A 121,896-nucleotide genomic window follows, 5' to 3' on the forward strand; every position below is an offset into this window, starting at 1 on the left:
CGAATCTCCTTCACCAAGATGGGAGTGAAGGCAGAAGAGCAATGCCAGTCTGCTCCTCTAAAGAGGTTTTTTGCTCCCATTCACAGGCATGGCTCAGCAACCCTCATCACAACCCTCCCTCCCTTCTGCACTAAAAGATTAAAATAGGCAGAGGAACTCGGTCACCCATGTGAGCAGTGGCACAGGCAGTTTTAGATCTGACCTCAGGAGGGGTGCTGGGGGAGGACAATGTTGCCTCCTGACTCCGGCCTCGCACTGGAAAATACACGTCACGAGAGGAACAGGACACGTAAGTCTGTTTCGTGGAATCTAGGCAGAGCATGGGTTTAGAAAAGGTATCCAACTCACACAGGGAAGGGTGATAAACTCTGTGGGGTTCCCACTGGTTAATTTTCATACACCATCATTTCCCCCAGACCATCCACTGCATCCCTCCTCCCCCTCCCCCTTCCCCCCACATTATACGGTTAAGAATGGGGTGTTATGTCGAGGGAACCAGCTGTGTCACATAACAGAACACTTTTCAGCTGACTGCTTCAGGTCCTCTAGCGTGGCCTGGGCTTTATCCTTCAGGGAATCAAGGTCCAGGTTCGGGATGCTGGTCAGCTGTCCGATAACAGAGTCCTTTTCCTCTTCCTCCTCGTTATCTTGCTCGATCATCTTGGCCAGCTCCTTTGGGAGCTCCACGTCCCCTCCTGCCAGCTGGATCTGACTATCATCTGTTTCATTCTACAGGGTCACATCAATCAAAGAGAAGAGCATGAGTGAGTAGTTCAGAATCAGGCTCTGGGACAGAGATAAGGAAGGAGAGAACAAGTAGGAAGTGGAAGAGAATAGAAGCCCCAGTTCAGCATTGTACTTAATCACTTGCTCAGCATTAAGCATGTGTTTCAGTGCCACTGAAATCAACGAGACTGAAACATGTGCCTCGATGTTTTGCTGAGTAATGCTGGATTTCAGCACATGCTTAACGTTACTCAGGCGCTTAAGTCACCTGCTGAATCAGGATCAGATTGGGAGGATTAATACACTGACGAACCACAGGATGCCTTTGAGAGTCGGCACAACAGCTGGACAGGATCAGTAGCTACTGCAGAAAAGATTCACAGAAGAAAATTGTCTATGTATTCGAGAAAAAATATTGATGCTAATGAGAGCTGGGTGAATGAGACAGAGAGACTCGTGAATTAACACGGGTTCCTTCACTTTGGATATGTTTCCCCCTCTTGTGTGTTTACAGAAACAAACCCCTGAGCAATCCACTTACCTGGCACCAATGTTGGTAGAAAATGATTTTTGGCCTGCGTATAAGAAGTGCACGTGTGCTTATCCAATAGGGACACTGAAACAATAGCAAAGGACTGATCTGACCTTTCAAAAATCAACACGGGCAATTTAGAATATTCGCAATCAAGTCAGAGAATTTTTAAAAAGCGCTTTTTTGTTGAATTCACTTAAAGAAACTGTGATGTGCTTGAGTTATTCCATGAACAAAGAAGAAGGCTGAATTATAGTAGATTAAATTGTTCCCAGTGAATCATTCATTCAGCTCTAAGCAGACATACCACAATAGGAATTAGCCTAAGAAAGAGCAGGTGAAATGGAGGGGGAGACAATGCCGGTTGAAGGAAGATATTGTTACACTACTCTCAATGAAATCAATGGGAGTTAGGCGCCTAAATACCTTTGAGGATCTAGGCTCAAGTGACTGACTTCATATGCATCCGAAGAAGTGGGCTGTAGTCCACGAAAGCTTATGCTCTAATAAATTTGTTAGTCTCTAAGGTGCCACAAGTACTCCTGTTCTTCTTTTTGTGACTTCAGTGGAGTTTCTCATGATTTGCTATTTATATTGAGGTAGCAGCCAAATCCCTGGTGAAACTGAGTGGCTGCACAATGGGGCTTTGCAGACAGAAAGTGATTTCGAGCAGGAGAAGGTGAGTTGACAGTACAGCAGAATGGCTCACATGACAGACTGCCAGAAAAAAACAGATGTACACGTAAGGCTATTACTAATTGCCACTCAAAGGGACTGCAGTCTTCTGGCCAGCCGGACAGGTGGCTGCATAGTGTAGTGGTATTGCTAGCTGCTAGGCATTAGCAGGTGAGCGTCAGCACAGGATTCCCGGCGCAGAGCTGTAAGGAAGGCATGAGAGTGTTGCACTGTGGTTTTTAAGAGGCTGCAGAGCTGGTATTGTATCTAATCCACCAGCCAGATTTAAAAAGGGGTCTGATTAATGAGTTAGAGGAACCTGATAGCTAGAAAAATGTCATTGCTGTCACACTAGGCGCATATCTCGTGGTCATCACCAGGGCAGATGGAGTTGCTGGTAGTGGTGCTGTTTTTCTATATCACGTAATGTTTAAATGTCATCAGGGAGCCAATCTGAAGAAAATCATAAAAATCACCAAAAGGGCCATAACTTGAAGATACATTGTCTAATTTTGACCAAAATTGGCAGAAAGCTTCTAAATACAATTGATAGCACAACTATATACTCAAACTAGTACTGGTTTGGAAAATTTGGGAAATATGTATCCCCAAGTGATATATATTTGATGCATTTTCCTGTCCTTTTAGGCCTTTGGGTAAAGCAAAAGTCTGTAGTCACACAACAGTATGAGCTCGTTTCTACCCTGTAATACATCAAAATGTTTGTCATTATTTGTAGAATGGACTGATATTGAGACTTTTTTCTGTCTGCTATTTTATATTTTATGATTATGATTCCTGCATTGGCAACTGATGTTAATGCAGCGTATACCATGATGATGAAATATTTTGAGAAGATGTTCCACTCTCTGAGCCAAGACTGGGCCTATGTTGTGTATGATGAAGCAATCTACTGCAAAGCACAGATTATTAAATGGAGGAATCAAAAGGAATTTGACCATGACCACCTTGATGTGGGAGGCAGCACCGTGCAATGAATTTCATGGGTGATCTAGGCAGTGTGATGTAGGAAAGTGGGTTTGAAGACATCCTTGTGGAAGCCAGCAACTATGGTGCTTCTGCCATCAGCCATACTCTAAGAGGAAGAGGATATAACTGTGGTGTTGGAATCCACAAACTTATAAATGAGGCAATGAATTGCTTGAAATGGGTGGCACTTAGTGATTCCATGAACAATGGTGAGAAGATGAGGAGAGATGCATCTTGGAGAAAATTCAAACACTCATTGAAGCATTTGAGGCTGTGGAGAAGGCACACAGAGAAGACAGAGTGGAAGCACAGAATGCTGTGGCAGACTTCATAAACAGAACCCAGTCAGCTCATGGACACTTATGTTACCCAAGGAACAATCTGTTCAGATACCATTCTGTTCTGGGAGAACTATGTAACAGATTTATCCCAACTACTGATGGAATACAAAGGAGCAAAGAGAGATGATAACAAGACTAGGGAACTTGAGACATTTGTAGTGTGGCCACGTGAATTATGCTAGGTGGGGATGTGTAACTGTAGCAGAAGCCAGACTTCTGGAGGAGCAGAAGCCAGCTATATATCATGCCCTAGCTGATAGCCAAGGAGCAGTATACTGGACTGCCAGACCCTTCAATAGCATATGGCATGACATGGCTGTCGAGCAATCCCTCAGCAAGGACTGTGAGAAGCATCAGCATCTTTGACAAAAGATAAGGCTCTGACCAAGTATTACCTGACTGCACATTTTGAGGCAGCTGTAACAGCTATGACAAAACAAATGTGTGGAATGCAGCCTTCAGCAACAGAGCTCCACCAAGAAGCTACCACACAGCGCATGGCTGCAGATGAAACTGCTGTCCCAGATATTAGAAAAGTTGTGACTGAATGACAAATCCTTTAAGCCCAGATGACAGACAGCCACGTGTGAACATTGCAACGTCTACTGGGGCCCCACCTGAAATTGCAGAAAGTTTGTGCATGAGAAGAGAGAATGGCCTACAAGAAAGGAAGCAGTTTGTAACCAGTAGGCCGCAAAGAGGTGAGGTAGATCTCTTTGATCCCATAGAAAGGTCTAATCTCAAATCATCTGGTAATCTCAACAAGACAATCGAACAAAAGAAGCAGCAGATAGCACAAGAGACAGCTATTGATCATCAGATATTTTGCAAGCTGACAGTTATTGCCTAGCGCAGAGAGGTTGGTAGCCAGGGTGATATGAAGTGTGAGCTGGCACCTGTTCCACTTTCCCTCTTCAACTTGGATGGAACTCTAAGAAAGACCCCAAAGAGCAGCACATTGTCTTGGCTGGAGAAAAATCTATCAATGGTTGAGCTACCAGCCTCCTGTGAGCCAACATTAACTATTACTGACATCATGAGGATTCTGCCAATGGTGTGCACCAATCCTGCCAAGTCAAAGACTTTTGGGGACCTATCTGATGAGCTACTGACTGGGGATGGTGGTGTCCTAGCCGTGGGGTCAAGAGTGATTCATATGTTTTCTGTGACGCAATACATATTTAATACAAGGGGGAAGTTGAGATGGCAGACCCCTGTTTGCATCCTTTCTCCTCAAGCACAGAAGAGAATGGAACCAGGGTCTTCGACAGCCCAGCTGAGTGCCCTAACAGCTGGGCTAGAGAGGGCTTCTTATGCCAGGCTCCTCTTTTGGCCCTATTTTAATATTTAATTAAAGTGGACCAACTTCAATAGGAAAGACTGAAGGAGCTCATGGCTTGTTTCTCCTCAGGCAGCTGGAGGAGTTGAACAAGGGTCTTCAGCATCCCACCTGAGTACCCTAACCACTACAGAGGGCTACTCTTGCTTGTTTTTGCCCAATTGATATTTAATTAAAGCCCAGTGGAGCTCGCTGTTCAAATTGCTTTTCCTTATCAGGAAGCTGGAGGAATTGAACTAGGGTCTCCAACCGGCTAGGAGAGCACCCTAAGCACAGAGGGCTACTTGTGGCTGCTTTGGCTCACTTAATATTTAATTAAAGTGAATCAGCTGCAACAGGAAAACCTGTGGGAGCCCAACTTCTGAACATGTCATTGCCCAGCTGTTAGGACAGTCACTTGCAAGGTAGGAGAGCCCTGTTCAAATCCCATCTCATCAAGCAAGACCCAGAGTCTCCCACAGCCTGGGTGAGTACCCAGACCACTGGCCCACTGCATGATTTTCACACTTTTTGTGGCCCAATGAATAGTTAATTATGGAATTAAAGTGGAACAGCTTTGACAAGAGATGAGCCCACATCAGAAGATCCCTTTGTTCAGTGATTAGGGCTCTCACTTGAGCGAGGGCAGCTCTCTAGTCAAATCCCTTCTGCACACCAAGCAGAGAATTAAATTGACCCAGGGTCTCCTGTATTCAGGGCACGTACCCCAACCATTGAGTTACAGTCTAAGGGTGACTATCTCCACTCCCCCACCCCACAGGGCTGGCTTTAGGGTCCTGATTCGAATACCCGGCAGCGATCCGAGTCTTCGGCAGCACTTTGGTGGCGGGGGGTCTTTCACTCTGCTCCGGGTCTTCCGCGGCACTGAAGGACCCCCCACCGCTGAAAAGCCGCTGAAGACCCGGAGCGGACCGCCACCGGGTGCGTAAAAAAAATGTAAAAATTAAAAAGGCGCTTAAGGCGCGGGGCCCTCTTAGGCGCAAGGCCCGATTCTGGGGAATCGGCCTAAAGCTGGCCCTGCATCCCCACACCTTGTATGGTGTTAGGTGGCCTATGAGCATGGCTACCAGAGTGAGCCCCACAGGGAAGCTATGCAAGGCCTTGCTTATTGCCCCTGGTTTGAGAATTGTGCTGGGGCTTAGGCATGAGCAAGGCATCTGGTGCCTAGAAGGAGGTAGCAGTGCCTGAAACTGGGACTTAACCTCCTATGTCCCTTTTTGGAGCTGGCTTTGTGTGCCTTGGTGTGGTCTGTGTTCTGGGGACACGCATGCTCAGTTCCTGCCCCAGCTCAGCATTGCATGCCTGCTGCATCAGTGCTGTCTGTTCCGCCGTCTAAAATGCTGCTGGAGTTCTCTGGAGAGTTTGCCTTATTATAAAGCCGGGGAAAGGGCAGCCCCCCAAACTGTACCCCTGATGCTATTTTGGGTCTTCATCTGGCATATCAGGTCTCAAACCAATCTGGCTCTGCATTTGTATTTTACAGCATTTTAAAATTAAACACAGGTCATTTGCCAGGAAGGGAGCTGTATCCCACCACACATAGTACCTAAAGCCTTCTCCTAGCATATACATTTCCAAGCCAGTCGGACTCTGCCTATGACCTATAGAGCATTTGGCATTTCAGGTCTGGCTCACAATAGCAGCACTTTGTAGAACCAAAGGGACAGTCTAATGGTGCTCGGATTCTTGGCCGTTGGATCTGTGTGTTGGTCAGCTCAGGGGCAGGCTAGTAAGATATGTTCTGTATGAACACTGCTCATTTCCCCCTTAGCCTCCTGCAAAAGAAAAATGATTTCTTCCCATCCCAAGAACAAGTGTGAAATACCAGCTGTGGTGTGTCAGTAACCTAACTGCAGTCTGTCATTTATAAGCCTGCTCCCATTATCCACAGGATGAGCAGTTTTGAGGGCAAAGAGCAGAAACACTCAGCCATGGTCACACATCAAAGATGATCTGACAGTCCAGGAGATAGCGCCGTCTCTGCCTGTTGATGGCTTATTAAATTAGGACCATTACTTTGAATTCATGGCATGGACAGACCTGACCTCACCAAAGAGGTAACAGAGACCCAAGCAGTAGCTGAATCAAGTAGCCCTTGCTCAGGATATTAGGAAGATTTGAAGGTAGGTAACTGCAGTCCAGCCCATTGCTGCTTTTTCAGAGGCAGCAGCCTTTGTCTCAATAGTATCTTTGTTACAGTGTGATAAGAAGGAAGCATCTCTGCATAATGGGTGCTACCCGTTGTTTGCTAGGGACAAAACAAATGAGAAACTACCAGCAACAATGGCCTCCTTCAGGCAGCGCCTGAAACATGCTAATTATCAGTCACACATATGGAATCATGTATCAGCTCAGTATCTTTGTGTCCCCTGTCAATAATAGATGGGTGATGGATAGCAGGGGACAGCTTGTTCCCAAAATGATGGTGTTGGCACCTGCTTCAGAAGCCACCCTCACCTTTGTGCAGTGTGGCTGTGAGACCACAAGGAAGCTGTGGTGTGCTCTGGTGCATGCAGCTGTGGCAAGGACGAGTGCAGCAACAGCGTATTGCACACATCAGACACAGATTCGAAGGGGGAGTAGAAACATTTCAACTACCTGCAAATCACAGGGACTATTTTTGTGAGTAAATATTGCTCGAAGGGGTGCTGCATTAGCCATTCAGTGGCTCATAGTTATATGGAGGGTTATGTAAGCATACATGGTTATACTTTGTTATGCACACGATAGATCAGACAAGACTTTCTAAGCCCTTCTACTAAGAGTCATTACTGTTATATAAGCGGTTTACAGATATTGTCATTGTAGTCAGTGGTAGTAAGACGATAATAATTACTTGAATACTGCGTGCAGTTCTGGTCACCCCATCTTAAAAAAATATATATTGGAATTGGAAAAGGTACAGAAAAGGGCAGCAAAAATATTAGGGGTATGGAACAGTTTCCGTATGAGGAAAGATTAATAAGATTGGGACTTTTCAGTTTGGAAAAGAGACAACTAAGGGGTGATATGATTGATATAAAATCATGTCTGGTGTGGAGAAAGTAAATAAGGAAGTGTTATTTACTCCTTCTCATAACTCAAGAGCCAGGGGTCACCAAATGAAATTAATAGGAAGCAGGTTTAAAACAAACAAAAGGAAGTATTTCTTCACACAACGCACAGTCAACCTGTGGAACTTTTTGCTAGAGAATGTTGTGAAGACCAATACTATAATGGGGGTCGAAAAAGAATTAGATAAGTTCATGGAGGATAGATCCATCAATGGCTATTAGCCGGGATGGGCAGGGATGGTGTCCCTAACCTCTGTTTGCCAGAAGCTAGAAATGGGTGACAGGAGATGGATCACTTGATGATTACCTGTTCTGTTCATTCCTTCTGAAGCACCTGGCATTGGCCACTGTTGGAAGACAGGATACTGGACTAGATGGACCTTTGGTCTGACCCAGTTTGGCCGTTCTTATGTTCTTACAGTTGTACCATGGGTGCTTTAGACTCACGTCTCCAGCTGAGCAGATAACTATGTTTTATAATTAAGGTTAAGGGTCTTATTATCTGCATAGCTTCAGAAAAATGTCAGAAAAACGTTTCTTAAATTAGTCCATTCTACAAATAATGACAAATATTTCGATGTATAACATGGTACAAACAAGCTCATACTGTCGTGCGACTACAGATTTTTGCTTTAACCAAAGGGGGGAAAGATAGGAAAATGATCAAATATATCACCTGTACTATTTTGAGTAAGTGGTTGCATTACCAATTATATTTCAAAACTTTCTGCCAATTTTGGTTAAAATTAGACAATGTTTCTCTGAGTTATGGCCCTTTTTGTGAGTTTCTGTTTTTTCCCAGATTGGATGCCTGATAACATTTAAATATAAAGTGATATAGAAAAAAACCGCACCACTTCTAGCATCTCCATCCACCCTGGTGATGAGCACCAGACATGTGCCTAGTCTGTGATAGCAAAGACATTTTTCTAGCTGATGGGTTAGTGCCCCAAATGGGTCTGGGTCTGGGCTGGTAGACTAGGGAAGCAGCAGGGCAATCAGTTGCAGTAGAAAGGCCTGTGGATAGAGGAAGGCTGAGTGAGAGAGGATGTGACTAGAAGTGCACAGTCTTGCCTCAGTGGAAGTATTACCTTCCTGGGAAATTGACTAGAGCAGAGTGGTTCTTAGGAATGCAAACCCTGACTTAGCTGTAAATAGGACACAATCAGCCAGGCCAAGGGCTGATCGATCCCCTCTCTGAGCTCATGCTTCCCCAAGAGCGTGGGGGCAGTGTGGGGCAGGAATCCTACCTCCTATACCCCCATCCTGGTGCCTAGCTGGTAGCCTGCCTGGAGACAAGCTGCTGGAAAGAATGTCCTTGAGGAGCCATGGGCTGGGATCCAGAGAGTTCCCCTGAATACAGGGCTGCTGACAAAGCGACAGAGGTGAGCGTGCCTCACTCTTTACCTTGGGGAGCCGGTACTTGTCTCTAAAGTGGGTCCGGAGCGTGGCTCTCTCTGCTTTACGCTGGGTGAACTGGGCATCCCTTTCCATCCTGGAAACGACATTAGAAAACAAAGGCTGTCAGCCTGCTCCCGCTCTGCTCGCTAGGCCGGGTCGAGTGAGGAGGTGTCCAATGCAGGTCACTAATGCCCATTCCCTGAGCTCCCGCATGCACTGAATGGAAGTCCTGATCTGACATGGACAGGTCTTAATTCGCCAGATGGGGCTCGAAGGCTGCTTTCCAACTGGCATCCAGGAAAGGCTTTCCCCACCTGAGCCTCTCTCTCCTACAGCCACACACAAGGGAATACAGCAGCATCAGGGGAATGAGTTTACTGCCAGTTTCTATTGCAAACGCCTGCCTGGGCATTATACATAATATAATCAGCACATAACACATGGTGAAAAAAACCCTCCAGTGTTTACAGTCAAGAACAAATACATCGATGAACCCCCCCTCCCTTTGCAGTTATTTTGGGCCGTCTCTCAGGATCCTCCCAACTTTAGTTTATTTAATGGTCAGCCAATTGGAGGCTAGAAGCCAGCTGGAAATTAACACAACCTTCTCTTCAGCCTGCTTGATTATTTGTTTCTTCAAGTCAATTACTTTTTCACCTGAATTTCATTGCCACAGAAATCAGTCCATGCATGAGCCCAGTTTGAGATGCAAATGGGGTGCAGCAAACGGGCCTGGACAAGTTCAGTGACCAGATTAAAGCCCTTTTAGGCAGGTGGCGGTAAGGGAGGCTCTTTCTCCAGGCTTGTCTTTGTCAGGGTTGAAGGCTCTGCGTGTGCCGAGGAAGCCTGAATGCAATGTGGCCCAGATTGCGGTGACGCCCTGGTGCATGCTAGTTCACACCCAGTGCTTCGCGCCTTCAACACGGACAGACATTCGCCACCCTCCGCCCCAATAAAGCAGGAACCGGAGACACCAAACCAAACTTTGGGGGAGAGCCAATAAAAAATAACTGTAGTGAAATGTGGCCCAGGAGGAGAAGACAAACCCATCTCGCCGATGCGAAAGCGGATTAAGAGATTATGGGTGCCATTAAAACGGCATCACTAAAATTCCCCGCCTTCCACAACCATTTGAACGTATTTAGTGCAATGCCGTCTTCCGCCTGGCGTCTCCTTTGAAAAGGCAAAGACAAGGCGGCCATCTGGTAGTCCTGGGTGTCAACCAACCAACCAACGCCCCCCACCCCAGCCCTTTCCCAAACTGCAGCTCAGCTCCTGCGCTGGCTCCGCTGCGAGTTTAAGAGCAGGAATACCCGGGGGTTGGCGGGGCGCTGAAGTTAGTTGCAGCCCAGCCGCACGCTCTGCCCCGGGCTGTGCTGGGCTTTGGGCTAGAACAATTGGCCTAACTCAGCGGCAGCCCGCCGGTTTGCTGGGCTACAGGAGTCGCTCAGTTAGGTGAATGTCTGGTCGGGTTAGGCAATGAAAGTCTGGGCTGCTCTAGGGGCGGAGTCGCTGGGGAATTTCCCCCGTACACCGCACTCTTCACCACACCCCCCGACTCCCATGCTCCCGTTCCCTTCGATGGGGCTTCCTGTCTGGCAGCTACCCCGTGGGGCAGTCCCGATTTGCTGGCCAGGAGCCCCTTGATGCATTGAGCAAAAGCCCGAATGCCTCTGACATTTTTTGGAGGGGGGGAGTGGTCATGAATCTCGTGAACAAGTTTAACGGGCTTTTTTTTCACCTGATCCCGAACGGAAAGCCCGTCAGGGGAGCAGAGGAGGTGGGTGAAGGGCTCCCACGGTCCGAGGCACCTGCCCTACGGGGGAGATGAGGTGGCCAGAAGGGTTAGCATGAGCATCACACATCGCAAGCCCCCCAGACGCGCTCCGGGAGCCCAGCGCACTTACTTTTCCTCCACTAGCTGCTTCTGGTATTCTTCATACTCCTCCCGCGTCATGCCCTGGGCTTCGGCCGGCGATTTCTCGCCATCCCCCTTCTCCTCGCCGCCCAGCCCCCCGGTGAGGTTCTTCAGCTGGCCGCCCACCATGGACTTCACCATGAACGCCATAGCGGGGCGGGCCGGGGGGGAGCTGGGGCTCGGCTGAACAAGAAGCGGCGGTGTGGCTGGAGCGCTCTGCCCCCGCTAGGCTCCCGGCGCCGGGGATCAGGCCAGCCCCGCTCCGCCTCCCATGGATGAGCGGCTCCGCTCTGCCTGGAGGTTTACGGGTCGGCACCCGAGCTGATGGACAGCTCCGAGCGCCTCTGCCTTGCTTAGCCGCGCGGCCAGCGCCTCTCTGGGATGCACTCGACGGGGCTCAGGGACACGGTTCAGCACCACGACGCGTGGACAGCTCCAGCCGAGCGGGGTTGCGTGTGTGCCGGAGAGGGGCGAGGGCTCCCCCGCTTCTATAGGCGAACGTGCCCCCAGCGGTGCTGAGCTATTCTGAGCTCGACTTGCAGCCTCCCCGAGCTTTACTCTGCCCCCTCGCTCCCCCTCCCACCCCACCCACCACGCCCCTTTGGAAAGGAGGATTAACTTGTTTACTGGTGTGACGCCAGCAGACCACATGGCTCCAGCCCCAGTCTCCTGCCTACAACCCTCACCCTCGCTCCGTGCAGCTAAAACATGGGGCGGATGACAGCGAATTAACATTGGAGAGGCTTTTTTCACACCCTGGCTGCAGCGTGTGCGTGACTGAGAATGAGAGCGAATAGATGGAGATGTATGAACGTTCTGCAGCATCCCTATGGGAGAACAGTGGCCAAAAGAAATCATCAGCTAAAATTAAAATCCAGCCTGGTAATCACTGTAAGAGCGATAAAATTTCCCCCCCCCCTTCCCGCCTTTAAAGGGTGAGTATTGGCGCTGAGGGCAGTAGCTTCAGAATAGTGCTAACAGTGGCACTCATGAAAATTTCCAATGTTTTAATGCCCGGGTTCTCAAACTTCATTGCACCGTGTTCCCCTTCTCACAACAAGAACTACATGACTGGGCAGGGGGTGACCGAAGCCTGATGCCACCTGAGCCCCGCCACCCTAAACCGGGGGCGGGGGGGGGACTGGGCAGTGGGGCTCCGACTTCGGCTTTGGCCCCAAGGACCAACAAGTCTAACGCCAGCCCTGGCGACCCCGTTAAAACAGGTCACAACTAGCGACCCACTTTGGGGTCCTGATCCACAGTTTGAGAACCGCTGTTTTAATCTTCTAGATTAAAACCCAATAAATTAAAAAGCTCTACTGAGCCTGAGCAGGGGTTTTGCTGTGGTGGAGATTACTGATGCTTGGGAGACTTGTGTGTCATCAGCGATTGCTCCCAGTGCTTTAGCTGGGAGCAGAGTCCCAGCTCAGCCTTCCTTGGGGAAGCTTGCTAGAAAGTGAGAGGAAGACATTTACAGAGGGAAATGCTATGTGACATGTGCAAGATAATGCCAGAGTTCAACCCTCCTCTTCGATTTGCTGTTTGGAAAGAAGGGGGGGGGGACCTTGCAAAAATCGAGCCATCTCAACAAGCCAGCCAAATCTTGCAGTCGCTGCTGCTTCGATGGAGACAAGGCAACTTTCACAATGAATCAGTGACTTCCAAGCTAATGTGGTTTCCAGACAGCAGCTTCAGCACCATAATGAATGTAATCACCCAAACCACACGTTATCCCATGGACCCCAACACATAAACGCGGTACAACGGCTCCTTTACTTTAGCTACAATCCCAATGTCAAATGGTGAAAAAATGTAATTGACATAGACAGTGGAGCCTTGCCCCAAATCTATCAAATTCAGAATAACATATGCTCCAGTCAGTTCATTGAAGGACACAGCCCAAGTTATTTGCAGGAATAAAGAAAGTCCCTCTCTGTTTTTCCACCCTGACAGTGGGTTTTTCCTGATCTGGACTTTCCCCTTTAAAAAAAATTATTCCTTGATGTCCCCATCTGCCTTCTCTCTGCAGTAACTACAAGGAAAGCCCTTTCAAATGCATTCAGAGAATAGAGAGAGAGCTCAGAGCTACAGTTAAAGAAACCATCCTCAAAACATCATTTCAAGGGTACAGGGAGGAAAAAACTCAGCTGCAGTCAATGGGAGTCTTTCCACTGATTCCAGTGAGTTTTGGATCAGGCCTATATAAGAGAGCGATGCTTTAACTAAATGTAAAAAAGCCCTGGAAATCGCATAAGGCTTCATTAAAGTGCTCGCTTAAATCAGGAGGACGCATAAGGGGGAAGATCTTTGGTTTCACTCTATAATTCTTTCCTCCCCTTTCTAGTTCATGAATAATAATCTTATTCTGACCCCTCTGTTGAATCTTTTACATACTGCAGTATCACAGACTTGGGGGGCTTTGCAACTAACGATGATCCAAAAAAAAAATGCACCTAACTGCCAGCTGGCATCATCGCGTTTAACATACATTCTTCGCTCTCTCTTTCTCTCCCAAAACTATGTAAGAATTGTTTTATTTTCAATAATGAAATCCCCGTTTGTGGCAAATCATTTAGATTCCTGAATTTAAAGACAATCTCTGGAGATTAAAATGACTGAACAGCTGTGACTCCACAGACCATGATGAAGGGGGAGGGGACATGCCTATGCCCCCAGTATGGCTACAAGCAAAACTTTCTCTGGTTAAAATCAAGATTTTTTTTTTTTGCTTGAATAATAATCTGGGATTTGAAGGTCATTCATTAACTATCAGGCAATGGTACATTTAAGGACAGAAGGGTTTGGCGCTCCAATCAGTCATCAGTGTTATTATGTTATTAGGACTGCCTATTTTGTGACTAGTAATTTTGTGTGCCTCAGTTTGCCATGGTTGAGATGTCTTAAAGGAGGCTGCTTTTAGATGAAGACTGCTCAACACTATCTGAAAATCAGGTCCCTTTAAGGCACCTCAAGTTGGGCACCCCAAATCATTAGTTACTTTGGAAAAAATGAGGCCCCTTTTCTTACAGCCATTTTCACTGGCTTGGGGGGGGGGGGGGGATTTTTCTCTTGCAGTAGTGCCTAGAGGGCTCAGTCAGAATCAGGGCTTCATATAGCCAGACACGGCCCCTGATCTGAAAGTCTTACAATCTAATCTACATTACCACATTTACAGAAACAGCACTTAACTTTATTTTTAATTTCCCCAGTGATCCGGCATTCCTCCTGGTTATGAAATGGCTTTAGAATGATGAAGACCCTTGGAGCTTTCTGGCTGACTGCTGGTGATGTCATACCCATCGCTGTAATGCCCAGGTCCGACTGTTTTCCTTATGTGCAAATTACATAGCACACAAGCCAGTGTTACAGGCCTAAGAGTCACTCAGCTCTCAGTTCGCTATGCCTATGTGGAGTGTATTATCATGGTCCAGAAACATGCCTGTACTTGTTGGGCCCTCTTGATTACTTAATGATGCACTAGCAACCAATGAGAACAACAGAGTAAGCAACAGTTTAGAGTTTTGGGGTTGGTGCCTCAGGTCCAGCAGAGTTGTGCTTGATCAGAGGGGGTGGGGGTGGGGAGAGGCAAAGCTGATGATACTTCACCTGTATCGTCCCATCCCCCAATCCTGGGCCTCTTTGAATCCTGGCTCAACTTCGAAGCAGCCTCCAGACTTAACGGGTTTGAGGAGCTGGCCCTTGGTTTTTATCAATCCCCGACAGAAGGACTTTTGCTTAGTCAGGATATCTAGGAAAAGGTTTATAAACCCTGCTGAACTTTTCATTCTGCTGTAGCAAAACCAAGCAGCAGCCTGGGTCTACCTTCAGGTGGGTTTAATCACACATATGGCCCCATTGCCATTTCTTGTTTTGCACCAGCTGTGAAGTCTGGACCCAGATATGACTTTTCCCCCAAGTTCAGGGGTATTTGAAACTAGGACTTTCCTTCTGGCCGTGCTCTATCATTGTTAATTCAAGTCAGACTCCATCACTGAGTCAGGGTCTTCACACCTGCTCTATACCAGGGGTTCTCAACCTTTTTCTTTCTGAGGCCCCCCCAAACATCCTATAAAAACTCCACAGCCCGCCTGTGCCACAACAACGCTTTTTCTGCATATCTAGTGGATTAAAAGCCAGGGCTGGCATTACGGGTAGCAAGCAGGGCAATTGCCTGGGGCCCCATGTCACGGGGGACACAAAACTAAGTCGTTTGAGCTTTGGCTACAGCCCAGGGCGGTGGGGCTCAGGCTTCAGCTTCAGCCCCGAACACTGGCCCTAGTCTCTGGTTTATTTTGGTGGACCCCCTGAAACCTGCTCATGGCCCGCAGTGGGCCCCGGACCCCTGGTTGAGAACCACTGCTCTAGACCACAGCACACTAACTAGAAATCTAGGACACATAGAGTGCCCAGCTCTGCTTTGAAGCATCAGATGAATCCTTCAATTCCAGCTGAGAGGGCGCATTGTCTAGCAGTTAGAGCAAGAGACTTGAAATCAGGACTGATGTTTTTTCCAGATGGATCAGAAGCGTCAACTAAAGTGTAGCCTCCTTGTCTGAGAAACTAAGGGAAAGTGGCTTCCGATGAGCTGTGCTGCTTGGCTGAGCCCAGTCAGGGATGCAGGAGAAACACTAGGTGACTGGCTATCCTGAGGGAGCAAACAAGTTCACAGGAAACCTCCATGGTCAATTTGCAGACACAAACAACATTGGAGTGAACCGCAGCTGGCTAGGGATGTGGGTCAGACACAGATTAATTCCAAATACTTCTGTGGGTCAAGCCAAACAGCCCACACCACTCGGACAATACAACTTAGTCACAGGGCTGTGATGAGGCTTCATTAGAAAATAATATTTGGGGGCTGATCCTGCCCCCCCCCCCCCTGGCTCCACCATACTCGTCTGGATACATATAAGTACTTTAACAGCACAGGGGAGAATTTTCCTTGTGTAGAGATGCTGTATGCTGCTAGCTATCTTTGCTACTTACCTGACCCCCATCACTACAGTATCTGAGCTCCTCCCAATCTTTAATGTAATTGATGCTCATGACACCACCACAAAGCAAGGTGGCACTGCTATTCCCATTTTACAGATGGGGAACTGAGACAGAGCGGGGCTAAGGCCCTGATCCTCAAAGATATTTAGGTACCTAATGCCCATTGAACTCTATGTGAGATAGGCACCTAAATAAGTTTGTTGGGCTCGCCCGGGGTCACACAGGATGTTTGTGGTGGAGCGGGAAGTGAGCCCACTAGCCCAGGTAACAGTTCTAGCCACCAGGCTATAATCTGGTCCATTCTCCCAGCCTTCTGCTCTACCACCATATGTGATCTAGCTGGAGTGGGACTAGAGGTGGGAAAAGAGCAGGATCTATAGGAGTTCTGGGCTGCTCCAGGCTTCAGCCCAGCCCAGAGGCATCCCAGATAAGGCTGCTGCTAATTAAAGCAGCCCCTGGGGCATCTGTATTTTACACTGAGGTTGTATGGGAGGCTCAGAATCCAGAAGTCACAAAGACAACTTAAAGTCACCTTCCCCACTCCTCTGAGGTGTGGCACAGAATCAGCCCTGTGGAGCTTCCGGCAGGGGGGCTGGAACAACTTTTATAGTGGGGGTGCTGCTGATGGAAACCATGTACTTGGTGCTTGTTATTACTACATCAAACCAGGGGGAGTGACAGCCCCCCCAGCACCCCTAGTTCCAGCACCACTGGCCTCAGGTGCAATGGGATACATCAGTGAAAGCATCATATTACTACTTATCAAGGGGTGCATTTGCCACATCATGTTTTAATTGTGGTTACGTAACTTATGTGGTTGAGAAACATGAAATGGGGAGCTACAACATCACCCCCCCCAGATTGTCACTGACTGCCAAGCTCGGTGATAACTGATCCACACTGCTTAGATTAGGAGGTAAAAAAGCAGGAGGGCCCAGATCCTTAAAGGTATTTAGGTGCCTAACTCCCATTGAAATAAATGGGCATTAAGGCACCTAAATACCTTTGACGATTTGGGCTGAGGTGGACTTGAGACCCATAAGAAGAAATAAGTGCAACTGGTGGGCAATGAAGCTTTTGATGAAAATGCTAAAGGAAACAGCGAGAGGTTAAAAAGCAGAATTAAGACTAATACAGGCTGCAAGAATGAGCTTTAGGTTCTTTGCAGCCTTCTGCAACGATCTCCCTATCCTAGGACAATGTGCCTGGACTGATGTAGGTGTTACATAGCTCAATAACCAGCACCCCGGCATTTACTTTTATGGGGCTTGGGGGCATCCTGCCCCACGGAAAGATCTTCCACATGCCGCACATTGGTTGCCTGCCCTTCCACCCTGTTTGCCAGGTAGGCCTAGAAGCAGTCAGGATCGAGGTGAGAGGTGGAAGAGAGAGAGGAATATGAGGCTTTCACCTCTCATCTTTCTGACAGGCTGAATGTTCTCCACTTCAGTCTGCTCTGCGCTAAGGGTGTCTCCAGGCTGGGAGTGCCAGCACACTCCTCCCTGAACTAGAATACTGTCATGGCAACAAGCTTCATCTGAGGACAAGAAGAAGGTCCTCCTTTCCCCATATCAGTCAGTAAGGGCTATATGCGTGTGACTCAATGCTCCTCCATCCCCCAGGGGTGAAGACATCTTTTTCCATAAGCCTTACATCTAGGCTCTCAGTTTCTGAAGGAAGGCCTGCTGGATACTGGGGCTAGAACTCACATCCCCCATGGAGTGAGGCCTGGGCTGCTCCATGGCGGGCAATTTAACATTCTCTTTTCTCTGGGTAGCCAAGCTGTTCCTTAGCCACTAAATATATTCCAGTAAGTATGAATCATCCTTCCGCGAGGACTCTAACCTGTAGTAATTAGATGTAAATCCTTGCATGACCCATTATATTAGCTTATGCTATATCACATATCTTCATGGATTATAAGGAGAGGGGGAGGAAACCTCACCCAGTGGAAGCCAACCTAACACAAGTTGGCAGAAGTTAAGAGCATCCTTTCCTCATTTTGACATCTGATTTGAATAGGAGACAGGGCTAGGAGCAGAGCCGTTTGCTTCCATGCATTTGCTGCTAAAAGCACTGGCATTCAGGAACTGTTTCAACACAGAGAATCATAGAAATGTTGGGTTGGAAGGGACTTCAAAGGGTCATGTAGTCCAACCCCCTGCACTGAGGCAGGACTGAGTAAACCCAGAGCATCCCTGACAGGTGCGTGTCCACCCTGTTTTTAAAACCTCCCATCAGGGGGTTCCACAAGCTCCGCATCAATACATGTGTCTAAGGAGAGCTAGCTCCACCAGACCACGAGGAGCAGTCAGGATCCCCTGCAATAGAGCATGCCCCAGTGAGAGTTCACGTTCACTTGACACCGAGGAGAGATTTGGAGAGGACTAGACCTCTCATTTCTCTTCTAACATGGAAGGGTTGTTCCTCCATGTTATATGGTATCTTTGTGGGGATTACTTAAACCTGTCATGATGAGGTCTCTCTCTACACGGATCTTTGTCATTCATTCATTCCTGATTCTGAGGTGTTCGGGCACTACTGTGATAAGAGACATAAGTCAATAGATCTTCATTTCCAAAGCTCATGCACCTTAGCTTCTCTGTCTCCAGTCTTCCAGCAGAAGGAAGGGTAATGTTGGGAGTTGAGATGCTGGATCTGATTAATGAGAAGCTGTCATTAGAATATATATTTTGAACCTGAAGCCCAAGACACGGCACACCCTGCAGAAGTCAGTCTCTGTAAGGTCCCTGGGAATGTCATCAACTCCTTTCAGCAGGTTAATGGTCTCCTCAGTGGGACAAATTCTCCTTTCAATTACACCAGTGCAACTCCATTGAAATCAATTAAGTTGCACTGGAGGAAGGAGAAGGTTGTCCAACATACATATAGCAGTAGGTCCAGTGAGGAAGTACATGGACTTGACTTTTGATGTGATCTTCAAAAACATTTGCTCTGTGCCCATAGGAGGAAAAAAGAAGAGTCCTTAGATGATGCCCACCTTGTTTCCTTTGGGCATTTTACTCTTAAATCTGTGGGGAGATTTTTAGACATTCCAAGACTCTGGGTTGCAGAGTTCAGTCCTTGAAAGGTGTGTGTTGGAGTTATCAATGCGGGCGAAGAGGGGGAGGAATGAGAATTCAACTCTGAAAAAAAAAAAAGCAGAAGATCTCTCTGCCTGGAGAAGTCACTTTTCTTATGATCAGGACAGTCACTGTGATATAAGAACCTAGATCTTCAGCTGTGGCTAAGGGTATGTCTACATTGCAATGTAAGCCCAGAGTTTAAAGTCAGGTGCAAGCCTAACCCCCATTCTGTCTACTCTCAAATCAGGCTAACCCTGGACTCATGGGGTCCCAGGACCCTACAGAGGGACCCAGGGTTCAAGCCCTATTGCTTTGCAGTGTAGACGCAGCCTCACTGGACTCATACTCTGAGAGTCCCACAACCCCATGAGCTGACTTTCTTTGTCCTCTGGATGGTCAAGTTTATTGAACTGGCAAGTTTCCCCACACTGCACTACAAAGAAAAGGCTAATGGAACCACATGTTGGGAGGGTGCCAGGAAGTCTGGGATGTGGGTGGCTGGCCTCAGGCCCACGTAATGCAGTGTAGACACTGGAGCACCAGAGTTCAACACTTCCTAATGTGGAGTTACAAATGAATGTAGATGCTCAAGCCGCATGTTAACAAACTCAGGGTCTGCTAACTCGAGTTCCACTACTGGCCTTACACTGCAATGTAGACATACCCAAAGGGGTTACTCAGCAATACGCAGGGCTGTAAAGCCACCTTTGTTCTCCCTTGCTCCTGGGCAGCTGTGCATCGGGCTAGCCCCTGGCATAATTTAGAGCAGCCTAAGAGCTACCCAACAGCCCAAGCAGTCATCCTGACAACCAGGCATCACCAGTGTTCATGAAAGCATTAGCCACGCTCCCTTCGTCCAGCCATGCCCCCTACACTGATGACAGGAACTGGTGTGCTGGTGCCACCCTGCACTGGGGTGAGCTTCCTCCAGGCAGCCATGCCAGCTTCGATGCAATGCAAAGCAGCCTGAACATAGGGTAGAATCTGGGCAAGAGTTAAAAATTTGTGCCCTACACAGGCATAAGATCAAGTGGCAGCTTGCAGTGAGAACAGTCTCCTCCCTCACCCAGACAACATATGGGCAGAAGCTACAGAGGAGCTCAGTGGTGGAAAAGGACAAGCTGGTTTTGTATTGAAAGCAAAATAGGAATAATCAGACTGAGCCTTTGTATGGCAATCCCTGTGTGCTGCAGGGACGCTAACGAATGGGTCCAAGGAAAGGAGCATGTTGCATGTAGGCACAATATAAATATTGATTGGAGAGCTTAAAATAAAAGGAAAGGAGGAGGGGGAGCTGGGGAAAGTCAGCAAGGGCTGAGTCACTTTCCACTGATGTTTTCCCTCTCTGATGGAGTGAGTAAAAGTTCCACTGTGCCCAGTTCCTTTCAGTGACAGCAAACACCTGGCCCCTGGGGCCAGTACATTAGTGAGCAGTGAGGACTGAGGACAGGAGTGATCTTCCCACCCAGGTGGGTGCTCGGGTTTCCCAGATCTCACTCACTGACACTGCTAAGTAGGCTGCAGAGCAGAGCAGCCTGACCTGGAGAACTCACAGACTTGCAGACAGGTTGGTCTGCTTGGTAATACCATGCCTGTGCCGTCCCACCCATGCTGGCCCCGTGTGCCGTGCAATCCATACAAGCCCACATTTGCCCCCTTGGAGCATGGACAGACTGGGTGGAGGGTTGGAGGGTGAGGGGAGCAGGGTGGAACACAAAGCAAGTTTGACATCTTCAATGCACTGGGACTTCTCAAAGTTCAATGTAGCCCAGGCTGTGGAAGACCCCCCAGAAGGATGATCACACCAACATTTATTCTAGGTCACCACAGAGGACCCCAGCAAGGCTCCTCTGAACAAAGCTACCGAGGCACAGCTAAGAAAGGAGCAAGGATTCTGCGGAAGCTCCATGCCTTCTCTGGTGATGCCATGTCACGTAGACACCAGAAAGAAACAGGACACGCCACCTTCTTGGGGCTCCCCCATCACCACCACGGCCTGAAACACACATACCCTTGGACACGGGAAGGCCCAGAGCTGCGCCCTGCTACAAAAGGAGATGCTAAGATAATGCTAACTGTCGCTAGAGGCATCATCGCTGACCCGTGCTGACAAAGTTTACCCCTTTCAATGTGAAGAAATTCATTTAATTACAACAGCTGTCTAAGCAAGGACAAGCATGCACAGTAATCCGCACTGCAAACAGCCAAGTTGCCTTTTCGGCTTTCATGCGGCTGCCTGACCTGCACCCTTTGCAAACAGCACCCCCAGGGGCTCTTTGCAGGGCACTGGGCATGCTGTCAAAGGCTGAGCGCCAAGCGGGCAGGAATGAACTCACTGACATGACACACGCGAGGCATACGCATGCACAGCAAGTGACACAAACATGCACGGACAGACACATACAGCAGTGGATCGAGCCATGTAAACAGGCACATGGGGGAACATGTGCTCCCTAAATACCCAGTGGCGGCTAGCAGCCCCTGACCTCAGAGGAACATGAACGCACACACACACACACACACACACACACACACACGACAGAGGTTTCCCCATAGGGGAGCTTTCCATAGTTGTCTAGTTTCTTTGAGTCTTAGGAGAGAGAGGTGAATGTGACCTACTGGGGATACGGATGTCTCTTTACATCACGGTAAAAATATCCACACATGCTGTGGGGACATGTGGAGGTATGGGAGTGCACAGACGCACGCTCGATCTGAGAGGGTTTCGCAGCATGGGCACAGAGGACGTGACAGAATGAGTTTGACTCTTCGATTGGACCTAATTAGAGCCAGCAGTATCTGCTGAACAGTGAATAAAAATAATTAGGCAGGCAGATTGCGAGGGAGCCCTGTGAAATTTACAAAATTCCTTTCTCTGGCAACCGTGACATACTTAACCCCAATCCACATCCATTGGAAATGCCTGTGATGATTGGTATAGCACCTTAAGTAAATGCAGCGCTTTATAATAGAGGAGCAAATGGACTCCGTGCCCTCAATGGGTTCACACATCTAAAAAAGGAAGGAGCAGGGGGGAAAACAAGCAGGACAGAAGAAACAGAAAGCTGCGCACAGTCATTACAGCTGGAATTTCTCACGGAACAGATGGGGTTTCAGTCATTTTTTCAAAGAGGGAAAGGGAGGGAGTTCGGCATACATCACTCAGCAGGCTGTTCCAAGCATATGGAGCAGCACGGAAAAAAGCAAAAATTCAGGAGTGAATAAAGAAGACAAAGGGGGCAGGCAGGAGATCAGCGGGGTTAGGGAGCTAAGGAGTAGGAGGAGATAAGGGCAGAGATGGTGTCAGCAGTGGGGTCCAGGAGAGCTTGGAAGGGGAAGAGAAGAGGAGAATTTTACTGTGGAAGCCAGTACCAAGATACAAGAAGAGAGCAGCAGAGAAGAAAGAGCTGGCATTTTGGGTGGAATGGGGAAGGATAGGAGATGGGCAGGCTGGAGAGAAGGAGGATGGAATAGTTGAGACAGGAAATAAGTAGAGTAAGAACTAGAGTCTTAGCAATGGGGGTGGGGAAGAGACAGAGAAAGAGATGAGGTAAGGGCAAGACATCCAAGAAAAGATGGCGGAGACACAAGTGGAGATGCAGGTCCAGGCAGATGGTGGGAGACCGAGGGGGTGTTTATCACATGCATTTAATTCATTCCTGATTTTATGCTATCATCCGTGCCTGTCTCAAGGTGCAGTATTGGTGCAGGATCCGAGGTGCTGGCACATGCAAGTAATTTTAGAGGATCTAATATAAAAATAACTAAGATCATTGGTGTCTAGCGATTTCAGTACAGATTTGAAATGATTTCTGTTTCGAATCACCAGGACTTTTTGGTCAAGCCTTTCATCTACACTGTCCCTTGCTACCTGGGACTGAAGGCAAAAGTCACAGGGAGGGGAAGCTAATCCACCACATGGTGGCCCATCTCCTGAGAAGGATAGCCTAACACTAGAGATCCTCCACCTCCCCTGGCTTCCCAGCCAGATGGTCCTCACCTAGGGACTCCTTAATGGGCTAGGCCCATGCTATAAAAGGTATCATCCTCTCTCTCCATGCTGTGCTGTGGTAGCTATATTACGGTTGACGGAGCCCAAGGCCGAGCTTGTGGCAGGTCTTTCTAAACCAGGGACCTGTCTGCCAGACAGAAGGATCAGCACCTCATCTTTGCGGCCTCCCCTTACACCTCTCTGGCAGTGTGAAGATACTTTCAAGTGAGTGTCACTGTAATTTCCTCCCATGTTAAGGCTCCTAGACGCTGTTAGAGGGGTGTAAAGGGGCCATGGTGCAAATAAGAATCAGGCTCATTATTGTTCAAAGAGCCGATGCAAAACTCATGAATGATAGAGCCGAAGAGAAGCCCAGAAGCCCATTGGTACAGAGGACAGCTTATACTGAGAAGAAGGGAAGGGCGGAGATGTCTGGTCCTACTTCAAACAGACTCATCATGATTCTCAGGCCCTAGGTTCAATGGTGATGGGCACTTTAGAAATGCTGAAAAGGACAGGATGAGGGAGATTCAAAACATAGCCAGCACATTGGTCCCTCATCTCCTGCATGGACTACTACACTGCCCTCCCTTCCAGCCCCCTGGAAGCCACGTTGCTCCCCTCCAGCCTCACCATGCATGTAGCTGCTAAAGTACATTTCCTTTCCCACGGATCCTCTGTTAGCCCTTAAAGTAACACACTGAAACGTAGGAACGCGCTGAGTGAGTGCACGTGAAACACACAGTCAGCCCGTTCAACTTCACACCTATCTCTGAGTGATAACTGATGCTGCGTCATCACAAGCTGTGGTGTAATCATCTCCAGATCCTGGATCACTGGCTCTGTGAGGAGGATAAGAGCGCATGCCCTTGGCTGTGCATTGAAAAGCAGCCAGACAGCTGTATGAAGTGGAATCTTGCTATTTTTAAGACTCATCCTTTAAACAGGGGCTTTCCCCAGTGATGGAGTAGCAGGCCCAGAAATTATTGGGTGAGTTTCTCTGGTTTGTGTTATGCAGGAGGTCAGACTAGAGGGTCACAATGGTCTCGACTGGCCTTAACATCACTGAACCTATGAAAACATTTCTTATGGAAAACCCACCGCTGCGATGAATCCCACTTGAGAACACAGCTTCAAAAAGGGAGGAGAGTTTGGTTCTGTCTTCAGACATACATGACCATGACCCTTAAGTTTTTATATGGCAGCTAGACCCTGCAGTGATGGGATCCTTTTAAATGCAGGTAGATAGATGAGCTGGGATAAAGGCTGTCTTCATATTAAAGGACTGTGTCAAAACCATAGGCTAAGCCTTGGAGCTGCGCACAGCAGGGAAATGAAAACATTCCAAATCAAACGACAGCATCTCAGAGTTACAAACTCTCTGCCTGGTGCCAAGGTGCATAGCTGGGGATTCATTTACCAACACCACCTTGAAAGCCTTTCTTCTGCTGAGAGCGGCAAGCCAGGAGCCAACAGCAGTTGCAATACACTCACTGGACCCTACTTGGTCTCTATAAATCAGGACAACTGGACAAACTGGAGAGAGTCACGAGGAGAGCAGCAAAAGGATAAAAGGTTTAGAAAACCCAACCTGTGAGGAAAGGTTAAAAAATCCAGGCATGTTTAGCCTTGAGAAAAGAAGACTGAGGGGGGAACCTGAGAACAGTCCTCAAATAGATTATGGGCTGTTATAAAGAGGCCGGGGATCAATTGTTCTGCATGGCCACTAAAAGTAGGACAAGAAGTAAAGGACTTAATGTGCAGCAAGGGAGATTTAGGTGAGATATTAGGAAAAACTTCCTAACTTTAAGGGTAGTCAAGCTCTGGAACAGGCTTCCAAGGGAGGTTGTGGAATCCCCGTCATTGGAGGTTTAAGACCGGTTTGGACAAACACCCGTCAGGGATGGTCTTGGCCACTTGGCCCGGCCTCAGTGCAGGGGCTGGACTTGATGAACTCTCAATGTCCCTTCCAGACCGACATTTCTATTCTTCTATGTGGGATCATCGGGAAGAAAGCGAGAGAGCAATAAGAACCACTCAATCCAGGGGAAAACTTCCCCAGGTGAATCTTCCAGAATTAACCCAGGAAATAATTAAGAACATGTTTGAACCAATGGAGCAAAGATACGCCTCTAGCATCCAAAAGCAGCTTCTTTTGTATCCATCAATAGCTCCAGACAGACACTAAGCAGCTGGGGATCCCAGGAAAAACACACAGAGAGAAAAGGAGGAGATGAATTATTCGCCATTGGAATAGTAGAAATTAGCGGTATTAAGTCATCTTGACTCCCTAAGCGGGACCGAGGCCTGACTGCACTAGGTGCTGTGTATACACAGAGGCAGGCTCCAAAGAGCCGACAGTCTAAATAGGGCAGATGAAGGGAAACGGGAAGTGACTCACCCAAGGTTACCTAGCAGGACACTGGCAGAGCTGGGCCTATAATGCAGGTCTCTTGGTTCCTGTGCCACTGACTCACACTTTCTCTCTGTGCAAAAGGCGTTATTTACTTTACTTTGCCAAAAGTATAACGAAGGCTTATTTTAGCATAAAATAGCCACGGGCTCCAAGACCCTGAGTTTGGATCTAGATTTTAATCACCTCAACATTTGGGGGTGTTGGCATCTGGGGCTTTGATTTGATCCTGTCTCACTGATTTTCCTCTGGGTTAGACATTGCTGGAGATGTTTAAAATGCTCACCTTGCTAGCCAGGATGTGGCTTTGATGGGGCTGGGAGCAGCGTAGACACCTTCTGTGGCCAGGGCGAAGAGATCTCCTAATTGTGGTATGTAACCTATCATTTAAATCAGCTTCTGTACCAGATGACTGGCGGGCAGCTAATGTGATGCCAATTTTTAAAAAAGGCTCCAGAGGTGATCCCAGCAATTACAGGTTGATAAGCCTAATTTCAGTGTCAGGCAAATAGGTTGAAAGTCCAAGTACCTGTGACCTTGGGTGAGCATACCCGTTTCCCTTCTATCTGCCCTATTTAGACTGTCGGCTCTTTGGAGCCTGCCTCTGTGTATACACAGCACCTAGCGCAGTCAGGCCTCGGTCCCGCTTAGGGAGTCAAGATGACTTAATACCGCTAATTTCTACTATTCCAATGGCGAATAATTCATCTCCTCCTTTTCTCTCTGTGTGTTTTTCCTGGGATCCCCAGCTGCTTAGTGTCTGTCTGGAGCTATTGATGGATACAAAAGAAGCTGCTTTTGGATGCTAGAGGCGTATCTTTGCTCCATTGGTTCAAACATGTTCTTAACTATTTCCTGGGTTAATTCTAGAAGTTTCATCTGGGGAAGTTTTCCCCTGGATTGAGTGGTTCTTATTGCTCTCTCGCTTTCTTCCCGATGATCCCACAAAGAAAAATAGAAATGTCAGTCTGGAAGGGACATTGAGAGTTCATCAAGATCAGCCCCTGCACTGAGGCAGGGCCAAGTGGCCAAGACCATCCCTGATGGGTGTTTGTCCAACCCGTTCTTAAACCTCCAATGACAGGGATTTCATATAGGGAAAGATAAACACTCCTCTAGCCTACCTTCACCATGGGATCTTAAGCAAAGTAAGCAGTCATGAGATAAGAGGGAAGGTCCTCTCATGGCTCAGTAACTGGTTAAAAGATAGGAAACAAAGGGTAGGAGTAAATGTCCGTTTTCAGAATGGAGAAAGGTAAATAGTGGTGTCCCCCAGGGATCTATACTAGGACCAGTGCTGTTCAACGTATTCATAAATGACCTCGAAAAAGGGGTACACAGTGAGGTGGAAAAGTTTGCAGATGATAAAAAAATTACTCAAGATAGGTAAGTCCAAAGCAGACTGTGAAGCGCTACAAAGGGATCTCACAAAACTGGGTGACTGCACAACAGAATGGCAGATGAAATTCAATGTTGATAAATTCAAAATAATGCACATTGGTAAATGTAATCCCAACTATACATCCAAAATGATGGGGTCTAAATTAGCTGTTACCACTCAAGAAAGAGATCTTGGAGTCATTGTGGATCGTTCTCTGAAAATATCTGCTCAATGTGCAGTGGCAGTTACAAAAGCTAACAGAATGTTAGGAACCAGTAGGAAAGGGATAGATAAGAAGACACAAAATAACATATTGCCTCTATATAAATCCATGGTACACCCACATCTTGAATACTGCCTGCAGTTCTGGTCACCATATCTCAAAAAAGATATATTGGAATTGGAAAAGGTACAGAGAAGGACAACACAAATGATTAAGGGGATGGAACAGCTTCTATACAAGGAGAGATTAAAAAGACTGGGACTTTTCAGGTTGGAAGCAGTGGGCTGCTGTCAGTGACTGGGATGTGGGTGGTTGTGCCTAGTGATTAGAGCCAAAGATGGTAGCCCAGGCCTAGAGCTGGAGCCAGAAGTCAGAAATCAGAGCTGAGAGTCAGGACTGGGTTACCTGGAGAGAGGCAAGGCAGGGGCAGAGCTGGAAACAAGCAGGCACGATCACAGCTATGGGCAGATGCTTTGAGCAGACAGTGAAGTGCTGCTGCTGCTGGGCTTAACAGCTGGTGGAAGCCTCAGCAGACCAATCAGGCAGCCTACAACAAGCCAGCTGCACTGGTTAGGTTGCAGACCCTGCTCCCTAACAGCTACTGGGCATAGCTCCAAACATGGCAATGCATGATGAGGGGGGTTTGCCTCAGTGTCTCCCGAATAGCTTAGATCTAGCTCCAGCATGGAGTTGTGGGTCAGGGTAGAAATCTGGCTTTTAGTCAAGGTTCCTTGGCACACCTGAGATGTAGATGTGGCTTGGCCTTCACAATCACTCTCAGGTTTATACTCCACTGGGGCCGTTCGTGCCCTTTGCAATCTGCAATGGCACATCTAGGTGCTTACATGTGGAGTGGATATCTGATAGTGGAGAGCTGATCAACCTTGTCGATAAAGACAAAACAAGATCCTTGCTGGAAGTTGAAGTTAGATAACTATAGCCTTGAAATTAGACAGTATTTCCTAGCTGCAAGGGAACAGCTTACCCAGGAAGTGGTGGACTCGCTATGGCCTGGAGACTTTAGAATCAGAGTGGATAACTTTCCAAAATTTGTACCTTGCTGCAGGTTCTGGAAGAAATTCTACAGCCTGTGCATGCGGAGGATCAGGCTGGATGGTTATGGTGGTCCCTTCTTGCCTTGGAGTCTGTGGGTGCCCGGTTCATTCCCTTCCTTCATGGGACAAACAGGATTGCCTCACTGTCCTCAACATGCTCATAACACTTGCAACTCTGCATTAAAACAATGATTCTAATCAAATTTCATGCTTCAGGGCTTCTATCAGTCACTTGCAGGAGCCAGGAAGGATTTTTCCCTCTGATGCACAAATGGCTAGATATTTGCTGAGGTTTTCTTTCCCACTTTCTTCTGAAGCATCAAGTTCAATCATAGCTGGAGATGCGACACCAGATGGAGGTGAGTACTGGCACTACAGGTGCTGGGGGTGCTGCTGCACCCCCTGGCTTGAAGTGGTTTCCCTCATATACAGAATTTATAGTTTGGCTCAATGGCTCTCAGCCCCCCCAGACAAATTGTTCCAGCGCCCGATGGACCAGTGTTGTGAGGTGGTACAGATAATCCTCTTTCCAGATGCCTGGCTGGTCAGTCTTGCTCACATGCTCAGGGTCAAACTAATCACCAGATTTGGGGTCAGGAGGGAATTTCCCCTCAGGTCAGATTGACAGGGACCTTCATTTTGGGGGGGAAGGGGGTGGTTTGTCTTCTTCTGCAGTGCAGGGCATGGTTCTCCTGCTGGGATCATCTGGGCATATCTCATCTCATCTCATCTCATCAATCCCAGGCCATTGCAGAGGGCTTAGGCATTGGTGGCACCTTGGTCTCTCCTGTTCTTTGCTTGTGGCACAACAGTTTAGTCTCCCAGGGATTGAAATGCTGTGACGTTCGGGTTAGTGATAAATCGTATAGTCAATTGTTTGACAACACTCCGGTTCTTTATGAAATGTATTCAAGAGGCCTACGACTACACTACATACAAATAACCTGCGTCAATCAGCTTTAGTACTATGGTACAGGAAAAGGTTCTGTAAAACACCAGTCTCCGAGGAGCCGTCCAGTGTAGCAATGTTACATTCACCTTACACAGATGGTGTGCTCCCCACATTACATGTTTCAGCTGGTATCATTTATATAGTTTTACAAGTTACACATCTATCTAATGGTCACTAAATCCAGCCCATCAGTTTGCCCCAGTTCTCTAACTTGTTCTTCTGTTCTTTCCTCATCTTTGGGTTGGATACCAGCATTCAAGGTACTGGTTCATGGAGGTGCTTCCCTCGCTTATGCTAACTAAGACATATAACGAAAGTATGTCGAGTTTGACAAATGTCCTATCTGCTTATGCCAAATGCTTACTTCAGCAAATGCAAGGAGTTATGGGATACTTAGCCTAAGTGAACAGGAAGATGGTATAAGCCAGTATAGATTATGTCAGTATTACAGTATTGGTGCTTAATGCCCACTAACAGATGGTGTGGATAATGCATATTATTACTATGATATATAGTTATATGCTAGCCGCCATATATTAGGCAACAGGTTTAATATGAGAGTATATCCGGGGAAATTAGAGCCTGTGATATACAGGAGGTCAGACTAGGTGATCTAATGATTCCTTCTGGCCTCAAACTCCATGAAACTATGCAACCTGCCATATAGTTTGGGCTGGTGACCCTCGCTAGATTATAAAGTTGCAGCCTCTTTATTTAACCATACTATGGTGCCTGTGTCTTACTGTTTCCATGGCCACATCAACACTTACTTTAAATATTTTCGTTTTCTATTAAGAAAGGTTCACTCCCCTGGTACAGTTGCTTGTTAACCCCCAAGATCACTGGATCATGAGTTAATCAAAAGCCCAAGAACTTACTGGGCGACTACTTGACTGGCTTTTTAACTGACTCAATGACTGTCACAGCTGATGGCCAAATGGTGGAACCCTTCCCTGGAAACTCACAAACTAATTCACTCAGGGAGAACAGGGGCATGGTCAGAGACCATGTGAAAAACTAGGTCAGGCCTACACTAAAAAGTTAAGTCTTCACTAAGGGGTGTGAAAAATCCATCCCGCTGGATGACGTAGTTAAGCCGGCTTAACTCCTGGTATAGACAGTGCTAGATCTATGGTAAAATTCTTCCATCAACCTAGCTACTGCCTCTCAGGGAGGTGGATTATGTACAAGGCTGGGAGAACCCCTCCTGTGGCTGCAGTGAGTGGCTACACTGACGCAGGACAGCTGTGCCACTGCACCATTGCTAGTGAAGACACAGCCTAAGCAAATAAAGTCCAATACATTTCATATGAGCAGCACCAAATTCAGCCCATACCCGTTAGCGGCAGGCAGATGACCTTAGCTCATAGTGAATAAACAAAATAAAGGAAAACTAAATGGATCCAAATGAGCCGGAGATTTGCCAGCGTACCTCTGCCAGTACTTGCTTAAGGAAGCGTGCTGGTGCGTGTGGATGGAAAGGTGAGTGGGTAAACAGTGTTATGGGCTGCGTTAAACTTCATTGAAATTGGGAGTTGCAACAGCCCCTCTTCATTATTGATAAATATAAGAAAAAAATAAGCTCTTTTATTGAACCACATAGTCGAACTAACAGCAGCCTCCACCCAATTTTGTGTGTGTGTGTGTGTGTGTGTGTGTGTGTGTGTGAGAGAGAGAGAGAGAGAGAGAGAAAAGCAGGAGAAACAGCAGAGCAGGTGAGAGGAAAGCAGCAGAAAGCCAAGGACACAGGCAGAACAAGCACTGGGGACGTGCCCCTGAGAAAAAACTAGAGAAAGAGCTTTTGGGCTGAGTGCTAGATAGAAAGAGGCTTGGAATGGGTGAGCAAAGAGACGGTCTCCTGCTGTGTTCAGGGAACCAGAACATTGTATATTCTTTGTATGGAAACAGGATTGCATCAAAGATCCCTGATGCCATCATCAATTTCTCCTCCTAACTGAAACAGTCCGCAGGAGCCCAAATTTTAGCTAATCACCTGGGTCAAAAAAGGGGGTAACCACAGCATGCTGGGGACATGCAAGAAACTGTGTGCGCTCAGACATGCTGGAGACAGAATGCTGTTGGATGGGGTCTCCAGTGGGCCGTCTGATACACATTCCTGCATGCAAGCACGTTTGTATGCACATGGAATTCACACAGGCAGAAAGACCTGTGAGCATCTGGTCTACACGTAATGCTTAGGATGAGATAGCTATGGCGCTCAGTAGCACATTGCTCAGGGAAGTGGTGCTTCAACAAAGATGGGGAAAAAACCCTTCTAACACTGTAGTCTGCATCTACACTGCATAGCTACAGTACTGGGGTTATGCCATTGTAGCACCCATTGTGTAGACGTGGCTTGGAACTGCATGTGAGTGTGTACACAGACCAGAGAGCTAAGTACATGTGCACATTAAGTATGTGGGAAAATTATATGTAGGTGTCATTTTTTGTATTAGGCAGCTCCTGTCAGGGTCTCACTGTGCTAGGTGCTGTACAAACATGCTACAAAGCTCTAGCCCCTGCCATGTGGAGTGTGTACCTGAACAATACTGGGCATTACATTTGTGTTTGCAAATGTGTGTAACTGCCTCCGTGCCATGGTGTCATCTGGAACTAAGGGAATCCAGCACGAGCAGCCATTCAAGCAAACAAAAGTGGCTATGCTTTGACAGTTCTCACAACTCTATTTATTTGCTTTCTGTGACCATTTATACGAATGAACTTTTGTTGACAAGAACCTTCACAGAAGGAGAAAAGAGTCACAGTTCCTTGGTGAATATGCAGCTACATGAGGATTCAAGCCAGAAGGCATCACCCAGCCATCTGTGGATGTGGGAATCACCCACTCAGGGAGCAGAAACGAGACCGTGTGACCAATTGGCACCTTGCAAAGAGCAAATGCTCAAGCTGCAGTGGTGGGCAACAGTCTGAGAGCAAATTTAGGTTTGTACGAACCACTGTTGACTATTTGGGCACAATGAACAAATTAGTTAAGATCAAAGTCTACGCCTGCATAACCGACCAAAAAACTAAATTAATTTAATAAATTAGCCATTGAAAATAGTGAATTTGGGCCCACATGCGCATTGAACTTCAGGTGCACACCCATCAATGCAAGTAGGTCGGTTGAGGAGTCCGGATCTAGAGGTGTGTCCACATGCAGCGGAGTCTGGGAATACTTGGGGAGGATAATGCTGAGATGAAATAATATTTCCTATAGCTCCAGGGAGGCCTCTTGTGTCTCCCTGCTAGTGAGCATTGCCCACAGTGACAGCCCCTGCTCCGAACCAACCTGGGACCTTTCCACCGCTGCAGGAGTGAAAGCTGGAGCCTGCCAGTGGAACTAGGGTGGAGGTTTCAGTTACCCCGGGGTGGGGGGAGAGACCATCAGCATGGACCTGGCCTCCCAGCCTCAGAGCGGGTGTGAGGGTTTTATGACCCATTCCCAGTCAAGGAGGGGACCGGAGAGCTTGCTGCAATGCCTGGCCTCACAGGGGGCAGAAATAACCCATTACCCTGTTGTCGCTCATGATGATTCATGCCACAAACTACAGTAAGATGGAAAGTGACACAATTAGGCCTGGCCCAGATGAAAGCTCAGAGGGGAGGAGGAATCTCATGACACACAGAACCAGTAAGAAGGTAACAGGCAGGTTTAGACACTGTCAGCATCTCAGTGTTATACAACATGCCCACTAGCTCCCCGCCTCCATCTCCACGCACCCCACAGGCGCAGGGTATTAAGGATGTACCCTCAGCCTCACTGGTAAATGGCCTCTTGGCTTTACCCCAGACAGGTGAAGCAACCGGGGGAGACCTCTACTGGAAAGGTGGCTGGGGGAGGATCTGCACTAAACAGGTGGCATGTCCTCCATGGCCTGTGCTTGTAGCTTAGCCTACTGCCTGGTGCCTCAGCTGCTCTGTTCCTGCCCTCACCTCCAGCTCAGAGTCTGAGAGCGTGCCTGTGAGCATCACGGTAATGCCTAGATGCTTCAGCCGAGACTGAGACACCGTCATGCTCCAAGCTGTACAAACACCTAGCGAGCAGCAGCCTGACGCTCGGTGATTGCCACTGCTTGATGGGTGCTGCCCATTGGAGCGTAGCAGAGGGTGGAGCTAGAGCTGGGAGGAACAGCCAAGTAACCAGTGAGGAGGAGCGGCTGGAGAGAGATGGCAGCAAGGTGTCGGGAATCAGGGCAAGGTAGCAGGTCTTCTTATGTGACTGGCGTATTGGTGATATACCCAGTATATTGACTACAGCTTGCACAGTTTGGAGTGGGCTCTGGAGTTCCAGCAAGCAGGAGAGGGTTTGGATCCAGAGTCCCTGGTGTTCTCTTTCCACCTTCTAGAGCTGTTTATGGTGGCTTGGGCAGTGCTGCATCACGACAGGTCACTTACAATGCCATGCTCCTAGGTGGGTTGTTGGCAGGAGAGATTGAACGTAGGACCTCTGCAGCTAACTGCATGAGCTCTGCTACTCGTTAGCTGAGGCAGTAGCAGGCTCCTCAATGGCTTTCTGTGGCTCTGCCACCACTAGGGGGAGACAGAGTGCTACACCGAGTGCAACACACACAACACATTGCCTGCAGAATAATCCAACAAAGACATGTTTAAATAAGTCAGGCTCAAGCAGTAGATGCCCAAAGAGTTGCAGGCCCCTTCCCCTAAACGCTCCCTTCTGCTCCAGTATCCATTGGGAATCGGATGGATTTGCAGTCCCTTGGCCAAATCCTGCTTTTGCTTAGGGCTGTAGAAGTGAATCGACATCTATGAGCCAATTCTGCTGTCACCCCAGTGTAATGTTAGTGTCGATGGGGGAAGCACAGGGTGTGAGCCAGGGCAGAACTTGTCTCATGGACTTGCACGATGTCACTGAGAGCAACAACGTGGCTCCCAGGGCTCTACCAGTTTTAATTGACCCTTGTAATCTTGTGGCACCGACGTGTTGTAGCTTCATTTTATATCGGCTTACAGGGCGGGAGCGGCGGGGCACCACCATTTTGGGCACCACCAAAAATTATACAAACCTGCCGCCTATGGAAGAAGGCACTTCACAGGCTTAGCATTGCAGCTTCTATTCTGTGGCCTGTACGTGTCTGGTAGTGGAGGTGCAGGTCCAACATGCCTAGAGCCGGGCAAATAACTGATTTTGCAGTTTGTTGGCAATTTTGGGGGGGGAAAAATGTTGGTTTGGAACAAACATTTTTGGGGAAAAAAAAAAAAAAGCTTCAGGTCGACGTTTGATTTCGAGTTTGATCATTTGGAAACTATTTGAATGTTTAAAATAAAATTAAAAGGAAACTTTGACCCAAAAAATCACTTTGAACCAACCTCCCCCCACAAACTGAAACATTTTATTTCCTTCAGATTGTTGTTGTTTTTAACTGACAAATGAGGCAGAACTGATGTGAATTTGCAAGTGGGCTGTAGCCCACGAAAGCTTATGCTCAAATAAATTTGTTAGTCTCTAAGGTGCCACAAGTACTCCTGTTCTTTTTGCAAAACAATTCAGTGTCACCAAAAGTCGTTTTGATCAAAATTTTTGACCAGCTGTGATTGTGACCCCACTCGTGGCTTGACAGTTTGTGCAGCAGAGACCTCTGGCTGTTGAGCAGAACACCTTAATGAGTCAGTGCCATTAGGAGAGTGTGGCACTCTGTGCTCCAAGCAGCACCCTGGCCCCCCCCATATTCACCCATCATATAATTCTGATGTGTTTTGTACGAAGTGTGCCTTGTGCGGTATCATTCTAAAGGTCTTGATCTGTTACACATTAATATGCTGTTGGATTGTATGTGCTATCATTGTATGGGAAGTTATGAAGTTTTGCTATGTGTGTGTTACTGAAATATATTGTAAGGTTGGGAACACCCACAACCAGCCTTTCAGGTGCAACAATGGAGCAGCCAGAGGATGTTGTGAAGGCCAAGACCATAACAGGGTTCAAAAAAGAACTAGATAAGTTCATGGAGGATAGGTCCATCAATGGCTAGTAGCCAGGATGGGCAGGGACAGTGGCCCTAGCCTCTGTTTGCCAGAAGCTGGGAATGGGCAACAGGGGATGGATCACTTGATGATTACCTGTTCTGTTCATTCCCTCTGTGGCACCTGGCATTGGCCACTATCGGAAGACAGGGCACTGAGCTGGATGGACCTTTGGTCTGACCCAGTATGGCCGTTCTTATGTTCTTATGCTGCTGATGGTCCATTAAAGGGAGTCCACACTCACACCCACGATCCCAGGAACCATATACAATGGAGACTTCTCAGAGACAGCACATACAAAATGAGGACTGCTTGACCCACCTCATAGCAAAGGCTTTTTCCAGCAAGCTGGAAGAAGCTATAAAAGAGGGGAAGTGACATCATCACTTGGCCTCACCAAGCCAGAGGGCTCAGTGTACCCCAGTTCCAGGTTGCACCCTGGGGAACCCGTCACAGAGAGAAAAAGGAGTGGCATGGACTTAGGCCCTGGCTTCACTAGAATAGGTTTGCTAGTAGAGCCATTCTGATAGAGCTAAATTGGCAACTCCCCAAGTGAGGATGCAGTGCATACCAGCAGAAGAGTTCTAGCTAAACCGGTATAGCTTTTAGCAGCTCCCAGAATGAAATGAGATGCAGTTATACTAGGGCTGTTGCCAGTCCACCTGTATCAGATAGGAGGTGTGACCAACAGCTATGCCAGCAAAAACTTAAATGTAGATGTGATCCTAGACTTGTAAGCCCTTTGGCACAGGGTTTGTGTGCAGCAACTGGCACAATGGGGTCCTGACCCTTGACTGGGACCCTGGGGTACATCTATACTGCAATAAAAACCCCATGGTGCCACGTCTCAGAGTCCAGGTCAATTGACTTGGGTTCATGGGGCTTGGGCTGTGGGGCTAAATATAGCAGTGCAGACATTCAGGCTTGAGCTGGAGACTGGGTTCTGAGACCCACCCCACAGGATTTCAGACCCCGGGCTCCAGCCTGAACCCAAATGTCTACACCACAATTTTTAACCCTGAAACTGGAGCCTGAATCAGCTGACTTGGACCAGCTGCATCTGTGCCATGGGTCTTTAATTGCAGTGTAGACATGCCCTCCGTTCAGCAGGCGTTGGACCAAGCCCATGGCTATTGTTAAATTGCTTCCTTTCCCTTCTCCTTGAGTTGAAGGAGAGCAGTGGGAGACCGGGGCCCAGAGGTAGGTCAAAGCAGACCAAGGCCATGGACACGGCTAGGCACAATGGTAATTTGGAATCAGGTGCTAGAAGGCCTGATCTGTATTTGGGGGAGGCATGCGACTCCATATGCACCTACTGTTCAAGACGGGGCAGCGGGGGAGGGAGACTGGAGCTAGCAAATGTAGAGGATTTATATTTGTCCTTAAATCTGTGACTTGTTCTCTCCCAGCTGACATATCTTCCTGTTACCTGTGCTAAATGAGATGATTAACGAGGATAAAGGCAGATGTAAAAATATTTTGAGAGAGAGACAGACTCACACAGAAAGGAGAAAGGGAAAATATCATCTTATTTTTATCCACAGGGGTGAAGCTGCCATTGAATATTTTGCATTTTAAATGTTTAAAGCATCACTCCTGAGGCTTTGACTCTAAATTACTTTAATCTTCATAAGCCCTAAAAGTAAGCAGCTTATGGACCTGCGGGCTGCTGGAGCGATGAATGAATCTGGGGGATGGAGAGGAGCTATGTGGGGCTGGAAGTAATGACATGAGCAAATCAGACCCCAAACCTCCTGGCCTAGACTCCTTTAGGACTCAGGAAGGCTGGGAGGGAAAGGGGGTGGGGCCCACATACTCAGTTGTTGTAACCTGGGCAGTGCCTTAGCAGATTTATTTCTGGAGGCTAGAAAAGATTCTGGTTTCTCCTAGGAAGGGGCTGATTTCAGAGGCTGATAGGACTCAGGGGAGCTGGGGTTGGAGGGAAATGTCCCACTGGCCTCCTGGGAGAGTGGGTATAGTCAGGACCGGTTCCAGGGTTTTTGCCGCCCCAAGCGGCAGAAAAAAAAAAAAAAAAAAAAAAAAAAAGCCACAATCGCGATTGGCGGCAGCTCCACCGCGCCGCTTTCTTCTTCGGTGGCAGGTCCTTTTCTCTGCCCCCAAAGAGCCCAACATGCCGCCCCTTCCGCTTGGCCACCCCAAGAACCTGCTTGCTGGGCTGGTGCCTGGAGCCGGCCCTGGGTATAATGGTAGGAAAGCTCTTTGATAGCCAAGGAACACTCCCAGGAGCAGTGCTGGCAGGCTTAGATCTGGACAGCCATCCAGGGCCCCCCCAGGGTCCCGCCCCCACACACCTGACCTGCCCATCACACCAGCGGGCGCTGGGAGGGGATGGGACCCTGTCTGTATTCTTTTCTGAGGAGCCCTGGGTTAGCCAGGTGATCAGGAGCCTCGTGGGCGTCTGCCCCGTTGCCCCATACTGTGGGCGGAAGGCATTGTGGCCACACAGCAAGTCTGGCCAGTTGGGGGTGGATTTCCCTACCCCACCCCACAATGCCCCTGACTGAGCCTCTGAGTGGTGGCCACCCTGCTTGTGTCTCTCTGAGCTAAGCCAACACATTCTGCCGCCCACCCTGATCCACGTGAGGGACCGGGCGCTGCAGCTGCCCATCTTGCTGACCGCCTTTTTCCAGGGTGCCAGCTGCTGTCTCTCCTTATCAGCGAGAGCCGAGCCCTTAGGTGAACTGCTCCCCAGCTCACTCTGCAGCCGGGAGCCCAGAAGCTTCCTCCTGCAGCACACGGGCAAATCAAAGCACCAAGCCCCGCAACGAGCTCCTGGGGGACGGTGGAGGATGCTTGGGCCTGCTCCCTCCGGGGAGAGCAACTGGGACAGACCCCAGGTTTGGCTGGAAACGGTTTCATTAGCACCTCGTAATTCCCGCTGGGATGTGCTGCTGCACAGCAGCAGAGAAAACGTCGTCTCTACAGGCAGTGCTCAGGCGCCGTCCCAGGTTGATACACTAGAAGGAGCAGTGGCATGACTTCGGTCCCATTGCTTAACTGCAGGGAAAGAGCCCTGACCCATCAGGACTGGAGACCTGGCTGCTAAGGGTCAAACCGTGCCACCATCGTGGGGTCGCTGCCTGCAGACCCAAAGCTAGGCGAGGCAGGATTATGGGAGCCACTGCACCTGCTACACAATGCAAAGTCAAGGTCCTGCTGTGTCCCAGCCCAGCCAGGCCTAGAAGCAAGAGCAGGATCGGGGATGGCCAGGATGCCCAGGGGGTAAGAGCCCAGAGGGGGTTTCTGCAGCCGTTACAGCCTTGCAGCAACTCTGTTGTCTCCGTGCGGGTTGGAATCTCCTCCACCTTTCTCCCTAAAACTCCCCTGCGCAGAACCCAACCCAAGTCTCCTAACACTGCTCTGCACTTGCACAAGCTAAACATACTTAAAATCCGGCCTGATTTCCCTCGCCCTGACAGTTCCGAAGCTGAACTCTGCTCCGAGTCGCTGGCGAAGCAGGAAGGATAGAAGTAAGAGCTTTAGGCCACAGAATATTTGTTTAACACTGAATAATTCTCCCTGGCGGAATGGAACTATTTTAAACCTGCCGAGCTCCGTGTGAGAACAGGCTCCAGAATGCATGGTGCCCCCAAGCCGCTTCCCTTAAGGAGACAGGCAGAGCTGCTAAAACCTCTGTGTCAACCCCTCTTCCATGTCAACCGTTCTGAGCCAAGAACCCTCAGCCGAGATAAACCTGCAGGGCTGGATTATGGGGTGGATTCTGTCTGGTCTCAGCAGGCTGGATTCTCCCCTCTCAGTGGCAGTAGCTCAGTTCTAAAGGGTTCACAGCTCCAAGACGGTGGCCTTACCTTGGAAGAGGCTAGGAGCTGGAACGGACCTGGACTCAAACTCTGATCCCAGACCATAAAGACAGGCTTCTTCTGACCCAGATGATGGCATCACACTTGAGTAATACCACCAGGTTCAATGGAGGTGCTCTGGCTTTATGCTGGCTCCAAGCAGCTGAGGGATTTTATCCTTTACTTCCAGAGAGTCTCCAGTTCCCAGAGGAGTCGGCCCGAGGTTCTTCTCAGCCGGCTCAACCATCTTTCCAGGGCGGTTGCCTCCTGAGAAGGCAATGGCAGCAGCTCCAAGACCTGCCCTTTAGAAGAGGCACAGGCCATGTGACTGGGTGCAGAGCTCTAGTAATGGGATCCCAATAGGAGACACCTGGGACTTGTAACACCAGTGAAAGGCACCTGAGCCTTCTCAGGATCTTCTCCCTAGGGAGCACAGGGAGCACAGGGAAAGGTTTCTGTTCATAGCAGCACTTGCCACTGTAAAACCGATCTCTTCTTTGTGTGGACAAGAAAGAAAGGGCACATGGAGATCTCTTATGCAGACAGCTGTGAAAGCTCTTCTGTACTCCATGGTCCGTGTTCTCCAGCTACCCCCTTCCCAAGGGTTCCAACCCCTCCCTCCCCACCCATTCCTCAGCAGCAAGCCCAGCTAGGTGAGAATGGCTCAACCTCCTGTGGGCTCTAAATACAGCCAGCTCAGTCGCCTGATTAACATTGTGCACCTGCTACTGTCTTTTTTTTTTTTTTTTTTGTGGAACCTGCTACTGTCTTGCAATGTGCTCAGACCACCTACTGTATCCACCTTCTATAAACGGGAGCAAAATCAGAGCGGGCACCTCTGAAGGCAAGAAAGTTTGACTGATGGAAAAAAATTTGCCTCCCCCCCTTGAAATGTGGTTTCTCAGTGGGGAATCTTGTTTGCTAGTGGATAGAGCACTGGGACTCAGGAGATTCCAGTTCTGTTCCCATCTCTGCCACTGTCCTGCTGGTTGCCTCAGTTTCCCCAGCTGTAAAACAGGGATAATGATACTGACGTCCCTTGTAAAGCACTTGGAGATCTACTGATGGAAAGTGCCATGTAAAAGCTCAGCAGTTCTCAGCTCGGTCACAGCAGCAAGGGGCACTTCTTGCGGGTAATAAAAGGCGAGATAGAATTGGAAAGCGAGTGCACAGCCGCCAGCATTGCATTGCTAGCTGGGTTCTTCCCTAGCCCCCTCACTGTGCTGTCAGCACACCTCACAAGCATTAATGTATTTATCCTCGCTCGCCCCTGGGAGGGCAGGAAGAATTGTTATTTCTGTTTTACAGATGGGAAACTGAGGCATGGACAGATTTAAACAATTGCCCAAGATCACACAGAAAACTATGGTAGAGGTGGGATTAGAACCCAGATCACTTGAGTCCCAATCCTGGTGCTCTTATGGATGGCATCCCTTAGGGGCCTGTCAGGTATAGGTAGGTACTATTGTCTCTCCATCCTTCTCTCTCCTGGCTTCTGGTGAGACCTGGACAATTCCAATGGGGTTTCTCTCTGCCTCATGGGTTGGGAGAGAAGTTTGCATTCCTTGGTGCTTCTCAAGAGCGGAGGTCTTCATTCCTGATCTGCCTAGAATCAGTGGGATGTGAAGGCAGGGGCTGAAACACAGTTTCTCTCACATTACTGGAAGTCACCAGGTGGTGCTGTCACACAGAGTATTATACATTCTGATAATCAAAATGTATGGGCATTAGATCTTGGAGAAATGCTGACTGTCCACTGTCATGCAGTTCTTTTTAGAAGCTGAGCATCAACACCAGTGAAGTCTTAGTTTCCTGTCTTCTGAGTGAAATCGCCCTACAACTACAGCTATACCCATGCAAGCAAATAAATTACAGTGCAGGAACATGACAGTCTCATAACTTGCATCCGAAGAAGTGAGGTTTTTACTCACGAAAGCTTATGCCCATATAAATCTGTTAATCTTTAAGGTGCCACCAGACTCCTTGTTGTTTTTATAACTACACAAACATCTGCTGCCAACTTGCTTTCAGGTCCCAGCCACTAGGACAAGAATCACTGCTCTAGAGAAGCACGGCTTTGAGACCGGACCTAAAAGCAAAGGCAGATGCCTCATTTGCTAAGCAGCAGCTATTCCATTGCATTTAAATTTGTTGCAGAATTAAGCACATACTTTGAAGTGTCATTTCCTCTCGCCACCAGATTAGAATTAAGTGATAACAACCTGGCAGAATAAGCTGGCTCCAGAGTGGATAAACATCCAGGCCCCAGGCAGAGCGGTTTATCCACCTGACAACCAGACTGTCACCAGGTAACACGCCATGGCAGCATTGTTATGACTGTTACATTACCTGGGCTTCAGCAAGAGGCTTTGCCCTCTATGGGAAGCTCTGGGGGCGAGGAGGCAATTGGAGGAGATAGTCTAACATCCCATGTGCAAAGGGGGCCCTGTGCCGGCAATGGAAATGTTCTGAAATTAACGATGGACTCATTTAGGGCCCAAGTCCAAGTCCTACCATGGTGATTGATTGTAGCAGGAGTTGCAATTGAAGTCAACAGGAGTGGGTAGAAATTGAGTAGGGGCTTCGCAACTGGGCCACTCAGCTGGGGAGAACCCCAGTTGCTTTCATGCTAAGATAGCTAAAATAAAAATTACCATATAGAGGATCAGCTCCTCAGCTGGTGTGAATGGGAGCCACACCGGTTTACATCAGCTGAGGCACTGGCTCACTATTTTAGCAATCTGAGATCGAAACCAGCCTGGAGTCCTGGAAGTTAGTGATGGACAGGACTGCTTAGGGTCAATGCTGGATTGATCCCTGCAATACAGTCTGAAGTCCTTTGTCCTTCCCCAAGTGACAGAGCTCCCAATGCTGCCCTGGGGAAGCTGTTCCAACTGGACAGAGAGCTTAAGTAGAACTGGCTGTGAAATGGACTTCCAGGTCTGTGACAAATTTTGAAAAAAAGTCCCAAATGGGGATGAAAATCCAAAAACTTGGATTTGGTGGGGGAGCGTGGGTGGAATTTTAACTCTGCAATATTTTGCCGCAGGAATGTTTTGGCGTTTCCAAAATGAAATATACTCCCAGGGTTCCCAGCCCGCCAGGCGGGCAGCCGAGGAGTCAGGCAGGCTGGCAGGAAACCAGGCAGGTTTCCAGCAACATCTTTGAAATCAACATGTTCCCACAGTCCATTTAAAGTCTGAGGAAACTGGCATTTTCTGATGGGAAAACCATTCCACTGGAGAATTTTCCACCAGCTGGAATCTTAAATGCTGTCACTTTAGGAAATATTAATGCAAGAGGCTCACCTTCCCCCTCACTCCCCCAACAACACTGACAACACCATGCTGATGCCCTACCTAGGCTTCCAGTATCCTGCTCCCCGCACCTATTGGGAATCGGGGGATGGGCCCCTGTTCATGGTTCCAGGAAGGAGCTGCCAGCTAATACCCCCGGTGGGCTGTGGGACCAGGGTGGAATACAGACTGGTCCACTGGGGCTCCTCATCCTCCACGGGTGGTAAGCAGGGCCAGCGCTTTCACTAGGCGACCCTAGATGGTTGCCTAGGGTGGCAGGATTTGGAGGGCAGCATTTTGCCGTCCTCGGTGGAAATTTGGCAGTGGGGGTCCTTCCGCTCCGGGTCTTCAGAAGAAATTCGGCAGCAGGGCCTTCACTCACTCCAGGACCTGCCGCCGAAGCGCCCTGAAGACGCAGAGCGGAAGGACCCCCGCCGCCGAATGCTCAGAGGAGGAGCGCTGCTGCCTAGGGCGGCAAAAACCCTGGCGCCACTCCTGGTGGTAAGAGATCCTGCCACTTGGTGTTGGGGCGGAACGCAAGGATTAGGAAATGAGCAGTGTGGAGTATGAGCATGTACAGCTGTTTCCTGGCTGCAGTTCAGAAATGGACTAGCTGTAGGTCACACAGCAAGCTTGGGTTATGCGGGGGTGGGGTGGGCAGCGCAGAGCCCGATGACAAGGTCCAGAGGGACAGGAGTGAGGGGTGGGTGGGAGCACTCTCCCGCAGGACCCACTCAAGGAAGGTAGGCAGGCGATAACAGCATGACCAACGTGTGCAGCAGAATTGTGCTCCTCACACTGCATGCGGTGCTTTCCAAGCCTGGGGGGAAGGGCAAGGTTTGCTCTATGTGTACGCATCTGTGTACATCCTGCCTTGGATACTGCACCAGCCTCCTCTTTGACTTCCCAGATGCACACAACTCCCCCCCACTCAATACATACAAAGAGCAGCAGCTAAACTAATTTTCATTGACTGTCCATTGGAAATACTGTGGTACTGTTTGTTTTACAATGTACATTCTTTCGGGGGAGTGGTTGCAAACACGGGGGAGATTGCTCTCTGCCTCAGTCTCTCTAACTAGAGTTGAGTCTTGGGGTACAGTTGCTGCCTAGGAACCAGACACTGATCTTTGAGCTGAGCTTGCTTAACGAGGGGGCTGGCTGTGCGCTATTTGTGTCCACCTCTGTTCAGGGACTGGTGTAAATAACGCAAGTCACACACAGACTGAACTCAGCCTTATTGATGTCTCCACCACTGGAAAACCAAGCTGCAAGAACCCAGCATCTGCTATCACGGGGCAGAGAGCCAACACTAATAACGTGTCGTGTATTGATTTGAATGTCACACCTGCTGGATCATAAAGTGCCATGGTGCTCACCTAAATAATAACACACAATGCTATTAGTGGGATTTACCCCTGCAAAAGAGATCAGATGAGTCTCTAGCGCTCCCTGGCAAATATGTCCCAACAGTGAGTCACAGAGGGGGATAAAAGGGGTGGGGTGAAAGAATGGCCTTTTTTTTTAGCCCCATCCATCAGCTCTCACCCTGTGCCTCATGGCCCGCTATGTGCAATCCAGCCAGCATTGATTGCTGTTTCTAGTATGGCAGGGCTATGAATTTCTTTGTCACCTGACAGAACCATTTCTTCTTTTTGACACCTGGTACCTGATTTCGCTCCTTGATTACTTTTGGCTTTCTACCTGATTTCATCACTGCCCCGCCTCTCCCCTCAGCCCCACCAGCTCTCCTCTTGCTGCCCTACATCTTTGCTGGCCTCCAGCTGGCAGACACTGCTCTTATGTTGCACCACAGCAATTCCCCAAAGCGCCACCTTCACCTAGTGCCAGGGACGTGCACGGCCCTGCCACTTTGCTGCCATACGCAGGATCTTCAGGGAGGGCTTCACCCCAGACCTTGGCTCCCCACAGAGTGTGGCTCCCAGCCAAGCCCGACTCAGCCAGAAGGGAGGTGCTGAGCACGATGGAGCCTGGACTTTGACTAGGCAATTGTCAGTAAGGGAGATGGATAAAGAGGCAGGAATCCTCTCCCTGGAATTTACTAAACCAATTTAACAAGGGGAAGAACCTTGCGAGTTCAGGGCTGTTTAACTTCTAAGCAAGCGCGGGCCTGCGTGTGGCAGACACAGAAGGAGTGTGGGGACATGCACACGCTGCCTCGGCATTTCTGCTGCGTTAGAAAGCTACAGCAGCCCCCCCAGCAGCCCCGCTCACTAATGCTGGCAGGCGCAGCGCACTCTGTAGCCCTTTGTTTCGCTTGCAGGCCAGGCCCTTAGGCCAGCATCTGTTCTGCCTCCAATCATGCTTAGTGCTTCCCATCCTCAAAGAGCTGGGCAGACACCAACGGACTAATCCTCGCAGCATGCGGGATGGGAGTTGGGGCGGGAGCATTCTCAGCCCTCCTTTAGAGGGAGAAACTGAGGCATGGAAAGGTGAAAGCCCCAATCCTCAAAGGGCTTCAGGCTCCTAACTTCCATTGAAAGCAATAGACATTAGGAGCCTAAATCCCTATGAGGATCTGGGGCTAAATGACCTGGCCAAGGCCATTCAGTGAACCAGAACTCAGGAGCTACTCACCCGCCGGCTGTGATGTGCAGAGCTGGGGCGGGAAGGCAGGGTGCGAGTGCCGCAGTGCACTGTGGGAGAGCGAATGAGCCAGATGCAGCCCTTCGTTTACCGGGATAACAGGGTGCTGGGCCTGGGCCTGCAGGCAGGTCACTATTAGTGCTAATTAGAACAGGCCAAATTAACCAGAGACTGGGGCTAGTGAGTCACTGAGCCAATGAGCTGGATAAGAGGTCACGGGATGACATGAACGGGGGGGAAGAGACAGACTGAACCAGAAGCCTAGGAAAACCTGGCCAAAGGGGTACTCGGAGTAGACACCCTGCCCCCCTTTGGAGATACAGGGTGTAAAGCCATGGAGACGCTTCTCTGGATTAGTGGAGGGTTTAAAACCCTGTAAATAAACGACAGCAGGGTGTTTGCCAGCACATGGGCTCAGAGCAGTCTGTGCTCCTGGAAGAGGTGGGGGTGCAGCACGGCCGACCCCATCACAGGTGGGCAGAGCCAGGCTCCCTACCTGCAGCCAGCTCCGAGAGGACGGGAAAGTGCCCCATCATCCCTCAGGGCAGGAGAGCCCTCAACATCCTCTTAAAGCCGGGGCAGGGTTGGCTTGGCCAGCTGATGGAGTTCAAGCTCTGTCTGGGGAGGAAGGAGCCCTGGCTCTGTCTGTTCTTGCTCCGGCAGGGAGAATCGGCTCATCCCCGTGCAGGAGCGATTCAGAATTGGGATCTAAAACAGCCAGCTGCTAGGCCTGGGGCGGGAGCGAGGTGCGTGTGGACAAGACAGGCCCACGGGCCTTCTGCATGGCTCACTTGCTGCAAGGATCCTACGGACGCCTAAGTGAAAGGGGATTGCTTTGGTCTCATAAGCAGCAGAAGGCAGCACTTCCCCCAGCATGCAGCCACAGAGACACCCAGTGGTTATACTCCTATTCCTCCCTTACTCTTCGCTGCCCTGCATGTCCTTCCAAAAGGCAGGTGATCATCCCCCAGTGAAGCGGCCCAGCTCCGGGCACAGCATCCCTTGGAGGTTCCTCCTCCATTCTCTCAGCCCACCCCTGTCTACAGGGCTGTTTCCTCTGTTCTGTCCCCGCTAGAACCTTGCCCCTCTCCAGCTGAGGGCTGGATTTTGAAACGACTGCAGCAGGTTCCAACTGCCCAAAGGTGGTGCAGGGGAATGGCTGGGACTGGTTACATTCACCAGGGACAGACCTCAGCAGCACTGACTGTGGTAGGAACACGCTTGCTGTGACCACAGGCAACTCGGCCAGCAATGGAGCAACCAGGCTGGCCTTCTCCAGCAGGCCCAAGCGCCCTGAAGCAAGAGCTGTGAGGAGAGCCCCAGGGCTTCTGAACCCCCTGAGTGTTGGAACCAGATGAAGATGCCAATGTCAGCTCAGCACCCACCATTACTAAAATGTGACAGTTGCTGGCGTGCTGAGACCGTTCGACTGTTCATGCTGACCAAGTGTCTCTCATTGGGATCTGCCATCTTCTGTCTCCACCTGCTGCCTGGTCTCCTCCTGGAGCGTTCGCTCTTCGGGGCAGGGACCTGCTCTGTTTGTTCGTTCTGTCATGACGGAGGTGCTACCACAATACAAATAAATAAAGACACCGGCACATTCAAAACAGAAATTCGCCAAGCGTGGGAGCTGTTGCAAGGCAGACAAGGGTGACCCAGAGCATGGCTTTTTAAGGCAGAAAACTTCTAAAAAAAAAAAAAAAAAAAAATAGTTTTGGCACAGCTGTGACCCAGTATCCTGAGAACAACCGGGCTAGAATTGTTCCAACACGGGCTAGAACTGTTCCTGCCTTGTATTCCTCTGGCTCAAACAGATCTGTACGCTGCTATTATCCCACCCCAGGAGGGATCCACCTCAGCTCAGAGAGGACCCTCCCCATGGGTCTGGGGGGGGGGGGGGGAAACAAGGATCCCTTTGATCTCCAAGCAAATACACGCAAGCAAGCGGCCGCTGGAGGCCGCACACTACCACTGGGCCAGCAGCGTATGTCTGCTCAGCCAGGGGACTGACCTGATTCCAGGCACCCCCAAAGCCTCATGCCTTAGAAACCTGGTAGTGTTTCCCCTTCGCCCACCATCAACATGGGCCCCAGTCCATCAGGCACATGGATTCTGCAGCCCTGAGCCCTCAATCCTGCCTCCCACACCAGTCCTGCTTCCCCTCAGCCCAGAGAGCCTCCCGGCAGCACAGCTGACCCATGTCTTTTCATGAGCCCCCGACTCCAGCAGCTCCCAACGCTCCCCTCCATCTCTCCTGCAGCTTCTAACTGAAGCCAACACGGCCACACAAAACCAGTGCCTTAGCCCAGATTTCCCAGCTCATCAGTGCATCTACACAGGAAGATCCCCTGACCTCACACACTGTTCTCTCAGAACCCAGCTTCAGGTACAGACCTGCCTCAGCCTAGCTTTGTATTTCCCCTGGATATAAGTTCAGCCTGAAGCATCAGGAAAATAGAGGAGAGGGGGGAAGATCATGGAGTAGAGGTTACAGGGAGAGTGCATAGGAGGGAGAGATGGGGTTGGCTCAGGGTTTCAGCAAGGGGCTATGGTGCTATTCATCACCCCTTGAGCTAAAGAACTTCCCTAGCTAGCACTAGTAGCAGTTCTCTTATCTTCTGTGTTGATCAGCCACTAGAGGGCACCATGACATCACAAACCAGAATATCAGGCTGGGTTTCTCCTGAGTTTGCAACATAGCTGAGGATACACTAGGAGGGTGTTATGTGATCCCTGCCCGGGCCGTGTTTGTCTTATGTATAAAGGATGCCCGTTTCAGCAGGTTAGCTGGGTCCCTTTTATGATCATTAATGTACTTTGTATTTAAAACATAATTCAAATGAAAAGCTGCAAGGAGGCAAGCTAAAAAATGACTCAGGTGCAGGAGAGCTTGACGTAAGGCAGCTGCAAAAATAGAGGCTAGAGGGTTAGCTTTCTCCATCACCTAGCAGTCCACTGCCTCAAGCGGCCGGCAGCCAGAACACTGCAGAGACACCTGGTCAGGAATTTCCCAGCTAAACATTTTTTCACCAGAAAATGTCAATTTATACAAAACAGAACCCGCTTGGGAGAAAGGCGTGATGGGGCCAAATCTCCCCCTTCAGACATTTTTTGGGGGAAAATAATTGGTCTGAAAATGTCAAAATGGGGCGGCCAATTTGGGGATTGGTCCTGCTTTGATCAGGGGGTTGGACTAGCTGACCTCCTGAGGTCCCTTCCAACCCTGACATTCTATGATTCTATGAAAACTGTTATGTTTGGTGTTTGGTTTCAAAAGTTTTGTTCACCATTTATACTAAAAAGGTTAAAAAAAGTTAATAGGTGGAAATTGAAAGGAAACATTTTGGTTGATCTGAATCCCCTCCCCCGATTTATCAATTTGCAACACTTTTTGAGCTGGACTCCCTCCCACCCCGCCCGATTCAGAATGGGAACAAATTTCAGAATCTTGAAAACTGGTGGGACGAGAAAACCTTTCCCCATCCCGCCATAGCTGCTGTTAGTCACTGTATCACCGCCACAAGGAAGCAGGGAAACCACAAGCCGAGACGTGGCCGGGGAGACGCACACAGGTAATTCCTGCAGAGACAGGGGAACTACAACCTTAGAAAGGACTGAGCAAAACTGGAGAGCTTAACCGGTCTTTAAACAGCCACCCTGTCTTGCACATGGGACTATGGTCCAAAGCCAGATCTGATATGGGTGGGTTCAAACTCCCACAAGAATCTGGCTCAATCTCACTGCAGCCATTGAAAGTTGGTGGAACAAGCTGGTCATAAAATGGCAAAGCTGTTCTGGTCTGTCCATTTACCTGGCGTGAGCAACGGGTGCAGCTGAGCTGGAGACGGACACATTTTCGCTGCTCCCCGCAGCTACCCCCTTGTCCACACGTGCAGCTAAACCACATTCAGCCTTGATGCAGTTGCACCCACTGCTCATGTATTGTAAGCAACTGGTAACTTTATACGAGAGCTTAAGAGCTAGCCTGGCTCAGTGGCTAGTGCACTGGACTAGTGCCTCAAAGAAACGAGAGTTCTAGTCCCAACTCCACTATGACCTTGGGCATCCTGCACCCTCCTTGTGCAAGGAGATGGAGGAGTTGTCCCTTGTGAAAACTTCACTTTTAATGCAAAGAACACAGGCATATCTCTGGCTCAGTTTGTCCAGCTGTGAAATAGGATTAATGACACTTAACTCCTTGGGAAAATACTTTGAGATCTAGGGCAGAAGAGAGCAAGGTATTAATATTCATTCCCGTCACAGTTGCACTGGCCTATGCCAGGATTAACGCCAATGAAGTCAGCACTTACCCTGGTGGGAGAGAGACCAGAACCAGGCCCTGGGGTCACAGAAAGGGGTGAGTGCAGCAGAGAAGCAATTAACCAGGTGTAAAAATAAAAGCAACGCTTCCCCACACACACGCCTCTTCTTAATTGTACCCTCAATATACCTGCAATATGGCCATTCCGTGGACAATCATCAGCACCCAGAGGTGCCAGACAAGGGTAGATTTGCACAAACTTCTAACCATAGATAACTCAGAAGGGAAACTGGCCTGGCCTTGCCTTGCCTTGCCAACGGACCTCAAGGCACAGCCTTTTATCTGACTGTAGTTGGGGTGTTGCTGTTCCCTACCTGGGAGACAGGGAGAGAAACATCGCCCAGATGGCTAAAGTATTAGAGCTAGAGCCCAGCCCACCAAATAGGTGGGCTCCTAACGCAAACCCCTACAGCTTTGCCCACTCTGCTCCTAGATGGCCCAAGTAATGGCCTGATCCGGCCATTGCCATCAGTTATCATCTTGACTAGCAAGTTTGATCGTTTCCCGGTTCAAATGGAGTCCTTTGCCACCTCTACGCCAGATTCCTTCAATGCTCATTCACTGGGGTTAGCTTCAGGGATGTTCCATACACCTTGCCCGCTCCTCCTCTGAACGTGCGGAGTGTTACATTGCTGTGCGCTCTCTGCAATCCATGGCACCACTGAAGAGCTAACCAGCCCCATGCAGCCTGGCCCCCACTGCCTACGATGCCATCGCCCCCTTTCCAGACACCCTCCGGACCCCACTGGAGATTACATTACGAGTCAGTAGGTCTGACCTTTCAGGAGCCATTTTGCTTCCCCTTGCAGGACCGTTCGGATCCGAGGCCGATGACCTCCCAGGGACAATGCAACACCCAGCTGTTCACACAGGATTTTGCTTAACAAAGGAATGGCCTTGTGGTCAAAGTACCGGATCAGAACTCTAGAGCACCGGGTTCAAGGGCTAGACCTGTCTCAGACACCCTGAGCAACCAAGGGCAAGTCAATCTCGCTGTGCCTCCAGTCCCCATCTGTAACCCCCCCTTGCAAAGCACAGAGATCTGCCACTGAAAGGGGCTACGTAAGAGGTAGATTTCCGTATATCTGGGTGTTCGTTACGGTAACAGATTGGACAAGCCATGCAGATGGCGGTTGGGTCCCCAGGGTGGTAAAATACCAGTCGTGGGACGCATCCCCATCATGACTCACTGTCAACATCTGGCAGTGCAGCACCCTTCTCCCTTAGGCTGGCCTCCGGCTGAGGTGCACCCCCTAGTGGGGAGGCAGAGAAAGACACCTGGTGAAGCATGGAGGTGTGTGTCCGTATGGAATGGTTTTATTACAGTTTAATCTCACAGTTGGCAGCATTACATGAGAATAAAGCACTGGACAGGACTGGAAAAGGCCTCTGGAGACGGCATGCAAAACACTGCAACAAGTTAAAGCGAAACAATTCAACAATCACCCTTGGTTTCTCAGTTATTTCACCCGGTCAGTTAGCAGACTTGGGATTTTCCTTCCCTTCGGGTGGGTCGATTTGTTTCTTTCTTTTTTAAACCTTTTTTTAAATTTTTTTTTCAATTACATTAAAAAATAAGAGATTCGTACTTTAGTAAAACCCCAGCGCTTGGCTGGCCTGTTTCCATTTGAAATAATAAAAAATAACCCAAAAAAACCCAGAGAAAACAACTGAATTAGAAGTTTTTAAGCAATCGCAGGACTCGTGTGAGGAGTGGGAAATACCCCCAGCAGTAGGACACCCCACATTTATCCTCTCCCCCCTCCTCCTCTGGCTTCCCTCCCTCCGCCCCGGCCCCTGCTGTCGTGATCCTGTGAGCTGGAGAAACGGAGATGTGATCCCAGGGAGAAATCGAGGAGGAGAAACTCTATGGGGAAGGATCGGCGGTTGGGGGCAGGGAGGGAGTGTGGGGGTAACAACATGCCGCTAAAATATTAGGATTCCCTTCCCGGTTTGGTTTCTACAGGGACAAGGTGGTGGGGGCAGCCTCAATCAATCCATCTCACTCCCGCATCTCCAGCCGGCCCAGCCTAAGGGACCCGAGGAGGGGGAGGCAGACCTAGGGTGGGGATATGCACAAGTCCAATATGTCTCTCTAGGATAGTTCCATGGGTGGAGCAGGTCCAGCAGCTCGCTCAGTCCTTCTCCCCTCCCCCATCTGACCCCTCCCCCACCCCCGCTACCTGAGCAGGGGGGTGGGGCGGGACCGAAGGGAGAAGGGGGGGTGTCTTGAGGAAGCCCCGCCCCCCCGTCTCACAGGTAGAGCTCGTTGCCTTTGATATGCTCTAGCTGTTCCCGTAGTTGGTGGAAGGAAGGCCGGATGATGGGGTCCAGGGTCCAGCAGTTTTTCATCACCTCGTAGACGACCTGGGGGCAGCCGTCGGGGGCGTCCATCTTGTACCCCTTCTCCACGCGGGGAACGACGTCCTTCAGAGGCTGCGAGGGAGAGGGAGGGAGGCTGGAGAGATGGCTCCTTAAGCTCCTGGCCCCTCAGTCGGACTGCGGTAGCCCCGGAGGCCCCTACCTACCAGGATGAGGCCCCCCGAGTGCTAGTGCTGAACATAGGCCAGGTTCCCTGCCCTGGAAGTTCACACACTTTCACCTCCTCCCCCCTTAGAGTCTCTCCACTGGCTCCCCTCTCACCAGCACAGACAGAGGGGTCAGGCCCCTTCCGGCTCAGCCCCCAGATCTACTCTCTTAGCCAGTCGTCCTCCTCCGGCTAACACTTCGAACCCATCAGTCTGCTTCTCCCTCGGCTCCTAGGGAGATTAACCCTCCCTATTTCAGCCCTAAAGGCAACCTCGACTAGCGCTCCAGATGGACCTCTGTGAGGGGCCGGTTGGGGCCCATCTCCTCCTGGGGGTTCTTAGACCATCCTCTGCAGCAGTGGCAGAGATGGGATGCTGCACTAGATGGACCTCAGAGCCGAGCCCAGCTGGCCACACCTAGGAAACCAACTCCCCGAAGCTGCGTGTCAAGCCAACCCCTTTCTCCTCCTTCAGACACACCCCGGCCAGCCAGTAACAGCCCGGGGCTGGGGAACTACACCTAGTCAAGCTCGTCTACAGGAAAACATGCTTGTGGGATAGATACCTTGGCCTCTCGACTCCTGCACTTCCAGAGGAACAGACACTGGGCTGCTCCGGTGAGCAGCACGTGGAAAAACCCAGAGCCTCCCCTCCGCCCGCCCCCCCAAGATCAGGCCCAAGCGGACTCAAGCAGCGGGGCCGGGGGAAGGGAGGGAGGGAGGGAGCTGGCAGCTGCCCCCTGGGGCATTGCCCTCACTTACAATTCTCGGATAAGGCACTCGCCCGAAGGAGTAGATTTCCCAGAGAAGGATCCCGAAGCTCCACACGTCCGACTTGGTGGAGAATTTCTGCAGGGGAGAGAGCCAGCCGCAAAGGGATCAGGGGGATGGCACGGGGCGTGGAGCGGCTGGCGAGCACGGAGTAGGGAAGGAGGACCCACGACCAAAATGGGGAGGGCATCAAACCTCCCTGGTTAATTCAGTGCTGCACTGCCTGCCTGCACACGCTGGCGAGTGTGCCCTCTGCTGGGAGGAAAGGAGAATCCAGGCTCCACCCTGGCTTTCAGCTAACCACCTTCACTGCAGCCAGCAGCGGTGCTTTTATCTCCCCATCGCAGCTCTCCAAGCAGCCTGGGGCCTCCTGCAAATGGTGGAGTAGTTTCCCCAAATCCACAGAGGAGGCGGGATTAAGAGACTGAGCCCCCATCTCCCTCCCTGGGCAGCAGCGTCCATAACAAGGGAGGAATATTTCTTCCCATAGCCCTGGGGGCAGCTCTTCCATGGACCCCTGCCCCCATGTCCTCTGAGCTGTGTAGGGGCAGGACTGTTCTGCCTTGCGCAAGCCTGTCTGGCCCTGCAAGGGGAAGACATCTCCCCAGCCGGGCACACCCAAGAAGGAGTAAGCCCCTGGGCAAGGCAGGTGACCAGCTCGCCTAGTCACTATGGAAAGCAGAATCTAGCCACTTATATACAGAGCACAGGACCATGGGCACTTGATCACTGGGGCAGCGCTGGGGAGGGGGAGCCTGCCCCGTCCCCTGCTCACCTTTTCTCTAAGTGCTTCCGGTGCCGTCCATTTCACTGGCAGCTTCCCCGTGTCCTGAGTGGACGACGCCTCCTTCGTCAGCCCAAAGTCGCTGACTTTGGCGATGTTGTCCTCTGAGACCAGCACGTTCCTCGCCGCCAGGTCCCGGTGGACAAAGTTGTTGGCTTCCAGGTACTCCATGGCTTCACAGACGTCTCTGGGGGGTGGGGGAGAGTGTGTCAGGCGTAGGCACCCAGCGGGGCTTGGGGCTGATTGCTGGCTGTTTATCCACAGCAGTTACAGAGTGAGGGTGGAGGGACTCCTGAGGCTGGAGGGACTCCTTTTGGGGAGGTTTGTCCCCACTGATCATTCAATCCACAGCCTCCAAGGAAGCCAATTCATGCCAATGACCGTGGCGGTTTGGTACCTTCTAGGAACTGGCCTGAGACCCACCTCACTTATTTCACAGAAGCCACTGATCAGACATCCAATCATAACAACTAAGTCACTGGCTGAAGTTGAACCTGTCACCTAGGAGTCCCATCAACTGTCCCCACGTGGCACAGTCCCCCCCGTTCGCTGTGAGCCCCACCACTCCACCCATGGGTCTGCCAGTGAGTCACTCTACAGCACCAGAAACTCATTAGGCTGCTTGTAAAATACCCAGCTGGCTGGTGCGAGGGGGAGCAGCAAGCCCTGGGCAGGACTGGGCTAGCGGTGGAAAAGCAGACCTGGAACGTGACTGCAACGTCCCGAGCTATCCTGCTGATGGAGGAGATGGGACAGAAGGGGGCTGTACTGACTCTGCGGGGCCAGGAGGAGGATACTGCAGGACAGAAATCAGACTCCAGGATGCCCAGGGGGCAGATCTGCTGTGCAAGAAAGTGCCATTCATGCACAAGAGCTAGATCCTCACAGGGCAGAGTCAGGAGGGCTGGTCAGGATTCCCGGCGCTGCTACTGGATTTTTCGCGTGGCTGCAGGTCACCTAACTCCTGTTTGCCTGAGCTGTCCCATCACCCCCCACAGGAGGCGAGCTGGGAGGCTTAGCTCATAACACCTGGAAAGCGCTTTGAGATCCTCGCAGGGGAGGTGTGAGGAGAAGCACAGAGGCTCTGATGCCAAGAGGCTCAGGGGCTTGTGGTGAGCAGATCGTCGGTAAGAACCCCTGGCTACCCCACCATCCGCTCTGGAACCCAGGTCATGGAGGCCCAGCTGCGTACTTACAAGCAGAACTTCAGCAGGCAGTCGCCCCCCAGCACAGACCTCCCTCGGGATCGCAGGTAATCAACTAGGCTTCCCTGGCAAGAGAGTGAAACAGGACCATCAGAGCTCACCTGCTAACCCCTGAGGCTGCCTCGACAGCCCCCTGGCGCCCTGCCCAAGTGAAGCAGAGCCCGGTTGGATCTGGAGGAGGATGGGAGACTCCTCGGCAGTGCTGCGGGGAGCAGGTGGCTCTCTTCTCTCGGTCAGTAACGGACCAATCCCCACAAAGCACTGGGGGCGCTGACTGCAGGGGTCGTGTCAAATAGGCAATTGCCACGGTGCCTGTCACAAGCCAGAGCCTCCCAGCATTGCCCCTGGTCTAAGCCGATGTGGGGCGATGCTCAGTGGGGACCAACCCCGAACCTGCCCCCAATAGGTGCCGTGCTGGGGCCGCCTGTTTGTGCCCAAGCATTAGAAACACCAGGCCCGACTCCTCAAGTGCCTGTGAAGAGACGATTGCAGCCAGTGCTCCAGGGGGTCCCAACCGCCCACTGCAGGGGGGCTGCCGGCTCCGTTCACAGGACCCATAATGCACCAGGAGGTGCCCAGGATTTGCCAGGAGTCCCTGAAGCACCTTTCCCAGTGCTGGACACAGATGCGTCCTGGGGTGTCCAGCGACTCACGGATGCGCTTGGGCGTTACCATGGCTGCCATAGGGCGCATGGGAAGCAGCTTGGTGGGGTGCTGCAGATGTAGGCACGTGTAGGATCGAGTGAAGGGCAGCTAAAGGGAAGGAGGATTCCAAGCCTGGGCAGCTTTCTATTGGCTGCGCTGCTTCCCACGTGCACTGGCAAACTTATGGGGGCAGATTGGGAGGTGGGAGCAGGGGCGGCCGGGTGTGCCGGCGCTCAGCGGGCGAGTTCTGCTCTCAGTGCCAGGGAGGGGGGGTTGTTGTATTTAGCATGGAGCCTGTTTGATCCCTGCTGCCAGACCTCACACAGGCTCCCAGGGACCGGCTGCCTCCCCCGGCCACAGGGCCTCACCTTTGCCATATATTCAGTGACGATGTAGAGACCACTCTTCTCCTCCACGATCACCCCCAGCAGCTGTACCAGGTTGCTGTGTCGGAGCTGCCTGCAAAGCCACGGGGCGCTAGCTCAGAGCCAGACAGCAGCATGCAGATCTGTGCTGGCCCCAGCCAGTGCCCACCCCCCAGGGCACAGGGACATCGCTGCAGACACAGAGCTGGTGCCTGGCGGCTCGCCATTACTACGCGCCATCATCACACGCCATCCACCCAAACCCGTCACACCAGAGGGCTCTCCTTCCCCCAGAGCCACCCCACTCCACTGCCCTAGGCCTGCTCTCCACTCGCCCCCCAGCCCCGCTTCTGTCTCCCATCACCACCGGATGAGGTCTCCCTGTCCCCTGCCCCGCTCTCCCATCCGGGAGGCATTTTCTCTCTCTCTCCTCCGGGAATGCACGACCTCCCAGCCCCCCGCGACACTCACGTCATCACTGAGGCCTCCGCCAGAAAGGCCTGTGCGGTGGCGTCGTGTTTAATGCACTTCACGGCGACTTTGTTGCCACGGTAATCGCCCAGCATCACGTCTGAAAGGAGGAGACACGGACTGAAGGCGCCTAAGAACATCGGCACCCCCTCCCCACTGCCTGGGGAACCCCCCAGACTGCCCCCCGCCCAGCCCAGGCCTTGCGGATTTACTCGCTGGGGGAGAATCAGTTTGGGATTCAGGCACAGATTAAGAAGTCCCGAGTTCTAATCCCAACTATGCGACCTCAGCCAAGTCCCCCTCTGCACCTCACTCTCCCCCAATCCGTACATGGGGACAAGACCAGCCTCTGATCTCGGGATGCCGTGGGTGTAAGAGCTAAGCCAGCCTGCTGCACTGGTGGGTCAAGACACTGAACTTATCACGGCCCCGAAGAGCTTCAGGAGCCTCAGCTGGAAATGCCGGTAATGGGCAAAGGGTCACTACAGCTAGAGCCAGGGAGCAGCTGGAACTGACTGGATTCCTGCTGCCCCCCAAGAGCATCACCCCCTCAGGGTGGGGAAGCCAGTGGGGAAGGAGCCAGAGGGAGCCCAGAGCTAGAACGGCATGAGACTGGATCCTTCCTCTAGGGGAGGGAGAGGGGTTGGGCTCAGCCCCCAATTCCCCTCCCCACCCCCAATGGCAGAGCACAAGACCTGAGCCCGACTGACCTCCAAACTCCCCTTTGCCGATGGTCTGCAGAAGCTTCAGGTCCTTCATGTTGAGGGCCCAGCCGCCTGGAAGGGGAAGGGAGAGGTGAGCAGGCAAACAGACCAGCTGGGATGGATGGGGAGGGGGGGCAGGGAGGGGGCTGCTGACGGTGCCGCGCCCCACTCAGGGATGCACTCACTTCTGGAGAACTCGTCCTGAGCCGCTATCGTCCCCTCCATGAGTTTGGGTTTGATGAGGCGTGTGCAGAGCCCGTCGGCGTCCGTGGTGTAATGCTGCCGGGAGGAGAAGGCAGGAGGTGAGACCCCCACCCAGCCAGACCTCACTTAGGAGACCTGGGGTCTGATGCCACCGACTGGCTGTGTGATCCCGGACACCTTCGCTCCACTGATGCACAGTTAATCGCGAGGCCCAGCTCCTGCCATCCCCACGCAGGGCTGAGGGGAGCGGATACCCCAGGGCAGGTCTGCAGCTCCAGGGGAGAGTCCAAAATGGGGAAGATGGGCGGGGAGACCAAATGAACCAGTGAGATCTCCAATTCCCCTTCCTACGTAAAGGATGGGATGGCCCAGGCAGACTGATTTCCCAAGGGAAACAACCTGGGTTCCTTTCCCTGCTGGCCAGGGCAGCAGTGTCGGGCTGCAGGGGCTCACTGAGGGAGGCTCCCATTTAACCCAGCTCTGCTACCACAGGGTTTGTCTGATGTTCCCCCCACAGTGATTTTTAGTGCTCACAAAGGCAAAGGAGCGATACTGGGGGGGGGGGGGTCTGGCAGAGAACACCATGGGGCAAATGCCTGATCCATCTCCTAGCTCTAAAATCCAGACTGACAGCCCCCCCCCCCCCCCCCCCCCCCCCGCCCCCGGTCAGGTCCCAGCCCCTGCCCTGATCATGCTCCCCCATTCCTGATCCGCAGTCCCTTCCAGCTTTGCCAACGCCCCCCAGTCTCGCCCTGCAGCCCCGCAGTATAGATATTCCACCCCTTCCCCCAGCATTCATGCTAATGGCTCCTCATTTCGGACCGGCGTTTCCCCAGGCTATTTCAGCCTGGCCGGTCTGTGCTGAACAGCTGGGCTGGTTTCTGTGGCCTGGCCAAGCATTTGCAGCATGCAGCACACACGGGGCATCCCACTTCCAGGGACTGGGATGGGGCGGGGGAGGAATTGGCAGAGATACCAGAGGGAAAAACGTGAGTTCCAGAGTGCTGATCAAACGGTGCAGTGGCACAGTCTGCCCACCAGGGGGTAGCACGAGGACAAGAACAGACCAGTTGGTCTTAGCACAAGGGCCTGCAGAGCAGCTTGTCTTGCAGGCGCCTGTCTGAGCCCTGGAAACAAGGGTGAATTGGGGACACATGCTGGGCAGACGACCCCCTGCTCTCCACGTGCACCCAGCGCAGTGCTGCCCACCTTCCTTTGCAGCACCAGGTGTTGGCTACAGCAAGGATCCTAGGCTAGGCTGATCTGCGGGGTCTGCTCCAGCCAGGAGACAGCCACATCCTCTCCCCTCCCCCCCCAGGGCCATCTCTGCCCCAGGGAGTTCCAGTGGGCACTCTGCACTAATGCCAACAGAGCCCAGCCTCCACCCCAGAGCTAACCAGCTGGACAAGGGATCACAGATGGGTGGCACCCAACCAGCTCATGTCCCTTCACCCCGGTCGGTGCTGAGCGCTGGCCTGTGTGAGCCCAGTGGAGCCCTGGTGACCTCAGATCTTGCCACGCCCGTCCTGACCTGGAGGGCAGGAGTTGTTCCTGGCTGTGAAAGATCAGGGTGTGTAGGGCACCAGGACCCTGCCCACCTCCCAGCCATGATGCCGGGAACTTTCCCATCACCCTGGGAGATGTGCCGCTATGCTCAAGAGAGGAACCAATGCAAATCTCCCTGGGCTACTCCACCCTCTGGCGGGCTTCCCACCCCCTTGGAGCCAGCCCCTTGCCCCAGCGTGCTCAGCTCCCGAGAGAGGCACGAGATTTTCGGATTCCATCACACAGCGAGGAGCCTCTTCCTGCCCAGGCTGGGGGGTGGCCCTGAGAGGCAGGAAGTGCTCAGCAGGTTTGTCTGAATCATTATCAGGGCAGAGCCAGGCTGAGCCCGGCTAACCGCAGCCTGCGCCGAGCGCTGTGGGGAGGGGAGCTGGGCTCCTCAGCAGGGGGAGGGGAGGGCACAGCTACTTGAGTGCAGATGGGACGTATCTGGCCCAGCGCCGGAGACTGGTGGCCTGCGTTTTCCTCCAAGGCCAGTGCAGCGGGAACCTCCCCATGACCAACTGCCCTCCTGATACACCGTCACCCTGAGTGGCAGATGCCCTCTCTAGGGCTGAAAGAGAGGAGTTGAGTCTCCGTGATCCCCTTTGCAGAGTCCTGCCAGCACAGGGGTGGTGGGTGTGCATAACACAGAGATCACCATGTGCTGGGGGGATGGAGCGGGGTGCCCAGAGAACAAAGGATTTGGAAAGCAAATCTTTATGCAAATTCAGCGTTGCTAAGCGGGCAGCTTAGGATGGTGACTGCATGGAGCAGGTGCTGGGAGTCCAAGCCCGTGGGCCATTACCATGGAGGGCTGGAGACCTGGCCAGGCCGAGCTTTTGGGGAGTCCCTCCCCCACAGCTCACCTCCACCAGCTGCATTAGGTTCTCAAAGTAGACCTCCTCATCGATGCTGAGCTTGCTGGAGGAATAGATGATGCGGTAATGCTCCACCTTCCCCTCGCAGCTCACACACAGGGTGTAGTCGCCCGGGTAGTTGGTGCTCTCCCGCACCAGGAAGAGGCCCGTCTCCGGGGGGTACAGCAGCCGCTCTGCCTGCTCCCGCGTGATCTTCCCATGGAACCAGCTGGGGTAGGAGGAGAGAGAGCAAAGGGGTAAATTCACTGCCCCAGCATGTGAGGGACACAAACCTGGGCACAGCGAGGACAAGGGTTCTTATGCACAGCTTTGCCAGTGCCCCTCAATCCCGACCTGCAGCCCCCCTGCGAACCCAGCCCGGTGCCCCCACAGCTCTGCCAGTGCCCCTCGATTCTGACCTGCAGCCCCCACAGCTCTGCCAGCCCCCCTGCTATCCACCCCGGTGCCCCCACAGCTCTGCCAGTGCCCCTCAATCCCACCCTGCAGCCCCCACAACTCTGCCAGTGCCCCTCAATTCCGACCCCCAGCCCTCCTGATGTCCCAGTCCCAATCAGAAGCCATTGTCCAAGGAGGAATTGTTCAGGGGACATTGCCAGTGTGAGCATCACTCAAGCCATGGGGAGGAACTGGGGCTGAAGGGGGAGTGTCTGCAAGGGAAATGCAGGAGGGCGACAGCACAGCCGTTAGAGAACAGAAACAGCTTCCTGGGCACGCAGGGAAATGGCCCTGTCCCCATCCGCTTTGGCCACGTCCCACCCTTGGTGCTGCCCGTGTGAACACGACTTATTGTGCCTGTCACACGTGATCAGGAACGTGCATCTTCCTGTAAGGCCTCAGACCAGTTCAGCCACTGACACCGAGCCTCTGCTGCAGGACAGGAGGTGCCGAGGTAGGCAGAATGAGCAAGCCAGGCACAAGGCAGGAGATGATAAGCAAGGCGCACACAGGAAATCCTTTGAGAGAGTAGGAAAGGGAGCTAGGTAGCTGGCAGTGCAAGTTTCCTGCCAGGGTGTAGAGCATTGCTGGGGGCCAGAGCATGCACAGGCTCCCAGGCAAGGAAGCAAGCAGATGCATGGAGCCCAACAAAGGCCTTAGGGTGCTAGCACAGCGTGGAGGAGGAGCAGAGAGACTGCTGGTGCCCAGACTGCATGAGATGAGCACAGATCGAGGGGGCAAAACACCATTAGAGAACTGTAAGCCGCACGGGCTCGGGGTGCTGCTGATCTGCACTCATCTAGTGCTGTCTAAAGCCCCACACGTCCCAGGCCTGTGGGTGCTTCCTCCATCTCCAGAGACTCGTAACTGCGTAGGATGGCGGGACCAGCTGCTGAAAAGTGACCCCAGCTGTGGGACATGGATCTTACTTCACAGCGCTCCGATGGGAGGAGAGGTCAGTGTTTCTGGCTGGGAGACGTGTCTGCAGGGCACTGGGAGCAGGAGACCCAGACACCCCGAACAGACGTCCCAATCCCATGTGCATTTCCCTCTGGGCAAGGCGCTCCCGATCAGGAGGTGTCGGCCACCCACAGCGCCTGCAGCCCTTACAATCAGAGCCTCTTGTAACAATCGGCCAGGCCACACACAAGCCCTGCTGTGCCCAGAGCCCCAGTGACTGAGGGGTTAACCAGGAAATACACCCCGGAACACACACACACACACACACACACACACACACTGCTGAGATCGACACAGCTCCAACAGGTGTAAGCACCAGGAAGTGCAGAACAGAGTCACCAGAGCAGGTGCAGATCTCCTGGCTTCAGCTTTCAATGCTGACCCTCCCCTTACACAAGACACTGTCCCTCACTCCACCCCCCAGGACTTCCTCTGCCCTGTGTTCCACACACTGCCTGCTGCACCCACTGTGAGCTGGTCTGCGACAGCCATTTGCTGCGAGCACTGTCACCACTACATCTAAACTGCATCAGATCTTCTGGATTTAAGCCGTCATTAATTGCTCTTGCTAACTGGCATGAGCACCCTCTACTGGTGAATGAAAGTATAATCCACCTGCACACGGCCCCCATGCACCCAAAGGAACACCGCTAGGTGCAAGTCCCATTCAAGATTGCACTTGAATTTGGAAGCTATGGGTTAAGCAAGCCTAGGATGAGGCCACTGGACTGGTGACCCATGAAATGGGATGTTGCAGGCATGAGGGGCAGCATCACAGGGGCATTTTTCCCCACATACTTGGAACATTAGGAGGATAAGGGCTCAAAAACCCCTTGTGCCTTCTCTCTTCTGGTTGGTGGGAAGCCTTTATAGCTGCAAAAAAACCCTTCTAAACGTGACCCTATGTTGCATTTGTCTTCCTTAGTCTGCAGACAGATAGCTCCAGTGCCTCTGTAGATGCTCATAGCTCTCCGAAGCAGCCACAGAACAAAGTTAACAAGATTTTGGTCAGTTTCTCTGCTGTTATTCAGAGCCTCAGCGGTGAAACTGACAGAAACCAGGTCAATTTCCCTCTGCTGCTGGGAAAGCCATGAACCCAGGAACTGATGCTGTTGCATCTCTTTGCTGGCTCTCTCTCTGGTAGGGCAGCTTTAGCCCTCTGGCTTGCAGGTCTTCAGTAAGTTTTCAAGCCCTGTGTTAGGCAGCACTCAAATCATCAGTCCAGCCTTGCTCCAGATCTACTGTCCTGCTGCCCATGGCCACCACAACGCAGCATAGGATCTGGGTGGCAATTGGTAAGACGGGTCTTGTTCCTAGTTCTGCCCCTTCCTCTGGATACTCACGGCATCAGACTGAGTTTGGTTCCAGCTTTCACTCCTTCCCGCTTCTGAACATAGTTGGCAGGGATGATCCCCTCACGGCCCACCTTGTTTTTGGCTTTGTACCAGTTGGGATCCTGGGAAGGGAAAGCAGAAGTGAGCCGAGCCTGTGTGCCTATGTCACCCACAATGCTCTCCCCCTCGATCCCACTGAGCAATGCACTGCCATAGAGAGACTTACATCTACACAGCGCCTTTTGTCTTGGGGGATCCTAACGACATTATGCATGCAGCCACCTCTGAGGCGTCACAAGGCAGTTGTTTAATAGCTCACAGTAACGCTACACAATGCTTTAGCTCGGGCACTGAAGACGACAAGAGTCCAATTAAGGGATCATTTACATTTGCAGAATGTAATCCCCAGGCCTGGACTCTGATCAAGACAACAGGGTTAACAAGCCCGTCCTTTTGCAAAACAGAAAGAAAAGAAATGCTCTGGCACCTCGAATAAGCTGCAGCGTTTAGTGCGTCAGCTTTTCATCCCATCTGTAGCAAGGCACTGTTAATAGCCCAGCACCTCTGAGCACTTCAAGGCACTGGTGTCCCACTGACGCAAGAAGAGAAGCACCTCCGCTCCGACTGAATGCCTGCGTCACTGCCTGCAGCACCTCTGGTTTTCCTGGAGGTCCCCCACCCGAGCACTCACCCAGCCCAACCCTGTTTAGCTGATGAGACAAGCCCAGAAAAGGCCTGGGCCTATGCAACAAAGCACCCATCCTGGGCACTGGGACCAGCGCTGCCTGCTCACTGCCTGATCAGCTCATGGCCAGACTGCCATCCCGCCAGCCTAGAGCTCGGCGCTTGGGAAACGCGACAGCGGCATGGCTGCACTTCAGTGTAGACACAGCCTACGCCGACGGAGGGGGATGTAAGCCACCTCCCTGAGAGGCAGCAGCTAAGCCAATGGAAGAGTTCTTCCCTCGATGTAGCGCTGCCTGCACCGGGGGTTAGGTCGGCTTCACTATGTCATTCAGGGTGTGGATTTTTCACACCCTTGAGTGACGTCGCTGGGTCGACCTAACGTCTGCCTGCAAGGGACATGCTGGCCAGGCCATAGCTCCACCATTGACTATAGGAGCCCAGGTGGGGGGCAGCAGGCACTGGTCAGCCCCACCTTCCCTCATGAAAAAGGCCCCATCAGATTTACCACCTGACTGCCATTAACTGCAGACCAACCCCTGGTCTCTGGGTATCACCACTCAGTTCACAGACTCTCACGTGCCTTGCCTATAGTGGGTCTAAACACTACGGCCCGGCCATCTCTTGAACCAAACGCAGGGCATCTGTGTGCATGGGCGAGGCTCCTGGCAGAGTCTCACTTTAACCCATGTGACTGCCTCCCTGGGACCCGCCTGAGCAACTTACATTTTGGAAAGGTTTAAATAACGATCACGTTAATTAAAAAGGCAGCCGGGTTTCCAGTCCCTTCTGCTCCCCTGTGGGAGAGAATCCAGGCAGGGCTCCTGCATAATGAGCGTACCCAGTGGGCAGTGGTGGCATCGCATCTCTCAGCAGTGGGCCCCCCTGTGACCCCAGAGCCAGCAAGGGGGTTTCCCAGTTTTTCAATCTGTGGATCACTTTCTAAGAGGAAAATTTACTCCCCCCCCAACCCCCACCTTCTACTATTTGGGTTCCCAAAACTTTCCGTCCAGCAGCCCACACCCTCCTCTGGGTGTCTGATGGGGGGTGGCTATTCCGCCCCTCCTTCCTGGACCGCAAGCCGAGACCCAGCGCTATGAGGGCACTCCAAGATGGGCTGCAGAGACGCAATCCCTCCAGCTGACTTTGGGGGTCGCCCCAGGGAGGGCAGTGAATCGCCAGCACCCCCGAGGCGAAGAGCGGGGCAGGTTACCTTGGTGACGGCGACGATGGTGAGCACGTCCCCTTTGCTGAACGGGAGGTCCTGCTCGGCGGTGCCATGGAAGTTATACTTGGCAATACATTCCGTACCGGACGGCCAAATGGCCTGTCAGAGGGACAGACAAACAGGGCCTCAGATGCTGATTGTACACTGCTCCCACCACCAGAAAGAGCCAAACCTTGGATACGGTCTCAGGGGTGGAAAGGTGGGATCCTATGCCCGGTGAGCATGCAAGACATGCTAGCGGAGGGGTGGGGGTTATGGGCTGGTTTAATACAGGCAGCCACCCTTAGCTGTGGGCTGTCCCTGGCTCCATCGCTTGCCTTTAGAACTCCCAGGGGCCCTTTCAGGGCCAGGGGAGGTGCCATAGCGGATTCCCAGGATGGGTGGCACAAAGGGGAGGGGGACAAGTCCTGATTTAACCCTTCAGCTCCTGAGGCTGGGAGAACAGAACACGCTGTGCTAGTGCCCTTGGGGTGTGCAGGCATACTGGTGCCAAGCAATTTACACTGGCTTCCGGAAACCAGTGAGCGCTGCAGAAAGGAGTGGCCTGCACCTGACCCCCAGACATGGGCCCCGCCAGCCAAAACAGGGCTCCAGCCTTCGCCTGTCTCTCCTTCCACCCCACACAGGCCACAAGCAACTCTGGCCTTTCCCTGTCCCCGACCCCCACCAAAGCACAAGTGGCTCTGGCTGTTACCTGCATTCCTGACATCGTCTCAGGCGGGTCTGGGGATCGAGTCTCACAGGAGGGACACGTCACTTGGTACCATGAGACCTGGAGAAGTGAATGAGAGAGGGTGTTGAGAACAACCATGATGAGCTCTGTCACGCACCCAGCCCCACGGGCAGCTCCAGAGGCCCCCGCCCACCCCAGGAATATCCATCTTATTCTTCAACACACAAAACAGAGCTCGAAAAATGTTGCCAGACATCTATTACTCCGAGGCGAGATGGGAGTGGCGTCCCCAGGGAGGTTCCAGAACACCACCCTGGCGGAAAAGGCCAGTCCCCACCCTCCAGCTGCCAGGAAGGTGGTGTCTACACACCCTGCATGGGGAGCTCCTTGTTTGGATCAGCCTCTGCCTAGCAGGCATCTGATGAATCCAAAGGCCTGACCCTCTGGCTCCTGGGTTATTAGAAAGAAGGACCTTGTACTCTCTCCCTTCCCCCAGCCATCTCACACCCATAGCCCTGACTGCTGTATGCACAGCACCTTTCTGCTGTCCTACCCTGACACTGCCTCCTGCATGCCCTGTGGGGAGCGCTATTCTGCCCTTGTTTCATGAGTCCTTCCCAGTGCGAACAGCTCTAGGCCCTGTCTCTGCACCTAGGAGCTGCAGCAGAGTGAAACTGACACAATTCTTCCACTGCTTCCCCCAGGGATGGGACAGCAGCCCTGAAACTGATCAGGCATGTCCATTACACACTTCTACCTCTTGCTGAAAGGGCAGGGCTGCATCGACAGATTCTGACCGTGGCAAAGATCAAGAAGGGCTGGTTAAGCTCTGTAGGAATGGGTGGCTTGAGCCCTGCCTCCCTCTTCTCCACACGTGCCAGGAACGCACCTTGCTCCCTGCCAGGGAGCAGGTGAGTGGATTTTTCAGCTTCTCCCACTGCGGTGACACTGGGGGGAAGCAAGGGCAGAAGCCGTAGCTTCATGCAGGCAGCTGAAGTCTTGGAAGCCAGCCACTAGCACCAAGCCCTCCCCCCACCCGTCTCTGTGCTGCTCGGCTGCGATGCTGTGAGGACCCCAGGGCACCAGGGTGATTTGACAGAACAAACAGGAAGTGGTTGGGGTAGGCGGATGAGGCTGCTGAGCGCCATTCAGAAATGCAGAGGCCCAGTTTGCACCCAAGCGAGCTGCTGCTGCTGCTGGGAAGAGGCCTCCCTCGTGTGCTAGCTGTGAAACAAACCGGGTTCTTCTCTAGAGCACAAACAGCCTGGTGGGGGTTTCTCCCCACTCCCTGGCGTGCTGCAGGGGGACAGACAGGATGGGGATCATGCACGTTTCACTGCCCCCCTCCCCCCCATCTAGGTCTCAGCCAGGCCAGGGAGAGGAAGAGCAAGTTTGTGGGAAGTAGCACTGTCCCCTGGCTCAGACTTTCAGACCATCGCTGGCCTGAGGGAGCTCTGGGAAGGGGCGTGGCATGGCCTGTCTCAGCCCAGCTCTGTTGCAGCAACTCTGTCTGGTGGGGGGAGGATCCAAACCTGAGTGAGGATTTTGGCTTCATCCACTTTGAGCTGCTGCAGGTCTGGGGAAAAAGGGACGGACTTCAGTCCCCAACCTCCCTGGCTATCCATTGGGGGGAGGCGAGGGGGGGAGCCAAGACCAAAGTACACAGTAGGGGGAATCAGCTCGGCTTAACTCACTTCCCATTCAGCTCTTGGGCCAATGAGATGAACAGCTGCCCCCCCACCCCGAGATTTCTCCCCCAAAGCAGGGCAAAGTGTACCCTGCCCCTGCACTGGGAGAGGGCTAGAGAACACACTTTAAGGCAGGTCAGGAAGGGGAAGGACACCCCCCCACAAGGGGACACCACTTACACACTCATAAGAGGTCAGAAGTAGCAAAAAGATTTTTTTTTTAACCAAGCCAGATACATCAATTAAATTTCAAATCATCCAAACACTCCGTGAACTGCCACCTCCAGCTGACAGGTTCCTAGTCACTGAACCATATTATGAAGGCTAAAGGGATTACTGCGATCCTCACTTTTCTGCACGGCACAGGCCAGAGAACCTTGCCTGGTAATTTCTGCACCAAGCCCATAACTTCAGCACTTCTGTAGGCGCCAACAATCCAATTCACAGCCCTCCCCTCCACGGATGGCGGTGATCGGCATTCCCGGTTTGTGCACTGAGAGGATGCACACGCTGCATTTTACCCAAGGCACTCAAGTCCCTGCGTGAGCATCCGCTCTGCATTTACAATTGCTGGACCCAGGTCTCGCAGCCGTGCTAACGCGTCCGTATTGCACTACGCAGACCTTCTGACTCGGATCTGCAACTTGACCTGCATCCACACTGCAAAATGATAGGGCTTGGGCAGGACTTGAGCTTGGCCCCCACCCCCCAGGCGGGTCCTAGGACCCAAGTGCTGAGTGCTTGCAGATCCGAGTCAGAAAGATTTGTGTGTGGACAGTGGGAAGGGGGTTTGGGCTCAAACTGGAGTCTCAGCCCGGGTTTACAATGCAGTGTAGACAATCCCTTAAAGTAACACGGTCAGTGCTATGGGAAAACCCCGCGGGGGGGGGGACTTTTTAGTGATGTTGCCCCCAGTGGTGCAGCTTGGGCGGTAATTTTGCAGGTAGCTGGGTGTAAACAGCAGTTAGTTCTACTGTTTCCAGTGCAGCACAGTACCCACAGCCCCGTCTCCTGCTTCCTGGCAGTAACGGATCCCTGGGTTCCCCCAGAGCAGTGGTTCTCAACCTGCGGCCCACTTGCGGCCCAATCAGCACACAGCTACGGCCCATGTGACATCCTCAGGGCCATACAGGTAGCACTGGATGCGGCCCACAATGGTAAATAGATTGAGAACCACTGCCCCAGAGGGGACACACACAAGCGTAGCCAATCCTCTGTGATACAACTGGTGCTGCTGATTAGCACCAACCAGCCACCATGTGGGCTTGGATCCTTCAGAAGCAAAAGGCTGGCTCTTCCTTCCAAGGGAGGAGGGATAAAACTGGCTGTGTGTGCCCCCTTCTCCCTGTTCCTGCTCGGGGAAAGTTATTACAGCAGGGAAGGGCAGTTCTGGGGACCTCTCTCTCCAACCCCCAGCTCAGTTATGTCGAAGGAGTGGGGGTTGTTGGCACAGTATCTCAGTCCCAGTACAAGCCTTCATGCTGTTTGCCAATTCCATTACTTCCTGGGTGTGTGGGTGGCTGAGTGATTATCATTTATGTAGCATTAAAGCATCATCCAGCCATCAAATCATGCCCCACAGCTCCTGCAAGGCAAGGAGGTATCAGCCCCATTGTTCACAAGGGGAAACTGAGGCACAGAGTCAGTGGCAGAGTCGGGATCAGAACTCAGAACCTCCCAGTTCCTTACCCAACCCACTAGGTCATAACACCCCTTGGCTCACATCACATGCCAATCAACGGAGCTGAACTCCAAGCACAGCCCCTCATGCACTGTCAGCAGCTCCAATCAGGAAACTGCTCACACACACGCGTACCACACACATTAATGCTATTCACTAGCTAAGGGCTCAGCTGACACAGGTACCTGTGCAGGCAAGAGGCACAGGCAGTTACTAAAAGGTGTGTAACTGGAGACCAGAACGGAGAACATTTCTCTGCATGCCCTGCTCCAGATCTGGCACCCAGAGCGGCAGGGGGCTGGTTGAGAGTCATCAGCCTGGGATAGGGAGGGCTTCTATTAGAATGAAGGAAACTGAGGGCACAGGCAGCCTTGGGAGGCTGAGAACCACCTTAGGTTCATGGCAACTTTGTTGCCAGCCTGTTTTGTTTTTCAACAGCATTTGCAGAGGATGTGCTGTTCTAAGCTGTTCACCAATTCACAGAGCCACAGATGACACCTGTTAGGTAACCCCCTTCCATTCCATTGCCAATTGTTCACGTTGCAGCAGTACCTACAGACTCCCCGATTGAGATCAGCGCCCCTCGGTGCCAGGCACCGTACGGACACACAAGAAGAGACAGGTAGAAAGGGGAAGTGGCCTGCCCACACCGCTCAGTGGCACAGCCCTGGTCTCCCGAGCAACAGACCAGTGTCTCATTCATTAGACCAATGCAGGATAGAACCCAGGAGTCCTGACTCCCAAATCCCATCTCCCACCCTGCTGGTGCTCTAACCACTAGATCCCACTTCCCTCACAAAGCCAGGAACAGAACCCAGGAGCCCTGACTCCTAGTCCCTCCTGCTCTAACCACTAGACCGTGCTGCCTTCACGAAATATCAGGTCAGTTTCCTATGCTCCTTTTCTCACCATGCCTGCCTACCAGGGCTATATGTCTATACTAACATCTCTGTCCGGTATGTCCCAAACTCCCCCTTCCTGCCCAATTCAGGGATGCCGTAAGCCAGCCTATGTGAGGTTGCCATTTGGCTTAAAAAAAAAGAAAGGAGACATTTGCTTTGGAAATGCAGTGACTGCTTCTGGACTCTCCCCCGACGTACACTTTGTTTTATAGCGCCCAGAATGGAGTTCCTGTTTACAGATCAGCCCCTTTGGGAAGCACTGAGGCTCGGCAAGAACAGATCCCGGCGAAAGCCAGAGAGAGGAATCCTGTAAGTCGCTGCACCCTTGGTGAGGAGAAGTGGGATTCCACAAACTTTGCAGAGCAACATCTCTACGGAGGTGCAGCTAGAGTCCGCTACCAGCCAGCAAAGGATGGGGAAAGGAAAGAACAGAAGACTTGAAACACCCTATTGTTCTGGTCAGATGCTCATTCATTCCAACACCAAGTGGAAGAGAGAGGGGAATGATGGTCCAGTGATTAGAACAGTCGCCTAGGAGACCTAGGTTCAAGTCACTGCTCTGCCACAGACTTCTTGTGTGATCTTGGGAAAATCTCTTAGTCTCTATCTGTCAGTTCCCCATCTGCTCAATGGCCCTTCCCCATGGGGATGTTGCAAGGACAAACCTATTAAAGATCAGGATGGGCTCCGATAAGTATTAAAACAGAGAGTGTAGCAGGGCTTTCCATTCAATGCTTTGGGCTGCAGTCACCCAGGCCAGTTCTCCATCCCAAGAGGAAGAACAAAGTCTGGTTGAATTCAGTTTCACCAGTCTAGGCTTTCACAATCACCACAGTTTGTTTGATATCTAAGCAAGAGTGGGACAGGGCACTTTTCATACCTTAACCAGGGATCTTCACCTAAGCAAAGTCTGGCTAATTAATATTTATTAAAGCTTTTCTAAAACCCCAGAGATCACATTTCTTTTTAACTCATGACCAGCCACTGGAAAAGTTCACTGTCCTAAAACCACATGTACTGATTCCTAACAGGTCACCATTGTTAAATGTATTTATTTGTATGTTGGTAGCAGCTTGATTAACTGCTCAAGATGCAATGGTGCGAGGCACTGTACAAACATAACACAAGAGACAATCCCTGCCCAAAGAGCTCACAGTGCAAACAGACATCACAGATACACAGCGGAAGAAAAGCATTATCCTCGTTTTCCAGATGGGTCTCTGAAGCACAGAGAGAGGATGATACTGAGTGCTGGAAACCTGGGCATTACCTTAATTTATTAAAGCTTCATTACACGCTGATGAGCGACTGTGATAATTCCTTTTTGTGATTCGAGGGCTGGTTTCTCTAACCGAACAGCTCAGTTCCTTCTAAGTGCCAGCCCCCCACACTCAACTTGGGTCAGGCTGGCATCTTCCAGGCTCATGCGCCACCAAGGATCCAGATTCTACAACTGGCATTTAGTGAACAATGTTGCAGCCGATGCAACAGAATCCAAAATTCTGCAACAGAAGAGAATTCTGGAGCCAGCATAGAATCCAGCTCCCTCTCCCGCTGCTGCGTCCGCTCTACGCTCAACACCAGCGTCATTTGTCACTCAAGTCAGCAAAGGGTGATTCTGAGTTCACACCGAGAGCAGATCTGGGGCGTGACAAAGGGGGACCATTCTACTTTTAAAATCACGTCCTTCCGGCTGCCATCTTGCTTCGCCAACTCCCACTTCAAAGCTGGCATCATTTTGGCAGCTAGTATCTTGTGACCACTTGTGTTGGAGATTGGAATTTAATACCATTTGAAAGCTATGAATCCCAGCTGCTTTCAGGTGATATAAAACACCAGTTTCTAGTGCTATCTGTTCCCTAGATAACAGTTCCCAAATTCAAGCTGGAATTGAACTGGAGGAGAAATAACAGACAAGAAGATAACCCAGAGATCATTTTAAGATCTCACGTCTTACAGTACTGCAAGGGCTGTACCACTGAAAAGATAAGAATCCCAGATTTTGGGGGTGCGGGGGGAGGATTCACTAGGTATCAGAGCTTAAACTGTCACTGGTTCCTCAGAAGTAGCAGTGCTATTTGGAACCAGTCCAGGACTTTTCATAGCAAGTCCCAGAACTCCGAGTCCCACCCCTGTGATCCCTGCTAGAACTGATAAGTAGAAATATTTTCATTATTAACAAGACACAAACCAAACCAAAATAAAAACAGAGGCGTTTACTCAATTCTTACAAGGTCCGCAAAGATGGAGATCAACCCTCCTTTCTCCCATCCTTTGACTTGTCTATTTAGATTGCAAGCTCATCAAGGCAAGGACTGTCTCTTACTAGGTGTCTGTACAGCACCCAGCCTAGGTGGGGCCCCGATCTCATTATTGCCTCGAGGTGCTACAGTGCTAATAAGTCATCACCATCACCCCAAACCCTGCAGCACTCAGCTAGTGCACAGAACCGGGAAGTGTGAAACTGACCAGCTGGATGTCTCTGCTTGGAATGACTCAAGGGCAAAGACTAAAGCAGCGTAAGTGATGAACTGCTCATTAAATGTTTTAAACCCTTTCGTTCCGTTTAACCCATCTCCGGCGTTGCCGGGGACAGAGCACACTAGGTTTCTTAAATATGATTTTACACCCGGCAGCGACACTTTACGAACACTTCTGAGCCTTTTCCTTTTGGTTCAGGTGATGCCAACGGCTCTGCTTTAACCTTTAATGACTCAGGCTAATGCCGAGGGCCAGATCCACAGCTGCTGCAAACGGGGAGCTCCGGTGATGTACCCAAGCTGAGAATACAGCCCGTGGTGTTTACTCTCTGGGGGCTAATCCATTTCCAGTTTGGAGGCAGCCCCTGGAGGACACTGAACTGGGGCGGAAGGACTGACAGAGCCTCATCTGCCCATTCTCCTGGCTTGACTGCGTCCATTTGGCCATTGATCAGCAGGATGGGAAGGGGCTTCCACCGGGAGCAGGACCCAGAGCACAGAGGAAGCAGCCTCTGCTGGCAGACAAGGAAGACAAGCATAATGAGGGTGGCTAACGGCTAGGAGTGCTGCAGTGGGCTTCAGCCTCTGCAGGCGTGAGTGTTTAACAGAGGTGTCAGAGGGGAAGCAGACTCACAGATGGCGTGGAAGCAGGGCAGCGGGGTTTGTAAAGATCACAGGGGAAGGCAACCCAAATACACACAGTTCAAGGGTTCACGCTACAGCCTGCCGAAGTGAAAGCTGGTGGGGGGCCTCCGGCAGCATGGGGGTGTGCAGCTCTTCTGGCCAGGGGAGCTGGGAGAAGGAGCCTGCAGAAAGGTCTCTTGGCAAAGAGCAGGTCTGCGTTCCCCAATCACTTGGTGGGGGTGGAAGAGCGCACACATAAGCCTGTGTGCTCCCACGCCAGCATCACTGCCGCAGACACAGTCAGTTCAAGCAGCCTGTAGGAGGCCAATATTTCAACAAGCTCCGGGGGTGGGATCCTTTTCTCCTCCTCCATTTGTTGCAGAGAAGAAGGCAACAGGGCAGAGAATACCACCACCTATTCTTGTACAGCGCTTGCCCCTCAGTAGGTCTCAGAACACCTCACAGAAGAGGTCAGCTTCATTTGGCACACGAGGGCACGGGGCGCTGAAGTGATTTGCCTGAAGTCACCCAGCAGGCCAGTGGCAGAGCCAGAAACAGAACCCAGGTCTCCTGAGTCCCAGTCCAGCTCTCTCCCCACTAGGCCACACTGCCTGTACTGCTCACTCAACGCAGGGCTCGAACCCAGCAGCCTGAGTGTGAGTCTCATGCTCTGCTGACTGAGCCAGCCAGGTGGAAGCTGAAATAGGCCAACAAAGCCCAAGCAGAAGTTTCTTCTGAGTTCTACCCACATAGTCTTACTCCACCCTCAAGTGCAAGGGGTGCTCCATTCCAGCTGGGGGAACCCCTGGCACTCTATCTGTTGGGAAATTTTCCTTCCCTCCCCCAGAGTGGCAAATTATTGGTATTTCCCTCCCTCGCAGCTATAGCTGGAGCATGAAGGTTGCCTGAGAGAGTTTCCATTGTAACTCCCCTTTCTCAGTCACTCATAACTAACCCAAATTCTCATCTTTCGGGCTGAAATGTTCCAGGTCTGGTCTCTGACTGAGGGGGAACGGTCTTGGGAAGTTTGAGTCAAAATCTATCTGGCTTTTTGTGAGATCTAGGCATAGGTGCCAACTCCGTGAGTGCTCCAGAAAAAAAATTAGCGGGTGCTTAGCATCACCCGCAGCCGGCTCCCCCCTTGCCCCCAGCGCCTCCTGCTTGTGGCCCCACTGATCAATTCCTCCCCCTCCCTCCCAGCGCCTCCTGCACACCACAGAACAGCTGTCAGGTGTGCAGGAAGTGCTGGGAAGGAGCAGGGACAGGGTGTGCTCAGGGGAGGAAAGAGGCAGGGAGGGGGTGGAGCGGGGGGTGGAAAGAGGCAGGGCCAGGGTGGGGGCAGGGTCTGAGGTGGAGGTGGGGGGTCGAGCACCCCCTGGGTCGAGAGGAAGTCGGCACCTATGGATCTAGGTGAGTTGAGTTGGGGATGGTGGGGAACGCTAGTTTTCCCACAAAGAAATGATTATCAGCTTTATAGGGCAGGGACTGTCTTTTTGTTTTGTGATGTACAGCGCCTAGCACAACAGGGGGCTAGTCCATGACTAGGGCTCCTGGGTGCTGCAGTAACACAAATAATAAATTCTAATAAATGATGGCAGCTCTGTCTATCCAGCCCTACGCACATGCTCAGGGAGCGACTGCTGTAACCGACGTGGCTCAAGGCTTTGTGGCTCTGACTCTCCACTCCTTGGATTTGCAGTGGATGCCCTCATGGCAGGAGAGCTCTGGAACTACTCCCGGGGGGATCACTGGGGGGAGGGGGCTCTATCCCTGGGAAGCAGCGACTACAATTTGGGGGTCGTGGTGGATAATCGGCTGAAATGAGCTCCCAGTGCAACGCGTTGACCAAAGGGGCGACTGCAATCCTGGGATGTGTAAACAGAGAATCTTGGGAAGCAACAGAGAGGTTATTTTCCCTCTGGACTTGGCACTGTGGTGCGACTGCTGCTGGGATACTCTGTCCGGTTCTGGTGCCCACAATTCAAGAAGGATGGTGATAAATGGCAGAGGGGGTCAGAGAAGAGCCACGGGAATGATGAAAGGAATAGAAAACCTGCCTCGCAGCAAGACTCAAGGAGCGCAATCTGTTTAGCTTAACAAAGAGGTTAAGGGGTGACTTCATTACAGACTAAGTATCTACATGGGAACTAATATTTAAACAAAGGGCTCTTCCATCTAGCAGAGAAAGGTCTAACATGATCCTATGGCTGGAAACTGAAGCTAGACAAATTCAGACTAGAAATAAGGTGCAAGTTTTTAACAGTGAGAGTCATTAACCACTGGAACAATTTATCAAGGGTCACGGTGGATTTTCCACCCCTGACAATTTTTAAATCAAGACTGGCTGTTCTGCTAAAACCCTGCTCTAGGGATTATTGTGGGGCAGGTTTCTGGTCCGCGCTGTACAGGTCAGACTAGATGGTTCCTTCTGGTCTTGGAATCTGGGACTATGAATCTTGCTGCATCTCAGCTCACCAGCACCCTCCTCCCTCTTCAAACCTCCTTAACCTGAAGTGAGCCGGGCTCCATTGGTGCAGGATTTCAGTGTAATTGGAAAGGGCTCCCCAGGGCACTGCAGTTAGCGCTGAAGTGCGGGGGAGAGATGTTAATGACAGCACCACATGGGCCATTAGAACAAAGGGAGGCAACTGCGCCCCTTCCTGGGGAAGGGCTCAGTGAGGGGAGAGGTAACGCACCCCCATGGAGAGGGGCTGAGGCTGGATCTGGGGACTAGAGCTAGGATCTCCCTTTGCTTTGGGGCTGCAGCAAGCCACTTGTAAACAGGCAGCTGGAGCCTGAAGGTGGGGTGGGGCTGGACAGGGGATTGGAAACTCATGCCCCCAGTCCAGCCACATTAATGTTACCCTCCCATCACTAAGTAGCACCCCCCCCCCACCCCACCCACCCCCCCGCCCCCGCAGCATGGGAGAACCCTCCCTCACAATCAGCTCAGTCCAGTCCCAAACCCGCACAGGCCTGGCAGGGCCCCTCACATGTCGGGGCAGATACTCACCCCCAGCAGACCAGAGCTCCCGGCTGGAGGGAGCCATCAGCTCCTGCACAGGTAAAATGAGAGACTACCCCTTGCTCGTAGCAGCCAGAACTACAGCCGCCATCTTACACCTTGATCCCACCATTGTCCACTCAGCACAATGGGGAGAAAGAGCCACCTCCTTCCAACCTCCTGCCTGAACCACTGTTAACACTAGTCTAGCTAGTCCTGACCCATGCTAGAGAGATCGCTCCTTGCTGGCACTTGGAATTCTTTGAGCTCTGAGATCACTTTGTCCAATGGTATCTTCCTCCACCCACTGCCTCTCCACTTTCACAGACTGGCGCACAGGCACATGTGTGCGGAGAAGCAGCAGGTGCTCTTAGAGGATGCTTGATGCACTACAGAAGAAAGGAAAGGACAGACCAGAGCAGAGAGGGTTTTCCCTCGTAAGCCCCAAGAGCAAGGATGGCCCAGCGATTTGGCCTGGGGCGAGTGCTCTGGCCACGTGGCCCTCAGAAACCACAGCAGTGGGCTGAGATTATACTGGGGTGCGTATGAAGGTGCTGGTGGGGCATGGGGATCTCTTAGAGAGATTCCTTCGACAAAGAACTCTGGGAGACTCAGCAGGTGCGGGAACGGTCACACAAACCGATTGGTTCCTATAAAGATCCTTCTCCCAGCCTCTTACACTCTGACTCCATGCTCTGGGACGCCCACCTGACCCCTCACACTCCCAGACATCCCCATACGGACCCTGCCGCTGCAAAGCCCAGCAGGCAGCGGCATCCCGAGACTCCGGCTTGCTGGGTGTCAACTGTGCAGGGGTTGAAACCAAACAGGTTGGCGGGGGGGGGGGGAAGGGAAGAAGGGGCAGCCAACTCAGGATCCCTTCCCCCACCCCCAGAGATCTGTGCATGTGAGAGATGCTACAGGCATCACACCCTTAGAGCTCCAGGGTACCCGGCCCTCGGGCTCAACCTCAGCTAGAAACGCACCCTGCAGCCTGGCTGGAGGAGGCCGAGGGGACAGTGACGTCAGCTGTGCTCTGGCAAGCCTGAGGCCAGCGCTTGCCAAATACAGATGGAGAAAAATCCGCTCCTCGTAATAGAAGAAACAGCTGCAGGAACTAGAGGGGGGGCGGGAGGGATGGGGCTGATCCATCAGGGGAGGAGGCAACTCCCTATAACCCCTCCCCCAAAGCCTACTGGGAAGAGGAGGGTGAATCCACAGAGCAAACCTCCCTTAGGCGAGAACTTCCCAGTCTCCTGAGCCTCCCCCCACCACACTGACTGCCACCTCTGCACCAAAGAGGCGCCCCATAGATCCAATAACCAAAGCTCACAATACCCCAGCAAGGGGGTTGGGCTATCATAGATCAATGCCATTACCCCCGCCCCCATCTTACAGACAGGGAAACTGAGTCACGCACTAGTCCGACTGACATCCTCTGCATGACCAATCGCACAACAGGAAATAGAATCCAGGTGCCTCAACTCCTAGCTCCCAAATGGAAAGCAAAACCATGGGCCAGTCTTCTTTATGATGCCTAGAGGCAGCCATGCGGGGAGGAGGGGAGGGGTCCCCCAGCTCCGCTGCTTCATTTTTAACCTCAGACTACCTAGTCCTGGTGGCCCTCCTCTCTTTGTCCTGGGAGACTCCGGAGCCACTAGTGCTTGAGGCTGAAGCTGGAGACACAGCTGCGTGGGTCGCGAGTGGGAAGGGGCTGCTGCGGCCTCAATAGCTTGAAATCCCCAATAACGGGGGATCTCCTGAGATGGGGCCAGGGAGACCGGTGTTTCAGGTGTCAGCCGCTGGCTAGGTGCTTATCTGGCCCCCCATCACTGCTGTATCTGAGCACCTCGGATCTTTGATGCGTTTCCCCTCACACAGCCCTGGGAGGCAGGGCACTTCTATTCCCCACATTGTACAGATGGGGAGCTGAGCCGCAGGGAGCCAGTATGCTGCCTCACCTTGAACTCCCACACTGGCTGTTGGGGCAACTTCCCCTTCCCTCCTCTGCCGGTGCGTATCCAATGGCACCTGCCCTCCTTTCGCATCTCTGAATCCAGAGCGTAGATCAAGCTTGCCCTGTCGTTGGCTGAAGGCCACCTGACCAGAAGGCACAACAGGCTTGCCAGCTGCTTCTCCCCTTCCCACCCGGGACACCCGTCCCTCTGCCCCCGGTGGCTATACTTAGTGTCTCTGCAGCATGTCTGCCGCTCATCCAGGGGGAGGTCCCCGGCACAGTAGAGCTAGAACCTGCTATAAATAAATGTGGTGCTAGCAGGCATCTGCTTCATCCCCCAGACAGCTGGGAGGAGAGCTCCCCACTGCGGCAGGTGCATTGGCCCTGGGGCCAGACGCCAGGTGCTACTGACAATCAAACAGCAGAGCAATTGGCATCTCGAGCGCGTGGAGCCACCGAGCTTCCCGGGTGAAACGGGACGCACATGGAAATGCGGCTTCGTGCCTGAGAGATGAGGTGACTGCGGTTCACAATGCCATGGACAGCAACAGCTGGGGCATCACCTTAGACTAAATCAGCTCCTGGGCTGGACACTGGCTTGCTGTATTCTACTGCACCGAGCCAATGCAGAGCTAAGGAAGAGAGGCCACTGGACCAGGAGATTCAAAAGCCTCCGCTACCCAGCATGCACCAGACAGGGACTCCTCACCATGTGGGATTTCTCCCTAAACCAGAGTGAGCGGGCAGCCCTTCAGGGGGTCCTGACTCTGCATCGGGCTGAGAGAGGCCCCATGCTGGGATAAGTCCCCTGCTGCGTGGGACTCGTAACAATCCTCGCTTTGTTCTTGCCGTCTTGACCCCTGGAGACGCATGATGTCATTGGCCAAAGCATCAAACGAGCCTTTCTCGCTCAGAGCCGTAGCGTCAGGGTGGGCGAAGCGTGGGTGCCAAGCGGCAGCCATATTGACTTAACACTGCCAAGGGCCCTGGAGCAGGGAGGAAGGGAAGACAAGCCCCTCTCTGAAATCTCATTCCCAGGCTACAACGGGCACAGAAATTTAGAGTTTTAAGGATCTACTTTAATATGAATCCTGCTAATTAACGACATGCGCACACACCCCTCTCGCCGTTTCATATTTTTGAAGCACTTAGAGGCAGTGGCTTTGAAATGCTCGACTCCAGGATTCATGCCAACTCCCACAGCTGGCCACAGCATGCCAGGAACTTTGCCACAAAGAGGGGCAGCAGGCAAGTTGCCTGCCCGGGAGCTCGAGGGCTGGGCCTAATTTGCAAGTGCAAACAGAGGAGTTTTAAAGCAAAAAAAGAACCCTCAACATTTGCTTGTGCTCCCATCTTCCTGGAGAGAAACCCAGGGATCAGCCTTTAGAACCAGGTGCAGAACTCTCTGGGGCATTCACACAGCCACAGCTAGGAAAAGCAACAAGCAGGACTGAAGGCAGAGAGGCAGTGTGGACCAGTGGCTAGGGCACTGGACCGTGAGTCAGGGGTGGTGGGTTCTAAACTCAGCTCTGCCACTGGCTTGCTGGTGAGTCGCTCTTTTCTGTGCATCTCTTGCCCCCGTCACCCTTTGTCTGGGGACAGCAACACTTAATATGCTGCAGCTGCATTGCTGTAGCATTTCAGCATAGACACTACCTACCTACACTGATGGGAGGGGTAATCCAGCTCCCTGAGAGGTGGTAATTAGGTCGCTCGGGATGCAGATTTTTCACATCCTAGAGACGTATAGCAATGCTGAGGTAAGTTCCTAGTGTAGACCAGCCCTCGGCCTTGTCTAGATTGTAAACTCTTTGGGCCGGGGAGTCTCTCTCATTACATACAGTGCCTAACATGACGGGGCTCCTGGAATACACCTAATAACAGGGTTGTGGCAGGAAGAAGGAGGGAGAAGAATATCAAAACCCCCTCTGTGGCAGCTGGGTGGGAGAAATATTAGACCCTTGGCCTTTCTGGGTTCTGAACTCTGCCACACTCAGATACCCTAGCGATAGGTGCAACCTACAAACCCAGCTAGAGAGTGTGTGTGTCCCTGGGGCTTGCCTGCACTCAATACAGCTCTGCGAGTCTAGACAAAGCCTGGTCTTTAGACAAACACCTGTCAGGGCTGCTCTAGGTACACTCAGCCCTGCCTGAGCGCAGGGGGCTGGACTAGATGACCTAGCGAGGTCCCTCCCAGCTGTACATTTCTAGGAGTCTGAGGACATCAGCTTCAGTAACCACAGCCAACAAAGCACCTCTGTATGGTCACTAGCCACATTTCGCCGCCAGGGGGCAACAAACCCATCACCATCAAGGAAGATGCCACTATCCAGAGAAAGGCAGTGAGGAGAAAGACCCGCCCGGGCCCAGAGAAAGAGAATCAGCAGCACCCAGGGAGCAGCCAGACAAAAGTCAGTTGCTGAGCACCGCAATCAGAGGGGAAGAGGAAGCTTCCAGACAAGTAAGGCAGAGGGGCACTCGCTGCAGCCTCAGGCATCACTTCCCCTCTGTGAGTCAGTTTCCCCCATCTATAAAACAGAGACGACTCTGCAAGCTGCTTTAAGATCTAGGGTGAAGAGTGCTGGGCGGGTGCCATTCAGAGCTAATCTCCGAACTGGACCCTCCAGCTTTACAGGACCTTCCCCTCCCCATTGCATCAATCATCCCAACAGGGTGTCTCGTTACAGGCAAGAACAACACTGTGCAGTGCCACCCTCTGTCCCGCTAAGACCACTCCAAAGCCTGGCTCCTTTCCCTAGTGCGTTACATGCACACAGCTACCTCGCAGCTTGTGATCATGGCACACACATGCCCAAGGAGCAGGACTGAGACAGGTGCTTTAACAACACTTTGCCCTCCCGCCCCCCTTCATCGGCCGCTCGCCAAACACGGTTACAAATACTCACTACGGGCTTTTGCGCTTGGGAATATTGACTGGCTCTAGGAGAACTGTCTGCGAGCAGAGAAATTATTCCAGAATAGTGTGTCCACGCAGGAAGTTATTCCTCTGTAGCTAGAGAGTTAATGACATTGACCTTTCACATGCCAGACTAGAGGATCAGAATGGTCTCTTCTGGCCTTAATCCATGTATAGTTATTCTACTACATCTAAATCAGTCACTTTCCCTCTGTAGACAAGCCCTAGTTCTCACAGCAGCTCTGGGACGTGAGGAGATAGCCTTAGTTTCCCTCTTTGTAAAACGAAGGGTGCTAAGAGACTTGCCCATGGTCACACAGTGAGTGGGTGGCAAAGCTGGAAACAGAATCCAGGAGTCCTGGCTCCCGTGTCTCTGCATTAGTCGGGTAACACCCCCTTCTCCGTTGTTTGGCTTGAATTAAATGGAGTTTTTTGAATAAATGAGTTGAGAATTTAAAGATGGTTTTTGTTGGGAAATAAAGTGGAGACGGATGGGGAAACGTGGATTCAGACAGCTCTGCCTGGGTGTCACAAGCCCACGTGGCTCGAGGTGCACACACAAGACTGACATGGAGAGCAGAGAGGCGTAGGGCTCTTGGGCAGCGTAGGGAATGGGGTGTGGCATTACCCCGAGGTTAAATACAAGCTAATTCCCTCTTCCAGGGTTCTGGGGACCTCAATGGGGCAAAGCTCAGTGCACATGTCTTTCCCTGGAACGGCAGGGTAACCCCAGGCTACAGAGGGGACAGGACACGACAACCCCAACTGCCCCAGAAATACAGACTCCCCTGTTCCCTTCATGCCGCCTGCTGCGGGACACTCCCCTCCGCCCCCCGAATGCTCTGGAAGCCAGCGAGATGGGAAACAAAGGGCAGTGGCCGCACAAAAATAGAAAAGTCTTTATTAATTTATAGGGCAGATTTAGGGCAGTATGAAGCCTCCAAGCAGCTCCTCACAGCCCCGACGACAGCTGCTCTTGAGGGCTAAAAATACTAGGGAAAGGGGAACTGAGACAAGGGCTGTGAGGGGGGGCTGCACCGCAGGGAGGAAGAGACCGGAGCCAAGATGCAGGCGTGTGACATAACAGCCCGGCGCCCAGCACAGACACTGCTTCATTGCTCACCCTGCTCCCATGCAGCACCCAGTAGGGCCAGACGGGGCCCCCTCATGGCCTGGCACCCAGCAGCACCCAGACATGGTTTCTTCCTGCTATGGCACCCAGCCGCACCGAGATGCAACCCCATCCCGTACACCACCTCCCATGCTGTGTCACAGCGCGGCACCCAGGAACTGGCCGTGCCAAGAGGCGGCTCCGTCACCCAGGCAACAGCAGCACTCAGACCCGGTGGCGTCATCTGAGCTGCAGCTCAGTGCGCTCCCCAGGATTGCAGCCTTCTGATCCGGCTGCACCTCCTCCTAGGAACATAGGAGCAAGCACAGCACGGAGATGCCAGCCGCCGCGGCGCAGGAGCAGCATGGGAGGCTAAGGCCTGGAGGTCTCTCTGCTTGTTGGGGTGGCCAGGCTCCAGCAGGGAGAGATGGAGCAGAAAAAGACGGAGCCGTGAGAAGTGTGCTGGAGGACACACTCTCCCTTCCTTCCCAGTGCCCCCTCTGCGTGAGGCGGTCCAAGCTGGGCCAGCCCATCAGATGCTGGTCAGGTGAACCAACCCCTCCCCATTCCAGTGGCTGTTCCCAGGCTACGGGCATGTCTCCGAGCCATCCTGGGAGAAGGGCTGTGTGCACAGCTCCAGATCGAGAACCAGGCGCCACTGGGCTGCCCAAGGGGGACCAGATTCTCGATTGTGGGTCGATGCCCAGGAAATGCTCCTCGCCCTCCCTGTACCAGTTTGGAGTCTGCAATTTACTGCCAGAACGCTCAGAGCTGGCGCAGCATCAAAGCACTTAAATTTACCAGCCTTTACCCAACCTGGCAGTGTCCCTATGTGGGGGGGCAAGTGTAATCATCCCCCCTCTGCAGCGTGGAAACCAATGCACAGAGGGAGAAGCGGCTCCTCCTCAAGGCCCCAGGATCCTTGCACCCAGTGCTGTTCTCTCACCATTGTTCAATGCTGCCCTTCTGGGGAACAGCAATTTTGGCCATTTCCAATGTGCCTCCTGACTTGGTCTCCAAGTGCCAAACGCAGGCAGTGTGCTCTACCCCTGCCCCACGAGCTGGAAGGCTCCAGCCCAGCTGCCACCAGACTCTGGGTGCATTTTGTGCTGACGGCATCGTTTTCACCCAGCCTGCGTCACTGCCCAGCGCTCTCCTCTGGAGATACAAATCGTGCCCGCCAGCTCTTGGCTGTTCACAGAGCTCGCGTTCAGAGGCGGGGAAGGAGCCAGGCAGCAGCTTCACACCCACTCCCCCAGCCAAGCTCTCAGCCCAGCCACCCGTCTCTGCTTATAAAAGAGCCAGGGTTTAACACATCAGCCAGCAGCTCTCCCCCTCCCCCACTCCACGGCTATCCTGGGCAGCCTGGCGTGCTCACCTGGGCTAGTTTAGCCCCAAGGGTGGATTTTTTCAGGGGGGGGAAGGAGGGGGGAGAGGAAATGGGAGAGGCTGGAATTTCTGCAGCTGAGCAGCGAAGTTCTCAAGCGCCTCACCTCCCCAGAGCAGGGCAGGCTCTTCTCAAACACTAGTTTCCAGCTCCTAAGGTTCCCTATGGATCTCTCCCCCTAGGGCCTGGAACCCCCAAGAGACAGCAGGTTTGGGAGTTTGGAGAGGGAGTGCGGGGGGTGTCAATGTGGGGACACAACCCTGGTCTCGGCATGTGGAGGAGACACCGCTCACAGCCCTTCGCACAGGCGAGGTGATTTCCCCCCCACCCCAGGCCCTCTATACATTTCTCCTCTCCCCAGCAGCGAGGAGCAGGCTCAAAGTTACATGCTACTGACCCACAGCAACCGATGCTAGCTGAGGCCAGCTTTCCCTGCCGTGTGATGGAGGGAGCAGGGAGCTCAGTCTGGGGGAGAGTAGGCAGGTTTCTGAAGGGATCCAGAGCACAGGGAAGGCAGCAAAGACCTCTTAGCGGTGGGTATCCAAAAGAAATCCAGAATCCAGGAACAGAAGCAGCAGAAGATGCGGGGAGGAAAGGGATCAGCTGGAGGAAGGAACGTCACAGCCGCTGGGTGGGATGGGAAGGTCTAATGCAGAGGCCCAATGAAGCTTGTCAGACAAAATGGCAGTGTCAAGCATGATGCCACAGCCTGACTGGGGGAATGCGGGGGAGCCATTAGTCACAGCTGGGAGGGATCACCGGTGATGCCCTGCGACCTGACCCGAAGAGGAGGAGAGTGTGCGCATAACCAGCCGGGGAGGGGTGGGCAGAGGATGCGCTGTTCACAGGCACCTCTGACGGGAGCGTTGTGGCTCTGGAGAGCCCGTGACAGGAGCCAGGAAGGGCCAAAAGGCCCATGGAACATGTGCCCCAAAGCAAGGAAAGAGCACAGCAGGGAACCCAACTGCTTCCTGGAGGGAGAGCGGCAAGAGACGTGATCCAGGGCTGGGGGGAATTTATCAGAGAAGATTAAAAGAGCTGAATGTCTTAGCTTTATGCTGCCAGCTAAGGGGGGAGGGGGAGATCATTTACGGGGCTACACAGGCATGTTACTTAGGTGCAATGTGATGGAATTTGTTGAATCTCGGGGGGAGCGGAGACACAACTTGCTAGCTGCTGTGGCATGGAAGCCCTGGGACTTCAAGCCCAGAACATACCCGGAGGGGGATGATCCCACACTGGCCCTGAGACACGGCCTGGCTGACCTGATGCCTCTCTTCTATAGGAAAGTCATGAGGATTTCAGCCCTCTTTCCCCATGCGAGCAGCGTACAGCTGCTGCTAATCCTCTGGGAGATTTCCCAAGCATTGCTCAGAAGGCTTTGCTTCTACCCTTCTCCCTGTCCAGTCTCTGGGAATGGCCAATATCAGCACAGAGACACAGGACCATTAACCCACCGTTAACCTCCTACCGAGGCTGGGGTCATTGCAAGGGATCTGCTGCATCTGGAAGGCAAGCAGGCAGCTCTGGGGACTCACTGGAGCCACCAGCTGCAAGGTGCAGCAGCAGGTAGATAAAGGAGCCAGTTGTTCCTCCCGCTGGCTGGTGGCTGGGCTGTTACGCTGCAGCCAGGCAGAGGATGGGACAACGGGAAATACCCAAGGATAACGGAGCAGGTCTCGGTCCCTTTCCAGGCCGATCAGCGTGGTTGGGGACAGGATGGGGAGAAAGGAAGAACTCCTACTAAATAAAGAGAGAACAAAAAAATACCCCATTGAGCAACGTGTGCCTGGGAAACAGACACCGCCTGGGAGGGGCCATACCTCAGCCAGATCAGGAGACTCAATGTGCTCGGTGCTGTACAGACATACAGGAAGAATACCCTTGTGTCAAAGAATTTGCAAGCCAAGGCCCCCATCCTGCAATCAGATCCAGGCCTCGCACCCAGACAGAGCTCCAGTGACCTAAGCTTGTCAATGTAACTTATAAACCCCGAGGCCATGTTTACATGGGGAAAAGAAAAAAAAAAGATGCGTTAGTTAACCTGCATTAAACCTCACCAAAGATGGGCAAGTTGTAGTTTTAACACATTAGCTAGTCAAGGAAAACCTTAGGCTCCCCTCTAGCATTGGCCCCTACCTCCTAACAAGTGCTAAAATACAAATCGTTCTGATTACACTGCTAGTGAACACATGTTAAAAAATCCACCATTTTTCCTAATGCAGACAAGCCCCAAGACTTGAAGAACCCAGAGGCTGCTAGTTTGGCAGGAATCTCTGTCACTTAATGAGACTAGAGGAAATTCCCTCTGCACTTCAGCGAGTGGGAGAAGACTCAGAAGAGGTTGCTTTCATTGTGTATTTAAATATCGCTCCCTCAAAAAAAAAGACAGCCACTGTCAGAGACAACCTGTGCCTGCCAATGGGGAGGTGAGGGGCAGAGTGAGGGCGGCCGGCTTCAGCAGTGTTACGGAGCATGCTCAATCTGTGTGAGCATGCTCAGTCCAAGCCAAGCAGCAAATCTGGGAGGGTGAGGGGGGACGTGAGCCTGCATGCCCCCCTCCCCATGCATCACCTCTGGCCCCTGTCCCCATATAAATGGGCTGCATTGCTTTTCTTTGCAGCCCGTGGCCAGGATTTTTCAGCACTAATTCACTGACCAAAAGCCCTTCTTTAACAAAGAGGTAAAGTTGCCCTACCACAGCATCCAGCTCAAACATCGGAAAACAAGGAAATGAAGAGTTACGCTACACGCCCACACAGCCTTACCTCTGCCCCACCGGAGCTGGCAGTGCCACTGGGAATTATTTGCATGCATTGCAGCTGCGACCGCTGTGTTAGGTGTAGCTAGACTGCGTGGCGGAGGAATTAGCTGGAGCAGCTTGGAAGAGCTGTGGCAGTGATATGAAGGGCTGTGCCCCTCTAGGGGCGGGTGAAAACCCCTCTCCCTGACACTTGTGTGTGTGATCGTGGAGAAGCATGTGTACCTTGAGAAATGCAGACTGCCCTTTCCAGCACTGTGCTGTGGAGTAGGCTGAAGGCTGCAGAGTGCAGTGGTTTGAGGAAGTCACTGCAGGCTTGGTAACTTAACAGGGTGCTAACTGGGTGACAGCTGTAGATAAACAGGGAGCACAAATGATCTCCACCTTTTCCTATGTATTGAAAGCAAGCAGTAACAGAATAGCAGTGAATGTGACACTCAAAGTGTCCTGCCATTAGGATACTACTAGCCAGTTAGTAATATAAATGATTGCCAGTATCTTTGTACGCAGTCATGTCGGTCCCAAGATATTAGAGAGAAGGTGGGTGAGGCAGTATCTTTTATTGGACCAACTTCTGCGGGTGGAAAGGACAAGCTTTCGAGCAACACAGAACTACTATTCTGGGAGAGAGCAACAGGGTGTGGGAATCTGTGGAATCAGACAGAAGTGAAATTCTTCCCTTCCGGGTTCACTGGTGCCTTTTAAAATTAATGATCTCTGAACTCATCTCTTACGCCTAATGTCAATCGTTTTCCTGAAGTTTTGTCTACATTCAACCTTGCATCTGTTTAACTTTCAGTTAATTTAAAACCAGATTTTAGTTAAACCAGCCCCAAAACTCTATTGTGAACACTTAACTTTAACTGGACTTGTGCCAAATTAACTCAATAAGGAATCCATTTAACCCAAATCGATATATGCCAGGTTTAAATCAGAGTGTCCACAAAGGTCTTGCACTGGTTTAAATTAACTGGTTTAAAGCCCTGCCTTTAATTAAACTGGTGCAACTTTAGGCAGTGTCTTACTTGCCTCCATACTTCAAACACGGGTGTAAAGGAAATTAACTGCCCCAAAACTGCAGTAGATTCAGATCTACACATTGCTTTGGAAATATGCAGATTGCAACCAGCTGTTCTCCAAAAAATGCTATTTAAGGAGTTAAAAAAAAAAATTACCCACAGAAAATCTAAATAAAAGTCACTGGAGTTTCTCTATTTAAGTGTATCCCTGCAGCTATAGCAACCCAAACATTACAACACCATGAGATGCAGGAAGTAAAATTGACCAGTCTAGTGTCCCCACCCAAGCAGCAGCATGAATGCAAAAACCACCACATTATCACCAGTGCAAACACTAAGGGCTTGTCTATGGTCTGGTCTACACCTAAAACTTAAGTTGATCTAGCTACATCGCTCAGGGCTGTGAAAAATTTAATGCCCTGTGCAACAGTTAGGTCAACTTAACTCCCATGTCTGTAGATGCAGCTAGGTGGATGGCGGAATTCTTCCGTTGATCTAGTTATCACTTCTTGGAAAGCATGATTAACTGTATTGATGGAGAAACCCTTCGGTCAATGGAGGAAGCTGTGCCGCTGTAGTACAGACACACCCTCAACTTAAAATGTTTCACTAGAACAGCAATGTCAGTAAAGGGTGTGGGGGGGTTGCCAACAGAGTGATGTCAGTAAAAGTCCTACTGTAGAGACAGTTATACTGGGATCAAAGCACTTTTGCTGATCTAGTTTATTTCACTCACCAAACTGGTAAAAGCTGCACTAGCAAATGCACTGATATGCTGCTACAACTGCAATGTTTAAAACTTAGCACCAATTTATATAAAAAAAAAAAAAAAAACCAAAAACCCACCACATCCCCAAGTCAACAAGGCTATGCTGGCAAAACCCCCAGTGCAGACGCAGCTACACCGACAGAAGAGCGTTTGTGGCATAGTTAATGCCATTTGGAGAGGTGGGGTTAGAAAATGCATCCACACTGGAGGGTTTGCCCCGTATAGCTATACGTGCAGAACTCAAGTGTAGACAAGGCCTTAGAGTCAGAATCTAAGGACAGAAGGGAACAGCAGACAATTCTGTCAGACCTGTCTACCACAGGCCACCAACGCCAGGCCCAGCACCTGCACACAAAACCCAACACTGGAAATTAGACCAATATATTACATCCCACAGGAGACCAGACTATTATGTACCACAGACAGAGAGTAGGAGGGATCCAGGTACACCAGTCCCCGCAATGGCAAGGAAATGATTACGTGAGAGATACTCAAATAATCCTGGCAAGTAACTAGCACCCACATGCTGCAGAAAAAGGCAAAAATCCCCACCGTCACTGCCATTCTGACTGGGGGGAGGGGGATTCTCCAGTTTTAATCACTGCAGACATCAGGGCACTTGAAAATAGGATTAACCCCGCAGGGCCCCTAGAACTACCCCTGGGGCCTGCCCGCAGCAAGAGAGTCACACAGTTCAACTTCCCTCTTATTATTTGCACTGCAGCAGCACCTACCAGCCCCAGCCATGGATCGGGATCGCATGTCGCTAGGCGCTCTTCAAACACAGAACAAAAAGACAGTCCCTGCCCCAAAGCGTTTACAATCTCGGAGATTTTGTTCTTTCCATTACCAGTGCTTAAATAATGTTGCCATTAAATGCTCCCCCATCAGGTGTGGGCATTAACATCCAGAGGAGGCGCTCTATGCCCTCGACTCCTGCAGGGGTTGGGCGCTCGGCACCTTGCAGGATCAGGCCCTGCCGCGAGTGAAGAAAGAAGAACATGGAGCATGCATGTCTGCTGCTGCTCTTGTTTGGAGACAGTTTTCTACGCGGCCATCTCACCAAGCAACGGTTACAACAGCCAGCTTTGGCTAATAGAGCCACAAACATTTGGGTGGCATTTACAGAAAGATTCATTCTGTCAGAAGCAGAAAAAAAATTGCAAATATCTAAAAGATTTGGAATTTCTCCCCTCCCCCGACAGCCAGGACATTCCAACCAGCAGGCTCTGTGTGCCCCTGTATGGTTACCATGCTCCTCAGCAGGTTTTCATAATAGCTGTGCAGTGTTTGATTGCATGATATCTTCTCTACCGCTCTCATTCAGCTCCCATAAGCCCTTGCACCTGCAGTATCCGAGATCATGGCGTGGTGCAGGCCAAGAGCTGTCACTATTAAACGGGCCAGTTCCATGACTTTTAAACTGTGCTCATGGGCAGCAAGGTGATGGTGTAAAACCAGCATTTTACTGAACAGCTCTGCTCCTTATCTGTATTCAAGGTTACATCCAGTTACTGTTGTGCCCAAAGTAATTTTTAACAGCAAGCTGGACTGTTGACAAGTCTCTGTCTGCAGCATCTTTCTAACTAAAGACAGTGCACAAGCTATAAAGATCACAACTTGAATTTGCAAGTTTAAAAAAAAAAAAGTTTGTCTAACTGCAAGCCCTGCAAACTCAACTTGAGACCTCAAACCGAGCAAGCTTGATCTGAAATCACGTAGGCACGATCGCTGCGGAAGCCCACGGTGCCTTTTGCAGAGCAGAACTGCTCTTTGAATGCAAAGATCTACGTTGAGTTTACAATCTGACCACACAGGCATCAGGAAATGAAAAGTTAAGTCTCCCATAGCAGCACTAACCTCACCCACGCTGCAAGTACTAAATATATTCAGGGTGTCCTGTTTGCAAGGGTTTCCCCCTGATTTTAGACTAATTATGGCTCATTTTTATGAGTTAAAAAAAGCTTTTAATCAACAATTTTTTAAAAAGTTGGTTTCTTTAAAAGATTCCAAATCTGTCACTCAGCCCCCTCTGAAGACACCAATTCCCCCAGATGATCTCCTAGTGAAGGTGATTACAGGAGCATTACTATGGGCTCATCTACACTGGCAATGCTAAAGCCCTGCCGTGGCAGCACTTTAACGTGCCTTGTGTGGTCACGGTGCTCTAAAAAATCACTTCTACGAGGGGCGCGGCTCCCAGCGCTGGGGCACTGTCTACACTGGCGCTTTACAGCGCTGCAACTTGCTGCACTCAGGGTGGTGTTTCTTCACACCCCTGAGCGAGAAAGTTGCAGCGCTGTTAACTGCCAGTGTAGACAAGCCCTATGGCTTGGTCCACACTACAGGGTTAGGCTGATGTAAGGCATCTTACATTGACTTAATTATGTGAGTGTCTACACCAGAATGCTGCTTCTGCTAAAGTAAGTGGCCTCCTACACGGACATAACTCCACCAGTGCGTATGTCGGTGTAGTTAGGGCGATGCAGTGGCTTTGTAGAGACTGTTACTTACATCAGCTGTTGACAGTCATTCTTGTCAGTTTCACAGCTGCCTGGCTCAGAGCAGCAGGTGGGGCTCACAGCTGGAGCTGTGAAACTGACAAGAATGTCAATTTCAGGTAGGCTCCCTGATGTGCAAATGGAGCTGGGGTTGTCAGCTAGGCACTGGGCTCACAGCTGGAGCCCCCACCCTCCGCCCTGGGGTAAGAGCCCAAGCTCAAGAACTTACACAGAATAGAATCAGGTCACCAGTGCGTCGGGTTCTGCTCAAACACAAAATAAAAGGCTAGTCAAACCACCGAGCCACCAGCCCCACCACAAAAAAACAACAATTTGTCTACACAGCAAAAAAAAAAAAAAAAATGGAGATGTTGGGTATTTGATAAAAACCTTCTCTTGGTTTTTTGGTTGGGGGGGGGGGGAAATGGTGTGGTGTGGTGTGGTGTATCCCTGTTTTAACATCAGAGTGAAAATCCTGTCTGGGCTTTTCAAAAGCAACCAGCAATTTTTGGGTGTGCAGCTTCAGACAGCTTGAAGAGACCTCATTTTCAGGAAGCGCTGCACAGCTGTGGTCTGAAGTTCAAATTAGAAATAAGGCACAGAGTTTGGAAAGGGAGAGTGATTAGCCAGTGGAACTGACTCCCAAGGAAAGTGGTGGATTCTTTCTCTGTTGATGCCTTCAGATCAAGACTGAATGCCTTTCTACAAAATAGACTTCAGCCAAACACAAGTTATTGGGCTCAATATGGGGGTGAAATTCAATACTTTGTTTTAGGTCAGACAAGATGATCTAATGGTTCCTTCTGGCCTAAAAATCTATGAAATTATAAATCTATGAAAATCAGATCCCTTTAAAGGTGCCTAAAAAGCTGAGGCTCTCAAAATCACTGGTCACAGTGAAAAATCTCGACCTCTGCACACATTAAAGCAATACACTTAAAATGAGAGCTTCAAAAGCGCTCAGTATTGTGGGTTAACGGGGGTTTTACCACAGCCTTCAATGGGAGCACAGTCTGGCCAGTCTCAATCACCTCTGAAAATCTAGTAATCTAACATTCACAGAGCACCCGTGTGTGTGCTGGACCCAGCGCATATGGCTACAAGAACTTTCACTTTTGTGCGGGTGCTCTAGTGTAATTCATCACAAACTATGCTTTTGGCATTTAATTTCCTTGTATTTTGTTACAACTGAAAGGACAAGCAGAAAAAACCCTCTGATAATTGCAGGAACCTGATGCTGTGGGATTGTGTCTCACCCATCGCTGCAGTTTTCAAAGCACTCCGCTCCTCAGAAAGGCGCACAAACCCTCACTGTGGCTCACATCACAAACAGGGAAGCAGAATACAAATCTGAAAGCTTAACTATTTCCAACACTTTGCTACACCCACTCCACATTCAGGTTTAGACCTAGGCACGCAATCGTCACTAGCCTCTTAGGGCAGTGGTTTTGAAACTTTTCTTCTGGTGACCCAGTTGAAGAAAATTGTTGATGCCTACGAGCTGGACCTGCTGCTGACTGCTTCCGGGTAAGGACTACTAGTTTTACTACTAGTTTTTACTGGCTGGCCGCCAGGGTCCCTGAGTGCTGAGCAAGGTGACTGGGTCATGACCCAAACTTTGAAAAACACTGTCTTGGGGTATGTCTACATTGCAATTAGACACCCACGCTGGCCCAGGCCAGCTGACTCGGGCTAAGGGGCTGTTTAATTGCAGTGTAGCGATTCCGGCTCAGTCTGCAGCCCGAGTTCTGGGACCCTCCCATCCGAGCCCGAACTTCTGCCCTGCAATTAAACAGCCCTTAGCCCGAGTCAGTCGCCACATGCCAGTCACACGTTTTTAATTGCGGTGTAGACATTCAGTCCCTTGGCATATTCTCCAGAGGGTATTTCCCTCCCTTCCCCCACTCCTGCCGCTTTGAAGGCTGCAGAAGAGGAGTGCACTGAAAACAGCTAGGATAGCTGGAAGTAACACAATCTGCCCAGATCCCCAGAGATTCTGAGTGCTTTCAACTACTGGATCTAATCTCATTTACTCCGCTATTTTCTGACATCCCTTCCCCCCAAAGCAGACTCTCTTCTCATCCCACTCACTGTGATCCACAAAGCAGCAGCTGCTTCTAGCTAATGCTAGGAAAGGATAACCTCTGCAGGATGGCGGGGGGTGGGGAGAAAGGGACACAGAGGGCAGAGTGGTTGGATTACCAGTTTGATTAAAATTGAGACCAGCAACCCTGCAGCCCTTCTGCCCAAGCTGCTAGCGAAGCAGGATCAGAGACCAAAATGCTGCTGGAAGTGCTGTTGATGATTTGTAGACAGGGCCCTGCTTTCTGAATAGGCACAGAAGCCAGTACACTAGGACTAGGTCTACACTACGGGGGGGTCGACCTAAGATACACAACTTCGGCTACGTGAATAGCGTAGCTGAAGTTGCGTATTTTAGGTCGACTTACCTGGCTGTGAGGACGGCGGCGAGTTGACCGCTGCTGCGCCGCCGTCGACTCCGCTTCCGCCTCTTGCCGCGGTGGATTTCCGGAGTCGACGTCAGAGCCATCGGGGATCGATTTTGTTGCGTCTTCACTAGACGCGATAAGTCGATCCCCAATAGATCGATTGCTACCCGCCGATTCGGCGGGCAGTGAAGACGTGCCCTAGGGAGCACTGTGCTGCCAGAGGTAATATCTTCTGAAGAAAACTTAAACCTGCACTTCCTTGTGACCGTTAAGATCCCAGAGCGCTTTGTAGAAGAGTTCATCCATTCTGCCGGCTTAAAATTCTCCTTACAGAGGAAGAGGAGGAGGAAGTAAAAGTGTTTTCAACGGAAACCCCGTGTCGCGTGCTTTTGCTGGTGCAAAACGACAGCTGCATTTCAGTGGCAGGTGATGCAATCCCGCCGTACAGGGGCTTCAGATCGATCCTCTGGAATGAAAGTCATTGTGGACAGGGAGTGACCCCTCCCATCCCCAGCCCGTCCTGATTCCCATCAGATCTCTCTGCTCTAGTCTAAATGCAGGTTTGGGGGTCTACAGATGGAGCAAGCTCAGAATGATCCAATGGCCATCTTCTTGGGGGCCGGAGAGGGTGGGGGGTAGATACCCTGGAAGAAGCTGCTGCCAGCGGATCAGGGCTCAGCTAATTTGGTTGAACAGGGGGCATTAACTTGATCTGTGCTTTCTTAATAAGGGGACCCTAAAAGAGAACAGAGGGATTTGGTGTGGACAGGACAAAGAATGCAGTTAAAACACCTGCACAAATTCAAGGAAAGTGGTCTTAACCAACATCATCTTGTGACTAAGGCACTGGACTAGGTCTTGGGAGATCTGGCTTTGTTTCCTGCCCTGTCGCATCCTTAGGCAAGTCACTCTCTCTCTCGCTGCCTAATAGCAATAACACCACTCCCTTTCTCCCACCCTTTGTCTTGTCTAGTCAGACTGTAAGCTCACTGGGGCAGGGACGTGCTACGAATCTCAACAGCACCTAATACAACGAGGCCCTGACCTCAGCTGGAGCTTTCAGGCATTACCCCAATGCAGAGCACAAACCACAGGGTGGAAAAAATTTAACTCCCTTGATTTATTTATTTTTAAATCATTGATCTGAGTCAGGTCGAGGCCTTGTAAAACCAATCTGAAAATCTGTGTTACTGCAATTATTTTACTGCAAATTTATAATGAACTCACTTATAAATGCTTTATTTTTATTTATTTTTACCACCACTACTGTTAGGGTATCTTAACTGAATTTTACAAAAGCAGCATAGGTGGCACGTGAACCGCCAACTGGGGGAAGCTAGCCATCAGCCCTGCCCCTTCTGTCTAAGGCTGCACCCCCTTCTGCACCCACCCACCCCAGATCCCAGAGCCCCCCCACCGCAGCCACTGGCCCCTGCCCAAGGCTAGTGCCCCCGCCGTGGAGCACCCCCAGCCTCCCCCCCAACCCCTGAGTGCCGGGAGAGTGGGCAGTGCGGCCTGAGCCAGGGCCACCCCCATGGAGACTGGATTCACTGGAACTGGCTGAGCGGGAAGCGGGGGGATGGAAGGGGCGAGGGGGGACCTGGGGAATGAGTGTGGGCAGGGCCATACCTGGCTGTTTGGGGAGGCACAGCCCCCCCCAGCCTATGATACCCACCGCCTATGAAAACAGTATAATTATGGAGTGGAAATCCATCAACCTCATGAAAAAACTCGTACACTGCATTTAGCAGTATAATTATGTTACTGACATGACCCCCCACTACCATAGTAACTGAACACCTCTCAACCTAATGTATTTATCCTCACACACCCCTGGGAAGCAGGCCTGTGCTATTGTCCCCATTATACAGATGTGGGAAACTGAGGCACAGGCAGATTGAGGGCATGTCTACATTGCAAGCGAAGGTGTGGACTGCAGCACAGATAGGCACATCTGTACTAGCTTTCATCTAGCTAGCACTGGTGACAACAGTAGTGACAATGTGGCAGCTTGGGCTAGAAATCAGAATACATACCCCTTGTCCCCAGTGGGATTTTGCTCTGAACATGTTCACTTGTGCTACAAGCATACCTTCACTTGCAGCGTAGACATAACCTAAGGGGGTCAGGCCCAACTTCTTAATGAGGGAGGGTGATTAACCACTGGAACAGATTACTAAGGGAACTGGTGAATTCTCCAGCTCTAGATGTCTCCAGATCCTGACTGGATGCTTTACTGGAAGAGACAGTTTAGCCAAACACAAGTTACTGGGCTCAGTTCAGGGGGTAACTGGGTGAATTCTCTGGCCAGTGTGTTATACAAAGGCCAGACTAGATCTAATGGTCCCTCTGGCCTTAAACTCTATGAATCTGAGTCACTCAGTTTGTGGAGTAGCAGGGAATAGAACCTGGGTCTTCCCAACAAAATCTTGACAGTAAAGGCCGGCCCTCATCCTGTGAACACTTCAGCCTTTAGTCACATGAATCATCCCATTGATTTCAAAGGGAATACGCGGGTGCTTAACATTAAGCATGTGCATAAACACTGGAAGCATCAGGGGCTAAAACTGTATTTGTATTAACAGCTTCTCACAGCCACATTAAATCTTTGTCATTTTCAAAACAAAATTGAGCTATTTAGACTTTCCATTGGCACAGTTACTGGGAATTTTTTTATACACTCAGGCTGAAATTTCAAAACCCAGAGCCTCAAGTTAGGATGTTACGCTCATATTTAGGTTACCTATGTGCTTATGAAAAATGTCATCTTATGTAGCGTGTAGGAACAAGAGGCCCTTTGACTTCAGACTGCAAACCCTAATGGAGGAGCACAGCCCGATCAAAGCATTTCACCTTGCGCGGCTTGTGGAAATTCAGTGTCTCAGAAGATGATCTTGGTTACAAACATAGCACGGGCTATTTGCTATCAATTTTGTGCATTTGCATTTATGTAGTTCTCACACTAAGGCAGTTAATGAGGCTCTGGGCTTGTCTTTTTCAGCACAGTTGAGCATGTAAAGTGTGAAACTTCATAGTAGAAAGAAAAACCTATGTAAAATCAAAAATCCCCACTCAGTTAGGAAACTAATTAAAGAATCAAATACAAAACAACCCCTGACACAATTTAAGACTATAAAATGGGAAGAAAGCAAAGACTTAGCAAGATATACATTTAAAAAAATCTGATTTAAAACAATAAAAAAGAATTTAAAAAAAATCAATTTTTTTCAAGAAATCACTTAAAAAAATAAATATTATCCATTATTTGTACCCACCCTGATCACCAGCAGCACCACCTTACTGCAGAGTGGGGGCTGTCACTTTTAGAGCTAGGTAAATACCAGGTAACATACTGGTGTGAGATCAAGTCTCTCTCATGGCTGCGGCAAGAACTCTAACAGCTGGCTCCTTATTCATACCACGAGTTACTCCTTTGCTTGGGCTATGAGTGTCGCTAGCTTGCTCCCCCCACTAAAGGCTGAGGTGTTTGTAAAGGTGTTACAAAAAGGTTTCAGCAGCTTTTTTTTATTTAAACTACTAATTTACTTCAGTTGTGCTTGCATTCGCTTTTCATTATCATAGCCGTGACCAAGTTTTACAAGCACAAGTGCTTGAAGAAAGTGAATTTTAAGCTCACCTGCTCAGAGGCAATTGTAAAAATCACATTGTGTCCAGCATTTACAGCAGAAGCCTGATTATAAGAGTTACGCGGCCAGTGACTGATCAAGAACTATACAGCTCAAATAGCAAGCCAGAGAATCAACGAAATTCATTACACATTTGGAATCTTTTCTGTGAGAAAAACCATGATCTGCTTATTGATCAGAAGAGGTGGCAAAATGTATTGAATAAGATCCTCAGTATGAATTACACTGGTCTACAATTTTCGAGAGGTCGTCTGCTTCAGAGATAAAATGTGCGATTTATTATGTATTTTGATGTGCTGAATTCAAATATGACAATTAAAACAACTGATTGGCTACTGTTTCTAAGATATTTAAGTTTTTACATTTTATGTCTATGTATATTGTGAAGATAGTAGAGTTTTAATCATAAATTGTAAACCTAGGTCTTTTCATATGTTTATGGTTGCTTTACATGATAATATTTCACCTGTCCTGTTTATGTAACACTTTAAAAATCAGTAAAAGGGTTATATACATAAAATTTATTATGAAACAAAAGGCAAAAAACTATTATATACATAGTTTAGTCCTATTCAGCATCTACTCAGCGCTTCTTGGTTTGTCTCTTGTATTCATTAAATGGAGAATCTCTTGTCACTGTCCAGCAATAGTCTGCAAGCATTGAGGGGCTCCATTTGCCCTGATAGCGTTTCTCCATTCTTGCAATGTCCTGGTGAAATCGCTCGCCGTGCTCGTCGCTCACTGCTCCGCAGTTCGGTGGAAAAAAATCTAGATGAGAGTGCAAAAAATTTATCTTTAGTGACATGTTGCAACCAAGGCTTTTGTATGCCTTGAGGAGGTTTTCCACCACCAACCTGTAGTTGTCTGCCTTGTTGTTTCCGAGAAAATTTATTGCCATTAACTGGAAGGTTTTCCTTGCCGTCTTTTCCTTGCCACGCAGTGCATGGTCAAATGCATCATCTCGAAGAAGTTCACGAATCTGAGGACCAACAAAGACATCTTCCTTTATCTTAGCTTCACTTAACCTTGGAAATTTTCCACGGAGGTACTTGAAAGCTGCTTGTGTTTTGTCAATGACCTTGACAAAGTTCTCCATCAGACCCAGCTTGATGTGTAAGGGTGGTAACAAAATCTTCCTTGATTCAACAAGTGGTGGATGCTGAACACTTTTCCTCCCAGGCTCCAATGACTGTCGGAGTGGCCAATCTTTCTTGATGTAGTGGGAATCTCTTGCACGACTATCCCATTCGCAGAGAAAACAGCAGTACTTTGTGTATCCAGTCTGCAGACCAAGCAAGAGAGCAACAACCTTCAAATCGCCACAAAGCTGCCACTGATGTTGGTCATAGTTTATGCACCTCAAAAGTTGTTTCATGTTGTCATAGGTTTCCTTCATATGGACTGCATGACCAACTGGAATTGATGGCAAAACACTGCCATTATGCAGTAAAACAGCTTTAAGACTCGTCTTCGATGAATCAATGAACTCATCTGGATCGTGAACGATGTTGAGGGCTGCCATCACACCATCGATGTTGTTGCAGGCTACAAGATCACCTTCCATGAAGAAGAATGGGACAAGATTCTTTTGACGGTCACAGAACATGGAAACCCTAACATCACCTGCCACTGCTGTAGTCTGGAGCCCAACAGTTCTGCCTTACTCTAGGGTAGTTCCAAATCCCTGACAAGGTCATTCAGTTCACCTTGTGTTATGAGGTGTGGTTCAGAGGAGGAGGATGGGAGAAAATGTGGGTCCTGTGACATTCATGATTCAGGACCAGAAGTTTCATCCTCTTCCTCGTCTGACTCAAGTGAGAATGATTCTGGTGCATCAGGAAAGGGCGTATAGCTGATGGAATGTTTGGATAATGCACAGTCCACTTTTTCTTCTTTGACACACCTTTCCCAACTGGAGGCACCATGCAGAAGTAACAATTGCTGGTGTGATCTGTTGGCTCTCTCCAAATCATTGGCACTGCAAAAGGCATAGATTTCCTTTTCCTGTTCAACCACTGGTGAAGATTTGTTGCACAAGTGTTGCAGCATATGTGTGGGGCCCACCTCTTGTCCTGATCTCCAATTTTGCAGCCAAAATAAAGGTGATAGGCTTTCTTAACCATAGTGGTTATACTGCTCTTTTGTGACGCAAAAGTCACTTCACCACAAACATAGCAGAAGTTATCTGCACTGTTCACACAAGTACGAGGCATCTCTGCTCACTTTGGCTAAACAGAAATGTGCCCCTTTGCAAAATCAAACACTGACAAATAAGAGAGCACGACATTGTATGATTTCTAGAGCTGATATAGGGCAATTTGTTCAGCAGAGTGATGTAAGCTTTGTTATGATTGCATCATCCATGACTTCTAGGAATAACATGATGCAAGTCATATCATCTATGACGCAATACCTGCTTCAGATTGCATCATTCATTGTTTTGCCTAAAAAGCAAGTACTGTCCAAACCCAGTCATAGATTTATTCATAGATCCAGTCAAAGATGTATTTTAGTCATTTCTGGTTTTAATTGAGATCCCTTCCCTTTATAACTCACTTATCCTCCGCCATTCCCAAGTCAAGGGTCGTATATACTGACCCAATAACATATCTTGAAAACTAGAGCCAATCAACAATTTTAAGCATCATTTTCGTTCTCAGTGACCCAGAATTAGTAAAGTTTGACTACATTTATTTCAGAAGCATTTTGGCTGTAGAGCAGTGTAATTTGCTCAGTTCAAGCTACTTTAACACATCAGAACCCTCCCCAAATGTGCTCCTCACAGTGCCAGCTCCCAAAACGCTTTATGCTTTGGATCACCTCATCCATACTGAAATGCAGCCACCTCAGATGGAATACGGATGCTGTTTATAAGAACACACTAACACTGAGTGAATAGTTCAAGAGAAGGGGGGAATACAGTGTCCAACAAAACAGGGAATTGTAGCAGGCAGAGTTTAATTACCCATTTTCTTACAAAAGTGCCACAGGAACTCTTAGGGTATGTCTATATTGCAAAAACAAAAGAAACAAACAAACCCCCATGCTCTGAGTGTCCCTAGCCTCTGTTGGCCAGAAGCTGGGAGTGGACGACATGGGATGGATCATTAGATGGTTGCCTGTTCTGTTCATTCTCTCTGAAGCACCTGGCATTGGCCACTGTTGGAAGACAGGATATTGGGCTAGATGGACCATTGGCCTGACCCAGTGTCAGGGCCGGCTCCAGGCACCAGCTAGGCAAGTAGGTGCTTGGGGTGGCCGCTCCGGAGAGGGGCGGCAGGTCCAGCTATTCGGCAGCAATTCGGCAGACGGACCCTCACTCCCGCTCGGAGCGAAGGACCTCCCACCAAATTGCCACCGCAAATCGCGATCACGGCTTTTTTATTTTTTTTTTTTGGGGGGGGGGGGGGGGGGGCTGCTTGTGGCAGCCAAAACCCTGGAGCCGGCCCTGCCCAGTGTGGCTGTTCTTATGTTATAACCCCAGGGCAGCGAGTTTCGGAATCTGGGTCTACAGACTCAGGGGCTCATAGCAGCAGTGTAGACATTCCTGCTCAAACGGGAGTTCGACCTCTGAGACCCACCCCCACTTCCTGGGATTCAGAGCCCAAGCAGGAACATCTACCCTGCTATTTTTAGCCCTGTGGCAGGGACCCAAGTCTGGAGATCTGGACTCCGAGCAAAGCTTGCTGCACTGGGGATTTGGGGAGGGTTTTTTGCAGTGGAGACAGCCTTAGGGTGACCAGATGTCCGGATTTTATAGTGAAAGTCCCAATTTTGGGGTCTTTTTTTTATATAGGCTCCTATTACCCCCCCACCACCACCACCCCCGTCCTGATTTTTCACACTTGCTGTCTGGTCACCCTAGACAGCCTTGATGGGCAAAACATGGCTTTTCCAGCTCATCTCTAAGATGGTGCCTCTAGCTGCACAGCACCCCCTGACACAACGCTAGGGAACTGCTTCTATACTGACAAAGGAAAGGGCGCCACCTGACTGACTGACTGCAGCAGCTCTGTTCTGTACCAATGTCTCCCCTGCAAGCAGCCCCCATAAATGATCCCATTTAGCTTAAAAGCACTGATGTGATCACAACTTGGCTGCAGGCAGATGCCCCTTCCGCTGTGTCTCCAGCGGTTCTCTTTTCTTTTCTCTTCCAATTTTTATAATTGTTCTTCTTTCCTCCCTGCATTTATTTTCAGGACGCAGTTGGCTCTAATCATTACTTAGCAATTTCATTTTCAATCCTGCGGCTCAGAATTTCAGGAGGACAAAAGGGGGAAACACAGCAATTTAACGCTCAGATCAGAAAAGGTCACAGCTCTGGGAAGGGTTAAATTGAAAGATCAGCCAACCATCAGCACCCTCTAAGAAAACTGAAGCCTCTCCAAGACCCTGGAGCACAGACAGAAATCACAGGATAAAGGATCAGGGAGGTAAAGAGAATCCAGTTCAGTTCCACCGCCGCTCTACAAGGCACATGTCCCGGACGGACCCTGCTAGCATGGTTCTGAATTCCCCTGCTGCTAATGCGGCAGTGCCACTTGCGAGCACCATGTCACCCAGTCTCCCCTCTGAATCCCCATGAGGGGAAATCCCCCAGTAAAATCAGACATCACCCATTCTGCACTGAAGCTGTGAGAGCCACTTCCCCAAACGTAGAAATCGCAGTAAAAAAAGCCATGACTGGCTCAACCGCTCCTGTTCAGTGTGGTTATGTCAGCTTTGGATAAAAATTCCCCTGCATATCTGGCCCTGCTATTCTTGGGCCTGCCTCCGTGGGAGATTCCGGAGCCGCGGATTCTGTCTGCGCTCATGTTGGAAACTCCTCTCCACTGAAACGCAGCTCTGCTGGATTCAGAGGAGGCAAACTCAACCCCAAGGCACTGCTGCAGAAGGAAGCAGAAATACAGCCGGAGCATGAAGAGGAAATTATCGACCTTTTAACTTGCTGTGCCAAGGCTCAGCGCCACTTGCTTTCTCTCACCCACCCTGGAAGAACACGACGGGCAGTTCGATCCCAGAGAGAACAGTCCGGTCATAAATCTGTTGCATCCTTGCATTGGGGAGCAATTCGCTCTATAGCAGAGCAAACAAATTATCTGCCAGGGAGCTCAGCAACCTAAAATCATTCCTTAAAACTCATTTGAACTGGATTCCCTGCTAGCGAAAGATTGACAGCCCTGGAGGGCAAAGTCCCAAGAACAGGTGCAGCATGGAGACTGGCAGAGCAAGCATTCCCCCGAACCGTCCCCTGCCTGTATCCCTCACAGTCCTGACCTGTACAGGGGGGCTCGGTCTCCATAGCCCATTCAAGTTCTTGGCCTGTATGAGACAGCTAGGCAGGAGGCCAGTTGTGACCTGGACACCGTAGCTGGCTTTGATATAGAGACAAGACAAATCTCTTGCATGTGGGTGGCAATCAGGTTTAGAGTGGGAAGCTAGTGCCATCCTTAACATGGAGAGGCTGAAGGACAGTGGTCAGCATCTGTGATTGTCCCTAGCTCCTTTGCTGTCTGCTCTCACCAGATGAGTCTAAGCCGTTGTGGAGCCAATCGGAACAGGACTTCAACTCACCAAATATCCTCAGAGCCTCTCTAGCGGAGCTGAATGCCAGCATCGATACCAGCTGGCAGGACTGTCAAGTCGTATTCTCTGTACTGCACGATGGGCCCGATCCAAGGCCCAGTTAACAGAAAGCCCCCACTGATTTCAATGGGCATTGGATAAGGCCCTCTGAGAGCAGAAGGAAGTGTGTGATTCCCATCAACACGGTTGAATTGAACAGAACTAGCTGCTCTTTAAGACTTGAAGCATCCCCCAGGGGCACCCAAATTCAACCCATCTTGCTTTGGGAGCTAAATCCCCCAGCTCTGCACCCCAGCACCATCCCCTTTTTAGGGCCCGCTCACCTATGTGGAAAAACCCTATAGGATCACCAGGTAGCAGACTGGGGCATTTTCCCTGGCAGCAATTTGAAATCCTTGTCAGTTTCACACCCTCACTCGCTCCCCACCCCCACCCCCCAAGCAGCTCCCCTAGGAGAGCACTAAAGCAGAAAAGCCCAGACCCAATCGCCCAGTACAGTAATTTGGACATAAAGGAGAGACAGTCACAGGGAGGTGGGGGACGGGGGAGAGAGGATGAGCAAAAACAGCTACCGGTGATAGAACTGGTAGCTGGAGGGAAAACGCCCTTCAAAATACAACCACCAGCAATTATTTTGGAGTCTCTAGGCCCCCATTAGGAAAGGGGATCTGTCAGACCAACCCAAAGAACAAAACCAACAGACACTGTCAAGATGAAAAAAAGGCAGCAGGAAACATGAGCTAATGGACAGAGCACTGGACTGGAACTCAGGACACCTGGCTCTTATGCCTAGCTCTGCCACTGATTTGCTGTTTGGACACTGGGCAAGTCACTTCCCCTCTCTGTGTCTGTTTACTCACCCGTCCTTTGTTTTGTCTATGTAGACATGATCACTGGGAAAGGGACTATCTCTCACTGTGTGTCTGTACAGCAACTGGCACAACAGAGGCTCAACCATCACTGTAGTATAAATATAATAAATCATTTAAAAACTAACCCTCCCTTTTAATTCTGCACCACAACTCAAGATAATTAAGATGGAATATTTCAGCTTTAACTTTTCACCTTTGGTGTTATTGGTTTACTGCTTGCGGTGGGTTGGAGACAGAATAGGGCCTTGCCAGTTTCACTGCCGAGTTCTCACACATTGGCCCAACACTGACCACTCAAATCTGGCCCAAAGCTTTGATCTTTGTCCTCTGCAGAGGTCGCACCGCAAACACTGCAGAGCTGAGAACCTGACTATAAACATGGTGAAACTGATGGCATTGACTTGCTTGCCCAAGGCTGCTCACTCTCCCTCTCTGTGCCTCAGTTTCCCCACCTGTACAATAATAATACTGACCTCTTTTGCAAAGTGCTTTGAAAGTGGCTGATTAAAAATGCTGCATGAGAACAAGGCATTATTATGTATTGTCCAGTCGCTGGAGAAACGCAAACAAACTGCACAGAGTGCAACATGCACCGAGTTCTAAAAGGGTTTGCCGTTTTAATAGTCTCAAGAGCCTTCAATAACACAGGAAATATGGTTATTTCTATTATTTTTATTAATATTTGGAGAGGCATGAAGACTTCCTGCCAGCTTAGATTTTACTACTCTCCTCCTCTCCCCCACTTTAAACCAAACTGTTCTAAAGCCAAAACTCAGCGGACAGTGCTCTGTCATGTCTTGGGGCTTGATTCTCCTCCCACTTACACCGCTATAAAGCGGGAACAGCACCGCTGAAGTCAGTGAATTGCATGGATGTAACAGAGGAGGACAAGGCCCATGGTGTGAGACCAGCACACCTCTGACACCAGGATGCTCCATAGACCAGTCACTCCAGGTTTTGAGCCCTAAATAGCAGCAGCTGCATCAGGAATTTGTAGTGCACGTCCTAGGCCATCCTCTGCCCTTCCCTGCACCTTATCAAGGTTCTTATACCACACCCACGGCTGGGATTTGCACATCTCCACCTTCAATTTTATCTCAAACGTTAGCAGCAGCTTTGTTTACATTTCCAGACTTTTCAGAGTTCCCACTGCACAGTCACTATTTATAATCATCTCACATTCATGCAGACAACACAAGCCTCCTTTGGAGTGGTACAGGTGGCTTTAAGCCACCTTTCTGCCATCTTGATTCTGGGCAGCTGTGGGGGCCCAGCTAGCCCCCAGCCTCCCCAAAGTTGCCTATGGATTGCATTTCAGCCGAGAATCCCCATAGCACTTACTGCAATGAGCACATCCCCTATGCTGGGGCAGCAGAGAGCTGCTTACATCAGCTCTACGCTGCTCCGATGCTAGGGGAATTCTGCCCTGGCATGCCCTTATATGCCACTGCAGCAGCATGCCAAGGCTGGGGCATGGCCCCGAATCAGCCCCGCCAGACACACATCTGGACAAAATGGAGATCACACTGGGGGGTTGGGAGAAGCAGAAGGAAGAGCTGACTGAATTTAGATCACAGCCCGAGACAGTCATTTGCAACACAGATCTATCTATTCTAGATCCTCGGCTATTCCTAGATGCCCAGGTAGCAGTTGCGGCCAAGAGCACATTTTCCACTTGCACTTAGACATCAAGGTGCAACCTCTTCTCTCCAATGCAGGAACCTGGCCACCATGACCTACATCTACGTCACCTCAAGATTCGATTGCTGCTATGTGCTCTACACGGGCCTGCATGCTGAGGCCACCCTAACACTGTGGCAAGCGCACGATGCCACTGCAGCCGTCTCGAGAGTCGCTACATGTCAGGACCACGTTACCCCAGCACTCCGGGAGGCGCACTGCCTGCCACCGGATGTCTATGTGGAACTCAAGGCACTGGCACTAAGCTATGAACCGCCGAACAATTTGGCACCCGTGAGATCTCCTCTCTCCACATGCCATGCTGCTGCGTCTCTGCAGATTGCAACTGACTGAGCTGGAGCGCCCAGCTGGCAGGACATTCCGAGAGCGGATCCTCAATTCACCCCATCCCTCAAGGCTAGCGCTGCCCTTTCTGTAGCATACGGAGCCTCTTCCCCACCTCCCCGATTGTGAGCTACTTTCCCCAGCACAGCGGGACCTCCCTCAGATGGCAGTCGGCTCCATAGGCATTACAATCACAGCCTGGCCAGGCTTACACCTTCAGAACGGTGTGGCTGGTAGAATTTATGGGGCCTCCCCAGCAAGCGGGCGGCCCCGGTGAAACACCGTCAGCGGCTCCTTAAAGCAGCGCACTGTCGCCAGGTGAAGGAATAGAGCCAGGGGGCTGTAAGGCCGCAAGCGTTTGGTCTCCATTCAGTGCTGAGTCTCTGCAGCACGGGGCCCAGCCAGCAGCCTCTCAACAAGTGTCAATTATTTATGAATTTTAAAGATGAGGAAGGGGGAGGAAGGGGGGAAACTTACAAGACCAGAGCAGAAGCAAAGCAGCATCTTTCATTATATAACACCCCCTGCCCAGCCCCTTCTCGCTCATCCTCTCATCTTATCTCATGCGGTTCTTCCAGCCAGATAGGGGGAGGGGAACCAAAAGGTGAAGAGGAGCACAGTGCCTGCTACAAGGGGAAATCCTGCAACGGCAGCCACGGCAGCAATCGCCTTCTCAGTACATCAGCTTGTGTGCTTGGCATTCGGAGGCTATGAATTCTGAGCCCAACCACAAGGGCAGTGAGCGCAGAGGAAGGGGGGTGGAGAACGGGGCCTCCTGATTTCAAACCCAATTATCAACTTTGTTGCACACAAAAGGGAATTTGCTCCAACCACAAACGGCGCAACCTTTGCCGAATCCACGGCCCCCGTTTCTAGAGACCTCCACTCAAGCTGATCCCCTGATTCCAGGGGAGGACAAAGTGCCAGCTTCTTCCATGTCAGGAGGATGGGGAAAGGTGGCATTGCTTCTCATACAACTTGATTGGAAGCTGTGTAAGATCACTGAAATTAAAGCTAGATGAATCCTGGGGAATTATCTACAATCTACCCCCTTTGACTGAAACAGGATTGTACCCTAGAATCTTTTGTCCAGCAATCTGTGCTACCTTTATAGAGAGTCCACTTCTAAGTGTCCCATATAACAGGAGCTTCCTCCCAGCTCCACTGGAAGAAACAGGTAGTAAAGATCTGTTAGCCAAAAAACCCACAGGCCAACGAAGAACATGAAGGGCAGCACTGCCAAGGGGTCCCAGGGTGATAAATCCAGTTCTCCAGCACCACCAGTCACTCCCAACTTCTGGGAACAGGGAAAGCGCTGGGATTCTTATTCAGGTGTTGTCCATAGACCCTGTTCAGCAGTGGATAAAACAGGAGAGGGCGCCAAGGAAAAGGGAGTGACACTTACCCAACCAGGGGGGGGGGGGTGTGGGAAGAGAACAGCTGATGCTTTGAATATGGAGGCGGAGTTATGCTTACACAGGAACCCATCTATTGTATTGGCCTCTGGCTAATGGGAGTCAATACATTTGAAGTTCCCCCTCCCCCAGGCTGCTGGAATGAAGGAGCTCTCTCTCCCCCTTAGGCTAAAGCCTCCTGGCACTCTGAATGGAGGGTTATCTGCTGCTCTATCCCTTGGCTGCTGCAAAGGGAGTGCTTTGCTCCTCTAATCATCTTCCAATACCCATTTGTGAGTCCTCCCCCACCACGAATCGCTCCAGTGCCTGCCTCTGCTGCTGCGCACAGGTTTTCCCCAAGAATAAGCAATGTGAAATTGACCCAACTGTCACTTTCACCACTTCTCACAAGGCCCTGAATAGCAAGGGGTAAAACTGACCAGAGTCTTGTCCATTTCAGACTGCCCCTGGGCAAAGATCTTTATCAAGCATTCGTCAAACTACAATACCCACCTGGGGAAGTGAGGAAACAGATTGACAGAGCAAGACGGGTACCCAGAAATCACCTACTACAGGACAGGCCCAACAAGGACAATAACAGAACACCACTGGCCATCACATACAGCCCCCAGCTAAAACCTCTCCAGCGCATTATCCACGACCTACAACCTATCCTGGAAAATGATCCCTCACTCTCACAGACCTTGGGAGGCAGGCCAGTCCTTGCTTACAGACAACCCCCCAACCTGAAGCAAATACTCACCAGCAACTACACACCACACCACAGAAACACCAACCCAGGAACCTATCCCTGTAGCAAACCTCGTTGCCTACTCTGTCCCCATATCTACTCTGGCAACAGCATCAGAGGACCCAACCACATCAGCCACACCATCAGGGGCTCATTCACCTGCACATCCACTAATGTCATATATGCCATCATGTGCCAGCAATGCCCCTCTGCCATGTACATTGGCCAAACCGGACAGTCCCTCCGCAAAAGAATAAATGGACACAAATCGGACATCAGGAATGGTAACATACACAAGCCAGTAAGTGAACACTTCAATCTCCCTGGTCATTCTATCACAGATTTAAAAGTCACTGTCATTGAACAAAAAAACTTCAGAAACAGACTTCAAAGAGAAACAGCAGAACTAAAATTCATTTGCAAATTCAACACCATTAATCTGGGCTTGAATAGGGATTGGGAGTGGCTGGCTCACTACAGAAGCAGCTTTTCCTCTCCTGGAATTGACACCTCCTCATCTATTATTGGGAGTGGACTACATCCACCCTGATTGAATTGGCCTTGTCAACACTGGTTCGCCACTTGTGAAGTAACTCCCTGCTCTCCATGTGTCTGTATATAATGCCTGCATCTGTAACTTTCACTCTATGCATCCGAAGAAGTGAGGTTTTTACTCACGAAAGCTTATGCCCAAATAAATCTGTTAGTCTTTAAGGTGCCACCAGACTCTTTGTTGTTTTTGGGCAAAGCTAGGAGCAGCAGCAGATGCATGAGAGCTGTCTTCCTGAGTCTACAGACAGACAACACCGTATTGTCTCATATTTGGAAGATTCTTCCTAAGAGAGAGAAACTTTTTCTTTGAACAAACGTTTAAATTGCTGTAGGAAGTGATGGCTAGGCCCCCGCAATCTAGATAATGCATCCTACTTATCATGGACCATTGGGTTTGTCCACCCTGGAATCAACAAACTTCAGCGTCAGAAACGATTCCTAACAGTCAACGCATATTTCCCCTTTCTTAAAGAGAGACTTAACTCTTAATAAAAATAAAAAACAACCAAGGAATCACAACCTCTCTGAAAGATTTTATCTACCTCTGTTACAGAAACCGCCTACAATTACCATAACTGAAAGATCAGAGTGAAAAATATGTTTTTCCTTGATCTTGTCAATGGATTGGCTGTGTGCATGTAACAGCACTTTGAGTATATAGCCAGTTTCACTGCTTCGCTCCTGGTTAATCAGTTTGGGAGGGCCTTTCACATGCCAACTAGGGGGAGAAGAAACATTTTTTAAAAGTTGTTGTAAAACCACAAAAATCTGCACTCAGGGGCAGGTGGAGGACCTGAAACTATCTGAAACTTGGTTTTAGGGCCTCCTTGTACTGTTTGGGTGTTTGCACCAGTGTAACATGACAAGTGTGGATGCCCCTACACCTTAATCTAGAAGCACACTGGAATAAACTGCACCTGCATAACCACGTTTTTCACTCTGTCTCTACATTAGGGGTTAGCACCAGTTTAACCGCACAAACCCAGGGCACATTTCCCTAAGCTTCCCTCCACGTACCATTCCGATTCCTACACCTCGGATATTTGTAGGTGGTCGTCACGTTCCCAGCTCTTTAGGACTGGTTTACACACAGTTTGCGTGCTAGTTTAAGAACATGGGTTAACCCCTAGTGTGTGCAGTCTTAAGTCAGCATAAGAGCTGAAGTGTCATTGATTTAGCATAAATCCATTAGTAATTTAGTTAAGTGAACGCACAAACAGTAGGGCATAAACCAACCCCGAGGTTTAGAACTTTACCAAAAAAACACAAAGCTACAAAAGCCAGGACACAGAACTGAAACTGCACCTTTAAGTCACCCTGCTAGGGCTGGGGATTGCAGCTCATATATGATCTCTAGCTCTGCCAAACGCCATCCTGATCCGCAATACAAGGAGGCAGATCACAGCAGGAGTGGCTCTTTGTTTTGTACAATTAGCCAACCCATCAAGTTCCAAACAGGTTTTTTGTTTAACTTTCCTTTATTCCCAGCGTAATGCTTAACAGTAATCCGGACTCCTGTGTGCTAGGACAGCAAGTGGACCTACCAAAGAGGGAGCACTGTACGCCTGACAGTTGACACAAGTTAGAAAAGCATCCACCGCCTCCACTGTGTAAACTACATTTTTCCAGTGAAGCTTCCTACCTACCATCAGCGGAACTGCACAAGTGTCAGGAACTGTAGAAGCGCTAGTATAGACAAGGATCAGAGGGGTAGCCGTGTTTGTTGCTTTTTACAGATCCAGACTAAGAGTCCTGTGGCACCTTATAGATTAACAAATGTATTGGCGCATAAGCTTTCGTGGGTGAATACCCACTTCGTCAGACGCACGTTGACCCACAAAAGCTTATGCTCCAATACATTTGTTAGTCTATAAGGTACCACAGGACTTTGTTGCTTAGTATAGACAAGGCAACCGCTGGGGTTTTAGCCACCTACACCTGCTCTGACTAGTTCCTGGCAAAATGCTACTGTAGTTAGATAATGGTGGCCAGCTGCAGCCAGGTCTCTGCTAGTGCTTCCAGTGCTGCTATAGGTTGGTGGAGATGAACCAGTGGGAAACTTTTGAGGGAAGGGCCAGAATAGAGACAGCCTCAGACCATACACAAAGCATACTTGTGCAATGACTGTCCAGGGAAGCACGCCCCATGAAATGAATAGGATTCATACGCAGAGTCAAATTCAGCCCTGGGGTAAGCGGGTGCAGCTCTGTCCAAGTCAGACACCGAATTAGCAGCCACGGCAACTGAAGGCCTCTAGTCATCTGCAGAACAGGCAGCAGTGCAAGCTTCCCCTCTACAACCCCCCCCCCACGCCTTACCATTGCTTCTTTAGGGGCATGATCCGGCTCAGTGCCCCATTTAATCTTTCGCTGTTTGGGGTATGTCAATATAAGCCCCAACTCGCACTCAGGCTCAAGCCCAAACCCCCCTTCTGTCTACAGACATTTCTGTCTGATTCAGGCCTGGGTCCCAGGACCTTGAAGGGGTGGAGGGTTTGAGCTTGAGTCCTGGGGGTGGCTTGGGCTCATACTCCATTGTTTTGCAGTGTGGATGCAGCTCAGGCCCAGTCCCCCCCAGACTCGGGTCCTGAGAATCCGCCAACTCTATCCCACAATCCCATGGGACAGTGTCCTTTGTCCTTTCTATCCCAAGACTGGCCAATCAACATCCAGGAAACAGAAGCAACCCCCTGCCCCCCGCTGTTCAAGTACAGCCACTCGGTGTTTAACCCAACAAAGGGGGCAGCAGTGAGCGATTTTGCAGCAGAGACACCTGCCCCTTGGAACTGGACTCACACCACCTAGTCCTTTCTCTCTCTTTCAGCTGCTCAACAATTTTACAGATCAAGCTTCTTTTTTTTAAAATTCAGGAAAAAGAACAGCCAATGGCAAAACCAATCTTAATTATATTCAATTAGCCCCTTCAGCACCCTATCCCATTACACACTCGCGAGCTATGAACACTTGCAGAAAGGTTCTATAGCACTCAAAGGCTTTGAACGGGTGGGCTACAGATGTACCATACAACCACAGGCCTCCTGTGATCCCGCAGTCGGAGCTACATGGACACACACATGCATCTGAGTGGGGTCCTGCTGACTTCTGTAGGGTCCCTGATTCCTGTCCTGAGTGGGGTTTGCACAGGTGGAAGGATCCACTCACGTGGATTCAACTGCAAGATTGGGACCATCGCAAGATGCCTAAGAGACAACAAAGGGATTATTGAATCAAAACAAGTAACCCTGTACTGGTGTCAAAAATCCATACACCAAAGCTCCATCCCAATACAATTTGAATGAGTCAAGAGATAAGTCTTCGACATACAGAGTTAATGATGGAAAAAGGAGACAAGAGGAACATGCTGAATCTAAACATTGGTTCCACTGAGTCTGGTATCCTGCCTGCAGCATACATCACGCTTCTGGGGAGCCCCCCTTGAGGTACACAGCTACAAGTGCAACTGTGTATGTGTGTGGAGCAAGGAAAAATTCCTTCCTGACCTCTGAAGTAACCAGCTTATGCCATGGAGCATGAGATTTGATTCCTGTTCTATTACCAGGCAGAACACTCAATGATAAATGGCCAGACAACTATTCAGACTGGTTTTAACCCCAACCGCACCATTCGGCTTTTTGATCTCCCACTGACAGCCTCGAATTCCATTGGCTGATTACACTGTGCGAGGAAACAGTTCCTTTTATCTATTCTCAATTCATTTGGCCATCGCTCGCAGTGCCCCTTGAACCCATTTTGTAATGTGATATTAAAGTTTTCACCGGCCCCTTCATAACCTTAAATACCTCAATCAAGTCTGCCTTCCACTCACCTCCAATGCAAGTTAAATAACACTAGATATTTTAAGAAATCTCATCATACTTCGAGTCCCATGAAACCTATGCTCAGAGCGTCAACAAAGGCAGCGCTGCTGCGCTCGCCCATCAGGATGACATACAATAATGGCTGCTAGGGGACTACTCTACGATGGGAGTGAGAGTAATAATACAGACCTGCTGCTTGTCCTACAGACAGACCGCTCAGTTTACAGCAATATGACTTGCTTATTGTTGTGGGGGCAGAGAGGGAGGCGAGGAAAAACCCAAACTCTCTGCATTCAATAGCTTTGTTGGTTTCCACAATGTGGCTCTGAAAGGCTAAGACTGGCGAGCGCTGTAGCACTGCTGTCTGTCTACAAGGAAATGCACATTAGGTGACAGCAGCAGCCTACCATTCATATTGAGCCAACATGTATTTCAACAGAGCCAGGAGTTCTAGGGCCCTTGATCCTTGGGCTTAGAGAAACCTCAGTGAATGGAATCAAACCAACCTAGGGGCTCTGGATCCCCATCCACAGCCCTGAGCACACGAATCTTGGGTTAGAATGAGCTCTGCATAAGCAACCCCATTCTCTGGGCTCCCAGACTCACCATGGTAAGGAAGAAACGGTCAGCATGGGGAGGAGGGAGTCCCCATTGTCTCAGCTGCTGTCATCTCGGGCACTGTCAGAATGGCTGTGAGAACCGAGCATGATTGTTGCCCTGAGCAGCTACAGAAAGGGATGGGCGGCCATGGAAGGGTCAAGGTTTTATCTAGTGAATCTCTCCCTTCCCACCCATGCAGTTAGAAGCCTCCTAGGGCTGCAAAGGAAACTTGCAGTTTGACCCTCCATTTGTTTGGGAGGGAGGAGTAAACCGATAATCCAACCATTCAAATCCACTTCAGCCACAACAGATTTCCAAACCCAAAGTACTGGGGTAACAAACGGATACATCTTATTCATGCCAAAATCACCTATTCAAACACACCCTGGTCTCATTATGGGAAGAAAGGAGATTTTATTTTGGGAAGGAGGGGAAGAGAGGGCAGGCCTAGTCCAAAGGGGAGAGTGACTGAAGCCCTCCAAAGATCCACACGCAATCTGAAAAGTCATTTCTCTCCCTGCCTCCCCATTCGGCAACCAGTGACAAACTGGGTCTAGGTGCCAAAGGCAGTTCACTCCAGGGGGCATAGCCAGGAAATCATCCATCAGTGCCCACACAGGGGTTATAGGCCTCCTGCGAAGTCCCAGATGTCTCTCTCTATGGCTAGGCTGGAGTCAGACGGCAGGACTATAATCCCATCTGAGCATGGGGTGCCCCCTGAGTGACAGAGCTGCTCCCAGGATTATTCAGACCCACCAGAGGAATGGAAGTTGGGGTAAACTATGATCCTGGTGCATCCACCCAAGTGCAGTCTGGGGGGCTGTGGAACAGCGAGGAGGAGGATGCAGCCTCGGTCCCTACAGTAACCACTCCCATCCCTCCCCAAAGTATGAGAGTGGTGGGGGTCTCGGGTACTCACCTCTCTACAGGCTCCGAGTTGCCTCCGGCTCCGCTTCCCCGTCGGGGAGCCGGCTTCTCAGCGTGGGGCTCAGCCAGCTGCCGGATATTCCATGCGGCGGGGGGGTCCCCGGGCGCTGCTGGGCCGGGGACGGAGGTGAGGGGAAGCGGGAGAGGTACAAAGGGGTGGGGTCGGGGTGGGTGTTCGGATAGCAGTGGGGACGGGGGCAAGGGGGATCGGGGAGAGGGGGTGGGGAAGAGGAAACAATGTAGTAGAGGCCGACGGGAGGATTCCAATTTCGAACGCTGCCAGCTTCCTTGGAACGCGGCGAGCGTTCGATCCCGGAACGCTGCAGCTCCCGGGGTTCGGAGCGCGCCGGGAGTACCGCAGAAGGCACGGGAAGGGAGGGGGCTCAGCCCACTACTGGACTGGAGGGAGCGGGGAGGCCCTGTGCGATCCCGGGGGAGGGAGGCGGTGCGGTGGGTGCGGGGCTCGCTCTCTCCCCCACCCCGCTCCCTCTCGGGCACAGTTGGAGGGGAGCTCGCAGGGCCTGGTGAAAGGAAACAGAGCCCGGACCCGGATCCGTCCGCCTCTAGCACCGCGCCTGCGCCGCCCGGGCTCGCCCCGCTCCCAGGCGAAGTGTGGGCAGGGACTGGGCGCCACCTGCTGGTCATCCAGGCGCATTGATTCGGCGGGGCGGGGCGGGGGAAGGGGACTTACACATGGGACGAGGGAGGGAGAGGCGGGAGATAACTGAGTTAGTAAATAGAGGAGGGCAACAGGTTTGAGACGCCTAACTGGTGGTGGATGGGGTGGTCATGTTTTGTCCTGCAGGCTGCGAAAAGCTTGCTCAGTGGCCTGATGCTTGTGCCGGGCATGGTGACATGATGTTAAGTCACCTTTGCACGGGACTTGCAGGACTCCAAATTGACTCTGGATCCGTTTAATATTTCCCCAGGTACATCTGAATCCATCTAGGACCGTCCTAACCTGCCCATCGCTGTGGTATCTAGGCACCTTATACACACATTTCAAACCACATTGGGTCCATCTGAAAGGACTGTATTCTTCGTGGGTGATGCTGGTTCTTGAAGTGTGGTGTTCTCCTTTTGTCTCCAGGTGGGAGATCAGCTATTCTACAGCTGTTGTCAGTGACAGGCGGCTTGCCCAGAGGACATGCCCTAATGGTGGCTCACACTGATCTTTGGTGGTTGGGAATGCCACAGTCTGACTCCAAGGCCTTCATTCTGGACTCCTTCAACTGCAGCACCTCTGCTGACCACAGCTGTCACAGGGGAGCAGTGAGAGATAGGCTCCCCCATAACTTTTTTTGCCTTTGAAGAATAATACCACGTCCTAGAGGCCAATACCAGGAACTGGGGAGGGAGCCAATATAGAGCGCAGAGCGCTGGTGTGACATGCTTTCCTCAGTCTAGTGCGGTCCTGCAAAGCCGACTGTTGTTGTATTTACTGATGCTTCTGCCCAGCCTGGATGGTGACAAAGACATGAATCAGAGTGGCTAGGTCTAAGACTGCGAGGAAGAAGTGCAGCCTTTTAGCTAACTGGAAACAGGCATTTCTGGTTACACCTGCTATTTGAGTGTGAAGGCTTCTTTATTATTATTATTATTATTGAAGCCACTGGAATGGGAGCCGCATTATGCTAAGTTCTCTCCAAACATAGCATAACAGAGTCCCAGCTCCAAAGAGCTTAATAAACAGACCGGGGAGGGAAGGGAAGGGTACAACATACAAGCAAAATATGTTATGAGTCGAGTAAGGGCACACCAAGATATTATGGTGATTAGCAATCTATGAGTACCTTAGCTACAAGGGATTTGCCCAGTTCATAGCACAATGGGGCCCTGTTCTTGACTGGGGACTCTAGGTGCTACTGCAACTACAAATAAATAATAGTAGGAGATTATTGTGCACCACCTTGGTAATCAGGTCAATCAGAGGGTAAATACCTACCGCCACATCAGCTGTCATAGCTGCTTCTGTTTCCTCAAAGAACTTCTCCCTTCCTACCAGTATCATTTCTGTTTTCCCTGCACTGAGCCTGAGCCACCTCCGCTTCTCACCCACAAACTTCCCTCACTCAGGCACAGTGATGTCTGAGAACATCACTGTCCGCAGCTGATGCACTCACTACAGGGATGGATGTCATCAGTGTATGGTTGGCAGGGAAGCCTATTGGCATTTCCATAGCTCTTTGCATCTTCAAAGCACTGTACTAGCAGGGACTCATGTGTGATCCCTGGGGTTGCCACATCATGTCATGATATAGTGTCACAATGCATTGCACCAGCCCACAATATATTTCAGGGCACTTTAAAAGGTTTCTAAGCCCAACTTCAAGGTCATGGGACTGCCAACTCAAAATCAGGAGAATCCCCTCAACATCAGGACAGTCCAACAGACAACCTTGGCTCTCAAGCCCAGAGACCCTCCATAAGAAGCCGCAAAATCCAAAAAGTTACAAACACATTTAATCCAATTCCCAGAGAGTCGTTTGAGTCTGAAAAGAGCAAAGCCTGAAGCCGTCCCATCTCATGCTCTCATAAGCAACATAGGATCAGGCCAGGTCAGCATTTGGGATGTGAAACTCCCAGTGAAAAGCCAAGATGCTGCACAAAGTGGTGCTGGCAATTCAGTCACAGGGGAACTCATCCCTTCGATTCATTACTGAACAAAAGCCCCAGCCTGATGCTAATGGGCATTGTGCTATGAGATGCTTCATGTTTTGATGAGATATAAAACTGAACTTCTGACCCCATGTAATCAGTACGGTCCCACAGAGCCCTTTGTAAAATTAGACCTGTTATCCCTTTTGTCCTGGCCAAGCTGCACCTCAGAGAAGTACATAGTGACATCCTAAATCATCTGTACAGATTCAATGCAGGAAAGTAAAGGGATCTGTTACTTCCTGTCCTATATTGCAATATACTGTTGCCGTATGCTATGGAACATGAAATAACACGTGCATTGTTTGCAGATTGGTTTTTAAATTGCTTTGGACACATGCTGGGTTAAAGGCATTTGTATATGTATAAAATGATTATTATGTACAGAATTGTTTTACCAATGTGATCAGAAATAAACATGGTGTGGCTGCAACCTGGGAGTTTAGATGAAATGGTTAAAGAAAATAACCTAGATTTGTCATAAGGTCAGATTAATAACGATGAACCAAGCACTGGAATAAATTGACTAGGGAGATTGTGGAATCTCCATCATTGGAGATTTTTAAGAGCAGGTTAGACAAACACCTGTCGGGGATGGTCTAGATCAGGGGTTCTCAACCTTTTTCTTTCTGAGCCCCCCCCCCCCCCACATGCTATAAAAACTCCATGGCCCACCTGTGCCATAACTGGTTTTCTGCATAGCCAGTAGATTAGAAGCCAGGGCTGGCGTTAGTGGGTAGCAAGCAGGACAACTGCCCAGGCACAATGCCACGGCGTCCCGGCCCCCGCGAAGCTAAGATGCTCAGGCTTTGGCTTCAGCCCCACATGGCAGGGGTTGGGCTTGGGCTTTCTGCCCTGGGCCCCAGCAACACTAACGCCAGCCCTGCTCTCTGGTTTATTTTGGTGGACCCCTGAAACATGCCCTAGAGGCCTCAGATCCTTGCTTGAGAACCGATGGTCTAGATAATACTTAGTCCTGCCATGAGTGCAGGGGACTGGACTAGATGACTTCTTGAGGTCTGTTCCAGTCCTACAATTCTATGATTTTCACTGCGGACCCTTTACACTCTACTTTTGTTTTGTGTTTGTACAGCGCCAAGGACCGGGGGGTCCTGGACCAAGACTAGGGCTCCTACGTGCTACCACAATTCAAATAAATAATAGTAATAATAATACTGGCAGCATAAAGAATCTTAAGTGGAAGTAAATTACAGTGCAATGAGAATCTGGCCTGACTAGCCCAGTCCTGGGCTCAGATATGAACACACTGTCTTCCAAGGGAGTGACACAGGTTTGTCTCGGGTATATCAGAAGACAGGATTGGGACTGCAGTGTCTCAAAGCAGTACAAGAACTCACTGTTTTGGGCCTTACCGTAGACCACTTTCTGGAAGGTCCACAAACAGCTGGCTAGTCACATGATCAGAGAATCATAGACTTTAAAGTCAGAAGGGACCATTATGATCATCTAGTCTGACCTCCTGCACAACGCAGGCCACAGAATCTCACCCACCCACTCCTGTATCAAACCTGTGTCTGAGCCATTGAAGTCCTCAAATCATGGTTTAAAGACTTCAAGATGCAGAGAATCTTCCAGGAAATGACCCGTGCCCCACGCTGCAGAGGAAGGTGAAAAACCCCGATGCTGGCTTTGCCTCTTTGTTTCCAGCTGCTGTGATGCAGTACAAGGGGAACATGTACATTAACTACCTTCTTAATGTTACGTGTTCATAGCTGTAGTGGCCACAGGGTGTTATGTAACTATGAGTAGGAAAGGAAGTGGTCTATGCAACTGGGAGGGGGTTCATCCGATTGGGGATGAGCAGGTGTGTGATCTGTGTGCTAGTGAATGGGAAGGGAGGTGTTCAGTTCGGGTCCACACTATGAAACAATTTGAGGGCTTTTCCCTTCTGCCTGATGCAGAAATTACTGGGTAAGGTTCCCTGGCCTGCATTATGCAGTTCGGGCTAGATGATTGTAATGGTCCCTTCTGCCCTCAGAGTCTCTGAGCTACACAACTGTCTGGAAACAAATTGTTTCTGGACTTCCCCGCATCAACTCAGACCGCTCAACCGGACTAGCATTTCAGCTAACCTACCTTGGAGTCATTGGAGCTTCTTGCTCCAAGCGAAGTCAGCACCATGGGCTGGGGAAGGGAACGCCTCCTGCCACTCAATAGTGACCTCCCTTGGTCAATGAAGAAGTTGCATTAATGGGCTCTGAGGAAGTTTTATCTGATCCATCACATATAGGAGGATGGAGGCGATGATGATTTGTTTTGTGGGGCTGTTTGACAGTGAAAGGTTCCGATGGCTCCAGACAGGAGGTGGAGACCCTCATCCTATAGCATTTAGTTTCTAGCTATTATTATTACAGTATTAATTATAATTATTTATTATTAAATCATTAATGTGTATTACAATAGCTCCCGGAGACCTCAATTAGGATCAAATCACTGTGCTGGGTGCCCTACCAACATGCAATCATACAGTCCCTGCCGCAAAGAGCATTCAGTATAGATAGAGACAAAGTACAACAGGGTGGTGTAGAATACAAGGGATGACTACAAAGGTAACTATTAGGACCCATTGTTGGTTGCATATGCTATAAGCTAAGGGCCAAATTGTAAAGCCCTGATTCATCCTGCTGAGCAGTTGCTCACTCAAGCAGGCCCATTGAATTCAGAGGATTGCTCACATGAGTAAGTGCTCGCCAATGTGAGTGCAGACTTCACAATTTGGAACTAAGTGTTTAACTAGAAGCTTCATTGGTTTGATTCTTTTAAATAAGCGAACAAGGGATATTGATGAGTCACTAACAATCCAATCCAAGGCCTGCGCCGGCTCCCATTAAAAACAATGGGAGTCGGATCAGGCCCTTGTTGAATAGGCAAACACATTCCAGACTTCCTGGTTGTGGCGTAATAAGGACACATCGAGGAACCAGTCAGTTGACTCTGTTTCCCAAGCTGTATTATCAGGGAGTGGCAAAGGGCAGTAGAAATATCAGCAATCTGCTGCTCATCCCCCAACCAGCAACAGCACACAGCAGCCAAAAGAAGAAGTAAAACCAGTACATGAGTCTATATATATGCTTACACACGCACGCGCATATATGGGCAGAACTGTGATTCTATGATTGGGTGATCAGTCAGTCAGGCTTTCGTCAGCGCTAGAGCAAAGAGAAGCTGAAATAACTCCAGCGGAAATGAAAACGACAAGCTTTTAGTTGTTACTCTGAAACCATCAGCTTCCTCTGTGGCAGGTGTTCACTCCTTTCACGGAAGGAAACAGCCAAAAATGCTGTCTCTGCTGTCACTGAACAAAATTTTTATGAATTGTCCACTCCCTGACACGCCCCCAAAGGCCCTGTTCTCCCTTTGAACAACCCCTGCATTGTGTGGGTTGTGACAATGGGATTTGGAGGCAGATCACAAAGCAAAAGCGCACCAAGATCATTTAATAGAAGAGACCCTGGGACTTCCACATCTCCAGCGGGGACAAAGTCTTTCGCAGGACACGGACAGGCACTATAGAACAGCAGGTGCAGTTAAGCACTACAGGGATTGAAAATGGCACTGATCCGAGGTTTAGGGATTGTTGTATTAAATACTGGACCATGGCTCAACAGCAGTCTTGGTCCAAGGCAGGGCTGGATAAAGACATAGGCTCTATAAGCCGGTGTCTAGGGCTCCAGCTCCTGGAATCATGTGATAATCAGAATTTTAGCTTTCATTAAAAATAAGAGGATCTGTCTAGCCATCATGGTTTTGAAGAAAAGCTCGAAAACATGACCTGAGTGTAACTGATGCAGCAGTATCTGCCTGAGTCTGCAGACAGCCTAAACAATAGCTCTGAGAAGAGTGAGCTGACCTGTGCATCTCAGTAGGCTGTTGCCTCCCATATTAACTGCTGGGGGCCCCACAAACAGCCCGCCATCAGAGGACTCTGTGGCAGGAGCTGAGGAGTGCAGCAGGCCCAGCCCAATCATCTAAGCAGAGACAGCCCAATTGCTAGGGTAAGTACTGGGTCTTTCCTACTCCATCCCCTCTCACCTGGCTGCTACCACACCTGCCTCACTGGGTGGGGAGGGGACTCTTGATTCTTCACAGGGCAGACCCTTCCAACCTTCCATCTCCCAGACTCCTGAGATTTGAAAAAGAAAGCAAAACAGGAGACACTACTGACAAGGATCTTCAGCTTTCTCCTTTCCTCCCTGGGCCTCTCCAGGAACCCAGCGCTTCTCCCCTCCCTTTTGATCTGTACACACCACTCTATGAATTGGGACAGGAGCAATGTGGTGGAACTGACAAGTGTCCAGCTGTATCTTCTCCCCCCTAGCTTCCCTCAAGGAACCAGACCAGTCCCATCTCAGGAACCAAAAGAGAGCGAGAGAAGAAACCTGTTAGGTGAAAATCACAAAGGAAACAACCCTGCAACAGGCTATTCAGTCGTCAAAAGCAGTGCAGTCAGAAACACACCAGTGTCTTCCCTCCCTGAGCTGGCATATGTCACAGACTACCAGCCCAGAGTTGACCTGGCAGTGGCTGCAGGACAGGACAGTGACCCCCACATCGCAACATTTGCAACAGGAGTGTGAGAGCATAGCACAGCGTGGGTTGGACTAGATGACCTCCTGAGGTCCCTTCCAACCCTGATATTCTATGATTCTATGATCCCCACCCACCTGGGGCCTTCCTGCCTCCTCATGCAGGGTGGATCCATTCAAAGCCGGTGATGGAACAAGCCCAAAACATGGACAGGTGCAAATAGACATTATGGCCCACAGGCGTTATAGAGGCAAACGGCGTGGGAACATGGGATAGATGTGACTCCCCACAGGGCCTGCCACATTTGCAAGGAATGCTAGATGTGCCCAAAATGTGATGGCTGGCCTGGATGCTCTGGTTCCTTTGCAGCTTGTGCTTGATCAGTCACAGCGGTGCAATTGGGAACAGTGCCATTCTAGAGCCCAGATGAGACAGGAAAGGCCATTTGCATTCCAAGTTTTGTTGCTGATCACCTTCAAATGGAACCACAATGGCCCAGGGAAGAAAAGCCGAGAAAGTGGGGGCGAGAATCTGAAACTGATGTCGCATTTTGTGGCATTATTGAAGTTTCATGGTCCAGATTCTGAGCTGCCAATTATTATTATCATTACGATTTATTATTTGTATTGTGGTAGAACCTCAGAGCCCCAGTCACGGACCAATACCCCATTGTGCCAGGCAGTGTACAGAACAAACAGACAGTTCCTGCCCCAAAGAACTTACAACCTAAGTATAAGACAAGCAACAGGTGGAGACAGGCAGACAGACGGGGGAGTACAAGAAAACAATGAGACAGTATGATAAGCAGTAGTTTGAGCACATCAGCAGACTAACCGCTGTCAAGTTTCTTGTAGGCATTGGCGTTATGGCAAAGGAGGGATTTGAAGGAAGACAATGAGAAGGTTATGGGGCTCTCCACCCATGAGTGAAGGGCAGCATGAGAGAAAGTGATAGAGAAAGAGGAGCTGGGGGAGGGATGCCAAGAGAGATGTGACATGATCAAAGTGGCGAGCTAGGGAAATGATTCTTGCAGCCGCATTCTGACTGCTTTTGTCAAGGCCAGAGAACAGGATGTTTCAGGAACTGAGACATGAGATGATAAGTGCATGGACAGGAGTTTTAGCTTTTCGGGTGGAAAGGCCACAAGGCCGTATCTTAGAGATGCTATGCAGAAGAAATCAACAAGATGCAGGCACCTCCTGGTTGTGAGGATCGAGAGAGAGGGCCGAGTCGAAGATGACACCCAGTTTACGGAGGTAAGTGGCAGGCAGGGTGGTGATGTTGTTTACATTAATGATCGAGAAAGGAGGGAGAGGGGAGAAGTTAGGAGGAAAGATTCGGAGCTCTGTTTTGGTTGTGTTTGAACTAAGCTAATGGCTCAACCTCCATGAGAAGTCAGAGAGATTTTAGTTGGGACCGAAGGAGGCAGGTCTGGAGTAGAGAGGTAAATCTGGGAGTTGTCAGCATGGATATGATAGCTGAATGTGTGTTTGCAGATGAGATTACAAGGTGTCGAGGTGCCCAGTGGCTGCTCTAACTTACATTAACTTTGACTCACCCTTTATGGATTATTTCACTTGCCCAGGATAGCTGAAACTTTAAGCCCTGCATGCCCACACCCTGCCCGAGCAAGACCCACCCTCCTTCCTTCCCTTGGGCAGAACCTCATCATGCCCCTACACCGGAAAACAGCATAGAACCCTTAGATTGTCTGTATGCTGACTTGAGAAATCCCCTGCACTGGGCGGGAATTCCCCAATGGCAGTTATAGGTTTAAAAAGAAGCAGGAATCCTGAAAAGGAACTGGCCAAGAACTATGCTGCAAACATGAATATGTTGCAGCTCATGAGGCCTAGAAACATTTTTTGCAGGCTCAGTAAAAATACTTGCAGGATGTCCGTTGTTCTGAGCACTGGGGGACCAGCAATCAGAAATCAAATCCTTTAAACTCCACCCCTGCATCCTACCCCATCTCTGCACTACTCAGCTCTGTCAACAATGTACAATGAAAAGAACCATCTGGATCATCTTAGGCTTAAGAACTCATTCACCCACATGCACCAGCCATCACCTGACCAGCTAAAGTCTGGGCTTTCCAGGGTGTCTCTGCAGCATCTCTAGCTGGTCATTACATGATTGATAAAGACCTCTGGATAGCCCAGGGGTGCTTAGAAATCAGCTCTTCCTCAGAAGGAAATGGGACAGCAGTGCCACCTGAAGTTAAGCTGAGAATTGCATCTCTGCTCTGGTATCCTGCCTCCAAGGCTGCACCACATTCCAGAAAGAGGGGACAGTGGCTGTGTGTAACAGCCAACCTGCTGTGCCAGGCCAGACTGATCGCTCTCCGGTAGGGAACACTCTCCAGAAAGCCATGGTTCGAGTGTGGGAGGGAAACGTAAGCAGGAGAATTCTGCTGCAGTCTGCAGAGGTTTGAGCTAGGGAGTGGAACGCAGGGATCCCAGGAATTGGAGGGCAACTGTCCTCTCTCTTTCTTTTAGAACTGAGGTTGGTAAAACCAGAACCTCAAATTCCAGCCCCCTTCAGATTTCAGGGATGCAGGATTCAGATGCCAGGATCCAAATCTGTCCCTGCAATTTTGGTTCCAAATCCAGAAAGGCCCTATTTTCCCCGTGAAGAGGGTGGGATTTTCAAACGGGCTTAGCACTGGCTGAACTCTGCCAACTGTCTCTGGGGGTTTCACCATTGATTCAGCAGAAGCAGAGTTTGAGAAAACAGGGCCATTGATCTTCAGGA

At 50.6% G+C, this 121,896-nt stretch overlaps 2 protein-coding genes across 2 annotated transcripts in view; both read right to left on the bottom strand.

Annotated features, from left to right (window-relative positions):
* CPLX3 (complexin 3) overlaps positions 1–11,511 on the bottom strand; it is a 12,065-nt gene extending 554 nt beyond the window's left edge. Inside the window, exons 1-3 of the mRNA XM_054042367.1 lie at positions 10,965–11,511; positions 9,064–9,151; positions 1–729 (exon numbers count right to left, since the gene is read on the bottom strand). The exon at positions 1–729 is cut by the window's left edge and continues 554 nt beyond it. Coding sequence (XP_053898342.1) covers positions 505–729; positions 9,064–9,151; positions 10,965–11,125 — 474 coding nt within the window. The 5' untranslated portion in view covers positions 11,126–11,511 and the 3' untranslated portion in view covers positions 1–504. The remainder of the gene's footprint in view (positions 730–9,063; positions 9,152–10,964) is intronic.
* Positions 11,512–50,395: 38,884 nt separating this feature from the next.
* CSK (C-terminal Src kinase) lies at positions 50,396–112,501 on the bottom strand. The gene is made up of 13 exons (XM_054042647.1): positions 111,929–112,501; positions 64,536–64,613; positions 63,827–63,940; positions 61,939–62,051; positions 59,189–59,408; positions 56,759–56,852; positions 56,580–56,645; positions 55,870–55,969; positions 55,402–55,492; positions 54,380–54,453; positions 53,175–53,370; positions 52,391–52,477; positions 50,396–51,537 (listed from the first exon to the last, which is right to left on the bottom strand). Exons 2-13 carry the CDS (start codon positions 64,548–64,550, stop codon positions 51,355–51,357), a joined length of 1,353 nt encoding a protein of 450 aa, XP_053898622.1. The 5' UTR covers positions 64,551–64,613; positions 111,929–112,501; the 3' UTR covers positions 50,396–51,354.
* Positions 112,502–121,896: the final 9,395 nt, after the last annotated feature.

Source organism: Malaclemys terrapin, chromosome 10 (genome assembly GCF_027887155.1).
Source record: "Malaclemys terrapin pileata isolate rMalTer1 chromosome 10, rMalTer1.hap1, whole genome shotgun sequence".
NCBI classification, from domain to species: Eukaryota; Metazoa; Chordata; order Testudines; family Emydidae; genus Malaclemys; species Malaclemys terrapin.

Excerpts from the sequence above, each read along its gene's own strand:
- CSK (XM_054042647.1), bottom strand. Across the intron at positions 55,970-56,579 it reads CGGCAAAGGGGAGTTTGGAG|ACGTGATGCTGGGCGATTAC; the intron begins GTCAGTCGGGCT and ends TCCTCCTTTCAG. Across the intron at positions 52,478-53,174 it reads CGGAAGCACTTAGAGAAAAG|AAATTCTCCACCAAGTCGGA; the intron begins GTGAGCAGGGGA and ends TCTCCCCTGCAG.